This window comes from Ammospiza nelsoni, chromosome 8 (genome assembly GCF_027579445.1).
Source record: "Ammospiza nelsoni isolate bAmmNel1 chromosome 8, bAmmNel1.pri, whole genome shotgun sequence".
In the NCBI taxonomy this organism is placed as follows: Eukaryota; Metazoa; Chordata; class Aves; order Passeriformes; family Passerellidae; genus Ammospiza; species Ammospiza nelsoni.
The window spans coordinates 31,917,085-32,060,519 of NC_080640.1; the positions used below are offsets into that span (position 1 = coordinate 31,917,085).

General features: G+C 47.5%; 2 protein-coding genes across 10 annotated transcripts; one reads left to right on the plus strand and one right to left on the minus strand.

The window, feature by feature from the left end:
* Nucleotides 1-2,721: 2,721 nt before the first annotated feature.
* Nucleotides 2,722-99,387, minus strand: SGMS1 (sphingomyelin synthase 1). Of its 9 annotated transcripts, none has more exons than XM_059476601.1 (9): nt 99,255-99,386; nt 94,080-94,180; nt 70,253-70,368; nt 39,227-39,449; nt 17,163-17,988; nt 13,399-13,516; nt 10,048-10,201; nt 9,154-9,320; nt 2,722-5,336 (listed from the first exon to the last, which is right to left on the minus strand). In XM_059476601.1, exons 5-9 carry the CDS (start codon nt 17,780-17,782, stop codon nt 5,154-5,156), a joined length of 1,242 nt encoding a protein of 413 aa, XP_059332584.1. In that variant the 5' UTR covers nt 17,783-17,988; nt 39,227-39,449; nt 70,253-70,368; nt 94,080-94,180; nt 99,255-99,386; the 3' UTR covers nt 2,722-5,153. The 9 variants fall into 9 exon arrangements, with proteins under 9 accessions (XP_059332584.1, XP_059332587.1, XP_059332583.1 ...); XM_059476604.1 differs by lacking the exons at nt 94,080-94,180; nt 99,255-99,386 and adding exons at nt 78,924-78,969; nt 79,658-80,243; XM_059476600.1 differs by lacking the exon at nt 94,080-94,180 and having other exon boundaries at nt 99,255-99,387.
* Nucleotides 99,388-122,563: 23,176 nt separating this feature from the next.
* Nucleotides 122,564-138,645, plus strand: MINPP1 (multiple inositol-polyphosphate phosphatase 1). The gene is made up of 5 exons (XM_059476993.1): nt 122,564-123,104; nt 123,623-123,811; nt 124,670-124,767; nt 126,037-126,170; nt 135,043-138,645. The coding sequence occupies exons 1-5, from the start codon at nt 122,564-122,566 to the stop codon at nt 135,440-135,442; spliced, it is 1,362 nt and encodes a 453-aa protein (XP_059332976.1). The 3' UTR covers nt 135,443-138,645.
* The last annotated feature ends 4,790 nt before the right edge of the window (nt 138,646-143,435 follow it).

Genomic DNA, 143,435 nt, shown 5'->3' on the forward strand with positions numbered 1-143,435 from the left:
GGGCAGATCCAAATTCAATCCCACTGGGGTTTTTTTTTTGGAAAAAATGGTCATAAAATGAATAAGGTGGGCTGATCTGTGTCCACCCATGCCAGCAGGGGCTGTGCTGCTGCTGAAAGCCAGATCATGGGAGCCCTGTCTGCTCCCAAACCTTGAGAACCCCAGGGACCATCAAAATCCAGCTCCTGGTCCTGCAGAGTGCCTCAGAGTGGTGCCCAAACATTTATTGATTTAAACAAAGGGTGCCATGCCCAAATCCTGGTTCTCACTGGCATTCACTGCCCAACCTGCAGCACACAGGGACAGCCAGGGGCAGGAGAGGCGTTGGGAGGATGCAAAAGGAAACCACAGAAGCTTCTGGCAAACATTTGTGGCCAACAGCTGAGGAGCTGGGTGGGAGAAGCTGCCAAAACAGGAATTTGTGGCTTCCCTTTGGGCAGTGCTCTGGCACCAGGAAGAGAATGAGCACTGAGGAAAAGCAGGAGAGGGAAATTGATGGCATTGATCTTTCCAGAGCACAGGAATGCCAAGGAATCACTGCCCTTGTTCTCATGCTCCTCCAACACCTCCCATCCCTGTATTTACACCCTCCTGTATGCAGGAAGAGAATGAGCACCCAAGAAAAGCAGGATGGGAAGTTGATGGGATTGCTCTTTCCAGAGCACAGGAAAGCAAAGGAAACACTGTCCTTTCTTGGTTTGTGCTCCTCCAACACCTCCCATTCCTGTATTTATGGGTGTCAAACCTTCTCCACATTCCTGTCTCCAGTAATGAGCACCCAGCTGTGTCCTGAGGAAAAACAGGAGGGGAAGTTGATGGGATTGATCCTTCCAGAGCAGGAAAGCAAAGGAATCACTGCCTTTGCTCTCATGCTCCTCCAACACCTCCCATCCCTGTTTTTATGGGTGTCAAACCTCCCCTACATTCCTGTATCCAGGAAGAGAATGAGCACCCAGGAAAAGCAGGAGAGGGAAATTGATGGCATTGATCTTTCCAGAGCACAGGAATGCCAAGGAATCACTGCCCTTGTTCTCATGCTCCTCCAACACCTCCCATCCCTGTATTTAACCTTCCCCATGTTCCTGTATCCAGGAATGAGCACCTAGCTGTGTCCTGAGTAAAAGCAGGAGGGGAAGTTGATGGGATTGATCCTTCCAGAGCACAGGAAAGTAAGGAATCACTGCCTTTGCTCTCATGCTCTTCCAACACCTCCCTTGCCTGTATTTATGGTTATCAAACCTTCCCCAAATTCCTGTATTCAGATGGATCTCAGCAACATCAGTGCACACCCTCCTGGAAGAGATCCTGGTGTGCCCAGCTCTTTCCTGAACCTTCCTTTTCCAGCCTTTTCTGCTGCAGACCCCTCTTTCCCAACTTCAGCCTCCTGTCCATGTTTGCCTCTGCACACCCAAACCTGTCCCTACAGACACCCTGAGAGCTCAGCTGGAGGCCACAGAGGATGGATTCATTGGGAGATCCATGATTTCTGTGGGGTTGGGGCAGCACAATGCCAGATTCCAGCTTTTACAGCCTGGTGGTTTGCTGTGTTCACCTCTCTGAGGGCACCAAGTACGAGGAGCAGCAGGAGCTGGGAGGGAGAGGCAACAATGCCCAGAGCAAGGGAATCGCTGAGGTGGTGACTGTCCCTGAAGTCACCCAAGGGTCCCAGCCCAGGAACACAAAGCTCACAGGCCAGGTGATGGCAGAGGAGCCCCAGCAGCCCTGGCTGCTTTCTCCAGACAGCAGAGGCTGCAGGTGGATCTCAACTGAGGTTTGGGGGTGTTGAAGGTTGCAATGCAAGATGTTTTCCATTACCATCTGTATGGCAGATTACCTTTGTCAGGTGGGCAGTTTGCCTTATCTCTCTCTTTGAGGGACCATGTTCACACCTCCCTGGGGAGGGGACATTGCTGATAACAGACTATTGAATGTCACTGCATGGCTGATAAGAACTATAACATCCCATTGGGAGATGCTCTGCCCAGAGGGAGGAGCCAAGCATTGCTACCCAGATATAATCCAGAGGTTTTTGAGACACCAGCACGGCTTTCTGCACGGGATTCCCCAGAGGAACAGCAGCTGTCTCTCCTTCCACTGGATCTTCAGAGCAAGAATACATCCTTCTCTACAGATCCCCCTTGCTCCAACAGAACCACCCCTGACACTGCAGGAGGGCTGCAGCCACAATTCCAATTGGACTGTCACCAACACCCCACAGGGTGTCAGGTTGGGTTCTGACTCTGTCAGTGTTGTTCTGGTGTACTGCATTGTTTATTTTATTTTTATTTTTCCCCTTTTCCCTATTAAAGAACTGTTATTTCCTGCTCCCATATTTTTGCCTGAGAGCCCCTAATTTAAAATTTATAGCAATTTGGAGGGGTGGGGAGGGTTTACATTCTCCATTTCAGGGGAGGCTCCTGCCTTCCTTAGCAGACTCCTGGCTTTCCAAATCAAGACAGGGGGAAAACACAGAGGGAAATTTGGGATCCATCAGCACCATGCCCTGACCCTGAGGCACATCCCATGCCATCCCACCCAGCCAAGGCAGCACAGGCTCCACAGCCTGCAGTGAGCCAATGCCCAGCACCTGTGTCCCAAACCCACCCCTGGTCCCTTCTCCAGAGGCAGCAGCGCCCATTGCCAGGCTCCCTGCCCTGCTGAGCACAGATGGGACCATGAGGAGCCAGAGCCATGCACAAAGTCACACACCACAAGGCAGGGTTGAGCAGATTCCATTTAATGTCATGTGCATATATATCCATACATTTACTTATGTCAATGGTTCGGGTGTGCGTGATGCCAGGTCTTGAAAAATCTACTCCTCGGGTTACGTCTGGGAGCACCAAATCTCTCAAAAATCACCTCAAAAATCAGCTGGGCTGTTGAAAAACCGACTTTTAGCCCCAAAAAGCAGAGAACTGAAGGCAGAGCAGAGCCCTAAATTCCCACCCAGCTCTGCAAATGCTGTTGCAAAGGGCTTGGCCAAGGAACCCTCCCTCCTTCCATCCCTCCATCCTTCCAAGGGAGACAGAACTGATAAGGAACATCCCCAGGCAGCAGCACCAGCACCCCATCAGCTCTCCAGGTTTTTGGCCAAGGCTGAGGAACAGGGCAGAGAGGCAGAGACAAAATATCCCCAAAAAAGAAAGAAAAGAAGAGTGAAAGGGAAAAAAAGGAAAAGGGGAAAGGAAAGGAAAAGGAAAAGGAAAAGGAAAAGGAAAAGGAAAAGGAAAAGGAAAAGGAGGAAAATAATTACAATAAAAATGACACTTTCACCGCCACGGACGCACAGAAATTGGCTTCTCTTCTCTTATTTTTTTTTTTCTTTTTTTTGTTTCTGGCAGCTGCTGGGGGAAGGGATGCCCACCCTGCCCTGTGCTGCATCCCAGCAGTTGCAGGGTAGATTTTTCAAGGCCTGGAGATGGCTCCCAGGAAGGCTCCTCCCGATTGCATAGCATTTATTTCAGGTAATTAAGGCACTGTTTTGCCCAACAGCAATTCCACATCAATGCAGTTTCCATACAGTCCACATCGGATGGCCTACAGTGCAATAACATCAACTTAAAGGCAAGGTTTGGAAGAATAAACCCAGCTTTAAATTTCAACTGAATTATTAAGAAGATAAAAGGAAACTACATTTTTCAAAAGCCTTTTTTTATTTTCCTTCACCATTGTTGTTTTACAATACAAATATCACCTTGTGAATACACAAAAAACCTACAGAAGATAACTCTGCTTCACGTAAAATACAGAATGGATATATATATATATATATTTATATATATATTTTTCTCTTCTTCATTCTTTTCTTTTTTTTTTTTTTTATAAAAACTATTTTTGTTCTGCACATTGGCAAGTTTTAGGATAGGAGACTTCCCCAAACATACAGTATGTATGGTAGGAGTGGAAACTTAAGAATTCCATGCAGTTTCTGCACAAATATTTTAAAGAAATAGATTATCTTTGTTGTTTTTCAACAACACTCCAATAAGGGGATGGAGAAACCATTCATAGTTCACTCAGTGATCATTTGTAAAATTCTTAAAAAACAGGAATTCATGGCTGTTTTGCTTTTTAAAACCCAGCTACCAAGTAGAACAATAAAGTGATTCTTTTTTGGCTTGACCTGCCCACAATGTGTGAGCAAGGTCGGACCCTTTTGTATTTGGTGGGGTGGGAGGCTTTTCCCTACACGTGGCAATTTCAACATTATAAGCAAATTTCCAGTTTAATTTAGCTATAAATGCAAAAATTAGTAATTATACAGTATATATAATTCTGCTTTCATGGAATACTTTATTTTAAATAAAAACATTTAAGACTGCCTACTGACCATACAATCAAGACAAGAAAGGCACTAGAAACATAGACAAATCTCTCTCTCTCCCAAGAAGCATTTTCTTTAAATTTTTTTAACTCTCTATTCTCTGACATGTAAAAATCTTTTTAAATTTAATTTTTTTTTTTCATACACATTTTGAAAAATAAAGTTAGGAAATACTTAGAAAATCACTTTACATTTTTTTCTCTCTTTTTTTTTGGTTTTTTTTTCTTTTTTTTTTTTTTTTTGCACTTTTTTGACACAGTCAGTCACTGCAGAATCTACAAAATCAGGATTTACCAAACCTTTCTGTGTCTATCATCTTATTCGTAGCGCAGGTGCAACAGGTAGAAAGATTTCTTGATTTCACCCAAGGCAGATATTTAGAAACCTTCATATAGTCATTTGCTAGAAAATGGCTTACAGCCCAATCTTTGGGGCAAGAGATATGAAAAGTATGTTTTCCCAAGAAAATAATATGCTTTGTTCCCAGACGTGACTGGAAAGACCAGAACTCATGATATAAAAGCTTTTTCATCTATGTTGTCGCATCATATACAAAGGAACAATGGTGATGGGCAAAATGCAAATCCCAACTCTACCAACAAGAAATGTATAACAGTGCATGATCAGTTAAATTCTCTTTTATTGTTGTCCAACGCAGATCCTTTGGAGAGAAAAAAAGATCACAGTGCTTACCAGGTAACTGAACAGGTCAGGTCCAGGGGGGAGCTGCTAAAGAAAGGGGTCGGGGAGCGGTGGGTGTTTGTTTATGGCATCTTCTGTGGGAGGTGTGAGCACTTGGGGCAGGTCCTGCGGGGTGACACTGCTGTTACCTGGTGTCACTCGCCAGGCGGCTGTACTTGACCTGCCGGCCCCGCGCCAGCGCCGGACACCGCAGGGGCCAGTGGTACGAGCGAGGTACAATGCCTTGCACATTCTTCTCAAAGTACTGGAAGGGCTTGTACCACCACACCCTTGCAAGGAGGTTCGTTTGGGAAGCTTCTTTTAGCACCTGCAGGGGGAAGGAGGACAAAAAGAGGATTGCTGAAGGGCAGGTCCTTTATTCGCGCCACCGCGCGTCCGTGACGAGCTCAGCCAATCTGTGGTTGTTGCTGTCGGTGGTTGTTGTGCTGTGATTTCAGGGTTTACCTCAGAACCTCAGGTTCCTCCCCTGATAATTCCCTCCCAGGTGTGTCAGTCATTTCTGCTTTCCCCTCCCTGCACTGTCAATCCTGGAATTCCAAAAGGGATCACAGAGTGATTGCCAGATGTCGCAGACATCTTTCATGGAAAATCCTTTCCTTAGGATTTTTCCTCCTGAGAAGCTGAGAGGCCTCAGGAACAAAATGTAAACATTGATTATCTGCTGCTGTGGAATGCAACAGGTGCATCTGTGATTGGTCTCATAGAATTGTTTCTAATTAATGGCCAATCACAGTCAGCTGGCTTGGACTCTCTGTCCGAGATAGAAGCTTTTGTTATCATTCTTTCCTTTCTATTCTTAGCTGGCCTTCTGATGAAACTGTTTCTTCTAATCTTTTAGTATAGTTTTAATGTAATATATATCATAAAATAATAAATCAAGCCTTCTGAAACATGGAGTCAGGGCCTTCATCTCTTCCCTCATCCAAGAACCCCTGTGAACACCGTCACAGGCAGATTCAAAGGATGCCCTCCAAGTGTCCTTTGTCCCTTGAGACCTCCTCTCCTGTACCTGGTGGTGGCTCCCAACCCCTTCCCTCCTCCCTTGTAGGTCCTACTCATAATTCCACTGGTTTGGTGCTGCCTGAAGCAAAACACCACAGCCATATTTGACTAATTGCCAATTAGGTGCCCTTTGATGTTCACTCAGCTTGGGAGGCACTGGGTTCTGTGCCCACACTCTGCAGCTCCTGTCTCACAACAGCTGTGGGTTCCACACACAATCCAGAGCATTCCACACTTTCACTCTGCTCCTGGGCTCCCAGAGCAGTGGTGCTTCCAAGCTGGAAGTGCTGGAGTGCCCCAGTCCTGCTGAGGAATTGCTTCAGCAGAGCTTTGGCGTGGAAATGTTCCTGTCCTGCTGCCTGAGGTGGCTGGGGAGGTGGCCTGGGTAAAAGAACATCAACCATGCAGTTCAAAGAGTTCTGTTGGAGCTGTAGCTGCATTCAGAGGCCTGTGGGCCAGAATAAAGCTCTGGATCGAAACCCTCCATCAGAACTGACTCATTTCCTTCACCATCACCTTAAAGCTTCTCCACAGAGGAAAACCTGAGGAGCAGACGCCTGGACTTCCCTCCATATGCCCAGTTGCAGGATCCAGCTTAGGCAAAGGTGTCTCTGGGGTGGAACACCACAGTTGCCACTCTTTGGTTCAGCACCAAGGGCCAGACAAGCTCAGGCACATCCTGTCTGGCTAAATTGGAAAATATTCCAATAGGTGCTGTCCTGCTTCCTGCTGCTCCCAAAATCTCACCTCCCAAACAGATCCCACACAACAAACCTGCTCACCCCTGCCTGCAGGATCTCAGTTGTTTGATGGGCCCACAGGAAAGAAGGAGTGGCCCAAAACAGGTGTCTGCTCTCCTTTGGGAATGAAAATGCCATCCCAAAGCAGGATGTTCTGTAAGTGCCTCTGAAATTCCATGGGGCTCAGGAATCTCTTTGGGGCTGGCTGTGTGCCTGTGCAGCTATGGGAATACATTACAAATTACTCCACTTTCTTCATGGAGGAAAAAGCCCCTTCTTTAGTCACATAACTCCTTTTTGTACAGTTTTACAGACCTCGTGTGTGACTCTAATTAGTCAGGAGCTTTCTTGCCAATTATTTATTTCTTAGTAACAAGTTATATTCTGTATTGATTGGTCACTAAAACCCCCAGTGAATACGTGCAGGAAAAGTTGTTTGTGACAGATAGTTTTAATTTTTCTATCTAATGGTGTGAAAACAGTTTATACAGGTGCTGGTTGTTTTTCACCCAGGAATAGATTGTTATGCTAACAAACTGCTCACACCAGGATTGCTTTCACACAGGAACTTGCAAAGTGCTAGCTTCCCTTAGAATAAATGACAGGCCAGCCAGAGCAGGCCTGATTTTATAAGGCTTTTCTTTATCATTTTCTACCTTACTGCAACATGGAGCCATGAGCAGGGCACGTCCCAACCCATCTGGAGGAAGTCAGAACCCTGCCCTGCCCTCCACATGCTCCCAGACTGCTCCCACCTACCTTCTGCTTCTCTCAGCCATGAGCAAGTCCCAGCCCAACCACATCCAAACCCCCTGCTGCCCATTATCCACACCAGAGCCAGGGATCCCTGTATCCACCCCCCAAAGGGAACACATGAGCACACGTGTGCACACAAGCACACACAGGGCTCGTACTCTCGAGTTTCATCTCCATGTCAAGCTCAGGTATCAAATAAATCCATTGTTGCTTTTAGTTTTAAAGCCAGGCACAAGCCCCAGCAGGAGGAAGGAGAGAGCAGCACACCAGTGTGTGCTCAGGGAAGGAGCCAGGGACTGGCATTTCCCAACAGCCTGGCAGCTCGGGGTAGCAGGACATTTCCACACCAAAGCTCTGCTGAAGCAATTCCTCAGCAGGACTGGGGGCACTCCAGCACTTCCAGCTTGGAAGCACCACTGCTCTGGGAGCCCAGGAGCAGAGTGAAAGTGTGGAATGCTCTGGATTGTGTGTGTGGAATCCTCAGTTCTTGTGAGACAAGAGCTGCAGAGCATGGGCACAGTGCCTCCAAAGCTGAGTGAACATCAAAGGGCACCTAATTGACAATTAGTCAAATATGGCTGTGGTGTTTTGCTTCAGGCAGCACCAAACTAGTGGAATAACAAGGTGGGACCTGGATGACCTTGAAGGCCCCTTCCAGCCCATGATGATTCTGTGATAGGATCTAAAATCTGCACTGTCACAACATAAATTCATCTTCTACCATTGTAGGATGTCTTTATTACACATAATTAACAGCATATGTCATAGATAAGCAAAAGATCTTTGACCACGAGCACAGAAAGTATTTGGACACCAATGTGCTGCTATGGAGCTAAAAATATCTGTTAACTCCCTTGTCTACTATCTGTGGCAAAGACTTGTGCATTTCCTCTGAGAGAACCATGGAACATGCACAGCTGGAAGGGACCCACAGAGATCATTGATCCAGCCTCTGTTCTTGTAAAGACACCCCAACAATCCCACCCTGGGCATCCCTGGAGCAGTGTCCAAGCTCTCCTGGAGCTCTGGCAGCCTCAGGGCTGTGCCCATTCCCTGGGGAGCCTGGGCAGTGCCCAGCACCCTCTGGGGGAAGAACCTTGCCCTGATCTCCTGACCCTGCCCAGCAGAGGAGGTCTCACCTCAGCACTGTCAGCTCCTCCCTGACTGCTCCAGTTCACCAGCCAGGAGAACTCTCCACCCCCTGAAAACCCTTTCAAAAACCAGTTCCCTTTTTAGTGAGGCCTCCTCCTGCACCTCAAGGGACCTGTGGCAAAGAGCCATAGAGCACAGGAAAACCCCAGCTGGCCTTAACCACCAAACTAAACAAAACCAAGACAAAAGAATCTAAATGGTTTGTTGTTCTGTCACAAATGTGGCCACCTGGCCCAAATTCAGGAGAATTCAAAAAACTGAGGTTACCCAGGGGTGGGAGAGCTCTGCCTGCCTTTGGGAACCCTTTCCCATATTTTTGTGGTCAAGAACCCAATGAATGATCCCTCTTTCTCCCCTACAAACCCAACAGTTGGGAGGAAGAGAGGGACTCTCCACAGGACATGGGTGAGCCTGGATATTCTCACCCCACCCCAGGCTACAAGCAGGAGCATCCAAGGAGTGGCAGGAACTCACTTGCTGGTTGGCCATTGTGTGGTACCACCAGAATAGCCTTGTAGTGATGTAGTAAGCCACCACCACGTCCACAGTGTAGTGGTCATGAGCAAGGAGGATGCAGAACATCCCCACCATGCTGAGAGCCCAGCAGAGCCAGTGGTACCACCAGAGTCGCCGTGGGGAATCTGCAAACAAAGAAGCACAAGCAGGGGTTACTCATCAGTGGAAGCTTATCAGGAGTGCTGCAGTGATTAGCTGAGGTCATGGACTGCAATCCTGCCTGCCACAGAGGTGCCTGGGCTCACATTAACAGCAGGAACGCTGAGATCACAAAATAAGGATCACTCTCTTAAAGGTGGAGCTTAAAATTGTACTCAGGGGTAATGACATGCTTGGAAATGAGAAAGGTTATGAAATCTTTTGAGAAAGATAGAATATATCTTATATAAGATATATAAGATATATAAGATATTTATATATAATATATATTTATTAAGATATATAATACCCTGGCCAGTCAAATCAACCTGCTTGTGTTTAGATGGGATACTGGGAATTAGGAATTGTTCCCTGGCAGGGTGGGCAGGCCCTGGTTCAGATTTCCAGAGAAACTGTGGCTTCTGCCCCTGGATCCCTGGAAATGTCCAAGGCCAGGCTGGACAGTGCTTGGAGCAGCCTGGGATAGGGGAAGGTGTCCCTGCCATGACAGGGGGTGGGATGAGATGTATTTTAGGTCCCTCCCAACCCAAACCCTTACGATCCCCCTAGTGAAGAATTTTTCCCCAATACCCAGCGTGAGGCTGTTTCACCATGGAGCACACAGATATTTTAACTGGAATTATGCTCATGAGCACAACAGGAACCCCTCAGAGAGGAAGGCAGCACAGCAGGGGAGGGCAGCAGGGCACTCACACTCTTTGATGAACAGGTAGGTGAGGGTGAGGATGACGGTGTGGCCGCTGTACAGGTAATCCCCACACATGTTGTGGGAGCCCGTGATGGACAAGCCTCCGCCAGCAATCAACTTCATTATCCTTCTCAGGTGAGATTCCCAGTCTCCAAAGAGCTGGTGGGACAGCAAAACACAAAAGCACAGTGAAACATCACAGCTCAAAGCAATGGTTTTAAGCAGCAATTTGGCTTTTTAGTTCTTTATTGTATTTGCAGGGACTCCTGGGGCAGGGAGGAATGATGAATCTGATTCCATGTTCTCAGAAGGCCAATTTAGTATTTTATAATACTATATTATATTAAAGAATACTATACTATCTATACTAAAGAATACAAAAAGGATACCTACTAAATGCTCTAAAGCTACTAACAAAACCTTGTGACTCTCTCTAGAGTCCTGACATAGCTTGGCCCCAGCTGTCCAGAGTGAAAACAACCCACACCAGAATCCAATGACACAATCACCTGTGAGTAAACAATCTCCAAACACATTCCACATGAGCAAAACACAGGAGAAGCAAATGAGATAAGAATTGTTTTCCTTTTCTCTGAGGTTTCTCAGCTTCCCAGGAGAAAAATCCTGGGCAAAGGGATTTTTTCAGAGAATGTGAGTGTCACAGTTCTCCTCCCCTTCTGCTTTGATCCACAAGATCAATCAGCAGATAAATAAATCCTCAGCCTTTCCTAAAAGCTGGCAGCACATTTCTAACAGGAAAAAGACTGGGAATGAGACAGGAGTGTTTTGGTGCTTTGCACCTCTTGTAGCTGGTGCTCAGGTGAGATTTTCCTTCTGTTCAAGAGGCAGCAGACTCTAAAATAAACGAGGTTTAATTTAGTTCACGTTGTTGGTAACAGCACAGGCCCTACTGGTGATCATCCAACAGAAACCAGGAGGAACTGCCCAGACTGAACAGCCAAATCCAGGATCTGATGAACAGAGGAACATCTCACTCCAAACCCCAAAGCCTTGGAAAAGCCTGCTAGATTATTTCCTTCTGCTTCCCACTCCAACAGAAACATCTGTGCTGTCTGTCAGAGCACAGGGCCAGACCTGTGCTTTGAATCCACACAGGGATCTCCCTCCACACCCAGATGTGCTCTGACCCACCCCAACCATGGCTCATGGAGCATTCCTGGAAAAGCTTCAGTTTGCCCAAGGAAAGGCAAATCCAAGCAAACCAAGTCCTTCCCAGAGGACACTCTGCTCCCTCCCCTGAGTGACTGAGGGCAGCTGGCACTGCCCAACACTTTTGCTGCTCTCAGCTCTTAGCCAAGGCCAAATAGTAAACAAATCCACAAAAAACATGACAACCAGGATGTGTGGAGAACCTCTAGGACCCATCAGGAAGCAGGGACTAATGGATCAATGCACACCTTGGTGCTGCATCTTTACTTCATTTTATGATGTTTAAAAATTCATGGACATCACTGAACTGTCAAAAGGAAACAGACTCCCCCCACCCCAGGCTGGCCATTATGGTTTTTATTTTAAAGCTTGGCCTTGCTTTAAGAAGTGGAAATTAATAAATTCTGACAGACTGGAGCATGTTCTTTGCAAGAATTAAACATTTCCTGCTAACAATTGCTCACAAACACCAAACTGCTCCCCAAAGCCCACTTTTCACAATCACACAGAACTCAATAAGGTGTTGAGAGGTTATTCTTTTCCCACCAGTACATTTAGGGCTTTCAAGAAAACTCCTTAATCTTATCAGGGCCCTCAGCTTGTCTCTACTTGAGTCATGAGAAGGATTTGCCAAGGCCATAAATTCCCCAAATTCCCCAAACAGGCAGATTTATTCACTCCAGCCCATAAATACCTGGTATTCTCCCTTTTTAAATTTCCTAGCAGCAGGCTGTTCAAGCACAGTGCTGATCCTCTCCTACTCATTTCTCTTTCCAAAATCTTTCAAAAACCCACAAAAGTTCTGGCTGGACTTCCCTGAGGAACCAAAGCTTTGTTTGGAAGTGCCAATCCTCACCAAAACAACGACAGCACATGGATCAAGTCCAATCAGGGTTTTACAACCTGTACCTCAGCACGTGGATCAAGTCCAATCAGGCTTTTATTACCTGTACCTCAGTGATTTTTGCAGCTTCCTGCTGATTTATGGCTGTGCTTGTGCCCTCTCTCCTGCTTCAGCTGTGTCACAGCACAGCCAGCCCCAGGAATTGCAGCAAGGACCAGGATTCCAGCAATGCTGGAGTGACCAGGGTGGATGCAACACCACCAGCTCTGTCCCATCTCCACCCTGAGCCTTCCAGGCTGACCACAAGGCTCAGCACCTCTGTCCCTGTAGCCTTGTTTCAGCCATGGCTTTCACAATTTAGGGCTGGGGAGTTAGGGCTGGGCTGGGGAGGAGGCGAGAAGTCCTTGTGCTACCAGAATTGCAAAAATATGTGCAGGAGACAGGCTGAGGAAAGTCTCTCTGGGCCATTTTCAACCACAAATCCTATCTGGATTTGGCACACTGAGGTGTGTGTTCATTTAGAAATCAGTGACTCACACATGGCAAAGGTTGCACACCTTCAGCAGCTTCAGTGGGGACAGGAACATGCTGATCATGCCAATTAGCTGAAAATGCCACAGAATTTGGGTAGCTCAGTGCTTTGAGAAGGGTGGGAATCCCTGCACTGCCCTGCAGCACCTGTCAACATCTCCACTGAGAGGGCAGAAGGGTGTCCCTGTCACACCAAACCAGCACTCTGAAATTAAAATTATAGAGTGGTTTGGGATGGTTTGGGCTTAAAGTTCACCCATTCCAACCCTGCCATGGGCAGGGACACCTTCCACTGTCCCAGGCTGCTCCAAGCCCCAAAGTCCAGCCTGGCCTTGGGCACTGCCAGGGATCCAGGGGCACACAGCTGTGCCAGGGCCTGCCCACCCTGCCAGGGAACAATTCCTAATTCCCAATATCCCATCCAGCCCTGCCCTGTGTCACTCTGAACCCATTCCCTGTGTCCTGTCCCTCCAGTTCCTGTTGCAGGGTCCCTCTCCAGCTCCTCTGTGTCCCTTCAGGCCCTGGAAGGAGCTCTGAGGTCTCCACACACCCTTCCCTTCTCCAGGCTGAGCATTCCCAGCTCTCCCAGCCTGGCTCCAGAGCCCTCAGCAATTCCATAACCTCCTCTGGACCTGCTCCAACAATTCCATGTCCTCCTTATGTTGGAGACACCAGAATTGTGCTCAGAATTCCAGGTGGGCCCTCACCTGAGCAGGGCAGGGGGGCACATCCCCTCCCTTAGAAACACTTTTTGAGAAAGCAGCTCTGGGAAGAGCAGGGTGAAGGGGAAACAGGCAGATGGGGAATTTACCTTTGGAGAACACTTGAAATGCATTCCAGGTACTGGAAGTGTAGTCACATACATGGTAATACACCGGTACAGGTATAGTGTGCCAACGATACAGAAAAACCTTCTGCTAATTATAGACCTGCCAGGGAGGAAAAACAGCCACAAATAAGGAGGGAAACAAAATCCACAAAGGTAAATAAAACAAAGCAGCAGCTGGTTTCTCCTGAGGCTTTGGAAACTCGTGACACTATCAGGGAATGCTGAACTACTGCACAAATACTCCAGGAACACAGGAGCAACACAGCTCACACTGCCTTTGAAGGTGAATACAGGCAATCTAAGGGTGAGGATGCAGAATCCTGTGCAGATTGGGTGCTGAAGACTTTAATAGGGAATTTCATGCCCCACACCCCTCCATCAGCTGTGGCCAGTCACTGATTCCTATCTGATGCAGGGGATAAAGTTACAGGATTTTCACTGTGGGATGAAAAGGAGTAAGTTTATCCCAGCTGACACACAATTCAGTGATTACAAAGGATCTCCTGTGTAACCCAGAGGAGTGAGAGAACACATCTTTCCTGAGCAGCATCATAAAGGAAGCAGTTCACATCAGCAAGGAAAGCTCCCAAATAAAAATGCAGAGCTGGGCTGGCTGCAGGACAGGGTGTCTGTAGGGAAGCCACTCAGCAGCCACAGCTGCAGAGACATTTATTAGTGAGGGCTGATGCTCACAGAGAGGGCAGATCCACATCTGGGGTACTGTGAGGTGCTTCTGCAAAACCAGCATGAGCACCTGGGGTAAAGGATGGGCTCAGGAGGGACAGCCAGCCCCTCAATTGCCCCACTGGGGTAACACCTAAGAACACCTCAGAGAAAGACAATTAAACCTCTCCTGGCACATCCACCAGGACAGGAGCAGCCTCTGGAGAGATCCTAAGGAGAGATCACTGCCAGGGTTACAGAAATTGGGGTCAATCCAATGACAGCAATCACCCTTCGTGGGTCACTGGCTACAGACCCTGTGGGGTTTGGTTCATTTTAAATCACTGCTCTTTGCACTCATGGCCATTTCAAGCTGCAGGTTCTGGCATTCACAGAATCCAACAACAGTCTGGATTGGAAGAAACCTTCCAAGACCATCTCATTCCATCTTCCACTGTCCCAGGCTGTCCAAGCCCCATCCAACCTGGCCTTGGGCACTGCCAGGGATCCAGGGGCAGCTCTGGGCTGCTCTCTCCACCCTCCCAGGGAACAATTCCTTCCAATATCCCATCCATCCCTGCCCTCTGGCACTGGGAAGGCATTCCCTGTGTCCTGTCCCTCTATCCCTTGTCCCCAGTCTGTCTCCTTCGTTCTTAGAATTTCCCTTCAGGCACTGGAATTCAGTTGTTGCTGTTTTGCTCACTTTAAAAAAAAAATATTCCTATCAAGCTGAGCTCTTTCATAAGTAAAAATTGGCCACCTTTTAAATTTTTCAGTGCTTTTGGCATGGTTATTAAACTGGAGTGCTCCACTCTTGGAGGAGTATGAGTTTGCAGTGCCAGATCAGTAACACCTTGAGTGCCTTGATTTATCAAGAAAATTTCAACTCTTGCAGGCTAAACACATTTTGCACTGGAGCACTCCCTGCTGTAACACACTATTCCAGGCTTTTTCTTCCCTCTCCTGGTGTAAACACGGGCAAAGCTGTGAGTTAAGAATGATAATTATTCATCTTGTTCCACAAACTGAAATTTAAGTGTGGAGGGCACCACTCCAGTAGAGCAGGGGTTCTTCTCTGCACAATTTTTCCTCTCATATCTCACCCTTGTGGCTTTTAGAACCAGACACGAACCTGCTTTTTTCTTTTTAACATTAAGGCAAACAGGGGTTTGGGGATTAGGCTGAGCAACACCATATTCTGAGAGACCAAAGAAGCATTTCTCTGAGCACTGAATTTATTTTTTTAATTAAAACTACCACTTGATTTTGCTGGATTTGGCATATTTTAACTTGGGAAAATCTGAGAGAGCTCTTCACTTTAATATAAAGTAAAAATAAATGTTAAAAGCTTCATATTTCCCTTTCTCCCAGGAGGATTTGTGTGAGTGTGAGACTCAGAGCCAGCAAGTGCAACCTCCACACATATTCCTGGACCAGAGAGCTCCATCCCAGCTCTGCAGACCTCAGCAGGAGCAGGCTGCTCCTTCAGCCCCACGAGCCAAACACAATCCTGGCACTGTGCTTCTCCCACAGCATCTGGGAATGCTTCCCAGGGAAGTTCATCTGCCTCAGCAGCTTCCTTGAGCTCCAGAGTGCCCTGCCAGACCTGCTCCTGCCTTCTGGAGAGACACCAGCCCAACCCCATGCCATGGACAGCATCAGAATCACTGAATCACAGAATGTCTGCCTTGGAAAGGACCTTAAAGCCCATCCAGTGCCACCCCTGCCATGGCAGGGACACCTTCCACTGTCCCAGGCTGCTCCAAGCCCCAGTGTCCAACCTGGCCCTGGGCACTTCCAGGGATGGGGAAGCAGAAGTGAGGAAGGCCCATCTGGCCCAATGCCCTCCCTTTATTCCTGAATGAAGTTTCAAAGGGAGGGGATAACCCCACCACAAAAGGGATTCAGCTTTTCTGCAGCACTGAGTCTGCACCCCTTTGGATGAGTGTGCCCCATCCAAAGCCACAACAAGGTTCTCCAGATGAAGCCACCTCACTGGGCTCTTGTTCCTCTCCTCCTCTTCCCTTTCTGCTGCTCAGCCACAGCTTGGGCCTCTCAGACCTCTGCTCATGGATAGAAAAGAGGCATTTTGGTCCTTCAAACATTCCATGATCAGTGCATAGACTGACCAAGCTCTGGCACCTTCCCCTAACACCAGAAGAGGCCCTTCCCAAGGAGACTTCCCATGGCAGGAGGTTGGAATGGGATGACCTTTAGGGTCCCTTCCAGGCCCAAACATTCTGTGATTCTAGAACATAAATAAAAACAGACACCCCAAAGCCAATGGGGACACGGCAGGGGGAACCTTCACATCTGCCAGTGACACCAATAAATGTATGTTAAATCAACTCAACCCACATCTCACTGCCTCAAAACCTCCAAGGACTCTGCTGTTCCTCACCTACAGGCTCTGCTCAGCTCCACCACAGGGTGTTTGACCCCTGGGATGGCCCTATTAACCCCACACCTCCTTACTGGGGGTAATCCCACACCACCTCCTCTGGCTGTTTCCCTTGGGTTTAAAATCATGGAATATCTTGAGCTGCAAGGGACCCACAAGGATCATTGATACAGCTCCAGTCCCTGCACAGATACCCCAATAATCCCACTCCATACATCCTTGGGAGCATTGCACAAATCCTCCTGGAGCTCTGGTGGCCTCGGGGCTGTGCTCATTGCCTGGGGAGCCTGGGCAGTGCCCAGCATCCTCTGGGGAAGAACCTTTCCCTGAAATCCAACCTAAATGTCCAGCCATTCCCTTGGATCCTGGTTCACAGCTACCTTCACAAGAGCATGAGTTGTGTTCCCTCAGAACAAACAGTGAGTTCAGAACATCATTTCATCCAATCCATAGCTTTTCACCCATGAAAAAGGTTTGAGTTAAACACTCAGGGTGTTGCTCAGTTTCTTAGGGAACATTTGGACCTCTGCCTTCTGCACAAGCAGCTCACACTGCACGCTACCTCACCTTTGAAAACTGACATAAGAAGATCACAAGGAGCTTCATTTTGTTTGGGTGCAAACCAGCATCTGCCCTCCAAAAGCTGCCAGAAGCACTCAAGTGTTGAAAAGGTTTTACTTACTTGTATTTTAAGAGCAGCCACTGAACAAACCACAGTCCTACAAGGATCATGCCGTTGATTTCACAAATAGAAAAAGCCCATTGCACCCGATCAAAGCGATCAAAAAATGCATCTGGGAGGGGAGGCTGCACCTCCTTGGGAGGCACTCGTTCATGAACCACCGAGATAGTCACCGTGGTGAAGACGAAACAAAAAAGTGCATAAATAAAAGCCAGGAAAGTCTTGCCCCACTCCATGGGATACTGCGAGCGCTCCGGCTCGGGCATGGGGATCTTGATCATCTCCTTCTTGAACCCGTTGGGGATGCCCCCATTGAGCTTGAGCGCGGTGCCGAAGCCGTTCTGGCGCGCGGCGTCGCCGGCGCGCACGTGCCCGTTGGCGTGGCCGTTCTTGTGAGCCTCCATGTGGTGAGCCATCTTCAGCCCCTCGATCATGTTCAGCAGCCGCTGCCCGCTGTCGGAAGACACCCGGGACAGAGGGGATTTCTTGAAATCCTCCTCCGTCAGGTTGATGAGGTCCCGCCCGGTGAAGTTCTTCAGGGGCTCACAGTACTCCGGCACGGCATTGTCCGTCAGCCAGCCGGTCACCTCCTCGGGTGACCACAGCACCACTTCTTTCATCTCGCCAGGGACGGTGGCACATGGGCTTTTTAAAGTGGGCAGCACTCACTGCGGCTCCAGCGTGGTGGGAAGCTCCTCCTTGGCTTCATCTTGTTGTCCCTGCAATGGGTTTGGCCAGAGGCAGAGCCCGTCCCTACCCAGCCGACACCGGCGTGCGGCCAGCGTAGGAAACGCTCTACTTCATCTTCGTGTTGGCATTCTTCTTCCTGGGGAGGGAAACACAGAACCAGGCATTAGCATGGCATTCAGTGCCCAAATTCCTGCACAAAACTGGCTCTGCTTGGGTTGGGATGGACAACAGACTCTGGAGATCTGAGCTGCAGCCTTGTACATGCAGCATCATCCTTCCCAAGCTCACCATTGATTTCCTAAAACAACACCACCTTGAACACCACTGTCCAGCTGTGGGAAGCTTCCCTCTTGTTCTGATTTTGTTACATTTTCCATTTCAATGCTCTAGCCCATGAGCAGCACCCAAACTCCTCTTACAATCATCATACTCATAAATTTAAGGAGCTACAGAGCAAATGTTTGGTATTATTTGCGGTAGAAATCTCTTCTGCCTCTTACAGACTGGTATCTTAATGGAATGTGTGGCACCAGTGACTGAATACAAAACCTGTTTTTCATTCTGCAAAGCAAAAATCATAAAATCACAGAATCCCAGACTGGTTTGGGTTGGAATGGACCTTAAAGCTCATCCCATTCCATGAGCAGGAACACCTTCCATTAGACCACCTTGCTCCAAGCCCCATCCAACCCACCCTAGAACTCCTCCAGATTCCACATACAGTCATCAACACAAAAAATTGATGTAGATAAACAAGGATCTACTGTCTGGGCCAAAAGAGCAGCAGGAAAATAAATAATCAAGCAGATTAGCCTGAAAAGAAACTGAAGCATTTAGGTTTAGAAATGTTGACTACCAGATAAAAAAAAGGAACCAGGAGAATTTTTTTTTTTTAAAAGAGGAACTAGGTAAGAAACTTCTATATTCAATGAATTGCAGAAATAGCTTAGAAAAGCTGATTGCTTCCAGTACAAAAGTTACAAGCACACACAAGTTACTTGCTCCTCCTGAATTTTTGAGACAAGGGCAACAAACAAGGTAGTGATGGCAGCAACCACCACCAGCAAATCCTCAGATCTGAGGTGTTTATTCAACCAAAAACCCAAACTGCTCCTCCCCAGAGCAAGGAGAGGAAAGCAGTGGAAGCCCGACCATCCCACAGACCACGTGCTCTGCTGCAGCTCATAAACATGAAGTGAGAAGGTAACAGCACAGGGCAAAAAAACCACTTCATATTTTCAAAAGTCAAACCAAGCCTTTATCAGCTGAAAGAATATTTTTAGCCTCTTACAGGCTCCCAAGTGTTTGTGTTTCATCAAAGGGAGCAAAGTTGTGACTGAGGAAAACCAAAATAATTTACCCTACTGGCATGATTTGAACTAAAGTGGCTCAGAACAGATACAGAGCTTTACTCCTATGCAAACATGACCACACTGCACACACAATTCATTTTCTGATCTGTTACCTCCAAGCTCAGCAAGAAACACAAGGTGCAGTTTTTAATTTGGTTTTCCATGGAAGGAACTGTGATGGTAGAGAAAAGAAAAAGCCTTGGATGGATGGAAGGACTGGCAGTACTTTGGACAGGCCACCTCTCACTTCTGGACACCAGGAATGTGCAGACATTTAAATCCACAGAGCAAGGGATGAAGATGACTCTTCCACTTTGTGCAAATCTGTGTTGTTTTAGAGCAGAAGTGAGGACACAGCTCTGTTTGCTTCCTTTTCTTTCAATACTGAGGAAGGCTTTCAAGCCACAGATTGCTTCATTATTCAAGTTGTGTTTAGCAAATCAGGATTTAGTTACAGAGCTCTGAACATGGCAAAAGGATGGCCTGAATTATGCATGGTAACCCACATTAGAAGCTCCTACAAGGCCAGGACTGAGCAGCAGCTCAGCTCCACCTGCCCATCTCCATGTGCTCATTTCCAATCCCAGCTCTGGCAGCACAAATTCCCAACACACAATCCTGACAGACTTCTTGTTGCATCCCAGGATGGTGCCTCACAATGATAAAGCCAAAGTTATTTATTTTTAACGCTGCTTCCCCCACCCAAGCTCTGGGCCTGCAGCAGCCATCCAGCCTGGCTTTGGGGATGTCTAAGCACTCTGTGGGCACACAAGGTGGGCCAATATTAACTAAATCTTTTCAGTTTTCAACACTGGAGTGCCTAAATCCTCATTTCCCAAATCCCTGAACCTGACAGAGCAGCCTCCTGTCCACCCCAACAACATTTAAAGACACAGCTCAAGAGCCTGTAGGCAACCTCCAAACTACATGTCCACTGCCAGGGAAGGTCTGGACTGGATAGTGGGAAAAATTTCTCCATGGAAAAGGTTGTCTAGCTCTGAAAGAGGCTGCCCAGGGCCACCATCCCTGCCTGGAGGGATTTAAAACATTTGTAGATGTGGCACTTGGGGACAGGGGTTAGGCCTTGGGAGTGCTTGGGGGAACGGTTGGACTTGATGAGCTTAGAGGGCTTTTCCAAACTAAACCATTCTATGAAAGCTTCCAGCAGGGGCTAAGATGAGTTCCAGATGGAAAAATCTGTTGCCAGCTGCAAATAGCACTTGGATATTGGCACAAGAGTCCCAAAATGCTGTGTGACCCCAGGATACCTGGCCTGGCAGCCTGACAAAAACCAACAAAAGTGTGCCTTGCAGTAAAACTGCAGATTTGGGCAACATTGCTGGAATCTACCTTCAGTTCCAAAATGTGCTCTCATACCACCAGTGGAAATCACTATCAAGCACCTTTTGTAAAAGCAAATTAATGATACAGGAGAAAAGGTAATCCTCTGCCATGGAGGTGAGTTGTTTTCACTGAGAGTTAAAATGAAGAAAACCAACTAAAATTTTTAACACCATTTCTTATTCAAGCCTGTTTTCACAGCCTGCCTAATGGGGGAGGAAAGGCAAAAAAGCTTCTTTACTCACACCTTCCAGCTTGCCACATTAAAAATTCCTCATTCCCTCTGGTGCATCCATGAAAGCTTGATGGGGTTTGGTTTGCAGAAACTGTGGGGGACTCACAGCTCTCCCTGAGCCCTTCCCTTCCACAAAAGGTCTTCTCCTCTCCTGAAGACAGAAGGTGGGGAGCAGTGTCAGCCCAGGATGAGGCACACACAAACCTCCCCAGCTCTGCCACAGGTTCTTCAGCTTGGCTGACTAAAATTCCCTCCACCTGCAGCAGAGCTGCCTCATTAAGGAGCCTGAACCCAACAAGGAATTATAAATAACAATGTGATTACCATAACAATACCAACTGCATCGTGATTATGGCGCTGTGGAAAACCAGTACCTCAAAATGCCCACAACAGGAGTGAGCAGGATGAAACAACCTCATCAAGGTGGCACCTCCTTGTGTTTACAGGATCTTTTTCCCCTGTTGCCAGCAAACACTGAAGTGCTAACTCAAAACATGGGGTGTAATTCCCACCACCACTTCCACCTACACCTTGGCTAGAGGGTTAAACAAGGATTTGGGGTGCACTGCTACAACCCTGCCCATCAAGACCTGTTCTTCTCAGATCAGCTGGGCACAAGAGCAAACAGCATCAAACTTTTTGGATGAAGAACAAGATAATCAGCCATGAATTCATCAGCTGATGAATTCTCTCCACATGAGAATCATGGAATGATCTGGCTTGGGAGGGACCTCAAAGCCCATCCAAGTGCCACCCCTGCCATGGCAGGGACACCTTCCACTGTCCCAGGCTGCTCCAGCCTGGCCTTGGGCACTGCCAGGGATCCAGGGGCAGCCACAGCTGTGCCAGGACCTGCCCACCCTGCCAGGGAACAATTCCTAATTCCCAATATCCCATCCAGCCCTGCCCTCTGGAACTGGGAGCCATTCCCTGTGTCCTGTCCCTCCATCCCTTGTCCCCAGTCCCTCTCCAGCTCTCCTGGAGCCCCTTCAGGCCCTGGCAGGGGCTCTGAGCTCTGCCTGGAGCCTTCTCCTCCCCAGGTGAGCACCCTCAGCTCTCCCAGCCTGGCTCCAGCCCTGCAGCATCTCCAAGGCCTCCTCTGGACCAGCTCCACACTTTTCCCATGCTGAGGACAAGGCCCAGGTCTGGGGTCTCCTTGCAAGCAGAAATGGTTAATTCTCACAATTAGCATTGATGAGACAAAACCACATCCACTCAAACCAGTAAAAAACCACCTCCCTTATCTGTTTGTTCATCTTGAAACTCCTCCTAAAGCACTTTGAAACCCAACCAAAGCAAAGAAAACCTAAGCCTACTAAAATCAAATTGTGCCCTGCTCGTGTTTGTGCTTCTACTCTCTAAGCTTTGCTGCCAGGGCAACAGTCACTATAGAAATCAGTCAAATAAAAAGCTATTTCAGCAACTCGTCACCAGTAGCCAGGAAATCCTTTCAGAGGCACTGCTGTGCTCCACTTGCAACCCTCAGCATCCTTCCCAGACAGCCCAGAGAAGCTGAGAAGATTTCAACCCTTGGTGAAAAATGAGAGTCTAAATGAGAGAGGTTCATAAGCACAGCTGGAAGGTACAATAGTGACATTTTGGCCCTTGGAAACCAAACTTTGAGGTTCACACTGATAATGTGTGCACACAAATAAGCAGAGAAAGCAGCTGCTGTAAGGGATGAAGATTTAATGCTTTACAACCCAGCCCAGCAGTGAATTCCCCATGAATGATGAGCAGGAGTCACCCAGAGACCGAGTGCCCCCAATAAAAGTTGGGAGCCCTTGTCCTGTGTTTTTAAGAGCACAAAACAAACTGGGAGCCCTTGTCCTGTGTTTTTTAGAGCACAAAACAAACTGTTCACAGCAGCAGGGCCTGAGTCACTGCTATAGTCACCTCCTGTCCAGGCATTTCATCATGGCCAACAATAACACTGTGACACCTCAATAACTGGACATCCTGTGCTTGACAAGCACCTCTGCACACCAATTTGCAAGGGAAGGGAGCTGCCTGCCACAAATTATGTGCTGGGTAGCCCTAGCAAGCTCTCAAGCAGTGTTTCCCTCCCTCCAGGACATGCTTGTCTCCAAACCAGCATCACCTCTTCTGCACCATAACAAGCAAGAAACTGCTGGCACAGGCCAGTAAAGCTGGGTTTGTGCTGGAAATGCAAATATATGCAAATATAAAATAGCTGTAAGTATAGCACTGAGGCACAGGTGGGCTCACAAGTTGCACAGAGCTCTAAGACAGGTTTCCAAGGTCACCCTCAGATGGAAAACATTGGTCTGTGGACAGGAAGTCAGAGCAAGAGGAGCTGCTACTACGAAAAGAGAGGCTGGGGTGAAAATGCAAAGCAACACCCACATCCCCTGAACACAGCTCCTTACACAAAGCCCAGCCTGAATACCACATCAATCCCTGAGCAGCCTGCTTTTTTCTAAATTACTTGATACCAAGAAGAAAAAGAAACCCTCACCATATATTTTCTATCCTAATTGAATAATTAAAAAAACACCCAGAAATGAAAATCCACCCATGGGTGTAACAGCTCAGAACACAAGCCCAGAGTTGAGCATGGAGGATTTAAAAGCCAAAGTACATGCAGCACATTTGGAGAACCAAACAGGTCCCACCTCCAGATGGGAGCACCACCAGGGAGTATTTCCCTCCATGAGTTTCCACCAGAGCTTGGAGCAGCCTGGTCTGAGTGGAAAGTGTCCCTGCTCATGGCAGAAACTGAAAGTGGATGGTCTTCAAGGCCCTTCCAACCAAACAATTCCCCAATTCTGTGGTTTACAGCCCTCCAGCTCAGCTTTCTTCCTCTCCCACCTTCCTGGTGCTTGGCAGTAGTGATGAACAGCAGCAAACACTCAGGAGGAGGCCTCACCTGACCAGCAGTCCCACCCCAGGAGCAGCTGCCAAGCAGGGCTTTTATTTCCCAGGACACAAATCCTGCTTCCAATGATCCTGGAACGGAAAGGATGGAGCAGGGCAGGTTTAAGTTGCAATTATTTCAGGCTGGGAAGCTGCACCAAGTCAGGGGGGCAGAGCCTTTCTGCCTATTCCAGGTGTAACCCAAGCACCCATCCCATTTTGTACTCCATTCCACAATCCTAATGTCCCAATCCTAAAACAATTCAACATCTGCAATGAAGTGGGACCAATATTGGCTTATTTTTGAACAGCTGCAATAGGAAGTCCATGCTCCCCACCCCAAATGCAAAGGGAGAGGGACAGGGGGGCGGGGTGAAAACATTAACAGAACATCACAAAATCTTTCAAAATTAGTTTAGACTGGATATTAGGACAAAATTCTCCCCTGTGAGGGTGGTGAGGCTCTGGCACAGGGTGCCCAGAGAAGCTGTGGTTGTCCCTGGATCCCTGGAAGTGTCCAAGGCCACACTGGAATGGAGCACCTGCAGAAGGTGCAACCCATGACAGGAGGTGGAACAAGATGAGCTTTAAGATCCTTCCAACCCAAACTTTTCTGTGATTTTATGAATAACCTGCTCAGACCTCAGGACCTTCAATGCTTCAGCAGCTTCCTACAGCAGAACCAACCCCACAAACCAACCCACACCCCTTGGGCACCACGCCACGCTCAAACCTCGCCCCTGTGGGATGGGGACAGAGCAGCCCTGAGTGCTGTGGGCTCTGTGCTCAGGCAGCAGCAGGCTCTGTCCCCAGCAGAGCAGAGCAGAGCTGAGCACACCTCCCTGTGCTGCCTGAGCATCTGGGTCAGGGCTGGAAATGGAGCCCCACGTCCTCGTGCAACCCCGCAGACAATCGGGCACTGAGAGCGCACAGCGATGCTCCTGACACTGCCCAGCCTCCCCTCACTGATACACAACCACAAACAGCCTCAAAGGGAAACAGATGAAACACTAAAAAGGCAGAAAAAGTGGGGTTTTTTCCCTACAAGGATGGAAGCAGGAAAATAAGGAGAGGCTAAACGTTTGTGACATGCTCCATATTTTAATTCAATTAGTGCAGGTGTTTTGAGGTTTTTATGAGGGTTTTTTTACGTCCAGTGACTACCTAAAAGCCATTTATTATTAGAAAGTCAGATTTGTTGGAAACCTCTGGGAATCTAAGTGGCAGCATGAATTTAAAAATTAAAAAATCATGGGAACAGAAAGGGAAGTTGTGCCCAAGGAAACTGAGAGCAGTCTTGTGACTGATGGTAACGTGGCTCTGAAGTGCAGACTCCAGCATAATTTGCCAAACCAGCCATGCAGATTATGAAAAGGAAACCTGGCAGAAATCACAGAGAAAACAGATCCTCACTGAAGACTTAAATCAGTTACTTGACATATTTTTTTAATATTAGGGTTTGTTACTGGCGATGTATGAGACAGTAGCCAGACCACAAGAGTTGCTCCCTCCCCAGTGCCTTTGCCAGGGTTGTAACTAAAGCAAAAGAAAACTAAATTTACACGCTACGATTCCCAGCCTAGAATAATATTTCCATATTTCATTAGCAATATAAATATTTTATTTCAAACATCCAGCTTTTGAAGTCCCAACACATCAGACCCACATCAAAGACTCCAAGCCTCCAGAGCTGAAATGTGAATATCTTCATGCACAATGCTGTTCTCTGCACTTCAGCTGTTACTTTTCATAAACCCACCCAAAAAGACACACCATCAACATTATTCATTTTCAATGCCATTCCTCTTGGAAAACAAAAACAATCCCTGGGTTTGCCTTTATTAATTTAGTTTCATGTAACACTGAGTGTTCCTTGGTCTGAAAGACAAAACACCACACGTATTCAAGATTATTTCTTGTGTAAATAGTCTGAATTTTGGAACACAGAGTCCTCCTCTTTCCAGCAATACCTACTCAGAGTTGTATCAAAAATCAAATAAGTCTCTTCAAGACATGTATCTGCAGGAAGGAGAGAAAGGCTCCCATTGCATAGTTGGCCTAGAAAAATCATAAACACAGAAAAGGGAAGAAAAAGGAAAAAATCCCAAACCATCTTGACTGCCAACAAATTATGGGTGTACAGCCTGCATGGTGATGTGTCTTACATCTCCTGACATTGCAGATGAACTGTCCTGGCATCTTCCTTTTTGTGGTTATGCTACAAGCAGGAAAAACCCTCGTGGTTTATTTGCCAAATCCCAAAAACTTTCTTTACACTCCATCACAGGAAGCCAAATCCCTCTGTTTGCAGTGCAGATCTTCCACTTGGCCTTGACAGCAAACCCAGTGGGGTTGGGGACACAAATCCTCCCCTTCCCAGCCCAGCCATCCACAAGGAGGGTGCCAAACAACTCAGAGCAGCTCTGGTTCCTGCTCCAGGGGGGCTTTTGCCTTTTACAGGCAATTTCATCACTGCTGCTCAGTGTTTTGGGCACTGAATGCCACACTTTGATGATTCAACAAGCTCCAAATTTCAGAATTTGGCCTCCAGAAACTCAAGCTATTCCTTGCCCAGTGCCTTGCTCACAGCTTTATCTGTGTGTCAGACTATTCCTACTCATTCCATCCACTGCTCCTACTCAGCTGCTCCCAATCCATGTCAGATGTGACACTGCTCCCATCAGTGACCTGTGACACCAGCAAATCCTGTGACACTGCTCCCATCAGTGACCTGTGACACTGCTCCCATCAGTGATCTGTGACACCAGCAAATCCTGCTCAAATCTTGCTGCTGACACTGAACCCAAAGAACAGGAATACACAAACATCTTCCCTGAAACATGAAGCATTCCTTACAATTTTAACTGAGAGATGATTGAGGATCACAAAATAATACTGAAAACACACTTCCTTCCACACTGACAGCAATGGTGACAGTACCACCAGGTACACATCAAACCAGTGCCCAGGTCACAAGCAGAGTCACTCAAAGTCATTACAGTGTGTTCAAAGGCTGCAAAATATGTTTTACATATTCCCCTCAGCTCAAAAGTTATGATCAATTAGGTTCACAAAGAAGGTGAAATAAAGGAAGATAAAAACCTCAGATCTCACCATCTAACTGTTCTGGAAATTATGAATATTTCAATAACCACATGCAAGCCTCAGAAGTAAATTCCTCCTGCAGACACATCCAATTGCTTCTAAATTCCTTTTCTAGTGGCACAGTTGAGGCACAGGGATGTGCCTGTGCCATGCTGTCCTCACACCTTTATGGAGATGTCCATCAGGCACCTGGCTGTGCACAATCCCAGGCAACATCTCTGGAACTGTGGCTCTCAGCCATCCTTTCTTCAGCAAATCCCTCCACTACCTGGCACACTGAACAGGAAAGTCTGCATGGCTGGGTAACAGATCCACAGGCTGAACTGGTAGGATTTGAGCACATCAATTAAATCAGTTCCAAAAGTAACCTGTAATTCCAGCCAAACAAGGGAATCTCAGCCGGAGGTACTGAGTATGTGTGAGCAGCTTGTGATCCTGCCATGGAAATGAAGCTGTGAAGCTGTGAAATCCCAGAGTGGTTTGAATTGAAGGGAACTTAAAGCCCATCCAGTGCCACCTCTGCCATGGCAGGGACACCTTCCACTGTCCCAGGCTGCTCCAAGCCCCAAAATCCAGCCTGGCCTTGGGCACTGCCAGGGATCCAGGGGCAGCCACAGCTGCTCTGGGCACCCTGTGCCAGGGCCTGCCCACTCTCATGGGAACAATTTTTCCTGATATCCAGTTTAACCCTGCTCGCTGTGAGTTTGAAATTGAACAAGATTTCACCTTCCAAAGTCCCCCACCTGGGGAATGCTGTCATCCAGCACTCACCCACAGCCCATAAAACAGCAAAGCAACCCAAAACAAAGTGCAAAGCAACCCAAAACAGTTGCAAAGCTCAGCCAGCACTTTGTCCACCCTTCACAGCCAGAAATAACTAAAAACACTTCCATCAGATGCCTCCTGAATGGGTGGGCATGTGATCCCTCTGCTCCTGCCACAGAAAGAATGCAGGGGTGTCCAGCTGCCAGCACACTCTCAAGAAAATTTTCCTTACCAGTCTAAACATTTTATTTTAACTAAAAGAAGGCAAGCCAAAACTTACAGCACAGACTGGAAGATGCCCTCCTGCATGTGTTTCCTCTTGTTATAAATAACAAATAGTTATTGGCTTTTGCATTTCTGTATTAACTTTTGTTTTGCAAGTTATTATTGGTCACAAAAATCCTGATATAGTGCAATTTGTAATTACTGCTTTTGGTATAGTATAATCTGTCAGTTTATGTATGCACCATATAGCTTTTATAACTAGCAGTGTCATATGTCCTATCTTAGACTGTAGCATAATGTTGAAATTATTTTTTTATGTAACTAACTCAGAAAATGGTGTAAAAGAATTAAAAGTGATTTGCCCCATTCACAGACTGTCTTATCTGAAAGACAAGATGACAGAAATAGAAGCCAGAGCACCCAAAAAAAGGGAAGAATTTATTGACCCTCATTATTAGGGAATGAAAATACAACAAGAAAAAATAAAATATATTGGTCTCATCTACAAGATGGCATGAAGATAAGTCAAAGGTTAAAACTCAAATTTGAATATATATAAAAATCCTTATGAATATTAATGTAACAGCATATAGAGAACACATGGTTTAAGAACGGTTTTATAGACCACATGGTTTAAGTTAACAGAGTGCAAATAGCCAAGCATCCCAGTACTTGGATTTATCTCTTTTATCCCTTAACAAACTTTTATAAAACTTTTCAATAGTGAGCTGTGTTTCTCACAATCTCACAAAGTATTAGTGCAGCTCTCTGCAGGGCACCCACCACACGCTGCTCCCAGCAAACACAGCCAACACAGCCCATTGCTTAGATAATCTCAGTTGGTTCAGGCACTCAAAAGCCACATCCACCCTTGGAAAAACAATTAATAAAAGCCAGCATTCCACCCTGGGAAGTGGACATGAGAATTAACTATTTAATTAACAAAGGAATGCCTGTCTCTGAGAGGGTCACTGCAGAACCAAGCCTGGCTTTCCCAGCTGCTGTTACACAAACAGTTAAATGCAACAAGGCCCAGCCTGCATCTCACAGCAGCCACAACTGCAGGAACTCGGTGGCTCTGCTCTTCTTCCAGAAAGAGGAACCCAAACAAACCAACCTCCCTCCCTTCTGAGGCAAAGTATTGCATGACCAAGCAGCTCCAGAGGCATCTGGTTTAAAGATCTTTAATTATTTGTTGTTGTTAAGTGTGAACAGATGAGAGGGAGGGAGAGGAGGAAAGATTTCAATCTGTAGGTGGGTGAAGCTCAGATTAGCAAGGTATTAAGGACAGCAAGGCAGGGATGCCAATGAGGTGCTGCCTGAAAATAGCCCCACTCTGACCTATCTGTTCTCTCAGCTGGATCAGGAGATCCGTGGCCATGGAGCCAGGGCTCTGTGACTGCTGGGGAAGGATGGGAGATTGCAGGAGTATTGGAAAAAGCTGCTGAGGCTGAGGATAAAAGGGTTACAATGAAGCAGCAGTCTGAATTTTTGAACAGAGTCCACTTTTTCCAGCAATACCTGCTCAGAGTTGCACCAAAAATCAAAAAAGTCTCTTCAACACATGCATGTGCAGGAAGGAGAGGGAGCCTTTTATTGCATAGTTGGTCTGGAAAAATCAGGAGATGTAGGAGAGTGTGATGCTGCTTTCCATCTCCCTACAGCACAGCCACACAAGAAATAACTAAATTTGGGAATTTACCTGAATAAACCCTTCCCAAAGGTAAATACTCAGGAGACACATCCCCTGGGGATGTCCAGCAGGATCCACTATACCTGCTGCAAACAAAACCAGGGAAAGACAATTCTGCTGCTCTTTCTGATGTGCAGGGGCTCCTCTGAGCAGCAGGGGTGAGAAAAGATGTTCTGGTACTGCAGGAATTCATCTGGGGGTTTAGACTGGAGGCTGGGAGGGTGGGGAAGCCCAGGGAGCAGCAAGGTGTCCTTGCCCATGGCAGGGCTTGGGATGAGAAGATCTTTGAGAAGAACCATGCTGGGACTGTGTGATCTGACAAGGAGCCCCTGGGAGCAGGAAAAGCCCATGGAGACACCTCATGCCAGGCTCTGTGACTCCCCAAAATTCCCTCCAGGCCTGGGAAATGCATATGAGCCTCCAGAATATCTCAGGAGTACAAAACAAATGAGGGGCACCCAGCCCACAACCAGACCTGCTCTACAGGAGCTGTGCTCTGACATGCAACTTTTAGATAAATCTCCCACACCTCCTAAACCTGATAAAATACAACATTCCAGTTATTAAATTATTCCAGTTGTTAAAAAGGAAACAAAAAATCTTCCTGCAAGCCGCACAAGAGCTGTTGAAATGACTGCTGGTGGGAAAAATACAAGTGGTGTTTTGGAAACAAGATAAAAACACTAAAGTACACACCAAAAGATGTTAAACAGTCACAGAAGTTGGAGTTTGGGGGTTGTTCAGGTCTTTTTGTTTTGTTTGTGTGGTTTTTAGAGGTAAGGGTAGGGCTACCAGATATAGCACAGGATATAAATACAATAAAAATACACATGAGGTTCTCTTTTAAAAGTAAATATATTCTTATTTGTCCTTGAGCATTGCAAAAGCTTTTCACTGGGTCTGAAAATAACTTAAATTCACAAATATTTCATGCGGGTGAGGGCATAAAAGTACAGTGGCAGAGCTCCTGCTGAAATATGCAGCCACAAGAGCACTGACAACAAGGGTCTAATTCTAGGTTTGATTTCACATCAGCAGTGAAACAATGAGGGGTCTGGAATTTATCTGATCCCAAGACAAACTTGTGCTGGTCTGGATCAGTCTGAAATGTAAGACATGCCACACATGGCACCATGTAAATTCAGATTTAATGGGGACACAGTTGAGCTCCTGGACAGCACAAGGAGACCACGTTCCTGGCTGGTTTTGGGATTTCTTGCCCTCCCCAAACACAATCTGCAGCAGACAGGCTGCCAGCAGCAAGGCTGCAGGCTCTCCTTCCTTTCTGGAGCAGCAAGGAGGAAGGATCAATATTCAGAAAGCTCTTGAGAAACAGTGGAACAGCCCCTGGGGAGCAGAGCAGACACAGCACCAGCCCAAAATTCAGGAAACCTGGAGCTCCTTAGCCCACTAAAAGCCACTTTTTGCCAAGTAACCAATTTCCTTACACTCTCCAGTAAATAAAACATGAAGGGCAGGCAGAGACATAAAATATGAATGCACCCACGTCCGAAAGCAACAGGCCCTGTTATTGTAGATGCTGCATAAATCATTGAGGACAAGGGGACTTGTGTCCCCTAAGGGAGGGCACAGAATTTGGGGTCAGACAGCAGGCAAGGGAGCTTGATATGAAGAAATGTTGCATCTATGTTCTCCTTTGTGATCTGCACTGCCTAAAAATAGCAGAAACCACTTTAGTTCATGGATTATTTAGTCAGGCCAGATGGGTGAAAGGCAGAATGAAGCCTCAAGACAAACTTCAGATGATTTTGGTGGGGGCCTCCACCAAACCCAGCACTTGGACTGGGATGGCAACAGCATAGAATCCCAGAATGGTCTGGAATTGATAAAAATTGATAAAACCCATCCTGCCATGGGCAGGGACACCTTCCACTGTCCCAGGCTGCTCCAAATGTCCAGCCTGGCCCTGGGCACTGCCAGGGATCCAGGGGCAGCCACAAATTCTCTGGGCCTGCCCACCCACAGGAGTCTCACTGGGAATTCAGCCAGAATGACCAAAATGCTCCTTTCTGTCTGATTTCCCTGCCTGGGGTCACGACAGCAGTAATGAACTGCACTGCTAAAACTCACTGCTGTGTCTATTTTCCAGAGCTTTGCCACACAAACACAACATCTTTACAATTTCAAGTGTTTGCAGTTACAAGTGTTGCTATGTAACTTCTCTAGGGAGGAGTAATAGCTGCTTTATGGAAAACTTGCTCCCAATCACTGCCATCTCCTTTTTCTTGAGATTTTTTTTATTCCAGGCAGTTGACTGACAAATAACACTGCTGCTTCCAATGCACAACATCTCGCCTTTTTTGTGTTTGTACAGTTTGATTGAAAAGGCACAGCAGCTTTCAGACAGCTGGTGGCAGCCAGCAACCTCCAAGTTCAGTCATGACAACCCTGGAGGCAGCTGAAAACCACTTTCCACTGTGAAAATGTGACCCCAAGTATTTTTTGGACTACATTTTTACTACTCTGTAGACTTGAGGCGATTTTGCAGGCAGGTGGATGAGCTCAGACTGTGCTCAGCTGTGCCAGTGAATTCTCTAGGACAGGACATGCAAAGCTCCAAGCCAGTAGTGCTCAGGTCTTTCAGGGACTTCACATTTCTCTTTCCTGCCTTACAAAGCTCAACAGGCCCCCACTGAAGATCCAGAAATTGCCAAGTCTGTCCTAACACTCACTTGTGGATGCCTCCTCCTCTGATTATTCAAAGATTCAACAGAACTGAAATCTTCAACCCAAAGTTATTTCTGAGTATAAATCCACTTCACAGAGTCTCAGAACAGTCTGAGTTGGGAGGGACCTTAAAGCCCATGCAGTTCCACCCCCTGCCATGGGCAGGGACACCTCTCACTATCCCAGGCTGCTCCAAGCTGGCCTGGGACACTTCCAGGGATCCAGGGGCAGCCCCAGCTGCTCCTTGCAGCTCTGCTCACTTGTTTTCCAAGGTACTTTTTAGGCAGGACTCCCTATCTGCTTCAAAGCTCTGCATGGCAAACTGTATTATTCAGGAATCTCACAAAATCAGGGAAATGGCTGAGAAAAATCAGGAGCATCCATCTCAAAATGAGACCTAGACAAGAACCTACAGGAGTGTTTGTGTTCTTTGACTTTTTTTCTTCCTTATTTTCCTTTCTATCTCAGTAGAGTGTGTTCTTCAGTCTCCCCTTTCCTCCATCCTTTGAGGCTCCTCCCAAGCCCAGGTCAAATGCTTTCCAGCCCAGTGGCATAATCCAGATTGTCCAGAAAATCCAGAAAAATCCACAATCCAGAAAATCACCAGGATTAGGAGAAAGTGGAGAGGCTGCTAGAACCAGAGAAATGCCAAACCACCACCAAAAAGAGAGGGCAGAATATTTTAGATAACTTTGTGGGGTCTCCTTTTCCTCCTCCATGCCCAAAAGAAAGAGAATCAGTGTGAAAGGATCCCAAGAACTGTAAATAAATGATGACCCTGTTCATCAATGAGCTCAGGCTGCAATGAAATGAAAGCCACAGCAGGCTCTGTAATCACTCACAATAACCCCCCCCAACAGGATCACTCCTGCACTGATGGCTCAATTATGCCTGGGCAGAACGTTACACAACATTAAACATTAACAAAAGTCTGAGTCTGGGTCACTTTTCTCCCAGATAAATCCAAATCAGTAACCCAGTGCTCTTAGCTTAAGTAACCCAGAATTACCAGATCAATTCTTTTCCTACCTTTCCTTTCACATTTGATAAAAGCCAGGCCACTACCAGAGAGAAAAATGTTTGCAAACAGTCCCTGTGCTAAACAGTTATCATTTAAAACACATTTATATTGTTATCATTTAAAACACATTTATATTGTTATCATTTAAAACACATGTGGTTTGGGAGAGAGGTGCTGATGTAAATTTAGGAGCTCAGAAATTAAACCAGGGGCAAACTGGTTCTGGGCTATGAGGCTTCACTCTCAGCTCCCCAGAAGCATTTCTTCCCTCCTCTAAAATCCTGTTCCCAGCAAACAGTTGCACCACTTCTGCTCCCACAAGCTGCTAGGAGATCTGTGAAGGCAAACACAGCAGAAAAGCTGCTTTCATTTCTCATTTGGCTTTTGCAATATCACTTTTCATAACTCCACCAGAATTAGAGATCCCCTCACCACCTGAAACATCTGCCCACTCTCTCTGTGCAATTGTATTAAGAAAAAATAAAGTTTCTCAAGGTTTGCCCAACAGATCACAGGATGCCAGGGTGTGTGAGGCTGCAGGAGCTCAGTGGGCACCTGGTGTCCCCTCCCTGCTCCAGCAGGGCCATCCCAGAGCCCAGGGCACAGCATTGTGTGCAGCCAGCTGTGCCCCAGCCCCAGGGAGGAGAGCCCCCAGGCCGTGTGGGCAATGTGCTCAGGGCTGGGCACTGCCCAGGGCACAAGTTGTGCCTCCTGTGCAGGGCAATTGCTGGGCTCAGGCCCTGCCCGTGGCTCTGGTGCCATCGCTGGGCCCCGGAGCAGAGCCTGGGCCCTGCTCTGCCCCTCCCTGCAGCCAGGCCCAGCCAGGCCTGAGGGCCCCTCTCAGCTGGGGCTCCTCTCCAGGCTGAGCAGCCCCAGCTCCCTCAGCCTGGCCTGGAAGGGCACCCACATGCTCCAGGCCCTTGCTCAGCTCCAGCAGCTCCTGGCCCTGCTGTGCTCAGCACCCGGAGCTGGACACAGCACTGCAGAGGTGCCTCCAGGGCTGCCCCAGGGCCAGCATCCCTCCCTGCCCTGCTGCCAATGCTCTGCTGCTGCCCCCGGCTCCATTGGCCTCCTTGGGCCGGGACACTCTGCTGGCTCAGGGACAGCTCGGTGTCCCCAGGACACTCTGCTGGCTCAGGGACAGCTCGGTGTCCCCAGGACATTCTGCTGGTTCAGGGACAGCTCGGTGTCCCCCAGGTCTGTCCCACAGAGCTGCTCCAGCATCCTGTGCTGTTGGTGAGGTTGTTCTGTGTTGTTTTAACCTCAGTGCAACATCCAAACACTCTGAGAGAGCTGAACAATGCCAGGATTTAGGTGGGGTGTGACTGGTTTAGAACAGACAAACCAATGTCCCCAGAGCAAAGCAGGTGGCTGAGATGAAAAGGGAAAATTGCAAAACACCAAAGGAGTTTGAAATCATATGGAAAAAACCCAGAAAGCTGGGAAGATGAAACTGAAATCAAAGTTACACCAAAACTCACTTGCTGGTGGTCCTTCAACTAAATCCTTCTCACCCATAATGCTTAATACCCAACAATCCCAAAGCATCAGCTTCTCCAATACAAATAAACTGGAGTCAAATGTCTTCAACTTCATTGTTTTAAAAAATAAATCAAGTATTACAGCATCCATATTCTTAGTGGTGAAAAAAACCTGCTTGACTGCTGAAGTGATCTTTTAAATTTACATAATTTAAATATTAAATATATTAAATAAATTTAATATACCTATCACTGAGACCAATGAATTTTTACTCCTGGTTAAAGCAGCCCAGTAATCTGTGAGAAATCATGCTGAAGTGTTGTGAAACTTAAATGAATAAAAATACCTGCTTGTCTTTAAGATTCTCTTTCAGAGAAGTGTAACTTCAATTCTTAAATTCACTTTTAAAAGGTAGAACAACTCCAGGTAAAGGGAAACTGATACTGAATTCCACCTTGTATTCACAGCTTCTCAAAATGAATAAATGCTCTTTGTCTTCAAAGTATTTACCCAGGAAATGTGACAGGTTTTCTAAACTAAGTATTAGATAAACATTCTTTAGCTATGAAAAATAACTGCTGCAGTCCCTTCACCACATCCTGTGCAGGGAATGCTTGGTACAGGGTGAATCCTGGGTTTTAGGATCTATCTAGGATATCTGAAATGTCCCTGGATATTTCTTTCTAAACACTGTACAGACTGGATCACTGCTACAACACATGCTACAACAACAGCAGCTGAACCAAGGAGAACTCAAACTGTTCTAAAAGCTGATAAAGAGTTTAAAAAAAAATTTAAAAAGCAAATAAAAGTAAATTCAAACTCCCAAAATCAAAGGGGAAAAAAAGCAGCAGGAAACAAACTTTTCCCAAATAAAAAAAAAATGTTTTTCTAACTGGTTTTAGGAGTTCAGTTGTTTTAGGAAAGGCAACAGAAAATATATCTAAAGGACCAGTGATAACCACAAGGAACAGTGATAAACACTAAAGGCTGGTGACAAAACACTGTACAGCAAACACTTCCTAAAAGCAACTTTAGAAGTCCACAGTTTCCAAAGCAGAGTTATTTCCCCTTGGCTTATCTGTTGACACTTCACACACTTATTGCAAAATAAAGTCTCTTCTGAGAGTGTCACATTACACATTCACATTCAGCGAAATCACACCCTCACTATCTTTTGGTTTTGCTTTTTTTTCCCCTACAAGTAGAACTCTCCTCATAAAACAGCAGAATAAGAACAATTCAAAGAGCAGAGTAAATCTCCTTAAATCTTCATCCTTAATTTGGGCAGACTAACCCAGATGAGCTTAAACCAAACCTTTCCAGTGGGAGCCTTCACTTGAATTCCAGTCCCTGCACACCTGGGCTCTGTCACCTGTGCCAGCAGAGCTCAACAAGATTTTCTCAGAGGCATCCCCCTCCTCCTCTCCTGTGCCTGGGTGATTCCACGGTGGAAAACCTGCTCTTTTGCTGGTTTTTTGCAGGAAAACCTGTTCTTCTCCTGCTTTTCTGCAGACAAGGAGTATGAGCAAGTCCTTCCCCTTTCGGTGGCAGCAGCGAGTTGTGAGAGCAGCCCTGCTGGATGCTGAAACCAATGCTCACATTTCCTAATCCACCTTTCTATTTTTAACCAGAGTCATTTCCCCCCACCTCCTCTGCCATGCAGACAGCTGCAGAAAGCAGCTGGAGACAACAGAGTGCTCCATCAGGGCAATTTTCCTGGCCAAAAACCATCCTCAGGCCAGAGGAGAGTGCACAAGGGACATTGCCACGGTGTGCTCCTTCTGCTTGTCCCTTGTGGCCACAACAGTTCTGACTGCACACAGAGTGTGGTAACCTGGTTACCCAAAGGATCATGGCTCACCTGAACTGGCTCAGAGCCCAGTCAGCACCTCTGGTCCCTAAAACCTCAAAGGAGAAAGGATCCAGAGCATGAATCTGCTCCTGTACTGGGAGCAGATCCCAGGACAGGGAGGAGGGACCACTCTGCCTTGGGTGTTCCCAGCACAGAGACCTCCTTCCACAAGCTCCCACCTCCTGGGGAAAGGTCTGGAGTCACCTTCTCCTCCAGGTTTGGATATCTCCTCCCCCAGGCACTTGGCATTAGGTGTCAGACCCTGAGTTCTCTCCTCACATGGGAGAGCAGCTTTAAAAAGCTCAGCTTTAAAAAGCTAATGTGCAGCCAGGCTGTAAAGTTAACCAAGCAAAAAGGGCACTTTCCTGAGCAGCAGGAGCAGTTTGGAGCTTTCCCAGGCAGCTGGAAAGCTGGGCAAGCAGAGCACAGGCTGTGCAGGGTGCTGAGCTGCACCAAACTTGGGCACGCAGCACTCGGGGCATGGGCTAGCACTGAAGGTGAGGTCCAGCTTTCTGAGCTGTGCCCTCCAGTTGGATTAATCCTCTCCCTGGAGATGCCTGAAAATGCCCTGGTAGGACCAGGCAGACCTTTGGCAGAAGACAGCCAGGCTGAGAGTTTGGCACTTTAAACAGATCCAGCTTAGGGGGGGAAGGCACCACTCCAACACCGACTCAGGAAGCTTAGAGGAGTTTAGCTGGAAGTTTTGAGTCATGCTCTTGGACATGGGCAGCTAGAACAGCTTAAGCCCTTCTTGAACCCTTTTTCTTTGTTCAGGCAATGGCTGCAAACATCACAAATGGAACTACTTCTGCTGTTGTCCATGTGCTACAGATTTTCCATGCTTTAAGTTACTCACTGCCAACACGATCAATCAAAATGTAAAGCAACTGCAGACAGGACTGTACAGACTCTGAGTATTAAATGCTTCAGAGAAACCCATCACTTACATGCCTACAGAAACAAAAGTCAACCAAAACAGAAGTCTGGTGTGGAATTAAGCACAGCAAGACCCACAGCAAATCTTCCCAGCTCAAAGGGATTTGAATCACAGGATGCCAGGAAACGAAGATGCTGAGCAAAAACACTCCATCAGCCATGAACCCACGTGAAATTACATTTCATTAATGAATGACAGTGTTTACAAGTAAGTAAATACTGTGTTTCCCCTCTGCCTTAGCTGGAGCTGCTCTCTTAGGAAAAAGACCTCAGGGTGAGCAGGTCCTCTCCCATCATTAATCCACTGGACTGCAGCACTTTGTTAACAGGCACAGAAACCACAGCAGCAGCAAACACCCACGTGTGAAACCAAGATCTGCAACTAATTTCATTTCTTACCTTCTGGAAAAGGGGAATTTCAGGGAAACCTCTTTAGCATCTTTTACAGGCACCAGGCCTGTGGGTTAATGATTTACCTGACAGTGCTGTTAGGCAGATTAGATAAGAGTGGTTTTGTTATGGTCTGTTTTCCTGCCTTTGTCTGCATAACCAAATCAACTGGCAAATGAAGAAGGCAGGCTATTACTTGACAGAGCAGGAAGAAATTAAAATGCTCCTCTCAGCTTGCTCACACCATCCTGCTATAAAAACACATTTTTTATACAGATACACGTGCCCATCTGTACACACACAGCCTAAGAACCAACGCCTGGAGTAGCTCTTCTCTGTGTGTGCACTTGTGTGTTCATATACACAAATATATGTATCAAAAATACACACAGATAAGCCACTGCAGGCAATCTGGTTCAGTTTCTTCCCCAGAAGTCAAATTAAAAAGAAAACCTCCTTGACTCATGGCTCTAAATCTATTATAAAGCTTCCAGCTTAAAGCATTGAGTTCCAAAGAGGTTTAGGCTGAGCAGAAGAGGCGGCCGTGCCCAAAACGCACAAATAGGATCACAGCCCCTGGAAAGACTCCGCAGCAGATCCAGGGATGAAGTTCTGTTCCCCTGTGCCCTCTGAGAGCGTTTCTGTGTTCTCCCAGTGACTCACGGGCTGCTCACACCCGGGGCCACCCTGCTGTACACTCACAGCTGTGTTCATGCTGCCGGGCAGCGGTGACACTGTGACACACACGGAGCAGGCACAGGCACAGGCACAGGCACAGGCACTCTACAACATCACAGAAAGTCTAAAACACCTCCTTGCTCCTGCTCCTTCCTACAAACACGGCAAACAACCGCCCTGGGGATATCTGGCAGCAGTCAAGGGGAGGTCAGGCATGGGGAGAGCAGCCCAAGGTGCCACCAAAGGGGACAGCAGATTGTCCCTGGCTTTTAGTTTGTGCCGTTGCCACGCTGTGTAACTCTGGCTGTCTCCCACAGGTGTGCTGCAAACAAACCTCCAAACCCAGAAACCAGGGGGAGATTCCGTGTCCCGGCAGGAGGTGAAGCTGCCTGATGGAAACACAACCCTGTCCCACACAACCTGGGGGACAAGCCACCAGCAGGTCACTGCTGTCCCACATGCGGGCAGCCTGGCTGGTTTCTAGTAAAAAAGACCTCAACCTAAACTGAAAACTAAGATTAAAACCAAGCAGTGAACAACAAAGTAACCACAAATTTAAGCGCCACTTTCAAAAAAGTCACCCAGGCAAAAAGACAACCAGCTCCCCATAGCTGCGCTGTATACCTGGCTGTACCCAAGCCCCTCTGTGCCTCCTCAAACGCAGCAGAGCCAAACACCTCTCAACTCCAAACACTCCAACGGGACCATCCGGAGGGGAAAGAGCTACTCACTGCTGGAAATGAGGCGGCAGAGAGCAGCAGCAAACGCGGCTTGTCCTCTGGCAGCCGCAGCCGCTCCCGGCAGCAGCAGGACGGGGACACGGCGGCGGCGCGGCCACTCCCGGAGCGCGGAGCCCCGACTTCCTTCGCCTTCAAAGTTCGCCTTTCAACTTCCCCCGGGCTGGGCTTCCTCAGAGCTCCTCTGCCGGCTGCTCGCCAGCCCTGCGGGAAGCGCCTGCGGAGGGAAAGGCGGAGAGGTGAGCGGAGATCCGAGATCCAGAGGGGATGGAGCGGCAGCGCTGCCGCCGCTCCTCCCGCGGGCGCGCCAGTGCGTCAGCGCCGGGAGAGGAGGGGACGGAGCGCCCGCCACAGGAGCAGCAGCGGGAGGAGGAGGAGGAGGAGGAGGAGGAGGAGGAGGAGGAGGAAGAGGCCGGGAGTGCCAGCCCGGCCGCGGGTGGTGCAACAGATCCCGGCAGTGCTGCCCTGCCGGCAAACGGCGCCTGAAACACGGGGAAATGGGGACATCGCCCATGTTCGGTCTGGTGATTCCTGCTGGACATGCGGAACGCTTTCGTTATGTGTCACTTAAAAGTCACTGCAGGGAGGAAGGATTCATTTTTCCAGTATATATCAGTCCTACCCTAGAAATTAAAAAAAAAAAAATCCCTCCACCAAAAAGAAAAGTCGTGTTCCACCACACTAACACAAAGCAACAACCAATTCATTCCTCAAGCTTTCCATGAATTTTTGGCTCCAGCAGCAGCGGAGTCCCTGGCCAGGCAGCATCACCTCCCCCCGAGGGCTGGCATCCAGCCTCTATCCCAAAGGGCACAGCAAGGGCTGGAAGCACACAGGATCTCCAGGATCCAGCGGGAAAGGCCGGGGAAAGCATCCCAGGTGAGAGGGAGCAGAGATGCCTGCTGGCTGCTAACTCGGGGCAGCGGGGAGCTGCTGTAATTCGGTACAAAACCACAACACAAAGCGGGCTGAGTCATGTTGGGAACACTGATGGGATGAGCAGCAGCGCTGGCAGTGTTTTCCAGCAGAGCACGGACTCTCCCCAGCCTGCTGGATCCAACAGAGACACTGGCCAGGAGTGAAGTCAGAGGCGTAGGAAGCAGCCTGCTTCGACTCCATGGATTAAATAATGTGGAAACTGAAAAATAGGCACTAGCAGGAACAAATAGCAGCATTTCTGAGCTCCATCCCGAGAGAGGCAGCCTGCTGCCAGGAATACCGAGGAATCTGCAGAGCTACAGGGTGGAAAAAGAATTTTCAGAAGCTGCACACAGAAATCCTTCCACACTCATCCTATCACACAGAAAACAAGTATTTTATAGGAGTAGCTGCTTTGGGGTTTTTTAGTAGATCCACACCCCTGAGCATGGCCCAGCAGTGCTTTTTCCTAACACATGGAGACAGCCAAGCATCCAGTGGAACAATGTGCTCACCATCAGCTCCTCCACAAAGTTTAGACACCTAAAAATGCCCCATGGTCAAGTTCAACTCCCATTTTATTTAAAATCTGAGGAGACATGGAATGAGGCACCAGTGAGCTCTGGAGTTTTTTTTTTTCCAGCAGTCTTTTAGTGACTGGGCTCTATAACACTCAACAGATGTCATCTGCCCAACCTGGGCCTCCTTTCCAGGAGGGATTCTGGAGTGAAAACAGGAATTGCTCATCACCTAAAAATTCTTTAGTCAGTAACAATCCTATAAATCCCTCCCACTGAGAATATACATGAGGAATCTACAGCCTAATTAGAAGATGCCACAGGCCAAGAAGGACTCCTTGTCATGCTGAGGACACTCACACACCTCTCAGGACAGCACAAGTCACCTGGTGAGGCCAGAGGCCAACTCAGTAACTCCCTCCAGACAATAAATGCGTTCATATTTGACAGAAATGCTCTTGTGCTCCTCCAGCAGATCTTATCTTGGTGATATTTTTTCCCCCATGATCCAGGCCTGTGTGAGTTCAGTGACCTCAAGGCACATAACAAAGGCAGCCCTGTGTTCCCACGAGTCAGGTGGGGCCAGAAGGGAGAAGAAAAGACAGTTGGACGAGTATTACAGGTAATTAAAAGGGAGCTTTGAGAACACCTTTTCAACCGTGGTGAATTTAAATACTGCATGTGTCCAGACAGATACAACATAACACCCTGCAAAGCCCTAAACAAATAAAAAGAAACACAATGAACTCTTCCACTGGATGTGCAAAGGGGAGGGTGTTTTTCTCTCCTACACAGTGCAGCCAGGACATATTTAGCCTAAGGGCTGAAGGAGAGGACAGCCTGAGCTGATGACATAATTTTCTTTCTATAGGACTGGATATCTGGGACTACTGCCCTCAGTTCAGTGGCTGTTGCTGTTTCACCTCTACCTTCTCCCATCCTGCTTCAACAGGAGAGTGACAATCACCCAAAAAATGCCTGAAGAATAGAGATGGCCACAGACATGTTGTTTATTTCCCACCAGAACACGAGCAATGTGGCAAAAACCAGATTTGAGGTTGACTGCTGGCACTGAGGAGAAAGGGAAGCTACCCCAGTGCTCCACTGCTGCTGTGTCTTGATCATTCAAGAGTCATTTGGAATGTCCTTCCAAAGGCGTGGGGAAATGCCTTCCTTGCCTTGACAGCTTAAATCTGCCTAAACACGGAAAACAGGCGGGTTATGTTGAGCCCCCTTTTATCCTATCAATCAGAAAGGAATTCTGCATTAGCAGGTGAAATCCAGCACTGAGGGTGGCAATGAAAGTCTTGGGCAAATGAGAAAAAACTGCTCAGAATCCTGGGATAACTGAGGCTGGAAAATCCCTGCCAGCCCCTGGAGCCCCAGCGGTGCCCAGTGCCCACCTTGTGCCCAGCCCAGAGCACTGAGTGCCACCTCCAGCCCTGCCTGGGACACCTGCAGGGCTGGGCACTGCAAAGCTCCCTGGGCAGCCCCTGCCAAGGCCTGAGCACCCTTTGCATGCAGAAATTGCTGCTGCTGTCCCAGCTGAGCCTCCCCTGGCCCAGCCTGAGGCCCTTTCCCCTTGTCCTGTCCCTGTTCCCTGGCAGCACAGCCCGACCCCCCCTGGCTGTCCCCTCCTGGCAGGGAGTTGTGCAGAGCCACAAGGGCCCCCCTGAGCCTCCTTTGCTCCAGGCTCAGCCCCTTGCCAGCTCCCTCAGCCCCTCCTGGGGCTCCATTCCCTGCCCTGGACACGCTCCAGCCCCTCCATGTCCTTCCTGCATTGGGGACCCAGAACTGGACACAGCCCTGGGGGTCCCTCAGCAGGGCCAGCCCATCACTGTCACTGTGTGATGTGTTCACAGGGCTTCAAAACAAAAATATAAATCTATACATCCACCTCATATATCCCTTCAAAGCTTTTTTTTTTTTTCTGTCTGTCCATTCAAGTAACTTGTCCTGGTCACTGACACATCAGAAAAAATGTGCTACAGAGGAATTATAAAGCTACTCTGACCTTAAAAGTGTTTGCATTAAAACACTTAGAGAAGTAATGTGAAACTTCATTATTACACATGTAATTAAATAATAATTATTATTTCATCTGTGTTACAGCATTAAAAGCCATTACAACTTCTTGTGTGGAAGGCTCTTAATGGACACTAAAAATATTGATGTTATAATGGGGTTTTGAGAGAAACTAAAAAACTCTGAAACAGCTGAGTTTAAAAATCTCTCAAGTACTATCAGAACAAGTTCCAGAAGCAGCAGGTGAAGTGCTTAGGTGTGTTTGCTAACACAAAGGGAGATTCCAGAGCGCTGATGTGCTCATCAGTTCCAGCAGTGAAGTTTCCCGGCAGGAATGCTGTGTCATGGAACTCGGTGTGACTCACAGAGCAACGTCCGCAGGAAACCACTCTGCTCCCTCTCTCCCTAAAAAAAGCTCAGCCTCGCCTGCAAGTTGAACTGAGTTCCCTGAGCAGAATTCCTCCCATTTCAGCATCATGTGCTCCAGCACGTATGCAAGAAGGAAGGTGTATTTTAAACCCTGGCAGCAAACCAGAATCGTCTGGAAAATCGGCTGGAAGCTCCTCCTGGTTGAGCAGGGAGTGAAGAAACACCTCGTGCTGCTGTGTTTGGACACGTGGGTGTCCTTTGCCCTCGCAGTTTTGCAACCCGGGATGCTCTGCCTGGCTGAGCTGATCCCGGGCACTCCCAGCCCACTGAAACCCTACAAACCCCCAGACACACTGGGACAGCTCTGAGGGATGACACACCTTCCTTGTGTCACTCTGGAAGGGACGGCAGAAGCAGCAATGGGATCCAACCCCCTGAGGTCCACCAGGATTTGGGACCTCACAATGAGGTGTCTTCACTCCGTGCCATCCATCACCCAAGCAGCTCCTGGAGTTCTCATCTAATCTAAATGGATAAAATCCTCACTCTGCTCATCATGTGTGTTGCCCAGCCTTCTGTTCTTTTTGATTCAGGGCTGTGGTTGACCTTTAGATCCTTGGAGAAACACATGGACTGTCCCAAGGGTGGCTCTGCAGAGCTCAACACCCAGCACCTCTCCAGGGAAAACACTCTGCAATGGCAATTCCATCCAGGGCATGTGCAATCACAAACCCAGGTAAAAGCAAGAATTTAACACCACTGAGGTCCCTTTTGAGCCTGGAACATGAAGCTTTCCACAAAAGAGAAAAATAGAAAGGAGACACCCTTTTCAAACCCCCTACTCAACAATAAGAATGCTTTTCACATGGCAGGGTATCATTCCCACGTGACTGCATCCCACATCCAGCACTTCCAGCTTGGGAAGTGCCACTCCTATTCCCTGATCCACTTATTCTGCCCTCCCAGAAATCTCATCACCCAGGTGTATTAAAAACCTCTGGTTAAAAAAACCACCACCTCAAAATTCCAGTTTGCTTTTGTCTCTTCCAAACCCAAAATTCCAACCCAGAGGCCTCTGTTACAGAGAGTTTCCTCACCAATCAGTGTAATGGGAAACAGATTGGTGTCCCATTGATTTTTCCATCTAAAGAGTTTGCTGTTTGCCCCACACCTTGGGACAAGGCTGCTGCTATCAGATCCTCTGGCTTCCTTAAAGCCTTAGACACCATCAAGCAAAACAAACATTTCAAAACAACAAACCCAAAGCAATCAAAAATAAACCCAGCCACAACCCCAAAAAACAAAGCAGGAGTTAATACAGGATGATGTTTGGTGCTAAAGTTCAACAGCAGGGCTTGTGGGTGTGGAGGGGGCTTTTTCCTGTTCAAGATAAATCAACCCTGTCTCCACATCCTGAGTGTTTCCTTGCACGCCACAGCCACACCAGGCAGTGAGAAATCCAATCTTTGGGGCTCTTCAGCAAGATGTTTGTTATCTCAAACACCTGACTGTACCTGCTGCTCCTGCCAGGAGCATCTCGCTCCCAGCCAGGCAGCAGACCCAGCACTGGGACATTCCACTTCAATAGTGTGAAGATAAAACACTCATCACCAATTCATCCCAGCCTCCAGCTCCCAATTCATCCAGTTCCAAATGCATCCCAGCCTCCAGCTCCCAATTCATCCAGTTCCCAATGCATCCCAGCCTCCAGCTCCCAATTCATCCAGTTCCAAATGCATCCCAGCCTCCAGCTCCCAATTCATCCAGTTCCCAATTCATCCCAGCCTCCAGCTCCCAATTCATCCCAGCCTCCAGTTCCTACTTCATCCCAGCCTCCAGCTCCCAATTCATCCCAGCCTCCAGTTCCAATTCATCCCAGCCTCCAGTTCCTACTTCATCCCAGCCTCCAGCTCCCAATTCATCCCAGCCTCCAGTTCCTACTTCATCCCAGCCTCCAGCTCCCAATTCATCCCAGCCTCCAGTTCCAATTCATCCCAGCCTCCAGTTCCTACTTCATCCCAGCCTCCAGTTCCAATTCATCCCAGCCTCCAGTTCCCAATTCATCCCAGCCTCCAGTTCCTACTTCATCCCAGCCTCCAGCTCCCAATTCATCCAGTTCCCAGTGCATCCCAGCCCTCCAGCTCCCAATTCATCCCAGCCTCCAGCTCCCAATTCATCCCAGCCTCCAGCTCCCAATTCATCCAGTTGCCAGTTCATCCCAGCCTCCAGTTCCAATTCATCCCAGCCTCCAGTTCCAATTCATCCCAGCCTCCAGCTCCAATTCATCCCAGCCTCCAGCTCCCAATTCATCCAGTTTCCAATGCATCCCAGCCTCCAGCTCCCAATGCATCCAGTTTCCAATGCATCCCAGCCTCCAGCTCCCAATTTATCCAGTTCCCAATTCATCCCAGCCTCCAGTTCCCAATGCATCCCAGCCTCCAGTTCCCAATTCATCCCAGCCTCCAGTTCCCAATGCATCCCAGCCTCCAGTTCCTACTTCATCCCAGCCTCCAGCTCCCAATTCATCCAGTTCCCAATGCATCCCAGCCTCCAGCTCCCAATGCATCCCAGCCTCCAGCTCCCAATTCATCCAGTTCCCAATGCATCCCAGCCTCCAGCTCCCAATGCATCCCAGCCTCCAGTTCCCAATTCATCCCAGCCTCCAGTTCCCAATGCATCCCAGCCTCCAGTTCCAATTCATCCCAGCCTCCAGCTCCCAATTCATCCAGTTCCCAATGCATCCCAGCCTCCAGCTCCCAATTCATCCAGTTCCCAATTCATCCCAGCCTCCAGTTCCCTTCTCCCTGTGGAGCTGGCAGTCAATATCCAGAGGTTAAACGGCCCTGACATGTCCACCTATCCAATACCTCTGTCATTAATAAGCATGATGTGGATCAATAGTCGAGCACACACTTCCTCTGCCCCAAGGGCAAAGGGAACAAGTCTATCAGAGTGATAAGGAGCTGGTTGTGAGGGCTGCAGGGTGTTGTATTCCCAGTATCCTGTGCCAGGGCTGCAATTCCATCATTCCAGCTCTCATCCTCCTGCTTGTGACTTTCCCAGCCACAAGTTCACCTGGGTTCTCAGGATGACCTTAATTAAGAGCTGGAAAGAACAGATTATGCTCAGGAAGCCAAAGCCATTAATCTCAAAGGCTTAAAAGGTTTTCAGGGGAAGTGTGTTTATGTGTCCCCTTACCTCATCCTACAAAAAAGGGAATAGGCAGCAATGCCACCACAAGCAAAGGCTGCTTTTGGTGTCACTCAGATAAAATCTAACTGTACTTTTATCTCCACCAATGATCAAAATACAATAAAAATTTGGCCTGCTAGACGTTATTTTTATGACCTTGACCTTCAGTCAAATTTATTCTTAAAAAATGTTCAAGCTCCATGTAAGCATGAAAAATAACAGCCTGGTCCTTTTAGCAGGACCATTCAAATTCTGCTTTCTGGGATATATATCCTAAAAAAATCAGCATTCAATGAAATCCCAACTCATATTTCTTACAGGGACTCTTTACTACAAGCACCTGAATTATGTGTCTCTCACTACAATTCCAAAAAGGAACTTGAACAGGGACCTGAAGAACCTCATCCTGCTCCCACCAAAGCCAAGTCTCAGCAGCTTTGAGCACAAAAGGCATAAAATCATGGAATGGTTTGGGTTGGAAGAGACCTTAAAGCTCTTTTCATTCCACCTCTGCCATGGCAGGGACACCTTCCACCATCCCAGGCTGCTCCAAGCCCCAAAGTCCAGCCTGGCCTTGGGCACTGCCAGGGATCCAGGGGCAGCCACAGCTGCTCTGGGCACCCTGCTCTGTCTGGGCTTCATCAAATGTTGGAATTTGAAATGTAAGGAACTTTTAGACCTTTGGGTTTGTAAGTTAAAGAATTTTGTAAGTTAAAGAATTGTTTATAATTAAATACAGGATTTGATTTGAGATCTTGGGAAAGGCTTTTGAACTTAAGTATTATAAGTAAAAATGTAGATTTATAGTTTAAAGTACAAACACGTTAAATTAATTTTTAAAAATGTTGAGGTTTAGAATTTAAAATATAAAAAAATATAGTTACAGAAGTAAATAGAGATTAAAATATAGTACTGCAAGTTTGTGTGTTATAACATAATTAACTAAAAAAACTTACACTATAACATAAACCCATAAGACAAAATATTTTAAAATTAAGTAAAAACATAAATATCCTTGTTAGCAGTGTTTTATTAGTAAATAACTCCTTAAAAAGCCTTGCAACTAAAAGTTTTGTGACCTTCTAAACCATACTATAACGATATGAACCAAACTCACCCTTCCTACCTATAAAAAAGATAAAAAAACAAACCCACATCATCAAAAACAACTCAAAAGTCTCATCCCTAACTCATTCAAAACTCCTTCAAAAATTCCCATAATCACACACAAATTAAACCAAACTTAAATAAACTTAAATAAACAAATTATGCTGCAACACACACACAGCAGCTAAATCAAGCCATGGCCAAATACCTTTGCCCTGGCATTCATCATGCCTATTTTGGCTGGCATTTACTGTGCTGCCACTTGCATTTCTGCTCCTGACACCAGTCCCAACACACAGATTATGTTCCCGTTTTCAAACCCCAGAACACCACAAACCCCTCTCCAGGAGCACACAAGGGGGTTCACTCTGCTGGATATAACACCACAAACCCCTCTCCAGGAGCACACAAGGGGGTTCACTCTGCTGGATATAACACCACAAATCCCTCTCCAGGAGCACACACAGGGGGTTCACTCTGCTGGATACCAACACCACAAACCCCTCTCCAGGAGCACACAAGGGGGTTCACTCTGCTGGATACCAACACCACAAACCCCTCTCCAGGAGCACACACAGGGGGTTCACTCTGCTGGATACTGACAGCAGAAGGGTCTGGAGCTGCTGGAGTGAGTCCAGAGGAGGCCCTAGAGATGCTCCAAGGGCTGGAGCCCCTCTGGAGCCAGGCTAGGAGAGCTGGAGAGGAAAATGCTCCAGGGAGAGGTCAGAGCCCCTTCCAGGGCCTAAAGGGGCTCCAGGAGAGCAGGAGAGGGACTGGAGATGAAGAGACAGGACACAGGGAATGGCTCCCAGTGCCAGAAGGCAGGGCTGGATGGGATATTGGGAATTAGGAATTGTTCCCTGGCAGGGTGGGCAGGCCCTGGCACAGGGTGCCCAGAGCAGCTGTGGCTGCCCCTGGATCCCTGGCAGTGCCCAAGGCCAGGCTGGAGCAGCCTGGGACAGTGGGAGGTGTCCCTGTCATGGCAGGGGTGACACTGGATGAACTTTAAGGTCCCTTCCAACCCAAACCATTCCATTATTCCATGATTCTGTGATTCCCTGCTGCCTCCTGGCTATTCCCAGTGGATTTCCAAGGTTATCACAGAGCTGATCCCACAAGAGTTAAGTGGGGTAGGTGTGTATCTCAAACTGGAGACAGCACCATCCCTGCCATGCTCTCAGCCAAATAACCCCTGGCATTTTTAAGGACCTGTAGCTACTCCCAAGGGCTGACCTCACTTGGGTACCGTTGTGCTGCACCCACGATTTCCTAGAGCAAGAACAGCTCCATTTCTCCTCCATGCACACCAAAGAGCTCCAATCCCGAACATCTCCACAGAACTTCCACTGTCTGTTGTGTTTCCTAAAAATCACTGGCAGAGGTTTTACCCCTGCAATTACAGGTCACAAAAATGCAGTTTGGTTCGGAGTTAAAAATGTCTAATAGGGAGTAAAACAGTGAAGGTAAATACTTCAACTTTCTAGAGAGGCAGACTCGTTCTCTTGGCTGTTTATTTATGCTGGACTGTTATATTTGCTGAGGGATTGGCACTTCTGCAAAAAACCAGGGCTCAGCTTCAAAACCTTCGAGTGTTACTTTCTGTGTCTTCTACAGCTCACAAGCAGCAAAAAGTAGCAAATGCAGCTTCAGATGTCAGAAAACCAAAAGTAAATGCTCTGATTTTGCAAACTACTCTATAAACACAATACAGACAATTCAGTTTATACCTTTATAAAACTAGCACCTAAATCCCTTATTTTAGATTCAAGCTGACAATAAGAAAGGCTTGGGAAGTTTCAGAGCTAGGGCTCTGAAGGAGTTAGAAAGGTACAGATGAAGCAAAATTCAGTTTTACTGTAAGGAAATCACTTCCACAGTGCACTCACAATATTTGGGGAGCAGACTCACCTTCCTGGCTGCTTATTTATGCTGGACTGTTATATTTGCTGAGGGATTGGCGCTTCTGCAAAAACCAGGGCTCAGCTTCATACTGAGCACTTCAAAACCTTTGAGTGCTACTTTCTGTGTCTTCTACAGCTCACAAGCAGCAAAAAGTAGCAAATGCAGCTTCAGATGTCAGAAAACCAAAAGTAAATGCTCTGATTTTGCAAACTACTCTATAAGCACAATACAGAAAATTCCGTTTATAAAACTATCAAGCAAATTCCTTATTTCAGATTCAGACCGAGCACAACAATAATAGAAAGGTTTGGGAAGTTTCTGAAGGGCTTAACAGATAAGGCAAAATTCAGTTTTACTGTAAGGAAATCACTTCCACAGTGCACTCACAATATTTGGGGAGCAGGGGGAGAAGGAAAAGTCCCCGTGCACCACCTGATGAGGGGGCACAGCAATCCCTGTGCATGCAAGCAGCTGATGAGACAAGTCTTGCCGGATTATTAAAGAGCCATTGTCCTGAGCCTGGAGGCTTTCAGCAACTCATTTCACAGCTCCTCTCTGAAAACCACCCCAGAGTTTCACGCCTCCGCCCCCCGGAATGAGAAGTTCACGGCTTTTGGGGGTGGATGTCAGTGCATTAGTCAAAGAGAAAAAGGCGTTTACCTTGCCAGGCTTCCTGTCCTTGCCAGGTGATCATTTCCTGCGAGTCCCCCGGCCTCCCTTCTCCCCAGCAGGAGAAGAAAGGAATGCTTTGCTTTCTCCTGCAGCTCGGAATGCTTTCTCCTCCTGCGGGTTTGCTTTCAGTTTGGCTCAGCCAGACGGAGAAATAGATTTCTTCCAAAGCAAACACTCCCGCGACGTCACCGCGGATATAAATAGGCAGGGGAGAAGGAGGGAGAAGCACAGCCCTTCTGGAGAGACTGCACACACGCAAGTACGAGAGAAAATCAGACAGAAATAAAGCTTTTCTTTTCCTAAAGCTACACACACAGCCTCGACTCGGACACCAGAGCCAGGCTGAAGGAGCCAAGAGAAATATTGCATGCATGCAGCCAGAGAGGGAGGATCTCACATATCCCGGGCTCTGCCAGGAGCTGAGCTATTCCTGCTGCCACCCTGGAGCTCACACACACACACACACACACACACACGGCTGCACATCCAAATCAACACCAGCACAGCCACCTGCACCCACCCACCCAGCTGGAGAGCCTGCAGGGCTCCAGAGAAGCTGGGGATGCCCCTGGAGCCCTGGAGGTGTCCATGCACAGGTTGGATGAGGCTTGGAACACCCTGGGATGGTGGATCCCATCCATCTCATCCCATCTCTCTGCCCTGCCCCTGGATGAGTGCATCTCATCCTCACACAGAGACAAGAACTGGTCAGAGGTGTGAAGGTGCTCAGAGCCCTCAGAGGAAGGAGCTGAGGGACAAAGCTGCACCACAGCCCTGGACTTGAGGAGAATGGGCATCATCTTCAGGGTGTGCCTGGAGAACCCCAGGGGCTTGGAGAGGAAAGGGACCCAAAAGAGCTGGCTCATAAAAAGGGACCCAAAAGAGCTGGCTCATAAAAAGGGACCCAAAAGAGCTGGCTGAGCACCTCCTCCAGGCTGAAGGACAGACCATCCCAACAAGAAGCTGATCCAGCTGAGTGGACAGGAGGCCTCCATGGAGGAGCACAGAGCTCCTGATCAGAGGAACTGACCAAGTGCAAAGAGCAGGGCAGGGGCAGGTGATCCAGGAGGAATCTGGGATCACTGATCCTGCAGGAGCAGGTGATCCACAAAAAAAATCTCAGGAACACTGATCTTGCAGATGATCCAGGAGGAATCTGGGAACACTGATCTTGCAGGTGATACAGAAGGAATCTGGGAACACTGATCCTGCAGGTGATACAGGAGAAATCTGGGAACACTGATTCTGCAGGTGATACAGGAGAAATCTGGGAACACTGGTCCTGCAGGTGATCCAGGAGGAATCTCAGGAACACAGATGGGGCAGGGATGGGGCTAAGAGGGCCAAAACCCATCTGGAATTGAATCTGACAAAGGATGTGAAGGGTGCCAGTGAGGCCAACCTGCAGGAACTGCAGGCCCCTGAGACCAAAGGGGAAAACCAGACAAGGGAGGCTTATCCTTAGTGGAAAAGGATCAGGTTGGGACCTGATGGGATGGATCCACAAGTGCTGATGGCTGCTGTCACTGTGAGGTCACACTTGATGAACTTTGGAAACCATCTCCAGTCACCTGAAGGACAAGAGGGTGATCAGGAGCAGTCAGCATGGACATACAGAGGGAAAAAAATCCTGTTTCACCAGCCTGGCCTCCTCCTAGGATGAAACAATCTCAGTGGATGGATGTAGTGCAGAGGATGCTGTCTGTCTTGGCTTTGGCAAGAATTTCAACGTGTGGCTCTTCTCACACCCTCAGATGAGCTGGCAAAGTGTGCAGCAGCCAGGAGGGCAGGGAGGTGGGTGGAAAAGGGGCCCAGCAGGGAGAGGTGAGTGCCACAAAGTCCAGTTGGAGGACAGACACTTCCCAAAATCATTTAACCTCTTCTGCTGACCTGGAGGATGCACAGAGTGTGGCCTCAGCACTTTGCTGGTGACACAATAACTGGGGTGAGTGGCCAGTACACCAGAGGGTCACACTGACACTTGGATCAACTCTAAAAGGCTGGAGCAAAGGGCAGGCAGCAGCCTCAAGGTGCTCAAACAAAGCAAAGGCAAAGTCCTTCCATTACCCGGGGGGGAGTGACCCCAGGAGCCAGCACAGGCTGGGACAGCTCTGCCAAGCAGGACAGATGGCAACAACTCCCAGGAGCCAGCAAAAAAAGCCACCAGCTGCATGACAAGAGTGACCCTGCCCCTCCACTCAGCACAGGTGACAGCATTCCTGAAGTTCTGCACTCCTCAGTGGCAAAGAGACACGGGCAGAGTCTGGCACATGGCCCTGGACCAGCAGCTCTGGGTGACCCTGCTTGCCAAGGTGGCCCTGCAGAGGTCCATGCCAGGCCCAGGCAGGGTGGGATCCTGGGAGCCTCCAGCCATTCCCTCTCTCAGCCTGGATATGATCTGTGACACCCCCAGGAATTGAGGAGCGCCTCAGCCTGTGTGAGGCACAGTGCCACAGCGCTGACAGGGCACACCCCAGCCCTGCACCAACGCCTGACACGAGCCCTGTCTCAGTTCCCAGCCCTTGCTCACTCACCTTGGCCATGGTTTGGCCCCATTCTGCTTTCTCAACGTGACACAGAGGTCAGAGGCAAGTGAACACGCCAGGCAGGAGGTGTTGCATCACTGCCATTCCATAAAGGTCCCTTAGTCTCCCATCTCATTCCACCCCATCTCCCTCAAGTTTTCTTTCCCTTCTGCCTTTTGTTTTCCTCAAACATCACCACTTTTTTAAAAAAGCCCTCAGCCCCACAAATACTCTGTTACACTTCTAAAACCCAGAGGATTATTATCCTCTATTAGAACAAAGCAAGAAGAGTGAGACATGGATATGATTTAGGTTTACAAGCCAAAATCTTCATTAACTTAGCAGGTAACTACTTCTTGCTGGTGTTAAACAACAGAAATACTGAAGTTTTTTATTTGAAGGCCAAGAGATAAATTAAAGTTGTAATTTCTTTAAATCTCCAACATTCCCTGTTCCCACAGGAACATGGAATGGCAAAGTGAATGCCATTCAGGGAATGAAAGTGGTATGGCAAGAAGAGGCCAAGTGAGAGCCACCAGCAATAGAGGAAAGTACAAAATTGATCTTAAAATTATCAATATTTCACCCTAAAGAGGAGGGACAGGGAAGATTCCATGCAATACCCATGTTTTTGTCCAAAAGCTCCCAATAAAACATGTTTCTGTCTATCTGTCAGTGCATTTGCCTTGCCTGCCTCTCAGTTTAGCACACCTCCTCCTCCTCCTTCTCCTCTCTCTGCAAATACACTGGGGGCACAGCAGGGACAGGGAGAGCCCAGCTGGGCTCTGCTGTGGTGGCAGCTGGCACAACTGGGCACTCGAGGTCTCTTCACACAGCAAAAAAAAAAAAAACAAAAAAAAGGCACCAGTGACCAGTGCAGTTTTAAACTGACTCCAGGGATTTAAGGCCATCCAGGGTTCTGGCTTCTTGCCATGGGTGTTGTCCCTGTGATAGCCTAGTGACACCAAACCCAGATGCCCCATGTAACAAGGAACTCTTGTCAGCTGGCCCAGTCCCTGCCCCAGGCTGGTGCATTTTCTAGCAGGGTCTATGGCCCTAAGTCATACCATGGCTCCATCCAGCAGATTGGGAAGGATTTTATGGATTGTTCCACTTTTGGCTACCAAGCTGGAGAGCAGCCCTGGAGCAGCCCTGGGGGTGCTGGGGGTGAGAGCTGGGAGCCAGAACCCCCCCATGCCCTGGGCTGAGCCCCAGCGTGGGCAGCAGGGCAGGGGGGATTCTGCCCCTGTGCCCTGTGCTCAGGTGAGACCCCACCTGCAGAGCTGCCCCAGCACAGGAGGGACCTGGAGCTGCTGCAGAGAGCCCAGGGCAGGCACCAGCATGGGCAGAGGGATGGAGCAGCTCTGCTGGGAGGAAAGGCTGGCACAGCTGGGGGGGCTCACCTGGACAGGAGAAGCTCTGGGGTGACCAAACTGTGGCCTGAAGGAGCTGCAGGAAACATGGAGAGAGATTTTGGACAAGGGGGAATGGCCTCCCAGTGCCAGAGGGCAGGGCTGGACGGGATATTGGGAGTGAGGAATTGTTCCCTGGCAGGGTGGGCAGGCCCTGGCACAGGGTGCCCAGAGCAGCTGTGGCTGCCCCTGGATCCCTGGCAGTGGCCAAGGCCAGGCTGGATGGTGGAAGTTGTCCCTGCCCATGACAGGGGTGGAATGAGATGGGATTTAGGGTCCCTTTTAACTCTTCTGGGATCCCTTGAGTAGGTGCACCAAGAGGCAGCCCCAGAACAGACGCTCCCTGCAAAGATCTGCACAGGGGCTCAGGTTCTCAGCTCGCAGTTTCACCTTTACAATTCCTGCACTGTGAACACACAGACCAGACCAGCATCTCCAGCCATCACAGCAGCTCCTCCTGGGGAGGCTGAGGAGTTCCCTTACACTTGTGGCACTCAGGACACACAACAATTCCCATTTATACAGGACTCTTCTCTTGGACAGCACGAGCTACTGCTCCACACTGAATCAAACCCCATAAAGCAGAACCAGCTAAACACAGAAAGAACTCCTCTGGACTTGCAAGGGAATAGAGAGGCTGCTAATTACAGCCCAGCTCAGCTCCTCACTGCCAGCAGAGCATCACCAGCCCTGGCTCTGTGTCACCCTGCTGGAGGAGCATGGCTCTTTCCCCTGCTGGAAGGTACCAGGAGGCTGTAGCTGGCACTGAAACCCAGAACAAAGCAAACCAAGGGGGAATCAGGGATGCTGCATGTCCTGCACATTGCTGTGATCCACCCCAAGGATCCTGGGAAGCTGCTGGCTGAGAAAGGAACAACTGGCCAAAGTTTCAGGGAATCAGAGCAATAAATACACAAGCACACACACATGAAGAGAAATAATTACATTATGGAAATTGCACATCAACCCAGACACAGCCAGGCCTCCATTCTGCCCCAAAGCAGCAAATCTGGAGCCTGGGGATCACCTGAGGCAGCTACACACCCAAGATGTAATTTTTGGAGTGTTCCTGAATCCAAAAAGCAGGAACTGAAGCATAGGGAACATCCCTACACTGAGGGCATGGATGGGGACCAGCCATAAAACCAACACAGCACAGCCAGGTTTCCATCACTACTCACCCAAACAGAGTTTAGGATCGTTCATCTGGTGACAAATGAATAGTGTTCCTTCCCCAAACACACCTTGTAGCAGGGCAGTGTGACAGAGATGGACACAGCAGCTCTCCCTCCTGCCCAGGAAATGCTGCACGACTTTGTGTGGTCAACATGTTACAAATTCAGAAAGATTTTGGCACAAAAGACATCCATTATTCATTAAACACTTGCAATACCAAGATATTCCCCCTCTAAGTCACTGCCCTTGCTTAGTTGCTCTTGCTGTTATGAATGTGACCCTTTGTTTATACAGCAAAAGGCTGGGTTTGGTACACTACTAAATAAAGGAAAATTCAAGCTTCCACATCCATCACGCAGCTCTTAAATAAAACAGGAAAAAACTCACTTTGTCTTCAGCATCCCAAAATGGACCAGGCTTTCCAGGGCTTTCAGTGCTAAATGAAAGCTGACCGTAGAAAATTCCCTTGTAAATGTTTATTATTCTAATTTTAACCTCTGGCCATTTTTAGGGCCAATAAAAAAACGAGATCAAAACCCAAGAGAGCAAATAATCCACACAGGGACTCTCTCCTGCCTGTGCTGGTTCAAAAGTCATTCTGAGATTTGGGGGATGTTTTTATTTTTAAACCTGTGTTTCATTTCTTGTACTGGAAGCATTATATCCCACCACAATGTCAGATCAAAACAAGTAGAAAGGAAGGGTGAAGGATTCCCATGGGAAAATACCCCACAGAACCCACTGGGCAGCAGAAACTCCTTTTTAATTTGTCTTTTCAAGGTGAAAGGAACTCAAGGAACACAGGATACCTTGTGCCAATACACTCTGGGTAAGCATTCCCCAGGCTCTGCTGGATCCTGCAGAGCTCTTCCATCCATCCAAACTCTCCACAAGTGTTCAAAACATTTCTCTCAAGCCTCAATTGCATCTTTATGCATCCAAACCAGATCCACTGTGATGGTACCACAATAATTTTCATGCTCAGATCCACTCCTTTGGCTTCCACCAGGGGAACAGACCACAAAATCCCTGTGGATTTTGGACAAGAGTGAGAGCAGCCAGACACTGTGTCACCTGTGCAGCTCACCACAGTGACACAGGGACCACAGGTAGCCCAAAATCCAGGCAGAAGCACAAATGCAGATCTCCAGGACAGCAGCTCTCTTCTTCTTTATTCTCCTGCCCACAAAGGTAAATCCCTTAGGTGCAAGCAGACACCCTGCAGTGTGTTTTGGAGAGTTACTAAGAGGAGAAAAACCAAACAAACAAACAACAAAAGCCAAAATTGGGCTGCTGGGGTGAGCAGCTGCCTGCAGGGATAAACTTCCCTTGCCAGAAGGCTTTCCCCAGTCATTGTGACCTCTGTTCCTTGGCCAGCCTCGTCCAAAAAAAGCAGTGAGCAGCACTATTCCTGTGTCTCACAATCCTGGCTGTGTTATAGCCCTCAGTCTTCTCCCATTTGATCATCAACCCAAGTAACAAATCCATCATTTAGCTGTTTAGCTTCCCTGCCTACCCCCAAGCTCAGCACACATTGATGGGACTCCCATAAGCTGAAAAATGTCCCTTCCTACAGCTTTAGGGGCCAGTGGCCCTCAGTTTGATCTGCTGCTTGTTTTGTTCCAACTGGCATTTCCTTGTCAAATACAAACTGAATTTCCCTATTCCAAGTCTACTCCAGTGTATACATGTTTGATCTGCTGCTTGTTTTCTTCCACCTGCTATGGCACCTGGCATTTCCTTGTCAAACACAAGCTGAATTTTCCAAATTTATTCCAGAGTGCACATGAAGGCAAAGTGGAGATGCCCCTCAAAATACAGATGAGAAAAAAATCACTTTTCTCTGGGGGTATCATCCCTCCTGCTTGTCCAAAGATACCCCCTGGAGACCTCACTTTGCATTTGTGCTGCCCTAAACCCTTGTCCTCCCTCTGTGTCACAGTTTCAATTTGATTCCTGAGCTCCCTGTTGGGATTTGTTTGGAGGGTTCTCCCCCTCCTTCTTTATTTTAATCCATAAACCTACACATCCATAGCTCCAAAAATAAGAAGTCACAGCAGAAAAAGGCCTCCAACACAGCAAAAAAAAAAAAAAAAAAAAAATTAAGCACATTATCAATACAAAAGCACTTTCAAACATATAAATTCAAAACTCCAACAGCACCAAGCAAGAGCAATAATTAATTTTTTTTTAAATGAGCCCAGGTGAATAGACAGGATGCCAGTGTCACCTGTGTGACAAGTCACAGCTGTTTGTTGGGGAAAAAGTGTCACAACTGCTCTGAACACTTCTGATTCAGTTGTGTTTTAGTTCCAGATCCCAGGATTAACTGAGCTGGCTCTCAGTTAATATCACAGCTCTCTCCCATCTCCAGCTTTTCTGTCCCTGCAACCCCTGTCTCACACCACAGCTCTGAGACTTTTAGCAGTGTCACAGCAGTACTTTGCATGTGATAACACAGAGGAAACAGCTTCTTCTAGGCCATTCCAAGGGCAAGAATCAGCAGGAAAAGGCCATTGCAGGCAGCTTATGAAACACTGATACAAGAGAAGCAGGATCCTGGAGGTGAAAAGCACCCAGACAGGTTTTCATTGGGGAAAAAGGAAGAAACCTGACATCAAGACAGCTCAAGTTTTACATCTTACCTAGATGAAGGTGGACATCCAATTATCTCCTTATTAAATATTCCACATTTACTTACAATGGTCACAATGGCAAATCTCTGGATTCAGGGTAACCATCCTCTGCCATGCACCCAAACTGCAGAATCATGGAATGGTTTGGGTTGGAGGAGACCTTAACCTCCCAACCCCCTGCCACACAAGCAGTAATTAAATAACAGGCCAAGGACTTTTCCTAAGCAATTTATGCTTAAATCATCACAGACTGTGCAGAAGACACAGGGAAAAAAATTAAAAGTATGAGTTAATACGAGTTAATGTAGTCATGCTGCTTCCTGCCGCACACAGGCTTGTTTTTTTCCTGCAATTACAGAGGAGGGATTTTTGTTCCAGCACCACTTTCAGCTGCCACAAGCAGGCCATTGTTTGGATTTAGCCAGGCAGCAGCAGTCCCCATGCAAAGCCAGGGCAGCGGGATGGACTGAAACACAGCAGAAGGGAATTCAGCCCCACTGGGATGAGAAGAGAGATTTGTATTAAATACCTGCTTGGAGCAAAGCCAGAGGAAGCACATCAAAGGAATCCTGGCATACTTCCCAACATCCAGGTGCCCACATCAGGGATGTTGTGCATCAGGTGACAGCTCAGCAGCCTCTTCCCAGCACACATCTCCCAGGTCATGCCCCAAACGAATCCAGGCAGCCCCAAACTGCTCAGACTACATCTCTGCCTCCTCCCCCGCACTCCAGGGCATCCTCTCCCATTGAAGAAGTGATTCCCCAGCCCTTGGACACACCAGAATGACTCATCTGGGTGCACTGGTGCCTTCACTCTGAAAACTCCTGCTCCTGAAATGCTGTGAGCTCATTGTAGCTGTGGCAACAGAAATGCAAATCCTGCCACGCTGAAAAACTTCACCACCGACTCCTCCACTACACGGGGACTGTGTGTGAGCAAAATCAGTTTTTTCTTCTTCCTCCCTGAGGATAAATTGGGTTTGTGAAAGCTGTGCCCTAAAGCAAAAATCCAATTGGCAGGGCAGAGTTAAACCAGACACACATTGCTTTAGCTGTGCTTCAGTGCACACAGAAAACAGGCACAGAAGAGCTTGGAAACAGGGTACAAAAGCAGGTTTGAGGTTTCTCACTGCAAGGGCTCTACTCACTGTTTACACCTGGTGAGGAGCTACTCCATTTGCAGCCCCAGCAAATACCATGGCTGGTTTAATACAGTAAAGTTACAGTGGATATAAGACAGAGAGGAGAAAATGGCTTTCAGTTAATTGTTCCCTGGCAGGGTGGGCAGGCCCTGGCACAGGGTGCCCAGAGCAGCTGTGGCTGCCCCTGGATCCCTGGCAGTGCCCAAGGCCAGGCTGGATGGGGCTTGGAACCACCTGGGACAGTGGAAGGTGTCCCTGCCATGGCAGGGGTTTAACAATAAGATGGGCTTTAATGTCCCTTCCAACCCAAACCATTTTATAATTCTATAATTAAATGATCCATTTTTCAAATAAAACCCCAGAACTCTGAAAAATACCAGCATATCTGGATGCAAAACCATGAGATTTTCTTGGGGGATAAGTAGGATATTTCTAACAAAAATCCAGGCAGTAACTGCATACAGCAACCAGAGGTTAAAAACAACTGATGGGGGTGGTGAAGAAAGAGGAGAAAAAAAAAAAAACAAAGAGCAAGCCTCACCTAACAAGTTGCCAGCAGCAAAACCTGTGAGAACTGCAAGACCCAGACTGCCAATGTAGGTGACAATTGCGAATCTTTGGTGAGAATTGTACCTCACTCGCAGGGCATCTACCTGTGGTTTGCAGAAACTTCTCAGACAAGCTTCACTATCCTGAATGGCAAACAAAGAGCAAACTCTCACCGATGCTTCCTGCATGTTGAGAAGTTTGGGTGGGGAACTGGGAGATTTCTGGGCTTGGTGTTGGTTTGGAGCCTTGGTGCTCTTTGTTCCCCTTTCAGTTTGGGTTAGCGAGGGCAAACCCTTTGCAGGGAGTGAAAACCCTGCAAGCTCAGCTTCACCTGTGAGTGAGCAGAGGCAGTGCAATCCCACAGGCAGGTTATTCCATCTGGGAGCAAGGCAAAGGAGCTAAAAGCAGAGGAAAAGCAGAGTTACCATGGGATACCAGGATGCGTCACTTCTCTTGGCTCTCCTGGCGCCACGTGACGCCTCAGCCGCCAGCGAAGAACTCGGCAGATGGGATAGGGGAAAAAAAAAAATATTAAAAGGTCCCTGGATGATAGCAAAGTTTAGGCTTTAAAATCTACTGCTTATGGCTACAGAAATAGAGGCAACAATATTTATCTATAAACCAAACTATCTGTCTATAAATCCATTGCCACGGAGCAGTAAATACACGCCTTCCCTTCCAGCAGTCGTCACCGTTTACACTTTTCAGCTGCCTGCAGTAAATTTAGTCCAGGCACATGCAGAAATAGCACCCCTGCCATCTCAGAGAGAGCTATCACTTGCCTTTCAGAGGAGGCAAAGCAGGTCAGTAGTTTCCACCTCGCTCATAAATACAGAAGCAGCCACTTGACAGCAACAGACACGAGCAGTCAGAGTTCAAGAGAGATCAGAAAAGGGATGAACCACTTGGAATTTACTCTCCAAGTTATCACACAGGTCATCAAGCTCATGCCTTGGGCTGGAGCCCTCTGAACTAAGAGTTTCTGCCAATTTTCAAGGCATGGCTGTTGGGAATGTGTGTGCAGCATGTCAGTGACTCCACACATGCTCACCCACACTTGGGTTTCTACCCCACCCAGACCAGGATCAATTCCCATACAGCTTCTGCTCCAAGTCTTTCTTGTCTGCACAAAATCCTAGAGTAGCCCAGTGTTTGAGCATTTCTCCCCTCCTTTTACAGCAGCCAGTTTCTTTCTAAGCAGATCAAAACAGCTCTGATTCAAAGGACATTATTCCAACTCCATCCTCCTCCACCTCCCAAAGCCTCCTGACACCCACACGCTGCCGAACGTCAACATCTCCAGGGAAATTCAGTCCTTGCAGATGGCACCAAGCAGCCCCCTGGGTGTGGTAAAAAGCTCTGTGCAGCATCAGGAACCTTCACCCAGGCAATCCCAGCCTTCCAGCTCTACCCAAACACTGCAGCAGGCTGGGAATGGAGTGTGCAGGGAGTGCCCCAGGGAAACCTGAGCATCACCCCAGCAGCAGCTGCCACCCCAACCCACCCGCTCCCAGCACACTCCAGACTGCAGGACTTTGGGAAAGAACACAGCCCAGCCAGCCAAGACAGCTGCTGCCATCATCTGCTCCTGAACACCAGCTTTCTGTCACCTGCATCACTTGCTATTCCTGCTTCCCTGTTTCCCATTACCCACCAAAAGCAGGAAATAGCCTGGAAGCCAAGAAATCCCACATTTCATCTGCTACTCCAGGTTGTAGCCCCTGTGTTACACAGCTACACAACAGCTGGGTGTTATTTCTGACCTGCTTACAAAAGGAAGCTTCAGGTTTCTGCAACAAAAAGTTGAACACAGACAGTGCCACCTTTTCCAACAAGGGGCTGGGGCACAGCTGGGTGCGCACAATGGGAGGGGACACCAGGTGCCCACTGAGCTCCTGCAGCCTCACACACCCTGGAATTCCTCCCAACTCTGCTTTAATACCTGTTCCCTGAGCCAGGAGTCACTGTCCTCAACAGCTTTTAATAGGATGGGTTTGATCCAGCCTCCTTTGAACCTCTCACCTTCCAGCAACATCCTGGCCACCAGGAATACCACAGCATCAAAAGAAAAGCTTTCCCTTTTATAAGCTTGTTGCTTCCTTTGTTGTTTTGGTTTTTTGGGATTTCTTATGAGTGAGGAAGGCCTGGGTACAGTCATTTTCTTTGGAAGATGCAAAGCTCCCAATCTGCTTAACATTCCTCTCCTTGCTTCTTCCCCTCACCATCGTTTCTGCTCCATGCTAAGGAGACAAAGTTTATTTATCTCCTTTTCTACAATAGCTGTTCCATGCCTTTTGATCACCTTCATCATCCTTTGCTGAACCCTTTTCTTTTTGGAGATAGAGGATTCAGGACATGCAGAATCGTGGAGAAAAAGGTCATTTTTAAAATTATTTTTTTACAGTAGCTTGTCCTGTTATCCACTCCTTTAGTAATAATATCTATTAATTTACTACTTTGGCTTTGCAGCTATTTGCAGTGAAAAAAGCTCCCAATTCAGAAAAAAAGCCTCCCAAGAGCAGAACAAAACCCAAAACTAATAATGCTTTTGCTTTCTGTCAGTGTTGCAGAAAACAAGCATTAGGCTTCAGAGACAGGAAAGAGCCTGCAAAATGCAGGAACCTCTCAATATCTTGAAACAGAGGCTTCCAAAATTTTTCTTAAACCACAGCAGCAGAGCAAGGAATTAACCACATCCCTGGCTGTGCATGTGCCTTCCTCCCCTCAGCTAAAGAAGGTTTTGGTAATAAAACATCAAATAAATACATATACACACACCTAGGTCACCTACATTTATTATTTCCTCATGCAGCACCAGCAAAGTGACCCCTAAGGAGGTGCACAGAAAATGTCCTGGATTTTTATTAGTAACCAATTGCTGGTCTCCAGCCTCACTGACCTTGCAGCACCTACACCTGGGTTTCCTGTTCTCATGTGCACAGTGCCCACAGTTCTGTGCAATTAATATTCACAGTACACCCAGGGGAGAGCTGTAGCCTCAAACTCCTGCTGGGACACAGATCTTTTTTTTTTACTGTTTTCAACATCTCAAACTCACAGGATGACAACACAGGATTGCTTTGAAGTGTCCATTTTCACCCCACCTCAAATTACCACAGAGAAGCAGATCCTGGCTGAGTATCAGAATTCTCCAGATAAAACTTAACAACCAGTGCATCCACATGGAAACAATGGGTTGGTTTTTGTAAACAAACAGAGAAGAGCTTCAGATTTAGCAAGACTTTTACAAGGATGGTGCCTCTTGCACAAGCAAGAAGCAGAAGGACTCAAAACAAAAATTTGCTGGTTTTTTAAAGTAGATTTTAAATTAAGCTCACTTATCTAAGTTTTTAGAGTTGCTTTTTGCAAGGCTGTGATGTAAAAACAAAGCTGCTCCTTGGGGCAATTTGTCAGATATTCCTACTGCAGAGTTCTGTATGCTGGAACAGAAAGGAGGGATGAGAACAGGCATTTCACTGAAATGACCATCTAGGATCCCCCCTTGAGAAGAAAGAGAATAAACAGGTCCACAAAAAATAGACTCTTAGATATTCTGATGTCTCAGGTTTTAGCTTTTATATTTTTCAGATTCTGTGCTGCTTTAGTGTGTGGGTCTGAGCTTTACACTAAGGGATGGTGAGCTCTCTGCACAGAGCAGGGAGACAAAACAATTCCTGCTCTAGCTGGGGACCAAGGACAAATGATCCAAATCTCAGCCCAAGAGCACAAACAACGTGGGCTGGAGAGAGAAAAACAAGCAGGATGGGACTCCATAACCTAAAGCTGGAATTGGACAATTAACTCCAAGATGCAAATGGAGCAGAACTTATTCAAGTGGGAGATTTCATGACCACTCATCCATTTTGTGACCATTCTGGTTCACCTTGGGTGCAGCCCTGGCTGGGCTCTTGTGCTGCCCAAGGTGCATCCATGGAGGAGATCCTTTTAATAAATCCCTGCTTTATTCTTTATTCTAGGTCAGCTTTCTCAAGGCATCAATTCCTTGGAATTTCAGCAGCAATTTCTGCATGCAAAGGGTGCTCAGGCCTTGGCAGGGGCTGCCCAGGGAGCTTTGCAGTGCCCAGCCCTGCAGGTGTCCCAGGCAGGGCTGGAGGTGGCACTCAGTGCTCTGGGCTGGCCACAAGGTGGGCACTGGGCACACAGGGGTCTTTCCAGCCCTAATGATTTTATGAGTCCATAAATTTCAGGTTTCAAAAGAGCTCTCCCTTGCAAAATTCAAACCACATATCTGTGGGCTGTCAAACAGCATTCTTCTGCTGGGGGCCACTCTTCAGGCTGGTGGGTGCTGTGTCCCCTTCTTTTTCCAGGATGTCACCTCTCTCTATCCCATTTTCCCTCTGCACAGGGACACCTTCCTGCCCTGCCCATGTCCTCAGGGGTTCTGAGCACAGAACTCCTGTGCTGGCTTTGAGCAATCCTCAGCATGCACCAACACAACCTCGTGCTGAGTATAACTGGAGTGTAAGAAAAATCATTTAGAGAAACAGCAGCTCCAAGAGAGCTCCTTGCTTTATGTGCTCTGTAAACAGCTTTTAAACTGCCAGCTACAGCTAGGAGCTGGAGACAGAGGAGACATCCCTGCAGCTGCTGACAGGTGAGTTTATTGGAGCTTCAGCACGAGCATTTCAAGATGAAAGAGCACAAGGAGGGTGCTGAAAGACAACTGACAGCTTGAGGAGTACGCACTGGTTTTCAAATTGTTTCTGTGATGTAGGGTAATGCTTGTGATCACAGCATTCACCGGGAATTAGATCATCCATTTAGCAGCAAGTTTGCCTGATCAACTGTCTGGGGACTTCAAACACATCAGCAAAACTGCAGAGCTGGAGACACTGCCTTGCTATTGAGCTGCCTTCCCTGAGAAGCTTCATGGAGACCAAAACACAGGTGAGGAAATTGTAACAAAACATCCAGAGCAAGCTGGGGGCTGCCCCTGAGTTTGGGAAGCAGCAGCAGGATTTTTATTGGTAACCAATGCCCAGCAAGGCACTCCTGCTGGCACAGAGCACCAGACACAAGGAGCTGCCTCGGCTCACCTGGATCAGCACCAGCACCCAAAAAACACCTGGAACTACACCATTAACATATCCTAATAATGACACAGCCTGTGTGCAAAGCCTGTCCCTCACCTTCCTGCCCCTCTGGATGTGCCACACACAGCTCAGGGAGCTCCCCAGCTTTCCAAGAAACTCCTAGCAAAGCTTGGGGAATTGAGTGATGTGTCAGTGAGGATGCTCCACAATGCTCTGGACAGGAGGATATTTAAACCTGCCTGGATGCAGCAGGGGTGCACACATCATTTGAACAGCTGGGACAGTCACACAGGACTCTGGTGACAGAGCAGACATCACTACAAAATCCTTCAGTGTGTTCAGATCAAATATTTCACCCACCCTTTGCTGTGTATTTATCCCTGCACAGCAAAATATGTGAGATGTAACTTTTTGTACATGAAAATCTGTCAAACAGCTGCTGACAGCCTTGCACTGCTCCCTGGCAATGGGGACAGCACAGGCCAGAAAAAACCCTTCCATCTCCATGCATCTTGCAAACACAGAGAGAAACATTTAGGGAGTGAACTGAAAGAAAGCATCTTGTGCAAGAATCCCAATAAGTGCATTATCTGCTGAGCAATAAAACTGCAAAACCGTGGAGTCATTTTAAACAAGTGCATCTGTCATTGAGATAATGACCAAGTGAGTCAGTGCCTATCCAGTAAGAGATATTTAAAACAATCACAGAAAGGACCTTAAAGCTCATCCCATTCCCTGCCTGTCATGGGCAGGGACACCTTCCACTATGCTAGGATGCTCCAAATGTCCAGCCTGGCCTTGGGCACTGCCAGGGATCCAGGGGCAGCCACAGCTGTGCCAGGGCCTGCCCACCCTGTCAGGGAACAATTCCTAATTCCCAATATCCCATCCAGCCCTGCCCTCTGGCACTGGGAAGCCATCCCCCCTTGTCACTCCATCACTTCTAAAGGATCTCTCTCCGTGTTTCCTGCAGCTCCTTCAGGCCACAGTTTGGTCACCCCAGAGCTTCTCCTGTCCAGGTGAGCCCCCCCAGCTGTGCCAGCCTTTCCTCCCAGCAGAGCTGCTCCATCCCTCTGCCCATGCTGGTGCCTCCCCTGGGCTCTCTCCAGGTCCCTCCTGTGCTGGGCCAGCTCTGCAGGTGGGGTCTCACCTGAGCACAGGGTTTAATTCAACCCAGGAGCAGAACCTGTTCCACCCATCCAAGGAGTGAGGGAAAACACCTGATTAACACCCCAGCTGTCCCAAAAGGCACAAACCCAGGGGTGCTGCCCTCAGAGCAAGAGGCACCTTCAATCCCTCAGCGTGGTTTGAATCCAGCTCTGCTGATTGCAAAGCAAGCAGAGAGCAAAACAAGATCAGAGCTCAGTGAGACAGCGTGCCCCTCGTGAATCCAAATAAACAAGACATTTTGAACTATTTCCAGCATGACTTCAGCACAAAATAACATTTGCACATCAGTGTAATAGCTGATGTTTTAACTGCGTGCTGAGGGAGCAGTCACGCACTGCAGCCCCGGGTTCAGTGGTGCTGCTCAGCCTTCAAAGGAAGCAAAAAGAGCTGCAGAAAGAGCAGTGCTGCACTTGAAAGCCTTTCAGAAAGCACTAAATGTATCTGTGCTCACTCTTGAACCCAAGGAGAACACGGCCCTGTCCCCACAAGCCTTGGGTGGATGATGAGGAGCTGGGATGGCTTGGAAAGAAAGTCTGCACTGCAGGCCATGGGTGGTTGGTTACTGAGTTAAAAGTAAAAATAATGTGGGTGTCACTTCTTAATTGGACAGTTTATCCCAGCTGAAACCTCCTGGGTTGCAGAGGCAGGGAGGAAAGGGAGCCAAAGGCAAGGGGCACCAGTCCAGAGGATACAAGACAGGAGGGAAATCCCATTTTCCCTTTGAACCTGTGCAAGAACTGGTGACACACCCTCTCAGGAAATCCCATTACTGGGGGCCCTAAGCCATGAATCAGTTCCAGAGTCATTCAGAGGCAGCCCCAGGACAAAGGAACAGTCAGATGCTAATTCAGGCCACAAAGCTGGAGAGGGAACGTTCCCTCTTTGGATGAAGGATTCATCATCAGCAAGTACAACCCATTTTCATTAACTGCAGCCATTTCCTGCTGGCACATCCTTGCCATTTTCCTGGAAACACACGGCAGCAGCTACATGTCTGAAGGCAAATAAATTAGGAGACAAGAAGGAAATTATCTACAGCACCCAGAACAAGCCAAGCCACTGAATAAAGCAGCTAAAAAATCTACCAAAACCCAACTTGATGGATCCAACAAATTAAACACAGGGTATATAAAATCTCTGCTCCAAAATTCCATTAAACCTTTAGTTTTGCAAAGATGTAATTGCCTGGAAGGCTGGGGATGCTCCATCCCTGGAAGTGTCCAAGGCCAGGCTGGATGGGGCCTGGAGCAACCTCCAGGCTGGGATGGTGGAATCTGTCCCTGTTTGGACCAAAACCACCCAGGCACATCCTGCAACACCCTCTGAACATCCCCAATTCTCTGGGATAGTTCTGATGAATGCATCTCAAGCTGTGTCGGGGAAAATATAGGTTGGATATTAGGAAGAAGTTTTTCACAGAAAGAGTGATAAAATATTGTAATGACCTGCCTGGGGAGGTGGTGTCACCATCCCTGGATGTGTTTAAAAACAGACTGGATGTGGCACCAGGGTTTAGTTGAGGTGTTGGGGCTGGGCTGGATTTGATGCTCTCGAAGGTCTCTCCCAGCCCAGTGATTCTGTGAGAAGTTGGGAGGAATCATCAAACATTTAGGTTGGAAAAGATCTCCAAGAACACTGAGTCCAGTTTCCTCAGTCAGCAGCAGCTTCAAGCTCAGGCTTGCAGCAAAACAAACCAAAGGTGTGACTTAAAAATGCCAATGTCACAATCAAAGTGTGACCTGCAGAGGACACAGAAAACTCCACATGATTCATAAATTCCCCTCAAGGTGCTTTCATGTGCACACCCAGGAAACAGCCACCACTTCTGACAAAGATTATTTGAAATCTACAGGTTGGTGAGTTTTTGTGGCTGATGGATTTTTGAGTTTCTGGGAATTTTTTTGTCACCTGTTGCCCACTTAACTGGGAGATCTCACCACTGAGTGCTCTGCACTGGAATTTACTGTTAACCATTCCAACCCTTGCTGTATTCACACACAATTCTATTCCTGAGCAAACAACTTAAACAGGAGTATTTTAAAAAGACTGCACATATGCTCCCTTCCCATGGAGCTAAATTTGGTAGGTATGGGCATACCTGGCCGTAACAAGCTGAAACAAAAATCACTGAGACACAGAAACAGTTCCAGGCACAAACCCCTGCTTTCCACTGCTCTAAATAGTCCCTGTTACCCTGTGATTACACAGCAAGCTGTGTTTGCTTTGCTCTCTGAGCCCAGGGTTTCTCCTTCACAGCCACTGAAATTCAAGTTTAAAACAGAATTCAGCAAGCAGCTCTGTCAAGCACATTCAGTGCCAAGCTGGAGGATGAGTATATTTATATAACAAAAGGCTTCCTGGATTATTTTAAGGCTCAACTTCTGCAAAGGGAACAATTGATGAAAGGGATGTTTTTCCTTTGTTTAAAAAAATAATACTCGTACCAAGAAGAAAAAAAAAAGCCATTGAAGAGACAGCAGTGCCTTAAAATGCCACTGTGAGATCCCTGATCACAGCAGAGTCATCCACATGCTCTCTGACCCCACAAATACAGAACCTGGGCTATCACAGATTGAGATAAACACAGCAAAAACCAGAGGTCACAGACACCAAGGCAGCTGCAAGTGAGTATCTGCACATCAATGCTGAGCTGTGCCACAGAATCACACAATTATTGAGGCTGGAAAATCCCTGCCAGCCCCTGGAGTCCCAGCGGTGCCCAGTGCCCACCTTGTGGCCAGCCCAGAGCACTGAGTGCCACCTCCAGCCCTGCCTGGGACACCTGCAGGGCTGGGCACTGCAAAGCTCCCTGGGCAGCCCCTGCCAAGGCCTGAGCACCCTTTGCATGCAGAAATTGCTGCTGCTGTCCCAGCTGAGCCTCCCCTGGCCCAGCCTGAGGCCCTTTCCCCTTGTCCTGTCCCTGTTCCCTGGCAGCACAGCCCGACCCCCCCTGGCTGTCCCCTCCTGGCAGGGAGTTGTGCAGAGCCACAAGGGCCCCCTGAGCCTCCTTTGCTCCAGGCTCAGCCCCTTGCCAGCTCCCTCAGCCCCTCCTGGGGCTCCATTCCCTGCCCTGGACACGCTCCAGCCCCTCCATGTCCTTCCTGCATTGGGGACCAGAACTGGACACAGCCCTGGGGGTCCCTCAGCAGGGCCAGCCCAGGGGACAGTGACAGCCCTGGGCAAAGGAACAACCCAATAACACAGACCCAGCCACACGTGGATTGAATCTTTTCCCTTCAGCACAGAGCAGAGCAGCCTCCTCTGCACCTCTTGATGTCCAAGCCTGATTAAAGCTGCATTAAACTTTAAGTAATAGATGCCTGCATTATTCATCACTGCTGTGTATTGGATGCAGAGCAAACAGGAGCTGAATCAATGCAGTGACAGGAGATTCAGGTGTCTGCTCAAAGTATCTCCTGCTCCCAGCACTGATGTACTTGAGGAAGGGTGGGGAAAGCAGGAATTTTTCACAAGTGCTGTAAACCAAGCCTTGGTATTATTACAGTTTGTCCAGAACACTGACACAGAGGCAGCTTTCAGAGAGCAACAAGTGCAAAAAACCTGCTCATCATTCACCTGACCTGTGACACACAAAAATATCATTTCCCTCTATTTCAGCAGACTTGGTGTTTAGTCACAGCATTTTTCTCAGGATTTCTGGTGGTATTTCTTACAGATTCTGTGGAAAAGGCACTGAACATCTGAATTATGCAGCCTTTGAGATGCAGAGAGATGCAGAATTGGGACAGCCACTGGAGAGGGGCAAACCCCAAATTTTCCAAAGACAAACATGCTCAGGGAGAATCCAGCTGGATTAGGAAGAACCACAACTGAAAGATGCTTTTCTGCTCTGTCTCCCACCACAGCCTCTCACAATCAGCCAGTTAAGGCTCACTAATATTCCAGAACATTCTCAGGAAAAAGGGAAAAGGTTTCCCAACCAGGAATGGGAGGCATTAGAGACTTGGTTCACTCAAGGTGCTGGACACTGGGGCTGCACACAAACAAATATCAGCTTTCAGAACACTCTTCCTCAAAATCTGTACACCCAAAACTCCCCTTTTATTTTCTGATTCTCACTACACCTCCCCTCTACCTCTTCAGTCAGTCATGGAGCTTTCCAGCACGGATCAAACCCAACAAAACCATGACAAATCTTATGAGATGCCTTTCAGCAAATCCTCACGCAGCTTCAAAGGATTACTGAAAGACAAAAACACAACTACAAGCAGCAATAAAGGGCATACACCCTGTTTATTCTCTCTTTTAGGGTCATTTATCCATGCCAAAGCCAAAGCTGGGAACAGAACACAGGTATTCCAGCCTTCATTCTGGCTCTCTACACAATCTATCACTCCACTTTCCACAGCCAGAAGGGCAAAGATTTCCTTACAAGCAGAATTTTGGGAGCATTTATCCACAAGCTACACCTTCAAGTTCTGCTCTTAGTCATCCTTCCCTGGAAGCAGGCAGAAGGCATTGATCTAAGGGATCTTTCAGCTTCTTTCCCTAAGATTTTACAGTTTAGTACTGGAGTTAGACAGTTTGTCAAATATCCAAAATGTCCATAACAAGAACTTGCCCCAACTCAGGTCACAGTAAACAAGGTGAACACACTTGAAAATGCAAAATGCAAGATGCCCTGACCTACCTGAAACTGCTTTTCTAGCCAGAGCACTGGATGCATCAGCTCAGAAACTCATTTGGAACAGGAGAGTGGAAGCTCAGACTTGCTGCTGGCAGCTTCTCACAGAGTCATGAGAGTCACTGTGAACAAAACAGCAAACAAATAAAAATAAGGACATTGAAGAGGTGGAGCTAACAGCAAGCCTTCATTAGAGCATCAGGAGGTGTTTCAGTGTGAAGATGACCTCAAGGTCTAACAGGAGTTTGGATATACAGGGAAGCCGTGGAATGGTTTGGGTTGGGAGGGACCTCAAAGCTCATCTCATTCCACTCCTGCCATGGCAGGGACACCTTCCTCTGTCCCAGGTGGCTCCAAATTCCACCAACCTGGCCTTGGACACCTCCAGGGATAGAGCAGCTACTTTTTAAAAATAGTATTTCCCACAGGACTCAGAAAGAGAGAATATCCTTGTGTCCAAGCAGGCCTAGATGAGGTTTGGAGGGTATCACCAAAGGGGTACAGCCAAGAGTGATACAGACTCTCCATCCTCAGAAGGCATGAAAAGCCACCTTATTATTAGAAATCCACAGTTCTTATAGAAACAATTGTGCACCTAAGACCTGATAGGCTTTTAGGAACTTCTCTCACAGTCTTGGTGAACTATGAATAGCTGGAGAACCATATCTGTAAACAATGGTCATAGAAAGAGAGATAATTATTGTTTGAATTCTTTCCTCTAAGTTTCCCACAGCTTCTACACAGCTAGCCATGATTTTCCTGGGAGAACCATGTCTCTCTCTGTTCAGAGGATATGGAATTACTACAGGAGAAGACCACCACTCCCAGAACAACCTGGGTTTCCCACTGCTGACCACCCTGCTACACCCAGAGCACCTTTTCTTAACTACAGGAGCAATCCAGAGAACTCATGGGATACACACTGCCACGTGGAGCCCCAAGTAAAGAAATTAACCTCAATGTTTGCTCTGAAGGGAGCTGCTCAAGTGACTCTGGAGCAAAGGAGGAAGGCTGGAAGCCTTTCCTGATAGTCTCCAAAATAACCAGAATCATTGAGGAGAGAGGGGAAGAAGCAAAGAGAAGCAAACTCAAAATGCTCATGGCCAAAATCCTCATGTGGCAGCACCAGGGACCGGGTTTGTCCCCATCCCTGTGGCCAGCAGCAGCACACAGACCACTCATCCTGCCCTGGGAAGCAAAGCCACGCTTCATCCCATCCCTCCAGCCTCCAAGGGAGACAAAACCAGGGTGGAGATCTGGAATAGAACCCGCCCTGTGCTGCACAGGGCTCCTCCAACTCAGCTTTCACTCTTAGATAAAGCAAAAGCAGAAGTCTCCCTGCTCCATTCACGTTTCTTAGTGCAATTCATACATTTCCACTCAAACACAAGTTGGGGAAGAAGGGGGGGATAAATAAATCAAATTCTGCTTGTTGAAGCAGCACCAAACCCAAGGAGCTGTCTGCCAGATGGAAGCCTGGTAATTCTAATTTCTTGAGACTCCTTTTTAGCTGCATTTGGGATTGCTTGGAAATTTGCTTTGGAGTTTTCACACTGCCTCACCTTCAGTGAGTGCTGCAGGGATGGGGACACCAAGCACACAAACAGAGCCATGGAAAAGCCTTGCCAGCTCCTGCCCTGCCTGCTGTAGGACCATGAGAGGTGTCATCCATCCCAGAAGATTCTTCTGTGCCACAGGCTGGAAATCAAACAGCTTTTGTCCATCTGGAGAGAGCCATGGAAAATACAGGGAGAGAGCCATGAAAAAGGCAGGGACAGAGCCATGAAAAAGGCAGGGACAGAGCCATGGAAAAGACATGGACAGAACCATGGAAAAGCCAGGGACAGAGCCATGAAAAAGCCAGGGACAGAGCCATGGAAAAGCCAGGGAAAGCCTTGCCAGCCTCTTGCCCTTGCCCTGCCTGCTGTAGGACCATGAGAAGTGTCACCATGCCAGAAGATTCTTCTGTGCCACAGGCTGGAAATCAAACAGCTTTTGTCCATCTGAAGAGAGCCATGGAAAAGGCAGGGACAGAGCCATGGAAAAGCCAGGGACAGAGCCATGGAAAAGCCAGGGAAAGCCTTGCCAGCCTCCTGCCCTGCCTGCTGTAGGATTATGAGAGGTGTCACCATCCCAGAAGACTCTTCTGTGCCACAGGCTGGAAATCAAACAGCTTTTGTCCATCTGGAGAGAGCCATGGAAAAGGCAGGGACAGAGCCATGGAAAAGCCAGGGACAGAGCCATGGAAAATCCAGGGAAAGCCTTGCCAGCCTCTTGCCCTTGCCCTGCTTGCTGTAGGATCATGAGAGGTGTCACCATCCCAGAAGATTTTTCTGTGCTACAAGCTGGGAGTCAAACATGTTTTGTCTGTTTGGAGAGAGCCATGGAAAAGCCAGAGAAAGCCTTTCCAGCCTCCTGGCCTGCCTGCTGTAGGACCATGAGAGGTGTCAGCCACACCAGGAATGTTTCCATGGGTAACTGGCCATTATCTCACCAGAGCAGCCCTCCCAGCCTTATCACACTCCCTTATCTGCAGAGTTGCTGAGCCCCCAAAGCCAGCCCAGGAGGAAACTCCACACCCTGCCTGGCCCCTCTCCCAACCATGACAGCTCTCATGGATCCCAGAGTGGTGCTCAGACACACACACATTTTTGATGAGCAAGCTGTGAATCAGCAGCATTTGCTGGGAGAACCCCGAGCTGCTCCCTCACAGCTGCAGCCTCTCCCTCTGCTCTCCCTGCAAGGACACGTCTCCTGCCACATCCACAATGATTTCTGGGCTGCTGAAGGGACAGGAGGAGAATGCACAGTGACAGTTTGGGTACTGGCAGCTATGCTGGCAGCAGGACTGCCTGGCAAGGTTTGATTAGAGCTCACACACAGCACTGCCCAACTCTACATTGCTGATACACTTTCCAGAAAACACAAGGGCTGTCTTCCCCAAATCAATGAGCCAAACCCCTCCCTCCCCTGAGGGACACCCTTCTGCTTGCAGAAGGTTCAGGGCCCTGTTTCCCTAAACTCAGTATCCCTGTGGAAACAGTGCAGCTCCTGGAGTTGCTAAGTGATGCTGAGCTGGGGAATATCTGCACATAAATGACAATTCTGTGCCACAGAATCAGAATTATTTAGGCTGGAAAAGCATCCTGCCCAATGCTATTTACAGAAAGGGTGATAAAGTTCTGGAATGGCAGAACTTTATTCCTGGATGTGTTTAAAACCAGCCTGGACGTGGCACTGGGTGCCAGGGTTTTAGTTGGGGTGTTGGGGCTGGGTTGGACTCGATGATCTTGGAGGTCTCTTCCAACCCAACCCAGAGATTCTGTGAACTTCTGCATCTAACATGACCATGCTCAGCTCTGGCTGCGCCACCCCTTGCTCTGACAGCAATGCTGTGGCATTTTTTTTATGCAGGAGCACCAGCCGAGAAGAAATGTAGGAGGTTTTGATGCTGTGAGCATTAATGAGTGAAATTAGCAGCAGCCTCATTCTCTGTGTCACAGCAGAGCTCAGAACCACCAGGCAACAGGACCCAGACACCTGCAGAGCTCTGCTGCCTTATTCCCAGAAGATTCCCCATTTTCCAGCACAGTGTCCCCAGCAGAGCCTGCAGCAGGCTCAGAGTGGGAGCTCCATCTCTGACTGATGCACCTGGAGATGTCACAGCCAGTGGAGAGCTTCAGGATTCTCATTAATATTCCAATCTTCCCCAGGTGAATGCCACCATCCTTATTATCCATGTGGAATTACAGCCAAACCAGGATTTAGGAGAATTAAGTGGCCACATCTGAGTGCTGAGGGCCACTTTTGTAGACTTTACAGAACTCCTTGTGCTGCTCATCAGCAAAGCTTTGGAGCTGAGGATTCTCCTGTGTCTTTTACTTCCCACATCCACACAAGCAGCACTGTGGGAAAAAGAGCAAGAGCAGGCTCTTGTTTTATGTTATTATTCCATTTAACCAGCAGGGATCAGGAATGTCTGTGAGGGCTGAAGAAAGCTGCTCGGAGAAGGCACCCCCATGACTAGAGCAGCCTGGCACAGAGTATTTCCATATTTCACTGCTTTTTTTTTGCACCATTTCACTGAAGTGCTCTTTAAAATACTCTGGAGAAATTCAGCCTAAATAGATCACTCATATAAGTTCACAACCCAGTTTGCTTGTGGATTGAAGAAATCAAATTAATTGATTTAAAGACAACGTAAGGGATTTTGAGAGGACGTTTAGCTGATGTCTAAGATGTCATTTTAATCCTGCTCACAGTTAATTCTTTGAGTGTAGGGAGCCAGTAAAATTTGTGGTGCAGCCCTTAGACAGAAAAACATCTCCACAGGCGTGCTAATCAGGGAACTATTTTGCAAATTGTTCCTAATCTACAGTTGCTTGTCTGTGCTCTCTTCCTGCAGAGACAATAAAATCATCCAGCTAATAGCAATGTGAAAGGGAAGGAATGATCCTCATTTGGTTTAAGTAGACAGATCTGCACTAGGGAACCACTAAATAGTGCAGTGATGAACTCAGGGAGGCAGCCCAGAAACATCCCTTCCATCTTTTGGGCATGGAAAGCTGCTAGGAGACCTGCCAGCACGATGCAAACTCATTCCTAGTGTCCCAAAAAGTAAAAAAAAAAAATTATTACTGCAATCAACAACAACATAATTATGTGAATTAGGAGGATTTGCTCATGGGATTATTTTTTTTCTTAGTTCTTGCAGTATCATGGTGACCTGAATACACCCGACCTCTGCAGCAGGAGACTCTTTCCCTGTTTCCAAAATAATCATTTCTGTCCCCAGACCTCCTCCCCCACCTTATTGTTGCTCATCCTTCCAAAAAACACCTTCCAGGGCACATTCCTCCCCACAAACCTGGCCCCAGTGCTGCTATGACCCTTCCCACCCCTTAGGGAGCCAAGGAAATCTCAACCCCACATGGATGCCTGGACAGTGAGAAGTGACTTGGTACACACACTGATTGATATTTTCAATAGTCCCCAAAGGGTGAGATGCTCAGAATTCCCCAGATTCACCCAAAAATACTTTGAAGGGAAAAGGAAAGATTGGTTAATGCTAAGAAAGCAAGTTATGGCTAGGTCAGAATACATTAATAACACAAAACACAGTGCAAGTGCTCACTGTTGAGGCCTTGTCAGGATGTGCATAGCCAGACCCAAGATAAAAATCCAGAATCTGATCATTTAGACATGTTAGGGATAGGGAATTCAGGGAATGACCAGAATTATGGACTGTAATGACATCAGAAAGTTTCCTGTTGTCCATCACCAACAGGAACCACCTCACATTGCTTATTCTACAGCTTTATTTTACCAATCAAACTGGTGTTTGGCATCTCATGAACCACTTTCCTGTGACTGTACCTATTCTGGTTTTGCAGGAGGATGGGATGAGAGCTGAGGACTCCACGACAAGCTTGGTCTACATGCTCCTGCTAAAGAGATGGAGACAGGAATGGTTCACCTTGACCTGCAGATAAAGTCAGAATTCCCACTGTAATTAAACCCATCACTTCACAGCCAAAAGCCTGTCAAGCTATCCACTGATTCAGAAATGAGCCACAGCAGTTTGAATTTAGCTCTTCCCACTCTGCAAGTGCCTTGAAACATCAGCACCTCAGACATATCCCACCTTCTAACAGGTAAGAGCTGAGATTCAGCCATTGCAAAGACAGAAATCACAAGAATTCCTTCAGAAAAAGAGGTCTTCAAGGATCAGATTTCCAAGATTTCCAAGTTTTTAGCACCAGAACAATCCCTAGGAGGATGAGACTTCCCTAAGTGGAACAGGACTCCTGCAGAGCAGGGGTGTGATGGTCTGGGAAGGAGGAGAGAGACCAGGATGGCTCCTGGGGCTTCCCCGCAGATCCCAAAAGGAGGGTGGGCAGAGCAGAGAGACAGAGCATAAATGGATCCCTGCACATCCCAAAAGGAGGGTGGGCAGAGCACAGAGACAGAGCATAAATGGATCCCTGCACATCCCAAAAGGAGGGTGGGCAGAGCACAGAGACAGAGCATTTACAGCCTGCAGAGACCACATCTCATTAGGGAATTTATGTTTTCCTCACACAACATAACCCAACCTGTTCCTGCAATTCATATTGAAAAACCTGTTTATAGAAATTGTTCCCCAGCAAGGGTGAAAGGTCTGTGAAAGCCCCAGCTACAGGAAGTCCCTTTAAATTTAAATATTGGTACAAATAAAAAGTGTAAATACAAAGGTTTATAGCTGAATGTAATAAATAGAATATAACAATACTAATAATAGCATTTAAAATATTAGATTATTATATTTATATAATATAATATATAAATAATGTATAAATAACATATATTATATTATTTATTACATAATATATAATTTATATATTATCTATAAATAATATAAAATAATACAATATATATTTTTATATCTTATTATATTTATTATTTTACTATATTTATTATTTTATTTATTAATATATTTTCTATTTTATTATATTTATTAATATATAGATATGTTGTGTTGTTATATTTATTAATATAATAATATCACTAGTATAATAATTATATTCTATTACATTACATTATATTACTATACAATGTATACTATATAATGTATTCTATATAATATATACTATATAATATATAGTAAAAATAATAATAGTAATAATAATAATAATAATGATGATGATGATGATGATGATGATGATGATGATGATGATGATGATGATGATGATGATGATGATGATGAGATAGATAAATGTAGTCACAGAGCAATATGAAAGGAGCAGGGCAGCAGCCCAGAGCTGCTGGCTGTTTCTCCAGCCCCAGCAGGGTTAAGAGCATTAGTGCAGACTCAGGGGAACATTTATAGCTGAATATAATAAATAGAATAATATAGATATTATAATAATATATAACATCAATAGAATAATATATAATTATATAGATAGTATAAATATAAATATAAAATATAGACAGATAAATGTAGTCACAGAGCAATATGAAAGGAGCAGGGCAGCAGCCCAGAGCTGCTGGCTGTTTCTCCAGCCCCAGCAGGGTTAAGAGCATTAGTGCAGGGGAACATTTATAGCTGAATATAATAAATAGAATAATATAGATATTATAATAATATATAATATCAATAGAATAATATATAATTATATCTATAATATAAATATAAATATAAATATAAATATAAATAATAAAATATAAAATATAAAATATAGACAGATAAATGTAGTCACAGAGCAATATGAAAGGAGCAGGGCAGCAGCCCAGAGCTGCTGGCTGTTTCTCCAGCCCCAGCAGGGTTAAGAGCATTAGTGCAGACTCAGGGGGACAGGATCCTGAGCTGGTGACTGCCTCAATGTCCCCTTTGTGAGCCACCCCAGGCACAGAGCTTGCTCCAAGGACACATGGAGCACAGCCAACTCCACAATTCCGCAAGGATGCTGTGGTTCCCCTGGGCAGGGAGGTCAGGGGATACTTTCAGGACAGCTAAAAACAACCTGTGCCATGAAGAACCCTGAGAGCTCCACTGAAATGGGAAAAAGCACACCTAAACACAATGTGGCAAATACCTCACAATGAGCCCAAGCAGCTTCCAGTAATTAAAAGATCTTCTGAGTATAAAAAATGTGCTGCTGGCGCTTAAAATTTATAAAGGAGGCTTCTTTGAGCTCTTAAAATATAATTCCATATGTGGGTCTCACCTAAAGTGAGGATTTTATCAATAATTGTATTGATATCAGTCCAGGCATGCAGCTATCCCCTTGTTAACCTTTGTAATTCATCTTCCTGCCCAGGAAAACTCCACCAAAGAAAGGCTGAAAAATGGGAAAAGGGAAAGTATGGCCCCCATGGAAGGAGTCAGCACAGCCAAGACCACGGATGAATTTTTTGCAGATTCCCCTTGGGGCTGCAAACACTCAATGCAAAGTCAGGGTTTTGCCTCCACTGTTACAAGCCTCAAAGTCAGTCACCCCAAGCTTTAGGGGGTTTTTATTTCCTCTGTAGCCTCATAGTGCAACACAAAACCACAAACAAGCAAAAGCACAGAGAAGAAGCAAAAATAAACCATGACCCAAACCCAAACCCTCAAAGCTGCTCAGCCTTAGCAGTTAAATCAACATTTCAGAGCAGCTAAACTGCCCCAACCAGACCAGGCTGGCTGCTTTCTGCTCCAGGAGCTTCCTGGATTTAGCAACTTTTTGGGAAATTTCTCATCCCAAGAGCTGCTCAGCTTCCCTCCACTCCCTGCAACTTGATCCCACTGAAACTCTGTATTCACAACACTCTCTAGCAAGGAGTCTGACATGTCCCCAAGAGAGGAGTCTCAGTGCCACTGCCACTCCTTGGGATTCCAGTCCCTGCCTCATCCCACCTTTCCCAATCACAAGAATGCAAAAAAATCATTTTTTCTGGCCATGTAGCTATGTTTAAATTGCTGCCTAACAAGCTGGGAGTGTTTGCTCTCTCACAGACAGCAGGTTGGGGGAAAACTCTTCTACCCTGCAAGTAGAAGAGACTTTGGAAGTTCTTTACTGTAAATCAGCAAATACCAGAAATGTGCTTCTCCTCTGGAAGCAAAGCAGATTTTAGCTCACTAGGTTCCTCCATGATTCCTAAGATGCCACATTATGGTTTTCCAGCACATTACTAGCTGCTCCTAATTACTTACCCAGCAATATCCAGTGGAAATTTGGGGGAGAAAAGCTGACTGCAAACTGTTCCATAAAACAAAAAAATAATCTGGTTATGGACGCCAGTAATTTTTCATACAATGAATGGCTTGGAATGTGATATGCCAATCCAAATGAACATTTAAATCTGACATGTTGCCCCACTCCATCCCACTCCTGGCCATCAGCTCTGTTTGAGGTCCTTGTTCCCACTGCACTTTTCCCCATGGCTGCATTCCACTCCAAGGGTAAAGGTTGCCTGTAAGCACTTTGAACAGTATATGAAAAGCTTTGTTTATCCAAAAATATTTTAGCTCTGAGAAACATTAAAGCAAGATGTAGATTTCAGCATTTGCACAGCAAAGAACTGCAACTCCTACAGACACAGCCAGAAACTTTTTTTTTTCCTTAAGGCTTTCCAGCTATGAAGGATTATCTTGTTAAAGCAAAGCCACAAACAAAAAGTGTCATCTTTTAGTAATGGGCTGCAAAGGGTTGTCACAGCAAGGCTGTAATTTCTGTCTTGCTCACTTGTTCGGAGCAGATAATTGATCAAACAGCAGGAAAAACCTGAGGGTGCAGCAGGGAAACCAAAACTTATGGGGTCTTCCCCAGTAAGCAGCTCTAGAGAACCACTATGAAAATAAAGGGAATTTCCCTGCAGCCTGGCCCACAATTTCCTTTACAGGAGTGAAATCCCGCCAGCCTGAAGCCCTAAAACACTCATAGCCACCTTAAAACACAGCTTTGCCCCGAGCACTCGGCAAGGCTGCTGTTTAAAACAAGAGGAATCAAGCACAGTGGTCACCAGAGACATCAAACAACAATCACAATTCAGCTGATCCCAGTTATCCCAGGACTGCAGGACAGGAATATTTAGAATGTTATTGCCTAAAAGCAGCTCGTTTTCCAGCTCAAAGCTCTTCTCATTTGCAGCAGACACAATCCCTGTTTCAGCAGAGGAAATTAAATGTGCTGGACCCTGTTGCTCATCCTGCTGAGCCTGGGGAATTCTTTGGGAGAGGAAGGGGACATTTATCTCCCACCCCACTGGTTCTGGAGCAGTTATCAATTAGTGCATTTTCCTGGGCTGAATCCTTATCTCTCTCTACAGGCTCACCACCCAGAGCTCCAGATCCATGTTTTTCTTGGGATATGGTTTGGTTGTTTTCCTCCTGCCAGGGAATTCCCAACCAGCAGCTGGTTCTGCACCAGCTCCTTACATCCATTAACTGCCTAATTAATTAATGGACTTACCTCTTTCTGCTGCAACAGTAGAATTAACCAAGTGTAAACACAAAAAAACCCCACACAGACCTTCACTTACTCCTGCTGTCTTCCAAGCTGGAATTTGCCTGGTGTGATTTTAAACCAGACTTTATTTCCCTTTTTTTTTTTCCTTACACCTGAGAGAAAAGTAGACACACCAGGCATGCAAAGTGCCAAAATTAGCTGGTTTGCCTAAATGCAACACACCAACCCAGCTGCAGCACTTCCTGAGGTACAGACTACACAGTCAGCAAGTCACACAAGATCCTCAGTGCTTAAAGAGAAAAAAGGAGGGGAAAGAACTGTTTTACACCTCTGAGAGCACTGGAGGGGCAGAAAGGCAGGCTTGTAATTCACCAAAAGGCTCATTCAGCACCACCATCACCTGTAAAAAGGGGATCCCTCCCCCTCTTTGTCCAAAGACACTTTCCAAAGCTGTGGAAAGTAATTCTGAGCCACACAGAAGCCATGAGGCAAGAGGCACCATGTCGCAGACAACTTTCATGAAAAATCCTTTCCTTAGGATTTTTCCTCCTGAGAAGCTGAGAGGCCTCAGGAACAAAATGCAAACAATGATTATCTGCTGCTGTGGAATGCAACAGGTGCATCTGTGATTGGTCTCATAGAGTTGTTTCTAATTAATGGCAAATCAGTCAGCTGGCTCGGGCTCTCTGTCCAAGATAGAAACTTTTGTTATCATTCTTTCTTTTTCTATTCTTAGCCAGCCTTCTGATGAAATCCTATTCTATTTCTTCTATTCTTTTAGTATAGTTTTAATGTAATATATATAATAAAACAATAAATCAAGCCTTCAGAAACATGGTGTTAGATGCTCATCTCTTCCCTGATCCAAGAACCCCTGTGAACACGGTCACAGCTGGGACAGCTGCCAGCTCAAACAGAGATTTCTGTCCTTGCTGCCAAAGCACAAAGAGCAACAGGCAGAGCTGCCCTGGACCCAGAATTTAATGTCAACACTAAAGCAGACAAGTTGGAATACCTTCCAACAAGTGACCTTCAGGCCTCACTGTGCACTCCATTTCTTCTCCAAACAGCAGTGGAGTGACACAAGTGTCCCCATGAAGCCATCAGCGTGGCACAGGCAGAGCAAACCCAGCACAGTGCCCTTCTGTGGTGACAGAGCAGCCCATGGCCACCTCACCTCACCTGAGACCTCTCCAAACCACTGCACAGCAAATAAATCTGTCCCTTCCCTTTCAGAGATCTACAAGGGTTATCCTCACCTCAGGGAAACTCTAACAACATTTTTGCCTTGTCTAAATCCTGGGGTTTTTTTTCAATTTGGGGTGTGGATTAAGAGCAGGCCAGAGAGCAGAGCTGGGTCCCAGCTGGGTGGTGACAGCCTGCACTGCTCAGCCCCAGCAGAAAATCTCTCAGCACAGAGAGTGTGTGTGTGTACACAGCAATAAAACCTGAAATCAGTGATGCTGTCTCATTTCCCACTCCTCTGCACAACACTATTTATTTTTAGGTCATAACTCCTGATGCAGGATGGAAAGAAGGGCACAACAGCTGCAAGCAAACCGAAAATAAGCCATTTCCACTTGATGTTTTGTTAAAACAGCTACACCTTCACCTCACACTGAGTATTTCTGGAGCCAGGATTTGTCCTGGCACATGGATGTCACCTTCTCATGTGGCTTCCCAGCAGGCACAGAGCCTGTCACCATCCCAACAGCTGTGCCGGGGGAGGGTCAGGTAGGACATCAGTGCAGTATGGGTAAATGAAGGTGTATAAAATGTAATCTTAGCCCCTAAAGAGTTGCAGCTGAGCCAATTAAAGATTAGGAGCAGGCCTGATGTTAACAGGCCACAGCTGTAGCCAATAAGAACAGTGATATAAAAGAGTGGATTGGTGGGAACTGCAGTCAGTGCTTATGGGAAACATCAAGGAGGCACAAAACTCTGGCAATATGGAATCCTTGCACTACAATGATAACAGAACTGTTGATATATAAGACAACAAGTGGTGGCTCCTGACATGATTCAGGTCTAAACTATATTGCCATGTGGATTCGGTAGAAACAGATTTGAATACTAAACTATTGGCAAAATCTATCAATTACAGCTATTAATGTTTGTTAAAGTACTTTGTAAACTGAGGAAAGCTACAAAACTGAACTAATGTTTTAAATATATACGTATTTGTACAATAATATGTTGTTTGAACATTTGGGTAACTCTTAGCTCTAAATGAAATGCATAAATGTGTCATAATGGTAATTTATTTGAATATGTCCTTCTAGAAATGCTGTAACTCTTTAATTAGAAGAAAAAGGGGGAATTGTAGGGGGATACAGTATGGGTAAATGAAGGTGGTATAGAATGTAATCTTATCCCCTAAAGAGTTGCAGCTGAACCAATTACTAAAGATGAGGAGCAAGGCTGATAACAGGCCACAGCTGTAGCCAATAAGAACAGTGGTATAAAAGAGTGCATTGGTGGGCACTGGAGTCAGATGGTTACTGCAAGGACCAGGAAGAGTCAGTGCTTAGAGGAGCTGCCTATGAGAAACACTGAGGAGGTATGAAGCTCTGGTGATATGGAATCCTGGCACTATAATGATAATAGAACTCTTAATATAGAAGACAACACACCAGGAGGAGTTTCTTCCTGGAAAGGGTGAGCAGGGAGGTCACTCAGTGCTGGTGACAAGGTGGGGATGGGGTACAGCTTGGACTCTGTGGTCTGGGAGGTGTTTTCCAACCTAAATGCATCTGGGAGCTTTGTGAGCTACAGCAAATTCTGCTTTTTCTTTTTTTTTGTCCCTTGCTTCATAGGGAAAGAACAGGATTGAACAAGCTGGGTCAGGTGTGGGGGAGGAATATTGAGCAGGTGACTCCTGAGCAGGGAAATGTCTGCTGTGAGGAGCCAGAAGTGAGTGAAACTCCTTTCCAAGCCACCAAACCCAACACACCACATCAGAACAAGAGCTGACAGGGAGACTTGGGCAGCAAATCCTGCACAAGGCAGGAAAACAGAGCTGAAGAAAATTCAGCAGACTGATTTTTGCCCTGCCCATCAGCAAGCACAGCTCCTCCTGGAGCATCTCTCCTGCTGGAGAGCCCATTGTCACCTCAGACAGCCAGCAAGGAAGGGATGCACACCCAGAAATGCCTCAGCAGCCTGAAGCGCTGCTGCAGCTCCTTCCTCCCCTCTCTCACAGCTTTTCATTTCTTAAATGTATCAAGCACATCTCACAAGCCTCTCACAGCCACTTAAAGCCAGGGGTTAAGTGCAGCTCAAGTGAGGCAGCATTTCTGCTCTTACACTCCAATTGTCTCACGTGTTGCTTTTCCTGTTGGTGCCACAGGCATCAGAGGCAAGCAGGAGGAGCTGGAAGGCAGCAAGTGCAGGTACAGGCACAGAAAACAATTCCAGAGTGGCTCTGCACAGGTTGGGAGAGCTTTATTCTCCCAAATCCCACAAACTGAGCCTGTTCCCTGGCTGTCCAGAAGCAGGAGATGTGCTCTCCATGTACTGGGAATGTTTTATTCTCCCCAGTCCCACAGACAGAGCCTGGTCCTTGAGAGTCCAGAGGCAGGGGATGTGCTCTGCAGGTGCTTGAAGGGCTTTATTCTCCCAAATCCCACAACCAGAGCCTGTTCCCTGGCTGTCCACAGACAGAGGATGTGCTTTTCATGGGCTGGGAGTGCTTTATTCTCCCAAATCCCACAAACAGCCTGTTCCCTGAGTATCCAGAGGCAGGGGATGTGCTCTCCAGGTGCTTGAAGGGCTTTATTCTCTCAAATCCCACAAACAGAGCCTGTTCCCTGAGTGTCCAGGGGCAGGGGATGTGCTCTCCATGTGCTAGGAGTGCTTTATTCTCCCCAAATCCCACAAACTGAGCCTGTTCCCTACAAACAGAGCCTGTTCCCTCAGTGTCCAGAGGCACGGGATGTGTCTTCCTGTGCTGGGAGTGTTTTATTCTCCCAAATCTCATAAACAGAGCCTGTTCCCTGAGTGTCCAGAGCAGGGAATGTGCTCTCCAGGAGCTTTATTTTCCCAAATCCTACAAACACAGCCTGTTCCCTGGGTGTCCAGAGGCTGAGGATGTGCTCTCCAGGTGCTGGCAGTGCTTTATTCTCTCATGGCAGGTGAGCAGCAAAGCTCTTGCCAGGACATCACACCCAGGGAGGGACCACAGACCTCAAATTCCCAGCAAGGCTTTGCCCCACACATCAAATTCAGCAGGAACATTTCCTCTCCTGGGTAAAGAGATTCTTCTGGCCACTGCAAAGAAAGCACAAATGAGCCACCTGCACACAAGGAATCCAAGCTGGGATTGCACTTGATTCATTACAAGATGACACCTGTGCCAATCAGCAGTGTGTTTAATTAGTAAAAAGCAGCTGTAAGAGCAGCAATTGCTCTGTGCTAACCATCCACACCTCCCCAGACTGATGGAAAAAACCTCCAAACCTCAGGAAGAGATTTTAAACAGGCTTGACACCAACATTAACAAGTTGCTGGAGTTGAGAGGTCATTCCTGTGGAAGAACAGCACAATGTGTCCATAAATAAACTAACTCGACAAAACAAGTACAGCTGAGCCCTAAGGAAGCAAAATAAATTAAACAAATTGAAACTTCCAGCTACACAAGTTATGTCAACTTTCAGAGGTTCCCATAGACTGCAGCAGAAATTTGTTTCATGTGAAAAAATCTTTTCAGAGGTTTTTTACCCTCTGTCCTGACCTCAAAGGCATCAACTTGGAGAAGGAATTTAACTTGGAAAAGGTATTTTCTGCACAACACACCCCTGCCAGGCTGCAGTAATTGCTTTTTAATCTTGCTTCTTTCAGGCATTGCTGCAATAATCCTCCTGTGCAGGTAAACAAATGGTAAGGGATGGAATTTCCCAGGATTTGATGGGTGTACAGGTAGAAATTCCATATAAAAAGAAATATATCCAGGAGAGTACTCTGTTAGCTAAGGCTCTGCCTTCCTCATGGAAAAATCCCTTTGGGACACGCAAACCTGGCCGTGCACTCTCAGCATGAGATCTGGCACCTGGCAGGGGCACTTGGCTGGAATTCCACAGCTTTTCCTGGAATTCCTCAGCTTTTCCTAGAATTCCACAGCTTTGCTGGAATTCCTCAGCTTTCCTGGAATTCCTCAGCTTTTCCTGGAATTCCCCCCATACCCCCAGCATCAACAGCTGCAATAAGTGAACACACACTTTCATTTTGAGCAGAATCAGATTGTGATTTAACTCTGACCCCTTCAGTCCCATCCATCCCACCCCAAAGTTTTCACACTTGGTTTTGGTATTTCAGCAGGAGCTGCCTTCCCCTTTTTTCTCCTGAAAGTTTCTGTGGTAAATTTTGACACTCAGTTACCAAACTGTGGCTTTTGAAAGAATCACAAGTTCCCTAAAGAAACCAAAATACTGGATTGGAACAGAGGGGAGGGAATTCCCTGCTGTGGTTTGCTCCTGTTAAAACACCCAGCTGGGAGGCTGAAGGCTGCACCTGCACAGATGTGAGGGATTAATTAATAATATCTTCCAAACAAGTTTGTGAACAAGGAAAACAGAACTGGCTTTTGCACTACTTCCCTTTTTGAGAGGCCATTTCCTGCAAAGCATCCTTTACTCAAGTTTTCCATCAGCTTTGTAAATGCCAAACAGACTCTTCCAGCTTCAACATTCATCAGATGATTTATGAAAGGTGCAAAAGCAGGAAAGAGAAAAACTGAGCTCCACAAATTTGCAAATTTGACCTGAACAAAGCAACAGAATTTTGCTAAAAATTAGGAGAAAATAAGGTGGAAAATTGAGCTAAATCTTCCATAAAATGGGAAAGTGCTGCAGACAAATCCTGTGCTCAGGAGCAAGGAGTCACTATTAGCAGAAAAGAGCTTCCTGGAATGCAGAGATGCCTTGTTCAAAAGGGATAACAGGAACACAACAGCAAGAGGAGCACTGCATAAAACCACCAAAGTCATCAAATAACCAAACCCATTTAAAAATGGCTGCTTGTCCTCATTTCTGTGGGGATTGATTGTCTGCTTTCAGTTCCCAATGCAAGCAAGAAATTTAAGCTCCCTCATCCTCAGAAATACCAGCAGAACAAGATATCCCATTTCTCAGCTAAAGAAACTTTTCTATTGCAGATGTGACGAGCCAGCTGACCTCATATCTGGCAAAATGCAGTTTCTGGATCCACCTCTGCAAAACTGGACACACCTCAGCATCAGGAATCTGTTCCATCCCTCTAAGAGCCATCTGCGATATCTTGGGGCTCTGGCCAAACAATTAATTCCTCCTAATTGCTGGAAGGGGACCACCCTTAACTGGAATTGCAGCCAGCTCTCCCTCCCTGCCCTGCCCTTGGGGGGATGCTGAGCCCTGACTCCAGCTTCAGGCACTGTGCTGGGAAAAGCAGCTTGGAAATGGGATCCTGGAGGGGAACATGCAGGAGATGTCCTGTAGGACAAGCAGGACCTGGCACAGGGACCCCTTGGAAATGGGATCCTGGAGGGGAACATGCAGGGGGATGTCCTGTAGGACAAGCAGGACCTGGCACAGGGACCCCTTGGAAATGGGATCCTGGAGGGGAACATGCAGGGGGATGTCCTGTAGGACAAGCAGGACCTGGCACAGGGACACCTGTGACCTGGGAGGGAGCAGCACTTGGAAATGGGATCCTGGCTGCACTTCTGGGGGTGAACATGCAGGGGATGTCCTGTAGGACAAGCAGGACCTGGCACAGGGACCCCTTGGAAATGGGATCCTGGAGGGGAACATGCAGGGGGATGTCCTGTAGGACAGGCAGGACTGGCACAGGGACACTGGGACCTGGCATCAGCAGCACTGGGATGCCTCCAGCTCCATCCTGGCTCACCACAGGAGCTTGGGGAGAGGGCAGACACATTTCCTGACACCCTGCAGGGTGAGGATCCTCCCTCCTCTGCCCTGCAGCTCTGCTCGGCGCTCTGGTTCTTAAACAAAGGGAAGGAAGTGTGGCAGAGCATCCTCCCTGCCCCCACAGCCCACACTTGGAGAGGTGTCCCAATCCTCACAATCCTAAACTCTGAGGAGTGTTCCAATCCTCTCCAACCCCACACTTGGAGAGGTGTCCCAATCCCCACAATCCTAAACTTTGAGGGGTGTCCCAATTCCCACAAACTACTTTGAAGGGGTGTCCCAGTCCCCACAATTCCACACTTGGAGGGGTATTCCAGTCACCACAGTCCTAAACTTTGAGGGGTGTCCCTGTCCCCACAATCCTGAACTTTGAGGAGTGTCCCAATTTCCACAACCCACTTGGAAAGGGTGTCCCAGTCCCCACAATCCCACATTTTGAGAGTGTCCCAATCCCCACAACCCCACACCTGGAGGGGTGTCCCTGTCCCCACAATCCTAAACTTGGAGGGGTGTTCCAATCCCCTCAATCCTAAACTTGGAGGGGTATCCCAATTCCCCCAATACACTTGGAGGGATGTCCCTGTACCCCACAACCCACACTTGGAGAGGTGTCCTAATCCTCACAATCCTAAACTTGGAGGGAGGTCCCAATTCCCACAATCCTGAACTTTGAGGGGCATCCCAATCCCCACAAACCACTTTGAAGGGGTGCCCCAGTCCCCACAATCCTGAATTTTGAGGGGTATCCCAATCCCCACAATCCTAAACTTTGAGGGTGTCCCTGTCCCCCAGAATCCTAAACTTTGAGGGGTGTCCCAGTTTCCCTGGAAGAGTGTCCCAATCCCCATATTCCTGCACTTGGAAGGATGTCCCAATCCTGCATTTTGAGGAGTGTCCCAATGCCCACAGTCCTGCACTTGGAAATTTGCTCAACAAACCGACAGGGGAAAGGATGAAAAACAACTTGGTGACACAACCCAGCTGCAGAAAGGGGAGCTGAAGTCCCAAAAGCAGCAGAAGGTTCTGCCCAAGGTGTGTCAGTCCATTCCCACCAGGGAAGCTCTTTTCTGCTAATAGTGACTCCTTGCTCCTGAGCACAGGATTTGTCTGCAGCACTTTCCCATTTTATGGAAGATTTAGCTCAATTTTCCACCTATCAAATACAGACACAGATCTTCCTACACAGGATTTAAGATGGACTGACACACCTTGCAAAAGCAGTTTAATTAAGGGAAAAATAAAATATCCTCCATAAGCTGTGATACAAAAGAAAAATCAACACAGCCCCTAAATTTCTGACGCTGACCTCACCAAGCTGAAGAAGGCTTCGTTTCCTTCTTCAGCACATTAAAAATCCAATTTATGCTCCAATGACTGAATCACCACTTGTTACAAACCATCTACATCACTTTCATCCCCTCCCTGAAGTTTCTAGGAAATTCACTGCATCTGCACATGACAGGAGAGTCCAAGTCTGACCAACATTCCTGCACGCTGAGCACAGGGAACAGCACACACTGACAGGGGGCTGACCTGCCAAAGGCAGCTGCTGTGAAATGCCACATTCCCCTGTCCCCAAAAACCCCAAATGCAGCACAGGGGCCCCAAAGCAGGGCAGGACCTGGGGCTCACAGGACAGGACAGGGTCTGTGGAGGTGGGGATGGACACCAGGAGGTGGGGATGGACAGGGGGAGGTGGCAGTGGGGACGAGGAGGTGGGAATGGACACCAGGACATGGCAGTGGACACCAGGAGGTGGGAATGGACAGGGGGAGATGGGAATGGACACCAGGACATGGGAGTGGACACCAGGACATGGGAGTGGACATGAGGAGGTGGCAGTGGACACCAGGTCATGGGAATGGACACCAGAAGGTGGGAACGGACAGGGGGAGGTGGGAATGGACACCAGGATATGGCAGTGGGCACTAGGACATGGGAGTGGACATGAGGAGGTGGGAATGGACAGCAGGAGGTGGCAGTGGGCACCAGGACATGGCATTGGACACCAGGACATGGGAGTGGGCACCAGGAGGTGGCAGTGGGCACCAGGACATGAGAATGGACAGCAGGAGGTGGCAGTGGACACCAGGACATGGGAATGGACACGAGGAGGTGGCAGTGGATACCAGGTCATGGGAATGGACACCAGGAGGTGGGAATGGCCACCAGGATATGGCAGTGGGCACCAGGAGGTGGGAATGGACACAAGGAGGTGGAGATGGACACCAGGACATGGGAATGGACACAAGGAAGTGGCAGTGGGCACCAGGACATGGGAATGGACACGAGGAGGTGGCAGCGGGCACCAGGAGGTGGGAATGGACAGGGGGACATGGGAATGGACACAAGGAGGTGGCAGTGGGCACCACGACATGGCAGTGGACACCAGAAGGTGGCAGTGGGCACAGAGGAACAGCAGGCAGACCAGTCCAGGAAAGGCACAAGGACTGCTCCCAGAGGTGATTTCCAAGTGGGTGACTTTATCTGCATTTCTGAGCCTTGCACAAACGCCCCTCACTCTGATGCCAAGAGGCAGCACCAGAGGTGTTAAACCAAACCTGGGAATATTTGCAAAGTCATGCTGAGAATACTTGTATTAAAGATTGTGCTGCACATCAACACTGCCATGGAGGAATTATTTAAGTCCACAGCTCTGGAAGCACCTAAGAAAGTGTCCAGATAAGGAATAGCTCTGCTCCTTCTCCTTCCCTTCCCACTTGTCTGAGGCACTGCAGGAACGGTGCTGCCCTCACCCTGCCACTGTAAATCATAGCAATAAAAACCCCAATTAAAGCCAAAAAGGGACTTTGCTCAAGACAATCAGGCAGGACAATCTGTCTTCTAAGGGCCTCACTTGAACACTTCATTTTTTCAAAAGTCCAGCCCAAATAAAATAAGTAGGTTATTAAGCACTCAGCAGCTCCTTCACATAAATGTCCATGGAGTAATTCAGTGCTTTTATGAAAAAGGAAATGTTTTTAAACCAGACCAGGAAAGGAAACAAATCCTCAGAACCAGAAGATAATATTGCATCCAGAGAAGCCACTACAGAAACCATTCCTCTTTTTATTTATTTTAACTCTTCACCCACTTTTAAGGCTATAAAAACAGCAGCACCAGCATGTTCAGCTCTCCAAATCCTTCTCCTGTCACTCTGCAGTGTCTGTGGAAACAAATGGACTTTTCATCCCTTCCAGCTGAAGTTTGTGGGGCTTCTTCCACGACCACCAACACCACACAGACAAAAGGGTGCAACAACCACAATTTCTCCCTCAAGCATTGCTCCAGCACCCCCAAATCCAGCAATCCCAGGCAAAGAGACTCCACAACACCTGAGTATCTCTTCCCAACGGGGAGTAACTGAACAGGGAACAGCCTGGTGTGCATATGTTACACTGGAAAATACCCCACAAGCTGCACTGGGCTCTATCCCAACTATCCTAATTTAGGGCAGTACTGGAAGCAAGCAAATCTGAGCATTTCCATCCTGTCACTGCACTGGCTGCTCACCACCAGCAAGTGTCCTCCCAAAAGCAAGACCCACTTCAGCTCAGCCCACTGCAGACCCTCAGCTGCCTCTTTTATTTTTAAATAAAAATAAAGCTGCCTTTTTTAGCTTTTAAATAAAAATAAAACTCAACAATACCTCAGTCCCAAGCACAAAACTTGCTGACACAGCTGACAGAGTCACTGCAGAAGTTACTCCAGTTTAGGGGTGCAGAAAATGTCATGAAAGCTTTGCATGAGCCAGACCTAAAAGAAGATTACTGATATATCTTGTGCTGCTGTTTCCCTCAATGCTGTTATTTCCCTCTTGATAAGGCCCCACCTGCCTGGCAAACCACAGAGCCTGTCTCCAAAACCTCATGGAGCACCCTTTAAATGTGGAATATGATTAGAAGGTGAGGGAAGAAAAGACTGCTCTTTAACAGCCATGAATTAAATCAGCCCAGAAAGCTCCCTTGGAACAGATGAGCCCCAAGCTTGGGTTTGAAAGCAGAGGTTGAGTGATAGGGATCAGAGGTGACAGTGCCAGGGTGGGAACCTCTCTCTGCCTGCCACAAGCCACCCTGCCACCACAACCACTCCCTCACAGGGAACACAGCGGAGTTCCAGGCTGGGAAATTCAACAGTGAGCACAGAACCATCCCATCCTGCCTTGGAAGGGACCCTCAAGGTAATCTCTGATGAGTTCAGAACCCAGAGTTTGGAACCTGCACCTTGCAAAGGCTGGGATCTCTGTGTCCCCACAGCTGCCTGTGTCAGAGCACACATCCAAACCCCTTTTACAAGGTGTCTCTATGAATACAAGGCTCCCACCCCATCATACTCATGGTGAAAAGTGCAGCAAGACAGAGGCAGGCAAAGCTTGAGCCACGTCACAATTTCTGGGAAGCTCAGAGCAGAAGGGCCAAGCTCTCCCTGGGTTATTATCCCATGCCTGGGTTATTATCCAATCTTCAAATAAACACCAGTCATTAATTTATGAGCATGACATCACATCCTGCAGGCTGGATTTCAACACACAGCCATGACAGTGCAAGCACGTGAAGAAATACAGCATTCCCCAGGAGTTCTGATCTGCTTTCCAATCTTTTACCTTGGAAAGACCTAAATGATGTCCTGAACATGGAAACAACATCCTCAGGGAGTTAATAAACAGAAATCAAAACAATCTATGAGATCAATCAACATTTTCTAGAGTGGACAATTATTTTAAATATTTGCTTATATCCAGCTACAAATGGGCAGCATTAAAGCACAATTACAGTGTGAGGGTGGATTACAAAGTTATGAGGTTAAAGGAGATTGTTTGCATTAACAGGAAGAATCATAAAAGGATTTCAGAGTGGAAGCCACTCAATAAAGTGGCCAAGGAAATTCCCTGCAGACAGTTATGAATGATGCTGCTCAATTCCCTCCATGAGTTAAGGAGCAGCAGTCAGAAATTAAGACAGCTAAGGAGTAGTTCATTAAGAACATCAGCTCAGCTGGCCAGGCTCAGAGGAGAAAACAGCAAATGGCCTTTAGTGCATCAATCTGGAGCACCTGGATCCAATATCAGCTGGGTCTCAGGTTCCCTCTGCTCCCCTGGCACTGAACCAAGCCTGCAGGGATCTCCCTGCACCAGCTGGGAATCCCTCTCCCCATCTCCTTCTTTGGGTATTTTCAAACCCCAGTGGGACCCTGAGAAACCTGACATTTCTTTGGGGTTAGGCCTGCTCAGAGGAGGAAGTCACATAGATTTGCCTGTGGTTTGTGATTGTCACCTCCACAAGTGTTCTCCCAGCCACTTGCACTTCCTCAACCCTGAACTCTGGCTTTCCCTCTCAAAAACATTTCAATTCTTGGACACAAGACATGTGGCTGGATGGGTCTGGGTCTTCTCAGCACAGACACTCTGAACAAACCATCAGAACTCAAATAATCCCCTTCTGATAAATGTGCTGAGGGCTCTGGTTTTGTTTTTAAAATGGCTTTTGATAACCCATCTATTTATGTTTTGAAAGGGAGAAAAAATGAATTAGGAAATTGCACAGGCACAAAAACAAAGGCAATATCTGACAAAGAGTTTTGTTAATTTGTGGGTAATTGCTCATTACTGCAAAAAAAGGTTTTTGCAGTGTTTCATGGAGAGCAGATAAGAACCCCCAGCCCATTACTGAGTATTGCTTTTGGCAAAGGGTGGATTCCATTAAACAGGGATCCTGCCATGCCTAAAGCACCCAGGGAAAGGGAACAATGTGTTCTGTCGAGTCATTTAGCAGGGATCTTCATGTGCTTGCACTCTCCCTTCTCTGTCCCCTCTTGCCTTGTTCACAGCTCTGCTTTGGGCATCACCTCCCCCTCTCTGCCTCTGCTGAGCACCCCAAACTTCAGCCCTTGGGAACATGGGTGTCCTCTCCCTTCCTCTAGGTCTGGGTTACTTTCTCATTCCACTAAAAATGTATTTAACATCCCTCAGACCACTGGCACTCCGAGCTCACCCTCAAGTGCTGGATTTTCCTTCCCAGTTAAAGCAAGTGGGTTTTGAGTTCTGGTGCATCACAGAATCCCAGAATGGTTTGGGTTGGGAGGGACCTTAAAATCCAACCAGTGCCATGGCAGGGACACCTTCCATTGTCCCAGGCTGCTCCAAACTCCATCCAACCTGGCCTTGGACATTTCCAAGCTCTGCCCAACCTGGCCTTGGACACTTCCAAGCCATGTTCAACCTGGCCTTGGACACTTCCAAGCTCTGTCCAACCTGGCCTTGGACATTTCCAAGCTCTGTCCAACAAGGCCTGGGACATTTCACTATTTTTGTGGCTGCCAGGACTGAAGGAGGACACCCTGGAGTGCTCCCTTTGGGAACAGCTCACCACTCACATGGCCAAGCAGGTATTCCAGCAGCAATCACCCTCAAGGCACTTTCAAGGTCTTTTTCATCATCCTAACAGCAGAGCCATTTTTAAGCCTTTCAAATAGCTTTAAATTAACTTTCCCTGAGAAACTTTGCCAGAGCAATATAAGCTGGCTGTGTAAAACTCCAGGCAGGGACACACAGAAGACAAAGAGCAGAGCTGAGAGAGGAGGAGGAGGAGGAGACACTGGATTTTGATGGAGCTGTTTCATTACTATGTAGATTCAAAGCCATTCCTGCAGTTACTGGAGCACTACCCCAGCCCTCCTAGCAAGCAAAAATCTATTTTGTGTACAAATAGGGCTTTTACAGCTCTGGCACAGTGCTCGACTGCAGAGTCAAACTTTTCAATGCCTGATAAGATTTTACTTGAAAGTGGCAGGAGGGCCCATGCCAGGAGCCTGTATGAAATGCCAGCTCAGTGGCACAAGGTCAAAGCCTGGTATCAGGAGATTTAATGCAAGTGTTTCCAGACAAACTTCTTAAAAGCTCTGTGCTATCTAGGGAGGCACAGACTGACACACTTGGAAAGCCAAGGACCAAGCTTTATGACTCTTTTCCAAGCCAGGGTTATTTCTGTAACACTTTACCTCACAAAAAGCACAGCAGTAGGGTCTCCTTTTCTGTGCCTAGCCAATCCTTGGGTATTTGGCTGAAGTTAAGCATAAAGAAGTGTTTAAGGCCACAGTTTCTGTTTAACAGAAAAAAAAATAATTTAAAAAAAAAACACAGAAAACATCAATCAAACAAAAAACACCCCAGCCCCTCCCAGAACAACAAACCCTCAGGTGCAGGAGTTGCTAATATCCTGAATAAAAACCCCAGAAGACAGATACAGACAACTGAGTTTAAAGACCAACAACCCAAACAATTCACCTTTCTCCAGCAGTGCCCAAAACTATGGCTGGAGAAGCAGAAATTAAAATTGCACTGAAAGGCTCAATAATCTTTACCATTTTTAAGTATTTCAGGTTAAGTTGGTGTCAACAATGACCCTGAGCAGACGTCAAGCATTAAGACTTTCAACACTGTGGATTTTGGCAGCTGTCACCAATGTTCAAAGGGACACTAAAACCCCATCAAACCCTGATCTGTCTGCTCAGGGTCTCCCCTTCCATCTACACAAATGTTGGATTCACTCTCTCTTAAGAGCAGATTTGCAAGTGCTCCTCCACTCTCCCATTAAAGCATTTCAATTGTCTGCCTCTGCCATTTTAACAAATTCAAGTATAAGACTTTAAATTCAATTAGCACAAATCTCAGTGCTCCCAACATTAAATTTGCAAGTGACATTTAGTGGCATTCAACACACACGGAGCTAAGCTAATACACTAATGGACCAGCAAGGGAAATTGTAAAACACTCCCAATTGCAATGCTCTTTTTTAGGAAAGGAAATTCAAGGACTAGGCTGCAGTGGACAGGAGGAGATGGCAGCTATGAAAAATCCTGCAAAAGCTCTCCAGATCCACCTGCTCAGAAAAGGGCATTTTTAAGGCTCTTTCAGTCCTTCAGACGGGATTTACCTGGTTTTATTTCTGCTTCTTCCTACTTTTTTTTGATGAAGCTTAGACAGCACACCCCCACTGTGAGTTGTTCCCCAGACACAGAGAGCAGGGATAAAATTCCCAAGCCTTGTCCCACACAGCTGATAGGGATGTGACAGTGCCCTCAGCACCCAAAGAGCCAGGCCAGCAAAGCCACCTGAGCAATTCTGCTACCACACCTGGGTAAGGAATTAATTAAATTAATTAATTCCTTACCCAGCTTGCTAAGGAAGCTGCCAGTTTTCCTGCACTAGAAAAACCCAAAGCTACTGCACTTCAGAGATTCCTTTTTTGTTTCCCAACTGGTAATATGCTTTGCTTTAGTTATATTTAAACAGAAAAAGCTACCTTCAAGCAGTTTCAAAGTCAGGGAGACACAAGGCAGACCAGGCTGGGAAGTCAGAGAGAAAAACAGTCTTGGAGCATTGGCTCTAAACAGAGGGAGATTTATTTTATTGTGCATTTAACTCCAAGCAAATCAGCAAATCAGGCAAAAGCCAGGGAAGATGCTTTCCCAATAAGGATTTATTAGTGGTTTTCTTTGATTGTGGATGTGTAATGGGGCAGCAGAGCAGGACTGCAGCAGCACAAAGGAAACTCCAACAGGACATCTGCCCCACTCGAGATTTGCTCCCTGATTTGGATGAGACAACTGTAAATCCCAGCAACAGCATAACTGCATTTCTTTAAGAAACATGTTACAGTCTCCAAAATCAAGTTTTCTCTTTCCAGCTCATGATCAAGGACTATCAGAACAAAGCTCATGGGTCACTTTCTAGGAATTGGGTTTTTTTTTTCCTCCCCTCAACTACAACACCACATTTGAAAAGACCAGAAACAATACACACAAATATTTTAGAGATGTTTAAATCCCAGAATGATTTGGGTTGGAAATAACCTCAAAGACCCTCTCTTTCCACCCTACTGCCATGGGCAGGGACACCTTCCACCAAGCCCTACTACACAGTTACACCTGGCAGCTTATCAGGATGGATGCTCTTTCATGAAAAGGCAAAGTAACCTGCACCAAACACTGCCTCTGCTAAGATTTTTTAAATAATAAAATATGATGATTAAATCATCATAATCATCAAATAATAAAATATGATGATGATGAAATCATCCCAAAAAGCTGGTAGGTTTCACATGTTCCTCAGTATTTTGCATTTCCACCAGCATTTTGGGGAAGGAGAGGGACAGGATTTAATAATTAAGTTAATGATATCACACCACACACTTTGGGAATTCAAGCTGTATTAAAAGCTGGAGATTCCATGCAGAACATCAGCCCTTCCAGAGGGCTCCTGCCCCAAAAAGCCTCCAATGACACCAGAAATCCTTTGGAAAGCACTGCCAGTACCTGGGAGCTCAGTTTGTGACCACCAGATCCAAGAAACCTCTAAAAAAATCAGGTTTTTGAGCTCCTTTTGAGCTCAGCTCCACTTCAGAGCCGCACGGTTGGGTTTGATGTGCTGCACTTGAATCACGACTGAAATAGCATCAGGTGCTCTGCTCCACTTCAGCACAGAACAGCCTGGACCTACCTGGCTGGGCAGCCTCAGAAATCCCTCCTGCCCTCCAGCAGTGCCTGCAAACCTCCCCAGGGGACAGGGACCTCATGCCATGGCCAACAACAGCACCATTCAAGCATCTGTTCAGCACCCCTTTCACTTTCTGGTGATGCTACATGGATTTATTCTATCACTCAAACAGGCCCTTTCTCCAACAAGGATCTGGATTATTTCTGAGCAATTTATTTTTTTTTCCCCTCACAGGATGTCCTGCTGCCCCAATTAAAAAGCCTTTAATTCCACAACCATTCCTTAAGGCCAGGCTGAAATTGCTTTTAAATCTGAGTAAGTCCCAGGCCACCCGTATTTAGTGCACCAATTAACCAACTTTGAGTGATGCACAGAGGCAGCAGCCAGAAGAAGGAAGAACTTTTAAGTCACCATCACCCACAGTGCATGGGTTCACTTCAAGGGAACTCAAGAATTATCTAATTAAAAGTAGCCCCTATTCAATGAGTGTTGACAGAAACAATGAGATCCATGGAAAACAACAAATCACTGCCTTTAACTCTGAGCAGTCAAATAACATCCATAACACTTCCAAGTCCAGAAAATCATCCACCTATTTGGATTTATTAAATTTCTGTCACATCAAAAGCTAATTAATATGAGAGACGCTGTTCCCAGGTTGATAATGTGGAAGGAGAAAGAAGTGTAATAATTTGGGAATCAGCATTTGTTGCACAGATCACAAACACAGTCTAAAGGCATCTGAGCTGAATTTAGTTCTGCTCCACATGCCCAAAAACTCAGATAAATCACAGCAAAAAATCTCTCTGGATTTAGAGGGGGTTTATTTCCCATATTTTAAAAGCAGCCTTTACATTTTGTCTGCCACCAACCAGGGCGAATGCCCTCTCTCTCCAAACTCCACACAACTTCACAAAGCTGGAGCAATTTTAACACCCACAAAACACTACACAAAACAAACCAGAATGCAACCCCAGTACAGCATCCACTCCCCAAAAACACAAAGCCATGCCCAAACCCACCCAGATTCACAGCACCACCTCCACTGACTTCAGCCAGGTGGTTTGCACTGGTTCTGTGTTTTGCACTGCTTCACAGAAGCAAAAAAAAGGCATTTTCAGTCATGTGGACCTGGGGAAGAAGGGAGTCTGAAGGCATGAGTACAAATGCTGCTGTGACACCAGGCTGCACCATCAGCCAAAGTGACACGAGGACGTTCATCGACATCCCGGTGCTGCTCTGCTAGGAGAGCCTGCCTGCATCAGCAAGCTTCAGCAGCACCATGTCAATATGGCAGAGCTCCCGTTTTTTACAAATAATCATCTTTTTCTCTCTCTTCCCATCCTCTCTCCCTGTATTTACAGTGCCTTGAAGGCACCGAGGCACTCTTTAATGAGGTTTTCACACAAGAAAGAATAAATTAGAAACCTTGATCAAAACAGGGCCTCCAGCAGGAACACAGTACAAAGACAGCCCCATGCCTTATACACCGTGAAAAATCCAAACACTGCAGCCAGGCAGTCAGCAAACCATTCCACGAGCAAACAGGGAGCACACCCTCCTGCCGGGGTGCCCGTGATGGGGAGATCTCTCCTTTTCACCCCGGTTCTGTACATCACCAAGAGGGGGACAAAGCCATCATCCCATTGCTAAACCTGAGCCCCAGCGAGGTTGCACAGCCCCAATGGGGATGGGATGGGATGGGATGGGATGGGATGGGATGGGATGGGATGGGATGGGATGGGATGGGATGGGATGGGATGGGATGGAGCTGCTCGCACTCCCAGCAGGCACCTCCAGCTCCCTCTGGAGCAGGCAGCACCCTGCCTTTGCATCCCAGCAAGCAGAGGAGCCCGAGGCTGAGGGGAGCGGGCTCACCCCCACACTGCCACCGGAGCTAAGGGCACCAGATGTCCCGCAGAGCCTCTGGGGCAGGGAGCACCAGACCCAACGGAGGAGGGACAGACCTGGCCGGGCTGAAGGGAACAGAGCCGGTTCGTGAGGCTGAGGGGGCTGCAGAGCTCCCCGGAACCACCTGCAACCGCCCGGGCTCGGGCTCCCGGAGCTCCCCCGGGACCCGCTGCGGCCCCACGAGCTCGGGGACCCGCAGCTTCCCCCGAAGGGCTGCAGCCCCCGAACCGCGGATGCGGAGCTCCCCCGGGCACAGCACCGAGCTGCCGGGGCCGCAGCCCGGACTGGGCTCCCGGAGCACCTGCGGCCGCAGCCCCGGGCTGGGCTCCCAGAGCTGCCGTGGGCTCCCATGGCCGCAGCCCCGAGCTGGGCTCCCAGGGCTCCTGTGGGCTCCCATGGCCGCAGTCCCGAGCTGGGCTCCCATGGCCGCGGTTCCGAGCGGCGCTCCCAGCCCGGCCAGGGCTGAGCAGACCGCACCTTCGCGGTGCGCCCGGGGCCCAGATCCGCCCGTGCTGCGGGGCCGGAGCTCTGTCACACCCCCGAGCCGAGCCACCCGAAGCCCCCCCGGAGCCTGCGGGGGCCGGAGCTCTCCTCGCACCCCGCGGGGCTGCAGGGGCCGCCGCCGGGACGAGGAGCCGGAACCCGCCGCGGCACGTCCCTGCTGGGGCGGCGGCGGCCGCGTCCCCGCTGTCACCGCCGGTGTCCCGTCCCGCCGCCAGCCGCGGGCCTGCGCCGAGCCGGAGGCCGCTGCTTGGCCGCTCACTCACCGTGCGGAGCCGCGGCTCGCTGCGGGCCGGGTGGGTGCGGTCGCCGGGCGGGTCCCCGGGCGGTGCGGCGGCTCCAGCCCGCTGCCCGTGTCCCGTTTCCAGTACCCCGTTGCCGTGTCCCGTGTCCCGTGCGGCGGCCGCGGGCGGGGCGGGGGCACCGCGCGCCACGTGACCGCCGTGTCATCCCGGCCGCCATCTTGTGCCCGTCCCTCCGTGACGGGGAGCGCTGCGCCTCAACATCCCCATCCCCATCCCCATTCCCATTCCCATTCCTTTTCCCATCCCCATTCCCGTTCCTATCCCCATTCGCATCCCCATTCCCGTTGCCAGAGGGATCCACAGCTTCCCCTGCCCAGCACAGGACCAGCCCCTGCTCGCTGTGTTTTACAGAACCCCCAGGATCCCTGAGGCTGGAAAATCCCTGCCAGCCCCTGGAGTCCCAGCTGTGCCCAGTGCCCACCTTGTGCCCAGCCCAGAGCACTGAGTGCCACCTCCAGCCCTGCCTGGGACACCTGCAGGGCTGGGCACTGCAAAGCTCCCTGGGCAGCCCCTGCCAAGGCCTGAGCACCCTTTGCATGCAGAAATTGCTGCTGCTGTCCCAGCTGAGCCTCCCCTGGCCCAGCCTGAGGCCCTTTCCCCTTGTCCTGTCCCTGTTCCCTGGCAGCACAGCCCGACCCCCCCTGGCTGTCCCCTCCTGGCAGGGAGTTGTGCAGAGCCACAAGGGCCCCCTGAGCCTCCTTTACTCCAGGCTCAGCCCCTTGCCAGCTCCCTCAGCCCCTCCTGGGGCTCCATTCCCTGCCCTGGACACGCTCCAGCCCCTCCATGTCCTTCCTGCACTGGGGACCCAAAACTGGACACAGCCCTCAAAGAAGTCACCCTGAACCCTTAGGAGGGTGCCCCCAAAAGATTAAGTTCTGCCATCAGTGTAGCTTGCTCAGAGCACTTGAGGAGTAGCAGTGTGTGAGTTCTCCTCCTAAATCCATCTGGCAGCTTTCCAGTACCTATAGGAAATCCACAACCAAAATCCCCAAAAGCGGAGTGCAGGGTGTTGGAGCAAATTCTGCTACCTGCCTTTATTTCACTCTGCAGGAGCTCTACTGGCCATTGGGCTTCAGCTCTCTGTCAGTTCTGGAGCTGTGACAAGTCAGCTGTTATTAATAAAATCTCAGTTAAAATAAACTCATGGGACAATTTAGCTTCGGGACAACCCCTGAGTGTCACCATCTCCAGGCAGAAAGAGGCTCAAATTTTGTCCTGTGAGCACTAACATCCATTTCAAACTTTGTGCTTCATAAATTATGACTTCTAACACAAAACTGTTTTTTTTTTCCATGCCAAAAAGTCAAAATCATTTCCTGGTGCCCACAGAGGGGTCCCTGCATGTGCTGAGCCTGGTTCCCTGCAGGGCTGTTCCCCAGCCTGGGAAGATCTGCAAGATCTGATTAAAACTTTTCCCGTATTTCAGGCATTTTTCCAGCCAGGAGATTGTGCAGATAGCACAGCCACACATCCAGCTCCCCCTGTCCCAGGCATGGGAGGATGACAACACACACGGGAGGGACTGGATGTACCGGTGTGTTTCAGTAACACCGAGCAAGAGACATGTTTTGCTGATCTTGGCACGTAAACAAAACAAAATATAAAAAAAAAAAAAAAACCCTCGTGACATACCCCAATCAACAAGTGATTGCAGACATTACCCAGGCAAAATTAAGAATTAATTTTGAATAAATAGTAATTTATGCAGTGGGACGGGTGAAACACAAGGGTGTCCTGGGCCTCTGTAAAGAGCTGTCAGATCCTGCACTTTCTAAAAATGGAGTTGAGCCATTCTGAGAGAAAATTCTCTGTGTAATAAAATGAAAATTTAGAGCCAGTTAGTTCATTTTTTAAAGTCTGCTGTGACCTGCAGCTCCTCACAGATTTTCACCAGTGCCAGTGAAGAGTGGACAAGCTTTGTTTGACCTCAGGATCCAGGCAACAGCTTTCACCCTGTGCAAACTGGTAGTTAGGAGGGGAAATGCAGATGGAAGAGAACGGCTTTGGAGAAGGGTTCTGGAGAAGTCCAGGAGAGCGGTGCTGGGGACACCAGATGCCAACAGCTTTGATTCTGTCATCCCTGAGGAGGGATTTATTTGTGAGTAGATCTCATGCTGGTAGCTCTGTTCTGGTTTTTCCCAGGTTGATCAGGCTGGCTTGCATGAGGAAGAGTAAACCAGGAAGAACTTAGGATTAGGGAAGGCTTTTTGGGGTGCTGCTGCATCTCCCTTGGGGCAGTGGAGGGCTTGGCAATCCCAATTCCAATTTATCTTTCCATTTGCCCCCCTTGTGCGATGCCATCAAGGCAGGGGGGGTTGAGGGGGTTCCTGCTTTTCAGCAGGCGCTGTTTCCTTCCTCACTATGGTTTCTTGCCATCCCATCTCACAATGCTCTAATAGGATTAATGTTGTTGACACTTCCCTGTACAATAAATCCCCCCTTGCCGGGGTTGTTCCCCCAGGATGGGCGTTTTCCTGCAGATAATAGGAACCTGAAGCCTGTGCAAATTGCTTCCCTGGGAGCCTGACCTCCCTGTTGGGAATGACAAAGGGCCATCCAAGAGGCTTAGGAATGGCTGTCCTGAGCTGCTGCCGGGGCTTAATCCTGCTGAGCCACTGCAAACAGCATTACCAGCCCCTAAATGTGGGGGACATTCCAGCAAGGCCAGGTTGGATGGGGCTTGGAGCCCTGGAAGGTGTCCCTGCCCATGTTGGGTTTCTTCTGCTGGAGCTTGGAATAAATTGATTAATCAGAATCAATGGGAATGGATCAACAGTGAGATGCTAATAGGTCATAATCATAAGGCACTGATCAATAATCCATAAATCAATGATGTTCCAACGGAAGAGATATTTTTATTTAGAAAGGTATGTTGATTATTAGCATGCTGACACTTTATTAATGAAATAATATTCAACTAACTTAAGTAAAATTCCAATTACCTTTATCTTACCTCACTCACCATGGGTCCTTCTTTGAGGGCAGCAATGACCCCATACCCCTCATTTATGCCACCACTTGGTGACATCATTCCCCCATTGATGGTATTTATGACATCATTTCTGTGGGTTGCATCATTCATTTAGTGCCTTTATCCATGACACCATTTACACCAAACAGCACCATCAGCTCAGTGTCTTTGAGATGTCATTTTGGGATCATTTTGACCCATTAATTCAGCATCTTCACACCAAACCCTGATGTTTGATGGGGTTGTACTGACTGTGATGGTTTTAAAAGCTTTAGAAATAGAAACAGACACAGAGGTCGTTGTTCCAAATGGGAAGAGTCCCACAGGGCTTTGTCCCTGTCCCCTGATGGTAGCAAGGGCTGTTCAGAAAAAGGGAGCAGAGCAAAAAATCAGAATTAAATACATAGTGAATGGAGCTGAGCAAAAAGCACAGTGAATCCACATGCTGTGGCTTTAAGGAACTGCAGGGCAGGGCTGTTAGCTGCAGTGTAAATGGCAAAAGAGACCAAAATCCCCCTGTTCCAAAGGATGCAGGAGATCCCGATTCTGCTACTTTGTTATTCAAGCAGTGATTAATGGTGAGGTGGCGTCATCCTCTCTGATCAGGGATATTAAGCAGTGATGGGTTGCAGACAAACAGCATTAGAAATGCAAGATTGTTTCAGATCATTAGGAAAATACGTAAACTCATTTCTTTAATTAATCTGGCTTTAATGGCTGATTGCTTCTGATTAAAATAGCACGTCTGGGGGAAATGCGTCAAAATTGGAAGTAAAAGGAGAAACTCTTAGCGGAGGGAGGGCAAAAATATTTCCCCATTTAAACAGAAGAAAGAAAAATGAAGTGTGGAAGATGGTAAAAGAAGGAAGACAAGACAATTCCAAGGGGAAATCAATCAGCAGGTTTCCAGATGGGACTGGTAGGTTTTCCAGAGGCACAGGCTGCCATTGCCTTGCCTTGGAACATCCCTTGGAAGCAGAATGTCTTGGCTGGGCTGGGCACTGCTGTCCCCAGTGTCCTGGATGTGTCCCTGGGCTTCAGGACAGGAGCACCATCCATGCCTTGGGTGGATCCTTACAGCCTTTCCTGTGGGATAATGAAAGGGTGACAGAGGATCCCAAAAACAGCTCTGGGAGAGCCCAGATCTCCTGGCTGGGCTGGGCACTGCTCCCTCCAGGGTTCTGGATGCGTCCCCTGGGCTTCAGGACTAGAAACAGGAGCACAATCCGTGCCTTGGGTGGATCCATACAGCATTTCCCGTGGGCTAATGAACAGGTGACAGAGGATCTGAAAAACAGCTCCAGGAGAGCCCAACAATCCTGGCTGGGCTGGGCACTGCTCTCCCCAGGGTCCTGGGGACTGCACGTGTCCCTGGGCTTCAGGACTAGAAACAGGAGCACCATTCTGTGCCTTGGGTGGATCCTTACAGCATTTCCTTTAGCCCTATGCCAGGCATTTCCCATGAGACAATGAAAGGGTGACAGAGGATTCCAAAAAACGGCTCTGGGATAAAAGCTGCAGCTCCCACTGGGCTGAGGATGATGAGTAGGTGGGAGCAGGATGGAGCTGAGGATTCCAGGTGTCCCACTGCAGATATCCCCACTCCCGGCCCCTTCAGCGAGCGAGCTTCTCCAGCATCCCAGGAAGTGATTCTGCTCCCTCTTTCCTTGCTGCTAACGGGGTTTGCTTCTCCTCTTAGGGGTAAAAGCAGTTTCCAGAGGTGCTGTATTTCCTGAGAATGGTGGCTCCCAGGCTCATCAAATCCCTCACTCCTTTCCTTCCCTGTGCCTGGCTCTGGCACTGCCTCCTCTCCCAAACAGCGAGCACTGCTCCCGACCAGGCTTGTCAAAACCCGCCAGGCATTCCCGGGCTGGCAGAGCTCCTCAGCAGCCGTTCGTGGAGCAGGGTGTTCCTAACAACCCCCTTGTACACCTGCATGTGCTTTGCAGCGCTTTGCTGAGTCAGCAAGGAGGGCACGGTGCCACCCTCTCTCTGTCCAGGTGGTACGGGGTGACAGGGACAGCAGCAGCTCCACGGGGCCATCATCTCTGCGGAGTTTGGATCTGATTTGCTGTGAAATTCCTACAGAAACAATGCCTCACGTGCTGCAGCCCTTTGGCTTTTCCTACTGCTCATCCCAAAAGCTTTTTTTCCCCCACTCCTTCACATGAACTGTGACTAAATAAACCTTGGAGTGGATGTGGATGGTTGCTGTGCTGCATGTCCCGGCGTGCCTGTTTCCTTGGAAAACCGGTGCTTGTCCCCAAAAGGGATTTCCAGACGCACCAGCAGGGCTGAGCTGAGCCTGGAGCGGAGCCCGCGCTGCTGCATCCTCCTCATCCTCCTCCCTGCAGACGGAGCCTGCGTGCTCGGGCAGGTCCGGCCGCCCAAAGCCATTAATTAGGGAGTCATTAAAACTCAGTTAGCTCTCCAGGCAGGAGCTGGGAGAAGAAAGCCTTGCTCTGGGAAACCAGCAGCACCAAGGTGGGGTTTTAGCAGTGCTGTGGCTCTGCAGTGACTCAGGGAAGCCTGATTAGCTCCAGGCTTTCAGGAGAGATTACCTTGAGGATGCTCCCTGAATTCACTTTGCCAGCCGGTTCATTCTGCAAGCAACATGCTGAAATCCTGGGAAAACAGGAGGGAAAGGCTCTGCCAGCGCTCAGGGCTGAGCTTACAGCACAACAGAGGCTGGGAAGAGGCAGATTTCTTGAGGCAAGGGGCTGACAGTGAATTTGTAAGAATAAGAATTGTTTTCTTGGGACTGGCTGGGGCTTCCCGTGATGCAGCTGTGCCCCCCGGAGCAGAGCCCATCCCCAATGTCCCCAAGATGTCTGTGAGCAGGAGGAGAGGCCATTGCATCCCCCTTTGCCTCCTCTCTGGCTCCCACAGCCTCTCCTTGCTTTCCCACCCCTGCCAGGGTGTCCCCAGGCTCACTTTGCTTTGGAGATGCCTTGGAGCCCCAAACTGGTCCCAGTGCCCAGCCACGGCCTCCCCAGTGCAGAACAGGAGGAAATGTCCACCCTTAACCTGATGTCAAGTTGACAAACAGGATGATGCCTCCAGATCATCTTGAAGTCACCTCTTTTGGAGACTCAGGAAAGCCTGGCTGTCCCCCTGTGCCTGGCCACTGAGCTCCAGACCGTGTCACCTCCATGATGCTCAAGGGGCAAGAGCAAAAGGACACCTGGAGGCTCCCACTGAAGCTCTGTGGGGTTTTCTGCTGAGCCCAGAGATGTTGCAGTCACCAGTGGCTCCAGGTCTCCTTCCTGCTCAATGCCAGGATCCCATCCTGGAGGCTGATTCCTATCATCCCCTCTATTTGTCCTTCACCTCATGTGATTTTGGGAGCTGCCATTGCCAAACAAAGGTTTGGGGATTCTGTGCTCCTGTTGTGCTGGCACCCGGGGAGAGCACGAGTTTCATTGCCAAGCTGGATTTTCTCGCTTTTCCCTGTAGGGGCAGCAGTTGCCTTTGCAGCCAGCCCAAAGGAAGAAAAATATCTGTATTTTAAAAACAAACTCCTGTTCCCAGTGACTGCAGCTCTGATAACAGCACTAAGGTCAGAATGAGCCTCTGCTAAGTGGGTTTAGCAGTCATCATGTTGAACTCAGTGCCTATAGCTGAGTGATTTGTATCCTGTGTCCCCAAGCCAGCTCCATTCCTCAAATTAGCATAAGGTCTATAAATCAAGCTGCTTTTGATGATGATGATAACAACAACAACAATACTAATAATAAAATATCTCTTCAGTGTCCTGATTGATTGCAGGCAATAGTCTTGCCCTGGAGTGGAGATCTCCAGAGCTCCCTTCCCAACACTGCTGTGGTCATGCCTCAGGTGAGGGAAATTCAGGATATGTTACTGGGGAAAGGTTCTTTACCCAGAGGGTGCTGGGCACTGACCAGGCTCCCCAGGGAATGGGCACAGCCCCAAGGCTGCCCAAACTCCAGGAGTGTTTGGACAGCCCTCCCAGGCAGCAGTGAGACTATTTTGGGATGTCTGTGCAGGGTCAGAAGCTGGGCTTGATGATCCCTTTGTTCCCTTCCAACTCTGGGTGTTCTATGCTTCTCTCCTTAAAACAGGTGAAATCTCTGTATGGATCCTCTCATCCTTTCAAGGAAACATCAGATAAAACATGTGGATATCCTCTTATGAGCTTGATAAATATATAGACTTAAATAAACCTTGAAGGGCATCAGGTTCTCCATGTGAGAAGGAGCATCAAATGTTTTTCCACTTCTACAGGGGCTTCTACAGATTTCCCTGCAACAGCCTCTGGATTCAATAACCTGTTGCTGCTAGGAAACAAAACTCACCAGTCCAGGTTCCTGATAACACTTTGCAGGAGGTGCTTGGGACTCTCAAACCAGCCCAAGTTGGCTGTGGTGGCAGTTTGGGTCTGGGAGGCATCCTTTTGTGTTCCCCTTGGGATGCAGGGTGCCTGGAGCTCTGGGCTTTGTGGTTTCAAAACCCTAACCCTAGCTGGAACCCTAACTCTAGGCAGTAAACACAGCCTAGAGCTAAGGCTGCTTCAAGGAGAAAGCTCTGGTGGAAGCCATGTTGTGGCAGTTTTGTGTTCCCCTTGGGATGCCTTTTGCAGCTACAGCATGCCTGGAGCTCTGGGCTTTGTGGATTTCAGAATCCTTGCAAGCAGTCACCCTCACAGGGCCACAGGCCCCCAAACACCAAGACCACCCCTTTTCCCTGGGAAACAAAACTCACCAGTCCAGGTTCCTGGTGTCACTGTGCAGGAGGCACTTGGCACTGTCAAAGCAGCCCGAATTGGCAGTGGTGGCAGCTTGGGTCTGGAGGCATCCTGTGCAATATGGAATTTCAGCAGAGGGCCAGCCACTCAGGGAAGAAATGAAACAAGAGGAGAAGCTGATGATAAGGTTCTCATTTTGATGGCAAATGATGATAATTTGAAGATTTAACACCCAAGTCCTAGTGGAGCTAGAGTACAGTACTTGGTGGGATTGTAATGCAGTATAAGCCATAGAAAGCTCAGAGTGATACAACCTCCTCACTCCTGCTGAGCCTGGACCCCTTCAGCGTGGCCACACAATTTATAACTGCAAAAAAATGTCATTTCCACCGGTGCTAAAGAAAGAAAAGGCAGCTCAAAGCAACGTGGTGGCTGAGGCATTGCTGGGGCCCGGAGGAGAGGATGGCAGAGGGTGTGTGGGAAGGAGGCGGGAGGTGGAGCGGCTCCCACAAATCCAGCGGGAGTTTTGTGTGGAGCACAATCCCATTAGCGCTGTTATTCACGGGTCACGGCCCCAGGGCTCAGGGTTGAATGTGTTTGTTCTGCAAATGGGGCTAATATTGTGCGGAGCATAAAGGAGGATGTGTAACCGTGTTTGGAGATCACAGCAGAGAATGTTTCCTTGAAATTGTGTTAGCTCCGATCCAATCTTAGGGTAAATAACAGCTAGGGAAGGCTTCCATGTCATTAATAACAACCACCATCTTTTTAGTGTTTAATACATCCGAAATCAGAGCAAACAAATTTTGCTGTGATTTCTTCTTTTCTCCTCAGTTCTCAATCTATATAATTGTTCAATAAATGAGAGTCATGCTGAACATTTAATTGCTTAGCAGTGGGTATTGCAAATAGATTTTACCTTAACTTTAGCTTACCTGGGCTGAAATCTGTTGTTCTGGTCTTTCTCTGGAACTCATCACATACCTTTGAACCAAGTTCAGGAGCTGTATTAAAAAATAAATTTGATCTAAAAATAACTGCAAAAAATAGTATATTATGTGTTTATTGTGCCTTTAGTGCTTCCCCATGTTTGTGCTATTAATTTAATATTTTCTGCTTTGGAAACCATCAGTGGGAGCCCAGAAGGATCTAATGTGTTCTATTTGCAGGATCCACTTCTTTGGCTGTAAGCACTTCTAGATGGAAGAAAAGAATACTAATTTGTACTCAGCTGTTCCTGGAATTTTGCTCTTGTATGAGAGTGGTAACCATTATTGTATTTATCCACTGAAATCCTATTTGCACTTTCTTCTTTTTCCAGATCATAATGTGATTTTGCTTTCATGCCAAGGAATGATTGTTAACTGGTATTTTGCTGGGTTTTTTAGAGATTGGTTTAATCTTTTATGCTTTGTCTCCCCATATTCTAGTGAGAGAGCCATACAAATTCAAGTTGATTTCAATTGGGTACCTGAAGTTATACAAGAGCAACAGTGGAACAGGGGCCTGAATAATGAAGCTCCAGAACAACCTAGGGGCTTGAACAAGGTGATTCATGTCACCAAACCCTGTTGCTTGCACAAAGCAGATGTCAATATGTTCACAACATAAATTTGTCAATCTTTTGATTGATAATAATACAATTCTAAACATTATTTTGCTCTTGGCTTGGAATGAGACAGCTGGAACAAAACCAAATTTGAAGCCCCTCAAGTCAGCCAAGGCTTGGGCTTTGTCATGGAGGGTGCTGTGACACCCAGGTGACCTGGCAGCCAGCAAAGGGAGAGGCTGCCCTGAGTTTTTGGATAAAAATGCAGATTGTGGACATGGCATCATGAGAGATCCTCCAAAGCTCAGGTTAACACAGCAGCCTTGCCTCTGTGATATTTTCTGAAAAATCCTGGTAAGAGGAGAAGCCTCAGCTTCTCCATGTTTTGCTCCTCTGGAGTGTGGTCTGGAGATTGTTTATCCAAACATGTGAATTGTTTCTAATTAATGACCAATCATCATCAGCTGTGTTGGACTCTGAGGAGGCCCTCACAAGCTTTTATTATTCATTCCTTTCTAACCTTTCTCTTTCTTTAGTACACTTTTAGTATATCACTTTTTAAATATAACATAATATCATAAAATAATAAATCAGCCTTCTGAGAACTTGGAGTGAAATTCTCATCTCTCACCTCATCCTGGGGACCTCACAACACCACACAGCCTCACCCTAAAACAAGCTGTAGGTGGCTGAAACACCTCTTGTTAGATAGGCTGTGCTGGAGTCCAGATTTGGAGCTGGAGATTGTCACAGAACTGCAGCAAATGCCACTGCCAGTGTGGTGGCTTCACTGTCAGACCTCCTGGCCATCATTCCCTTTGTTGCTCTCTCTTTTCTGGTAGCACTGCCTCTGTCCTGCAGCAGCAATTTGATTTCCATGCCCAACCATCACTGGGTGTGATTATCACCACTGCAGGAGCACCCTTGGTACAAGGAGGATTTATGATTAATAAGCACAAATAATTTATCTGGTGTCACCCATTATCCCCTGTCCCTCAGAGCTCAGCCTTGTGCACCAATGTCCTTCAATGCCTGTTTAAATACACAGCAGAATAACCCAGGGCTGGTAATAATAATCCTGAACCAAGGACTCAACCAGGGGAAAGCTGCTTCCAGCTGAGTGTGGTGTGGTATTTTTGATGCAGGAAGGGAGAATAATTCCTGTTGAATGCAGATGTGATTTGGATGGCACGAACAGGACATTTAGAAATGGAAAAAATGGAAATCTCATTATCCTGACAGTAATTCAGGACTATTACAGGGAAGCTCAGGAGCTTTAATCAGTAACACTGTATTAGCATGACAGAGTTAATGGTGATAAAGTAAAAGATACTGATTAAAGAACATTTTTCTCCACCTAAGATCTGCCACTTACTGTATCTAAACACATCAGTGGGCAAATCCTGCCTGTGGGTTTGCCTCCTGCCCTTGTCTGCTTGGCAGCAGCAAAGCAAATCACATATACATATACATACATATATATATATGTATATATGTATGTATGTGTGTATGTATGTATATATATGATATCTGTTACCGTAGAAAGGTTCTTTTTTCAAACCCCACTTTATTATCTCCATGCCATGGGGGCTGTTGTGCAGGTGTAGTCAGCAGGGCTCTCCTGGTGCCACAAGGCTTCTAGCAGCTTCTCTGGGTGTTTAACAGCCCATGGTTATCTCCAGCTAAACATAAGGCCTGGGAAGAATGAGCTGGCTTCCCTGAGCAGGGAGAAGTGCTGACTTTCTGTGTCAGTTCAAAGTTATTCCTGGGGATGAATTAGCCCTTGTTCTGAGCACACGTGCTGGAATGGGTTCCCTGACTCTGCTGCTGCTGCCTCAGCAGCCAGATGCCAACGTGCATCAGGAGTCAGAGCCTCCAGGAGGAGATCTCTGACCCAAGCTTTGCAAAGTGTCTTTTCCTTGTGCAAAATACCTGGGGGCTTAAAATCATAATGGTGAGATGGTTTCAAATGCAACCAGCGTTTCTCCTGCTTAAATAAACTCTGAGGAACCAGCCTTGTTCATTAGCAGGAAGATTTATAATGACCAAAGGATATTCAGGCTGCCATCAGCAGCTTTGGTAGGACCAGAAAAGGCAGGGCAGGATCTTTAAACACACAGCCCATTAAACACACAGACCACAAGTGTTTTTTTCTGTGTCTATTTAAATCAGAGTAAAAATACACCAACAGAGGGAAGAGATTGGCTTTTAAAATATTCCATGAGATAAACAACAGCTTTGGCTATGTCCAACCAAATGAATTTTACTTTATAAGAAGTTTAAGTAGTCTCAGAGGTCAGGAGAAATATTATGGGTGGCACAAGTTGAGCTGCTTTGTAAACTTGTTCTGCAAAAATAAGCAACACTGGTTACATGGAATCACAGAAGGGTTTGGGTTGGAAGGGAGCATAAAGCTCATCCCATTCCACCCCTGCCATGGCAGGAACACCTTCCACTGTCCCAGGCTGCTCCAAACCCTGTGCAGCCTGGCCTTGGGCACCTCCAGGGATCCAGGAGCAGCCACAGCTGCTCTGGGCACCCTGTGCCAGGGCCTGCCCACCCTCCCAGGGAAGGATTTGTTCCTAAAAGCTGATCTACACCTACTCCCCCTTGTCCTGTCACTCCATGGTTTGCAGTCCTTCAACCCTAAAGTTCTTCTCAGGCTGAAATTATAGAGAGGCTAAACCAGAGGCTTTATGAAAGGAACAAGCTGTAACCTCTTAGTGGAAAAGGGAGTATTTTACAGTTAGTTAGAAGAGCCAAGTGTCACCTTTTTTTATTTTAATCTTATTCCAACCCCGTGATTTCCCAAAAATAGACTCACTCACCAAGAACGTCACATTCATCTTGGTTCAGCTAATGATATTTATACTTTTATATTGGATGGGATTAATTTTCCCATCCTGTTAATGCAGCATGTGATCATTAACTACCTTTACTGCATGCGTAGACATATATTTTCTGTGTCAGAAAGGAAAGCAACTGGCATTTTAAATTACTGAGTGATAATTGTAGGTGGCTGTTTTCCATAGTGCTTAAGGAATTCCTTTCATTGTGATAAATGAGTATAAGGCTCCCTTTTTACACAGAATCAGTTCACAAGTGAATTTATTTAACAGTCATACATTGTGGCTCTGCTGAAGAACATTTTCCACAAAGGTGCCTGTGTTCATGTAGTGAACATGTGTAACAGCACCTTATGGAGGAGAGGCACTGGAACTTCCCAAATGATGGGTTTGGGTACAACCACCTCATACAACTAATGCTGCAGCTCACATCCTGCCAGATTTCACTGAGCCTTATTTCACATCCACAGCTCAAGAAGTGCAGGGAGTGCCTGAGCAAAAAGAGATCTAATGACAAGCAGGGTAAATGATTATCCTGGCATTTTAAGTAAAATGTTTTACAAAATCGATTTGCAGCCGTGCGCCATTAACGTATCAGCTGCAAAAGTGAATTCCAGCACGGGAGATCTGCCAAAACCAAGAGATGTTATCCTGACAGGAGTGAAACAAAAGCAGACATTCAATCAGGGTAGGTGTCAGGAAAGCCAAGAGAAATAAGAATTCCATTCTACACTGCTTCCCAAGACATAAAAGCAGTGATTAAAAAAGAGAGTTTCACACTCTGCTGCTTGTGAAACTCTAAAGCTTGAGTTCATGGCTCCTGAATGGAGCAGTGCCTTCCACAGAACCACCACAGCCCCTGCAACCTCCCACAGAAAGCAAGAGGAAAACTGCTGGGGTTTGACCATGTTATCAGGCAGCACCTCCCACATGGAGCTTGTTTCTGTGCACAGGGCTTTGTTTCCTCAGCCACAACAACACAGAAAACTTGAAAAGAGAAAAACACTATTTTTGCTGTCAAACATGAATTTGAGTTACCTTCAAAGGTAAGTATTGGAGTTTTGCTTCACAGGAAGCTTTCCCATCTCTTCCATTCAGTCTTGCACTGGTCCCTCATCCATGGGCTGTTTCAGGGAGGTTCCTAAACCCTCCTGGTGTCTCTCCTGGGGCTGCTGGCTTAGTGGGCATGGTGGTGTTCCATCAGAGGTTGGAGACCTTGGAGGCCTTTTCCAACCATAATGACTGTGTGATTGTGTGATTCCATGGAAGGAGTGCCAGCCCACTCCCACCCTGAACCCCCCAGCTGCAGTCTGGGGTCAGGGGCCATTGGTCCCTCCCTGTCCCTGCCAGGAAAGGTTTGGCTTTGACCACTCTGTAACCAAAGACCTGCAAACACCAAGGATCCTGAAGAGGGATAAAACATCCCATTGTTTAATTTGAGTGGATTCTCCATGCACACCTAAAGAAAATAAGATATTTTTCATAGCTTTCTGCTTTCAGCACAGGACTCAAAGCCATTCCCAAAGCAGGACATGGCAGCACCATTCCTCCACCCCTGCTGTGCCCAGATCCATGCCCCAAGCACTGTTGCACTGGGCAGCCCTTTCAAGCCTGTGTAAAGAAGAGTAAATGACTTTACCTTAATGAATGGTGAAGCCAGCCCACAACTCCCTTTTCCTTTATCCACTCCCAGTGTTACTCACACGTGCTGATTGCGAGGGGCAAGCACACAAAAGTTTTTAATTTGTTACTCCAGCCCTCAATGGGGATGTTAAGGATTTTCCAGACAAAAGACCAAGACTCAGCTAGCCCCAGCTGAATGCCTCTTTATGTTCATTTGCCTTTTGTGGTGTAACTGCTAACAGTGCTAAAAGAAAGGGCCTGGTGACTGATGTGCTGCTTCATTCCTGCTATTGGAATGTGCTCTAAACACAGCATCAGCAGAGCCCTGGGCAGAGCTGGGAGCACACAACACATTTCCTCTGCAAAGCTCTGTTTGCCACCAGCCTCAGCCTGGCTTTGGGTGGGGCAAAACCTTGCCAAAAGTATAAATGGATGATATGTTTTGTTTGCAAGCCACACTGCCTGGGGAGCATAAAAACTGCACAATATGTAAGAGCCAAAACCAGAGTGTGAGTGCAGGGAACAGATCTGAGTGTGAGAGTTCCCAAGGGTGCCCTCAGTAAGTTCACAGACAGCACCAGGCTGGCTGCAGTGTGGCTGTGCTGAGGGCAGGGAGCTCTGCAGAGCTGGATCCATGGGCTGAGGTTCAGCAAGGCCAAGTGCTGGGTCCTGCCCTGGCTCAGCCCAGGCCCTGCAGCTCCAGGCTGGGCACAGGGGCTGGAAAGGGCCCTGGGGAAAGGCCCTGGGGGCTGTGCCAGGGCTGGGCAGGAGCCCAGGGGTGCCCAGGGGGCACGAGGCCAACGGGGCCTGGGTGTGCCAGCCATGAGGTGGCCACAGGCCAGGGCAGGGCCTGTCCCATGGGCTGGCCCTGCTGAGGGACCTCCAGGGCTGTGTCCAGGCCAGAGAGCCCTGGAGGGGCTGGAGCGTGTCCAGGGCAGGGAATGGAGCCCCAGGAGGGGCTGAGGGAGCTGGCAAGGGGCTGAGCCTGGAGCAAAGGAGGCTCAGGGGGCCCTTGTGGCTCTGCACAACTCCCTGCCAGGAGGGGACAGCCAGGGGGGGTCGGGCTGTGCTGCCAGGGAACAGGGACAGGACAAGGGGAAAGGGCCTCAGGCTGGGCCAGGGGAGGCTCAGCTGGGACAGCAGCAGCAATTTCTGCATGCAAAGGGTGCTCAGGCCTTGGCAGGGGCTGCCCAGGGAGCTTTGCAGTGCCCAGCCCTGCAGGTGTCCCAGGCAGGGCTGGAGGTGGCACTCAGTGCTCTGGGCTGGGCACAAGGTGGGCACTGGGCACAGCTGGGACTCCAGGGGCTGGCAGGGATTTTCCAGCCTCAATAATTCTGGGATTCTGTGATTCTATGATTGTATGACAGCTGGTATGGACTGCCCTCACCTTCCATAACCATCAGGTACCTTTGGCATGGCTGCAGCCAACAACAAGCACCTGTCTTCATTCTAATGGTGAAGGTTCTGGGAGTTCACTCTCAATATTTGCCTCTCTTCTTGTAAGAGTGTATTGGCAAGTACAGTAATTTGCTTGGCTTCCTAATGCCTCACTTTCTCTCAAGCCTAGAGGAGATGAAAGCTAAACTTCATAAAACAGGGCAGTGAAGAGCAGGCAGAGAAGCAAAGTGAGCAGCAGTGAGTTGTTACATCCTGCAGAAAAAATAGTCACAAAAGTTAACTTGTCTAGATCGGAAAAAAAATTTGAGCTGTACCTTAATTGCCTCCAAACTTCTTGAAATAATTCCCATGAAACCAGCCTTTTACAACTAGACAGAAGTTAGCATGGCCTTCACTCTTCTAAGGGTAAATGGAGGTGATCAGCATTTTTAAAAGAAAATAAAACTTCTGAACTGCAATAGAAAACACAGAAGGAATTAAAAAAGCAGTATCACAAAGATAATTTACTGCCTTAGAATTAGGAGAAATGTTACCAGACAACATTTTGTTTCCTGAATCTATTAAAAACCTGCCTTGGTCTGAAGAAAATCTGTCTTAGATGACTGTGGTAATTTTAGAAAGCTGCTGACCAGCTGTGAGTGTACATCTGCTGAATAAGTTGGCAAGCTGCCCCTGTTTCCAGTCCTTGGTCCTGAATGATTTTATAAGATGTGGCTTTGAATGCAGCGTGATACAGTTGGATTTGTTTCATGCCAACTCCTGACACTGATTTTTTCTGAAGCTCTTTCAGAGCTTTTCCACCCCTGTTTTCCTGCAGGGATGGATGGCACTGGTCAGGGGAAATGACACTATTGTTGTTGCCATAGCATCCCTTTTGTCTTGGGTAAGAGCTGGCTTGTAAAAGAGCTCTGCAGGCTGGAACCTCTGGCTGGAAGCAGAGGAGAAGAACAGGGAACAGGATGGAAACATCCCATGTCACCAAGCAGCTCCTTGATTGAGAACCTCAATAATCAAACACCTCACTGAGATTGAGAACCTCACTGAGATTGCTGAATTCACCTGAGGTCAGCTGGGTCATTCACTCTGGCAATGCTGTGAGGGTCCTGACAAAGGAGGAATGATGAGGAGGACTCCATTGATATCAGAAAGCTAATTAATTACTTTATTATACTATATTATTCTGTATATCTAAAATTGAATCTGCCAAGCACTCCACCCTGCCCACCCTGCACTGAGTCTCATGACTGTCAGCTGACAATCCCAACACACACACACACCTGGCCCTGACAGGCCAAGGAAACAAAACCTCGTCACTTTGGGTAAACAATCTCCATATTGCATTTTACTTCTGCACAACACAGGCACAGCAAATGAGGTAATGTTATGTTTGCCCAGTTATCCCATCATAAAAAGGCCAAACTATTAAAAGTAGTAACAATTTTAATTAAATAGTTTAGAAAATATGTAAACAAGGGATAATTTGGTTCAAATAATAGCGCATAAGCAAAAGATACTGCGGGGTACAGAGGGCAGGGTTCAATGACCCTTGCCACTTCACGTACAAGCTTGCCAAGTGAAAGTCACCCCTTATATGCCATGTGCCAATGCCATCTCCTCCTATTTTTGGTTCGTCACTTTTCTGTCTCCCGCCTCCTCACCACCTTCACCACGCATGCGCCACCACTCGGTCTGGTGGTCACACAAGTCTTTGGGGGTCGTCACTGATGAAGGCCCTGTAGTCTTCTTCGTTGTCCTGTAATTCACCTTTGGGTTACACATGCGCACCAAGCCAGTACAATGTAAGCCAAGACAAACGTATCACTGCATCTCCATATCAAAGCAATAAGTCCCTTATAATTAGCATTTTCTTGGACCCAACCAGGTTCTTGGTCATTTTTAGCAATTGTATCTTCAGCTTCTTTCCTGTGGTCCTTGAAAACATCCGCTGGGAAGGGGGGAGTGGGTGGAGCCCCTCCTTTCCCTCTCTTCTTTGGCATTACAACTTTTAGCTATTAACTATTTTATTATTCTCAAATATTAATTACTGTATCAATATTGATTACTGTTTCAATTTTTATCAGCACGAATCATACCTATTTATCACAGTAAGAATTGTGTTTTCTTTCTCTGAGGTTCAAAGAATGTGAATCCCAGAAATGTTCTTGGGAAGAACTGTGCCTTGCTTTTCTCTGTGCAGAGGAATGTGGGGCTACAATTTACTGCAGGAAGGCTGCTCCCAAAATGTCCCTTTCCAGCTGAGACTCCTCCTGATGTCCCATCCATGATCCATGCTCACTCATGTTGGTTTGCAGCCACCTGAGTGCCCTCTCAGAAGCTGTGCACCATCACAGTGCTTCCCTGCAGCCCTGCCCATGGCTGGCTGTGGGCACCCACAGTGGGGAGTGACAATCTCTCCCTGTGTGCTGATAATGTCACTTCTGACCTGCCCAAACTCCTGTTTGCCGTTAGGTGGCCGTGCCACACCCAGGGCTCCCAGCTGCCTGGAGATCTGCTGGTCTGCTCAAGCCTTTCTCTTCCTTTGTCCTTCTGAGTTTGGAGTTTGCAGCAGAAATCCTGCTTGCTGCAAGAATTTCTCTCTGTTAAAATTATCTGCTGGTCTGCTCAAACCTTTCTATTCCTTTGTCCTTCTGAGTTTGGAGTTTGCAGCAGAAATCCTGCTTGCTGCAAGAATTGCTCTCTGTTAAACTCCATCCTATCTGTCACTTGTTCTCTGTACTGGGGCACTGTGCTGTCAGCAAACTTCCTCACCATGGTCTTCTGTCAGAAAAACCCTGTCTGACAGAACCATACTAAAAAGAACTGGATTAATTAATTGATTAATTAATTGTTCATAGAGTTCCAGAATCATTGAGGCTGGAAAATCCCTGCCAGCTCATGGAGTCCCAGCTGTGCCCAGTGCCCACCTGGTCCCCAGCCCAGAGCACTGAGTGCCACCTCCAGCCCTTCTGCTACCAACATCTTTTATGGAAAATCCTTTCCTTAGGATTTTTCCTCCTGAGAAGCTGAGAAGCCTCAGGAACAAAATGTAAACATTGATTATCTGCTGCTGTGGAATGCAACAGGTGCATCTGTGATTGGTGTCATGTGGTTGTTTCTAATTAATGGCCAATCACAGTGAGCTGGCTCTGACTCTCTGTCCGAGCCACAAGCTTTTGTTATCATTCTTTCTTATTCTATCCTTAGCCAGCCTTCTGATGAAACCTTTTCTTCTATTCTTTTAGTGTAGTTTTAATGAAACATATAAAATAATAAATCATGCCTTCTGAAACATGGAGTCAGATCCTCATCTCTTCCCTCATCCTAAGACCCCTATAAACACTGTCACACCTTTCCTGGGACACCTGCAGGGCTGGGCACTGCAAAGCTCCCTGGGCAGCCCCTGCCAAGGCCTGAGCACCCTTTGCATGCAGAAATTGCTGCTGCTGTCCCAGCTGAGCCTCCCCTGGCCCAGCCTGAGGCCCTTTCCCCTTGTCCTGTCCCAGTCCTGACTATCCTGAACAGTCCCCTGCCTTTAGCATGCCTGAATCTTTGAGCTTTCTTTGTGCCTGTATTTTGGTGGAAATACAACCAAGAAATTTACCTTTCCATATACAGAGCACAGATCCACACAGTTTCTGTAGTTTCTGTCTTCCTCTTACTTATGTGGAAAAGGAAACTCTTATTTAAATTTACTTTTACCTTTGGAAAACCCAGTTTGGCTGGGGTTTGAGGCTTTCTGAATTTATCTCTGGGTTTTTGAATCTCCAAGCTGTTCCCCAGCCTGACATGGGGTCATGCTGCTCCAGAACTGGAAGGGCCTGCCCTGTTCCAGAAAGGCAACCACATAATTATGGGGTGGCCAGGCTGCCAATGTTGCCCACACAGGGTGAAGCCACACTGCAAGACCAGAAACTCTGCTTGCAAAGAGGTCAAACCACTCAGGATCCCCAGAGGTTTCTGTGTTTTCTGGGAGAACAGGCTGTGTCACACACATTTAAATGGGATTGTGCCTGAGGGGAGAGCATGTGGAGCACTCATGGATGAGATCTGAATTCAGCCCCTTCTGCAGAAAGCAGTAATTATTTGTATCATTCCTTTCCCAGTTCTCTCACTGCTAACCAAAATGTGGCATCAGCTATGGAAAATCCCATTGTTTTAATTGGGAGAATAAACTGTCCCTACTCACACACACACACAGGGCACAGGACTGCCCAGAAGAGCAGAAAGTGTTTGTGGAGAGCCCACACCCCAAAAGGAGCAGCAGGGACCTGCCATACACTCAGCTGGGGACACAGGAAAATTTGGGTTCTCTTTCACTGCTAAACAAATACACTTCCATTAATGGCAATTACAGGCCAGCAAAGCAGGGAGGAGCAGAAGGGTTTATAAGAAAAAAAAGGTGTTTTCAGAATAGGTTGGAACATTACCTTTCTCAGTTGCATTTTGAATAGAGCTGGGTTTGGAAATGGCTGTACCTCTACAGAAAATCCATAGATGAGCAGAAACAAGGAAATTATTCAGGACAGGGCTATTTGATTGCACTACAAGAGAACAACAACAAAAAAAACAATGCTGCTGTGGAAATGTGAGTCAGGAACTCACCACCCTCAGCAGCACCAGAACTGAAGATGGAAAGAAAAAAAAAAACAGTAAAGGAAAACAATCTGATAATGTTGCATTTGGAACATTTGTAAATGGTTTTGGCCTCTAACTTAGATGTAAAAAAGACACAAAGAACCAAAAAAAGGACATCACAACACTTGTGGAGGGTGAAAATGGCAATGTGGCTGCTGTGTAAATGCTTTGTCCAGAGTTTTGGGATATGAGCTACAGGTGTTGTGACTCCTCATGGAATGATATTTTCTTGATGAGATTTTCCCTGTCCTAATAGAAAATATCCTGTGAAACCATTCAAAATACATTCATGGGATACAATAGGCTGTGATGATTTAATGGGATGTGAGAGGAGCAAGGAAGGGATCCCATGTGGGGTAACTGTCTGCCCTTGACAACTCAGAACACAGAAATTCCTTTGTGGAACGGAAACTGGGATCACAAACCAGTTTTTATTTCATTACCTTTTAACTTCACATTTACAGTGAAGTTTATAATCATTACAGTTTCTGTCTCTGACAGAAAACTCCTTGAGTTCTCTTCTTCTCCCTCACAGCAGCTCACAGGCACACTATAAAATGAAAAAAATATTATATGGAATATGTAAAATCCTTTTCCTACTAAAACCAACTACAGATTCCTTGCAGTGAATAATTATACAGAAAATGGAATGGAATTTTTCTCAGTATTTATAAAATACCCTCAATAGGTTTCAAATCAACACTGCCTGTAGTCTCATGCTGGTTTTGTTATAAAAGATGATATGCTAGAAGTGATTTGTGGGAGAAATGTCTAATATAAACTAACTGAGCCACAGGAAAGGGGCCAAATAGCCCTGCACAGTCACAGGGAGACAGCTGAGTCACACTGCCCTGCTCTAACAGAGAGCCCATGACTTTGCCCACAAGCTTTAAACCACTTATTTATTCCCATATTTTCTCTTCTCTTTCACCATTACAAGCTTTCCCTACCCTGTTTGAGCCTTAGCACACTCTTGCACTAACACTCTCTTTTGGATGTTGAGGAGGTTGGAGACAGGTGAGGTACACACTTTCCAACAGAATTTCACTAGTGGATTAAATAGATCATGAAAATTTATTTATTCACTGAAAATTCTCAATAGCCTGAATATGCAGGCAGGGAGTGAAGTCTGACTCTGAATAAAATCCAGGTTTGCCCAGGATGTGCTGTGGGCCAAAAGCTCAGATGACTCTGTTTCCTTAGCTACAAGCTGGTATCGATTCAGCAGTGAGGCTTTAGCTGAAAATGGCTACAATCAGCATGGGGATGTTTTGCTTATGCTTTTGCCCAAACTGTTTTATAACCTGATGTGTCACCACTGTGCTGCTCAGGCTTTTCCACAGGATGCCTCTTTTTATTCTTTGCTTTTCTAAGCCTCTCTAAGCTTTTCTGGATGGGTCATTACAATGCCATCATTCCATGCTGCCAGCAGTGCCAGGGGGCTGTGAGTGTCTGCAGGGAGGGGCAGAGCAGGGCCCAGGCTCTGCTCCGGGGCCCAGCGATGGCACCAGAGCCACGGGCAGGGCCTGAGCCCAGCAATTGCCCTGCACAGGAGGCACAACTTGTGCCCTGGGCAGTGCCCAGCCCTGAGCACATTGCCCACACGGCCTGGGGGCTCTCCTCCCTGGGGCTGGGGCACAGCTGGCTGCACACAATGCTGTGCCCTGGGCTCTGGGATGGCCCTGCTGGAGCAGGGAGGGGACACCAGGTGACACTCAGCTCCTGCAGCCTCACACACCCTGGCATCCTGTGTTTATAACCAATACTGGTGGCCTTCTGGACACAGCTCCCAGCTGGAAGCATCCCTGGCTGCAGACTTGGCGCTCCCACTTGTTTTAACACAGCTGCTTATTCCTACCTGCTCTTGCTGGGAGCTAAAAGAGTTAAAAGGAGTTGGACTCCTCTGAGGAGACTCAGGGGTGTCTTTATCACGCCATAATTCCCTGACAGGATGGTGCAGCCTGGGGAGCATCAGAGTCAGGTCCCAAGACAAGGGGAAATGGCCTTAAGTTGTGTCAAGGGAGGCTCAGCTGGGACAGCAGCAGCAATTTCTGCATGCAAAGGGTGCTCAGGCCTTGGCAGGGGCTGCCCAGGGAGCTTTGCAGTGCCCAGCCCTGCAGGTGTCCCAGGCAGGGCTGGAGGTGGCACTCAGTGCTCTGGGCTGGGCACAAGGTGGGCACTGGGCACAGCTGGGACTCCACTTTTCTCACCTCAGTGACCCTTGGATTCTGTGCTTTGGTGATCTATGTGTGTCCCTTCCAACTCAAGAGATTCTATGATTCTTTGGAAATTCCACATGCCCCACGCTGCCAACCCCTGCAGCAGCCACCTCCCATCCCCTCACACCATCACTACCTTACCTTGAGTGCCATCCAGCTGGTTTTTAGCAAAAAAAGAGCCAAAACCACCTGTGAAAGATCCTTCTTAGCTTTGGTCACTCATGTTGGAGAATAAAGTGAATTCTGAGGGGAGCTGCAGTCCCTGGCAGTGTTCCTGGTTTGGGATGAATTTCTCCCATGAAGCAGCAATATAGAGAAGATTGTACTAACTTTTAAAAAATCTATCTATGCCACAGCTTCTCTAATGATGGAGATACATCATTCACAAAGCTGAAGTTTTCACAGAGCTCTGAGAAACAGAGATAGCTTTACAGTTTACTTCCACATTCTCACTTGCCCCATTCCCAACACTGCCTAGGCCCAGGGTTTTGACTGAAGTGGCCTTAATATTTCGCTAATTTAAATGCTAATTAGACTAATTTTATGAATAAAACATGGTAGGGACTTGTTAGCAAGTTTCTGCTGTTGCTTTATGTCAAGAGGTAGATTCTCTAAAACAGGACTCCAAGGGACAGCAGCACATTTTGTTACCAGTTAAACAAAGTGCATTTTTGGTAATAATAAACCTTAGAGTTGGTAATACATTGCACAACTGTAGAGAAGAAAGAGGAGCAATTTTAAATTTTTCAGAACTAGCGCATCTTGGACACTGACCACCAAGAAGGTTGGGTTGTCCTGAGCCCATCTGCTTCACGGAGTTTGCTCTGATTTTTACATACAGAGAAAGACAACATACCTTGTCTCTGTTTCCCTACTGCAGTCCATCCAGTTCTACCTGTACGGAGAAATGAAACCATTCCCCTCGTGTCTGACTGCGTATCGACTTTTTTTGCTTTTACTGAGCTCCGCGAAGCCAGCGAGGCTTCACAGAGGCAAAGCCGATGCCAGTATAGGTCGGACGGCCCATGGCTCCCCTCAGGGCGTCCGGGCTGGGGCGGACGAAGCCGTGAGGGGACCCGTAAAGCCGAGACGGGTCGGCTAAAGCTGGGATGGAGCAGGTGATGCTGTGAGGAACCATGAGGAGCTGGTGTGAGGCGAGTGAAGCCCTGAAGGGGCGGGAGAAGGGGCTGGGGCTGGGGCTGGGGCTGGGGCTGGGGCTGGGGCTGGGGCTGGGGCTGGGGCTGGGGCGGGCCCTGGGGCCACTGAAGCCGTGAAGAGTCGGCCCCGCTCCGCCTCTTCCTGCGGCAGCCGCGCACTTGCAGCCATGGCGCCTCGCCGGGAAGCCGCTCCGATGCTGCTGCTCCTCATCCTGCCGCTGGCGAGCGCGGGGCTGAGCGGCTACTTCGGCACCAAGTCCCGCTACGAGGAGGTGAACCCGCACCTGGTGAGCGACCCGCTGTCGCTGGGTCCCGGGGCGGGCGGGTCGCTGCCCGCCTCCTGCACTCCGCTGCAGCTCCGCGCCGTGCTCCGCCACGGCACCCGCTACCCCACGGCCGGGCAGATCCGCCGGCTGGGCGAGCTGCACGCCCGGCTGCTCCGCCGGGCCGCGGGAGCCGCCGCCTGCCCCGCCGCCGCCGCCCTGGCCGAGTGGCCCATGTGGTACGAGGAGAGCCTGGACGGGCGGCTGGCGCCGCAGGGCCGGCGCGACATGGAGCAGCTGGCGCGGCGCATGGCCGCCCGCTTCCCCGCGCTCTTCGCCGCCCGCCGCCGCCTGGCGCTGGCCAGCAGCTCCAAGCACCGCTGCCTGCAGAGCGGGGCCGCCTTCCGCCGCGGGCTCGGGCCCACCCTCGACTTCGGCGGCGACGGTGAGTGAGTGACACCGCCCCCTTCCCTGAGATTTTTCCTGAAGGGCTGAGGTGGTCCCAGCTGTCCCAAGGGGATGGGGGAATTCCCGTGCTTTCTTTAGGTGCTCTCTGGGGACCTGCTCCCTGAGGGGTGAGGGAAACCCATGCTCTGAGGGAATGGCTCCCGTGTCCACCCTGAGGGACTGGGGCAGTCCCTGGGACTCCCAGCTCCACCACAGGAGATGGAGGTGCCTCACAGCCTCTTTGCGGGATCTCCATCCCTTTCCTGAGGGAACCCTGTGCTTTCATGGCTGGAGCCATGATCCATCCCTGAGGGTCTGCAGGACTCCTGATGGGTGGCTGGAAGAATCCCTCCCTGAAGGAGCTCTCAGAGGCATTGGGGATGTTCCCTGCTCTCCCCGTGGTTGAGAGGGACCCTGCACCCCCTCCATGGGGACACAGCCTGTCCCTTGGTGGGTGTCACGTCCTGGCGCCTTTGGGGGTGGTGCTGCTCCCTCTGACGCCCACGTTTCTTTCAGAGGTGGAGGTTGAAGTTAACGACTCCCTGATGCGGTTCTTTGATCACTGCGCCAAGTTTGTGGTGCTGGTGGAGGAGAATGACACAGCCATGGGCCAGGTGAACGCCTTCAAAGAGGGGCCTGAGATGAAGAAGGTCCTGGAGAAGGTGGCCAGTGCTTTATGTTTACCAATGGAGGAGCTAAATGCAGGTAAGGAATTCCTATCACAGGTGGCTTTGGCTCCAAGGCTGGCCAAGAGCAGCTTCCAAGATGTGTAATTATGCAGAGAAGGTAATTTGGAGTGGCTGTGACTTGGAGATGCAGTCTTTAATTAAGTGCATGAGACTGTAAGTCTGTTTTGATGTTGGAGTAATGAATGCTTGTTGGATAATGGTCAGAAGAAAAAATATGCTTGAAAACATCTTTCTCGTAGATAAAATCAGCTTTACCTGGTTTTGGAGGGATTTGAATGTTTTAATTTTGCTTTTGTGAAACCCATTACAACTCCAGCACATAAATGACTTGAGGAAAAGCAGTCCTGTGTGTTAACTCCTGTCCACAACAGAAGTGCTGGATTTCCCTGTATGGTTTTGGGGGGAAAATCACCCCAAAATAAGTGCTGCTGTTGGGATTGCAGCATCAGGGACATGCTGGAGACAAAGTTCAACCTGGTGCTGCTTGTACACAGCTGCTGATGTGGAGGGGGTGTTGTCCATGAGCTCACATCTTCCCTTTGACTCTTCTGACCTGTGTGGCTGCACCAGCAGCTGACACCTGTTTCACATCAGCTGATGGACAGCATTTAATGTGGAATGCAATTGTTTTCCCTCTTATCATGATGTAATGCCAAGAACTTGCAGTCCAAAATTTGGATTTTGCACAATAATCCTGTTAAACTGTGTATTTTTGGTGCTTGGTCTTTGTCCTGCCAAATATTTATTGGATGTCATTGTTTGTATTGCCAAACAGTAATTACAATTCATTTTAGAGGTAAACTGAGGAGAGAAAGCTGCTACTTGTGTAGCAATGATTTATTTATCTTTTTCTTGTTTGTTGGATTTATTGCAGATCTTGTTCAAGTGGCTTTCCTCACCTGCTCCTATGAGCTGGCCATAAAAAATGTGACCTCCCCATGGTGTTCACTCTTCAGTGAAGAAGATGCCAAGGTATGTGAGGCTTGGAGTAACCTGCTCTGGAGGGAAGTGTCTCTGCCTGTGGCAGGGGGTTTAGAATGAGGTGATCTCAAATGGCCTTCCATCCAAAACCTTTCTATAATGTGTGGTTTTAGCATGATAGAACCAGGTGATAAAATTCACTCCAGTGTACATCAAATGAGGTCTTGCAGGGCCTCCAAGACTCTCTGGTTTTGGGATCTATCAGCTCTCTAAACCAAGACAGAACCCAGATAAATGAGACAAATGTTTGTTCCTCTTATTTCAACTTTTTTTTGATGTTCAGTTAGCCTCCCCCAAGGCTCTTAAGGAAATTTGCACCCTTGGGAAAAGAGGAGACCTTTTCATAGATAGGTGTGCCTAAGATGATCAGGGTCATCATGGGCTTCTGCTGAGCCCTGCCCTGTTCAGTCTGGTTATAAATAACTCAGCAGGGAGGTGGGGAATGGCTTTGATGCCAGGAATTGTCAGGAAAGGAGCAGAGAACAAGGAGAGAACTGCATGCTCTTGAATAATTCCAAGGCACAGTTCTGTCTGCTTGAGATGTGTGCACGTCTCTGGAGCTTGAAATCAGACACAAAACAAGCTGGGCTGAAGGTGTGGGATGGATTCTGTGAGAAGAATGGCAAGCCAAGGGGAAAATCAGAAGTGCTAAAAAGGCAGTGGGTAGTGGTTGTCTTATGGGCAGCACCTCAGGGGTTTTTTTTGTGATTGTTACCAGATGCTGAATTTGGTCATTCTTTGATCTGTTGTCTGGTATTGTGTTGTCTGTGAGGGTCCCCAGGATGAGGTGAGAGATGAGAATCTGACTCCTTGTTCTCAGAAGGCTGATTTATTATTATATTCAATTAAAAGAATGCAATACTAAAGCTATACTAAACTACAGAGAAAGGATACATCAGAAGGTTTCACAAGAATGATAATGAAAACTTGTGACTGACTCAGAGTCCAACACAGCTGCTGGTGATTGCTTCCATGTGAGTTGTTTCTTCTTAATAGCCAATCACACATTCACCTGTTGGTAAACAATGTCCAAGCCACATTCCCAAGCAGCAATCACATAATTATGGTTTTCATTCCTCTTTGAGGCTTCTCAGGAGAAAATCCTGGGCAAAGAGGATTTTTCAGATAACATCACAGTGACGTGGTTTATGCTGAAGTGGTGTGAAATGGAGCCCTGATGTTTGGGGTTGTTTTTGTGTCATGTCTCCAGGCTGTGAGCTTTTTGGTGCAGCAATAAAAACTTGTGAACTCCAATTTTAGGTGCTGGAATACCTGAATGACCTGAAGCAGTACTGGAAGAGAGGATATGGCTACGACATCAACAGTCGCTCCAGCTGCATTTTATTCCAGGATATCTTCCAGCACTTGGACAAAGCAGTGGAGGAGAGCAAAAGGTAAATCCAGAGCCTGCAGTGCTTTGGGTGTGAGCTTTCTGTGCTCAGTCTGAGCTGGGTTTCATTGACAGAAAATTCAGTATTTTACTTCTGAATGTAGCAACAACAGGAGAGCTGGAGCTAGGAGAATTTTAACAGAGAGAACACAATTTTTACTGGAGCAGTGTTACTTTGTAGACTATATTTTTTTGCTTTCATTGTACTCAGCTAAACTATTTCCATCTTTTAACTTGATCCACACAGGCCTTCAGGGAACTGCTACTTGATAGTGGTGTTTTCTTTCTGCAGTTTGAGAGGAGACAAAGAATTAAAGTAATAGAGCTTTCTTGTTAAAAATGTCCTCGTTAAAAATAATTTGTTGCTGAAATGTTGATTTACAGTCTGTGTTCATGTTCTGAACAATTAGAAATTCATGGTTAATAATCAGTCACATGAATTAACACCTTAGCAGATTAGTATGGAAATTTTATAGAGGGATATCAAGGATATGGCCATAAGATTGTATAATGGAAGGAGAGTGGTCAATTTTGTTCCCTTTTAGTGTCATTTCCTCTTTGAGCAGTGAGAGCCTTTCAATCCTTACATTGCACACTAATTGCAGCTGTATGTCTATCAAACATCCCTGTAAGTTTAATAACAACAATTTTTAAAAACCTCAAGAGCTGTAGTTGGAAGAAGGAGGTGCAGATGGAGATTTCTGATTTTTTTGGGAGGTGTCTGAGGCAGAGCTCCCAAGCACAGTGGTAACTTTGTCTTTCAGCACTGGCTATGGAAGTTCATTTGCAACACCAGGGGCTCTCGTGTTTTGCTGTCACAGAAAGAAGCAGGCAGTGAATGTAGAGAGTCAGGACCCTAAATCTTGTGAAATCCCAAGCTGGGTGAGCAGTGTTCAGGATGAGCCTCATCCTAAACAGAAATGGAGAGCTGAGGTAGCCACAGGAATGTGTTACTCCCTTCCACAACAGAAGGTGGCAGTCGTAAAGCACTGGAGACCTGGGAATAAACGGGGTTGGGTAACCTGGAGAGCATGTGGGGAATCTGCCAGAGCCAGCTTGTCTCCCTTGGAATGTGGGGAGCAGAGGTGCAGCTAATCCCAGTTCATCTACAGAGGGAGATTTATCTCTTTCATCTATGTAGAGAGACACCCTGTGGCAGTGTGAGACTCAATGAAAATGAGAAAACATACAAATAAAATATAGAAAAGTCTGTCTTTTTATAGTGATGGTCAACTTCAAGGCAGCAGGTTAAACATTTTTGCAGCTTTTTCGGGAAATGTACTTTTGTGATGATGAAATATCTTTCAGTGGAATGTTACTTCAATTTAACAGAGTTTAACATGGATTTATGACTGGCTGCTTGCTCTAAAAATTTAAGAAGTTACTCTAAAACATTTAAGAAAAAGAAATTTTCTTCCAGGCATTATCTTTGCTCCAAAATCTCTTTTCTCTTTGGAAAGCTTAGATTGGCCTATCCAGAAGTGAAAGGGAAGCATTTCTGTTCTGGGAAGAAGCTGAGGGATCTGGATTGTCTGTGCTGCTCAGACTGGACAGTGGAGAGCAGTGTTGGCAAAGTTGCATTTTTGTGACATGCTTTATGCCTTTATATTCAATAGCTTTGTTCTGTTTTCATTCCCAGTGAAATTAAAAAGAAACCTGGTTCTGCCATGAAGTGATTGCTGCCCTTGCAACCTTACCACCAAACTTATTGTCTTATCAAAGCTTGATTTTATTTCCTTGGTAGAAAACTTCCTTCTGATTAGTCTGTTCTTAGTAACATGATGAAGGTGTAATAAATACCAGTTGCTGATCAGTCCCACTTTCAGTTTGCAGTGCAGAAGTTTCAGATGGTTTTAGGCTCTCCCATCATGTGAATTCCAGTATAACTCTGGGGTTAAACTGGGAATAATCTCTTCTGTGCAGGTCTTGCTGTTAAAAGCTCTGAAAGGGAAAGGTTGAGGGCCAGGACTCTTTCTTCCATACAAATTTTCTTAGTTACAAAACCACAATGAGATATATATAAAATGAAAGCATTTCTGTTTAAGGAATAGACTTTGGTTGAAAGATTCTCTTATTCCATATCAAACCCATGTGATTTGCTCTACTGAAATGGCATAGTTGGGCAGTTTTCTTATGTCTTCACATTTATAAAGAATTGTGGTTTTTCCCAAGGGGATAGAAAATAACCAGGGAAGCTGCTGCAGAATTACTTTTCACTGCTGCTTTTCCCAGCAGTTTAATGAACAGTGTTTTGCCCAAGGAAGTCTATGTATGTTGATGAGAAATTCAGGTATTTTGGTGCTTAATGCAATATGAAGCTGCTCATCTGATTTTAAAAATCTCTGCAGCTGCATGCTTGGGCAGAGGTGGATTTGCAAATCAGTTGTGGCACACTTTAAAGCACATCAGCTATTCACTAAAGCTCTTTTAGGCTTTCCATTTTTTTTCCTTCTAGCTTCAAATATTTAACATTACTATTTCCTGCTGAAAGAATAAAAAATATTATTACTTGTACTGTCCAAATGGGTTACCATGAGGCTCTGGAAATTGGGAGGATGCTTTGTGCAGCCATCTCAGTATTTGCAGTGTATTGATAATACCAGCTTAGCTGTACATATGCATTGCAAAATATTTGGTGATGGTTTCCTCTTAGAGAGTAAATGGTTCCAGGGTATTAAAAAAAAAAAGACTAATTTGAATATGATTCAAGATCAATTGAAGGTGATCTTTGTGATTTATGGTAGACAGACCAATTTGGCAATTTATTGGTAGCTTTTATTGTTGCATGTAATTTGCCTTGCTCTCTGCAGGTCACTTCCCAACACAATTGGGACCTCTCAGGAGTCAATTACTGCTGTGCCCTAATTATTCCTCCAAACCTATGACTCAGTACAAAGGAGTCTAATGGATGATCTAAAACCACCTCCCAGGTCAAAACTCTACAAAGGGAAGTGAGCAAAAAGCTTCTACATATGCAGCAGCAATGAAATAATTAGATTGAAAATCCCCTTTTTGCTCAGGTTCTGAGTTTTTTATGGAAAACCCTTCACTGCTGCTGTGATGGCTTTTATTAATAAACAATCCATGTCTCAGTCAGCAGCTCTGCATCATAGTGTGGGCTTTGATTGCTCCATCTTTCAAAGGTGGGACTTCTGACATGACTGGAAGGAGTTTCTGGGGAAGCCAGAGGTGTGGAATTCACCCCAGATCCTTGTGGCACATTCAGCAGCATCCCTGTGCCTGCATTTCTGATGTGTGTGTGTTTCAATTTCTCAGATCTTCTCCCCGAGCTGGGCAGCCCAGGGTTTCTCCCCTGGGAGTGTGCCTGTCCATCTGTCTACCTAGAATTGGAGATTTAAAGTTTCTTGTGCCTTTCAGACTCCCCAGCATGTCCTCAATCTCATTAATTAGTTAATGGATACTTTTTCAGATCTATCCTGAGCAAGTATCTGAGATAGAGTCACACCCTTTTATGTAAGAATAAAAAAGAGAACCTAAACAGTCACAGACAAATGAACTGGTCTGACCAGTGCCCACCTTGGGCACAAAGGCTTTGCCAGGTGCCAGCAGCCTCTTGGTTTGGTTTTGGATCAGCACTGAGCATTATTGTGGTGCTGCTGCAGGAATGCATTTCACCTCTGAGGTTTCAAACTATAGGAGAGGTGAGATCAGCCAGGAAAGAGCCTTTGAAAGTGCAGTAGCTCCCAGTGCAACACAAGGAGGCCTATCCTAATTACCTCCAGCTGATAAAGTGTTGCAGGACTAGATAAGAGCCTTTTAATCAGGGCTTTTAATGAGTTCTGTGCAGTCCAGTCAGCTTTTCAAGTTTCCTTTTGTCATCAGTGAGCTTGTTCCTTGTTGCAACAGAAGAAAATTTTCTGCTGTCAGTATTAGTGGTGGCATTTCCTTGTTTTGGTGCTGATTCTGGGAATGATTGGCTGTCTTTATGGTGGAAATTTTGATATATGAGGACTGTACTATTTGACAGATATCTATTTTATGCTTTTCTTATTCTTCTTCCCACTGGTGAAAACCCTCTGAGCTTTAACACTTAAATATTTCTGCTGCCCTCTGAGTGGGCAGCCTTCCCTGGTCTCTGCTGCTTCCTGCTATGTTTAGGGTTTGTCCAGCTTCTTTTTCCATGGAATAAATGACAGGGGGAAGTGAGAAGGATGGAGAATTCATCCCACAGTTGAAAGCAGGTTTTGGAGTCCTTTGCCCTGCCTTTTTATTAGGGAGAAAAGGGACAGAATGTAGTCTGAGCTTGCTTGTTAAACAGGTGGTAAATCTTAACTTCTGTGCAGTTGTTGGAGGGATTTTTACAGGAGGTTTGAGGGTTGGCTGGTTGAGCTTTGCTGCAGGAAATGTTTCATCTTATCCCACTGTTTCCTGGGGTTTGAGTTATTTCTAACTGAAAATCCAGTCAGTGCTTAGGAAGTCAACTTTGGTTAAAAGAAAGTTCACTTTTTCCATATGGAAAATGAACTGTCAGTACTGGGAAGAGCAGGAATGATCTGCTCTGGAGGATGAGTAAATTGATGCAGAAGATTCAGAGTTAAACCCAAACCTGCTGAGATCCAGGAGAACTAGAATGTACCTGGATGATAAATCCCACATCTGTGCTTTTCCATGATGCTTTTTCTTTTCCCCCCATGGTGACATTCAGCTTTTGGGGTTGTGCTGCTGAATTGTTCAGTACTTTCTGTGGCCAGACTTACTTAAAAGGTAAAAAAACCCCATAAAACCTCAAAAGTGGGCAGTTGAGGAGCTGGCAGATCTCTCCAGTGAAACTTCCTTGTCTCTGCCTCCTGAGAGCCCATTCTGCTCATTGGAAGTGCCCCATGAAAGGAATATAAAACAAATCACTTTCAGACAAGCTGCTGATATTTATGGCAGTTTTATGCACAATCCCCTCACAGGTGGCAATGAGATTCCCTCAGTGGGCTTTCCCCAGCCATGAACATAAAAAGGAGAGGAAAGGTGGATTGAAATGCCATTAAGTAATTGCCAGAGTGCAATGTGGAGAACTTTGATGCTTCCAGCAAGATGCTGAGTCACTGATAGATTGTGAGGCAAACTGAGCATGGAAAACATCTGCCATTAATATTTTATTAACCTGTGCTGCTGTTTATCACTGCTTTGTTATTTGTTCTGCCCTTACAAGGAATGCAGGGCCAGTGGTAACCTTTGCCTGTAGGTATTCTCTGAAGATCATCTGTCATCATTCTCCCCACAATTAAAAATATTGCAGGGTAACCCTGATGGCTGTTGTGATTGTCATTGCTGGCTGATGGGAAACCACATCTGAGCTGGAGTCCAGACCCTGGCCCTGAACAGGGAGTGCTGGAACAGTCTGGGAAATCACCAGGGCTGCTGGGTTCAGGAGCCTGTGGAGAACTCAGGGTTGGAGAACTCGGGTTTGTGCTGTATCAGGAAACAGTTTTAATCTTCATTGCACTAATCCAGTGGGATGGTGCTGAGTGGGAGAGGTTTGCTTTGCCTCCCAAGGCTGCTTGGCCTGTTGGCATGAGGATTTTATGAGACTAAAGCAAGTGAAGGAAAAAGTCAAGCTGCACTGAGAGTGAGCACCTTGTTCAGTCCTTCCTTTCCCACTTCTCTTGTTCTTAAAAACTTCTCTGTGCTAGAATTTGTTTCCTGCTTTGCAAACATATACCTTGCTGGTTTTCTGATTTATTTTTTGCTCTCTTTTTTGTGATTTACTTCCATTTCAACATTCCTGCTTAGCATCACCTGGAAAGTAAAGCTGAACTTAGCTTAAAGCCAGCTTTGATAGCCAGAATGTTCATTTATTTTTGTCTTAGCATTTCTGAAGCCTTTTTTGAGTGAAATCCATTCCCTGTGGGGTCAGTAATGCCTGTGTAAGGTTGTTTTGGAGATTCTAGCAGCATATTTGCATTCCCAGCCTCCCTCTTAGTTAACAAAACAAAGACCATGCAGCTGGGAAGACATGAAAATACAAGTAATTAAATAAGAGAAATATTGAAAAAGCATCTCCAGGAGATGAAATAGAATTCCAGGCCAGTCTTGTAGAAATAAAAAAATGCTCCACACTAGTATTGCTGAGCACCTTGATGAATCTGATACACCTGAGAAGTGTTAGGGTGGCTCTTTAAAAGGAAGACATTCCTCTTGGAGCTTTTGGAAGGGATCAACAAATATAAAATAGGGTGGTTGGTAGTTACAGTTATGGTTTCCAAACATCCTTCTGAACAGGTTTCCTTATCTAAAGGAATCAGGCAGCTGGGGTTACAGGGAGAGGTCCTTACAGAGGGAAAAACTTGATAAAATTACAAGAAATGAGGGTAGGGACAGCTGATTGATTTTTCCTAGCAGAGATAGAGCTGGAAAGATCTGACCTGCTTGGAATGTTGAGAAGAGCTGACAAGTTCAGTGGCATTGCAAATGTGGCAGTTTTATTCCAGATAAATGAGATGAAGTGTTTCTACAAGGGAGATTGTGAAAGGACCTGGGGAGACTGACTGGGCTGGAAAACTGCAGAGCTGTCAAGTAATCCACATGGGGAAAAATGATTTGTTTATCAGCTGTTGGGTAGGATCTGGGAGAGCCTATTGCTCAGGGGCCTTTAGGAGGTTGTTGTAGCTGTCTGAGATATCTCAGACTTCAGGCATGTGGGGTTTGGGGCAGCCTGGCCTGTGGAGGTGTCCCTGACAGGGACAGGGAGCTGGAATGGGATGATCTTTAGGGTCCCAGTCCAAATCATTCCTTGTTGGATATCAGGAATTAAGCAGAGAGCTCATGGGTGTAGCATTGTTTTCTCTGTAGCTTATGCTTCTTGAGTATTGTGCATTATGATGTTGTGATCTAAAGGGATGTGGAAAATTGTGAAATGACTGAGGAAGGATTTCTCAGCTTGGAAAAAACACTATTGCAAAGCTGTCAGAATGGATTAAATGGGACATGGAATCTACAGATAGAAGAATGAAGAGCAGTGTGTGAAGCTGTGCAGCTCCTCACCACAGGACACTGTGTGTGCTAGAAATGCACCTGGATTGAGGGAGAGATTTGGCAAAGCTGGGATTCATTACCTAGGAGCCACCTCTGGCCCTGGAGACTTCTGAGCTGGAAATTGCAGGAGATCAAAGGAATGGCCTCCTGTTTCCTTCCACAGACATCTGTGTCTGGCTGCTGTGACAGGAAGGATGTGAATGTGTCCTAAAAACTAAAAATACTTCCCTGCAGGTGTGTGTGGATGGGAAGGATACATGTGAACTGGTCAAGTGGATTAGAAAGGGAAGAGAAAAGAAAGGGATTCAAGGATCTAAAAGCTTTATAGTTTTCATAAATAGCAAGGGGAGAACTTGAGCAGGAACATTGATTTTGGAGGAGCTGGAAGAGTGGTGAATGTAAAGATCTTGGTGCAACAGAGGCATAGGTGGGGAAAAATACACTGTCCTCCACAGAGAACCTTTGTGGTTTGGAGGCTGCTGCTTTTGAGCAGAAAACAGAGGCAGAGTTTGGATGTGTTTTTTAAGGGATATTTTGTCTAAGGGGGAGGGTGTGAGGAGTGGAGTCAGAAGGGCTCAGGCTCACCAGGAGCGTGCTACAAGGTGTGTGTCAAACTGTACAAACACCAGTGCACCATCCTGGCCCAGCACTGAATTCCTGCTGAGCTGATCAAAGCTCCAATCCCCAGGTAAATCTCCCACTTAACCATTTCTCCATTGCTTTGGGTGGGAGCTGAGGAAACTCCTCCTTTCCAGAGCAGTCAAGATGTGTCTCCTGAAAGCTGAACTGTGTTTACCTGTGCTGGATTTACATGGGCCACTTGGAACTGGTCCCTAAAAGCCATCATCCTCCTCTGGAGCAAGGGTCAGATTTTCCTCTTGGCTGGAGTTTCCTGGCACAGCAAGGCAGCTCTTATCTCCCCTTTGGCTGAGCACTGTGTGTAACCTTTTGTTACATAAGCTGTCCTGGGTCATGGTTTGAGGCAGTGCCTTGATTTGCTGACCTGTTCCTGAGGGAGCATCATCTCCTCCTGGACTGCTTGGTGCCCTCAGGGATTGGTAACAGCAGTGCTCCTGCTGGTCATTGGGGCTGCCACACTGGGGAGGGACAGTCTGGATTTCTGTCTTCAGACTAAATTTGGTAAATGCTGATGATGATTTGGAGGAAACTCTCTACATCTAATGAAGGGTTTGGCTGTGTGAGCTGCAGTCCCTTCAATGCATGCAGAAATTGCTGCTGCTGTCCCAGCTGAGCCTCCCCTGGCCCAGCCTGAGGCCCTTTCCCCTTGTCCTGTCCCTGTTCCCTGGCAGCACAGCCCGACCCCCCCTGGCTGTCCCCTCCTGGCAGGGAGTTGTGCAGAGCCACAAGGGCCCCCTGAGCCTCCTTTGCTCCAGGCTCAGCCCCTTGCCAGCTCCCTCAGCCCCTCCTGGGGCTCCATTCCCTGCCCTGGACACGCTCCAGCCCCTCCAGGGCTCTCTGGCCAGGAGGGCCCAGACCTGGACACAGCCCTGGGGTTCCTCAGCAGGGCCAGCACAGGGGACAGGGCCAGCCCTGGGCTGGCACAGCCAGGGCCCATTGGCCTCGTGCCCCCTGGGCTCCTGCCCAGCCCTGGCACAGCCCCCAGGGCCCTTTCCAGCCCCTGTGCCCAGCCTGGAGCTGCAGGGCCTGGCACTTGCTGAACCTCACTGTGTTGGCCTTGGATCCATACTTGGACAAAGTTTAGGAAGCTGCATTTAAAATGTCTGTACCAGACTGCAATTCCCAAAGAGATTTTTCTCACAGGTTCAAGGTGTCCCTCAGCCACGGTCGCTGGCAGCTGTGCCACGCGTTGGAGTTTTGTTTTAAGGCACAACCTCTCGCTCATCCCTTCTGGTTCTTTTCTTTTGTAGCTCCAAACCCATTTCCTCACCTTTGATTGTCCAAGTGGGGCACGCAGAGACCCTGCAGCCCCTGCTTGCCCTGATGGGTTACTTCAAGGACAAGGAGCCCCTCCTGGCCACCAACTTCGCACGGCAAGAACGGCGCAAGTTCCGCAGCGGCCGCATCGTGCCCTACGCCGCCAACCTGGTGTTCGTGCTCTACCACTGTGACCGTGCCAATGCCTCCCAGCAGGAGTACCAGGTGCAGCTGCTGCTCAATGAGAGGCTGCTGCCCTTCCTGCACTCCAACGAGACCACCTCCACCTACACTGACCTCAAGGATTACTACAAGGACATCCTGGAGAACTGCCACTTCAAGGAGGAGTGTGAACTGCCCCAGCTCAACGTCACTGCCGTGGATGAGCTGTGAGGGAATGAAGCGTTCTGCAAATTGCTCTGGGTTCAGTTCCACAGCTGTTGGGAACAAGCACTTTGGATGATTTGCTGCTGCTGTGTTGACTTTCTAACCTTGCAGATCTGGGGGGTTGTCTCAGCTCGGTTTGCTGGTTCTTTGTTGCATAAGCACAACTGCTGTCACAGGGAAGTTGTAACAAATGCGTGATGCAAGACACAAATACCTGTGTGTTTATGTGTGCACATAAGCTGATTTCATTGGTCACTGCTGTTGTGAATGGGCCATGGATGGATTTAAGAGCTGGGGCAGCTTCTATTTTATTGAATCTGAAGTTGGTTGGACTGATTCAGTGTTGCTTTCTGCTGCCTGTGTTTCTAGCTGCTGTTTTCCTGTGCCATGCATGAAATATTTCAAACCTTTTTTTGATCCTTTTCTCAAGCTTCTAGATGGGAGAGGGTACATAGTTCTCCACAGATGGACAACTTCTGCCTGGACAGCACCATTTCTATTTTGAGCATTTTAAAGCAGGAGGAGTTCCTGCGTGCATCACCTGCTTGAAAAGGGGCAAGGAATTAAAAGTCTTAAGGTCATCATCAACCCATCCTGCATAGCAAGTTAGTCTCCAGGGTAAGTAAATTATCTTTACAAAGAAGTAGGAAAAAAAAAAGGAAATAAAAGTGAGGGAGTGGAAAGTAGCCACTCTTCCTTTTAGGTGCTCTGGGAAATGCAGCAGTTATTGTTTAAATACTCTGGAGTGTCCTTTCAGTAACACCATCCATTTCTGGTGTTATTTGGGCCATGGCTCTCAATCTCTTGGTCCTGCCCAGGTGGGTGCTGACAGTTTCCCTACCAGCCCTGGCTGGAAAGCACCTCTGATGTCTCCAGCCTCCTGCTGGAAATGGAATTGCTGCTAACTCTAAATCCAGTTTTTTGAACTGTATAAAGATTGGGCTGAGGCTTGATTTCTGCTGACTTTAAGGCACCAAACGAGCTGCCACTTATGCAGGCCTTACACATTTGATGTGCCACCTTGCTTTTGAAATGCAGCTGTTTTAAAGAGGTGAATGGCATAGAAGGACTGGTGATATTTTAAAGGAAGTGCACTTTAAGTAGGTTCCCTCATGCCTGAAAGCTGGGAAGTATTTTAGAGCTCTGCAGTGTGACAGTAAAAGGAAAACTGAAGATAGCTGATGAGAAATGTCAGAAAAAGATTCCGTCATCACCTGCAAGGGAATGGTTGTTTGACCAGGTTGCCCCAAAGCAAATGAAGGATGGATTTTTGGTGCTGGTAACTCTTGAAGTGTGCACTCTCACCATCTAATGAGCATCCAGAGCTCACCCTGCAAAGTGGGGTTTGTTTGGCTGTGTTTCCTGGGCAGGAGGTGAAGGGATTACCACAGCATGGCCTGCAGCACTTGAGTGTATAAATGTCTGTAGTGCACCTGATAAGTGCTTTTTGTGGGCTCACCCCCAGAACTGGGAACTTAACTGCTGCAGAAACAGAAAAATGCCAAACTTCAAGCTGAGAAGTTACACTTGGTGTATGTGGGTTTTTAAATTTTTTTTCTTGAGGACTCAGCCTTTGGTCACTTTTTTCTTCTTAATATACCTTGTATATAAAAGCACTTTATGTTTACATCCTGTAAGTTAAGGAGCAATTGAACACCTGGTTTCTGCTGCTCTGAGTTCAGGGCATTTCCCTCCCTGTGCTTGCAGGGCCCTGTTTGGTTTGTGCACCACTTGCTGCAGAGATCACTGAAGATACTGATTCAAATATTTCAGCACTTACCTGTGTAAAATGTTTGAATCAGTATCCACAGCTCTTTCTGAAGTTGGGGAAATGGTTAGGGAGGAGTTCAGTGCTGCAACAAGCAGAGGAATATAGGTCAGGATAATTGTCAGCCCCTGCATATGACTCCTGCTCAGTCACCTTTGCATGGCTTCTTTTGCACATGATCCTACCTGGAGACTAAGTCAACTGATGGAAATGGTTGTGACAGAGCCCAGTTAAGAACTTTCTTGCAACATTTGAGTCAGGCTATAAAGAAATGAGCCTTTGTTTGAAGGCAGTTAAGTTTGGAAAGAGCAGATATGAGAGTGAGAAAATCCACCTTTGAACAAATATTTTTTTTCTGTGAGTCAGTGATGATTCATGAACAGAAGGGATGAAAGCCTGACTATGTGAGATGAATGGAAGATTCTGTTGTCAGTTCAGCAAGACTGATTTTAAGACATCACATTTGTTAAAAGATACATCCTTCTTCCTTATGGAGGGGGGAATACCTTGCACTTGACTGCTTTTCTGATTGTGTGCCAGGTGAGGTGCAGGAACAAAAAACTCCTGCTGTGGGTACCCTTTGTGCATTAGCAGGTTGATTGTGTGTTTAAATTCTGTGGGTGATGCCTCAGAAGCTGTTTCCTGGTTCACCTTGGAGCTGGGTCTCTCAAACCCCTGTAACAGATCTCTCTTCAGGACTGTCAGCAGCTAACTGGAGAGGAAAATCTGCTGTTGGGGCTCAGGATGCTCTGACTCACTGCTCTGGCAGAATTAGAGGCTCAGTGTGGAAATTTTACACCATTGTGGCTCTATAGAAGTGTTGGGACATGTAAATATCCAGGCACTTACTCTGGTACAGCACTGGGGAGGTGCTGATGCTTTTGTCTGATAAACAAAGACATTTGTTTAGATATTAAAAAAAAAAAAAACAAACTAAAATGGATCCAAATACTTCTCCAAAGTTGTGCACTGGCTCAGTGAGCAGTGTTTGATCAGGCTGCCACATCTCCTGGCAGTGCACATTCCCACATCCTGCAAGACAAATAATGCTTCCTCCTCCTTCCTGTGCCTCTGGAGCCTCATCTCACACACCTGTCAAGGACTCTCTCTGCAACTGGAAGCTTTCACTGATGGAGAATACCAACAGTGCTCTGGTATGCTGGCCTTCAATATGTGAAAGTACATTTTCATTTGTGAAATGGTTCATCTTTCTGGCAAGTGAATTTTTGCTGCCCAGTAAGAGCTGCTGCTGTTCTGGTTAGCATGGAGCTGTCAGATGCAGGTTTGTAATGGTCTGGTACTAACTGGATGAATTTGGATTTTTAGTGCTGTGAAATAAAACTGCACACGTTCTTGATCTGTTTTCTGAGCAGCAATAATGAAATGATCTTTGGAATCATGGTTTGTTTTTCTTCAAAATACATTTGGGAGGTTGCTCTTACCTGTGTTGGTGTCTCTGATTATTTTAAGTCATCAGATTTCTTGGTCGTTAATAGAAAATTGCTTAATTAGGCAAAAACCTAACCTTAATTAGGTTTTTATGCTCACATTTTGAGGGGACTAAAGATTTACTCTTGTTTCCAGGAACTCTGATATAAAAAAGGTTTTTATACAATTTCCTGACAAGGTTTTTGCAGATGCAAAGAGGGTGCTGTGGCTGGGATGGCATCATCTTTGATTGAGGGCTGTTCCTGCATTTTCTGTGAAGGTGTATTAGTCTGTAAGAGAGCTGGAAACGGAAAACAGCAGAGGATGTTCTGTTTAAAGCAGGGAGAAGCCCCCAAACTGTGCAGGTGATAGAGGGAAATCCTCTCAAATGAAGACACCACACAGAACCCTGAGGAAGGAACACCACCACCACCATCCAGCTCCCCTCTCCCTGGTTCTTGGGTCTTTAATACATTAAAGAGCTGTGTTTGTTGTCGGCCCTTCAAAGGGAAGGGGATATTATCAGGTGCTGCTGAGGCAGGAGTAATGGCTTATCTTTAAAGTGTTACATTCTTGCTTTCCTGGGCTTTAAATTAGAGATTTTCTCCTGACCTGACTGGCCTGGAGTGAAGGTCAGGACTGAGGAGGTTCAGGCTAACAGCCTGTGGTGGGCTCATTTATTTAATTTAACAATTCCTTTGAGTTTCAAGGGACCATTGTTTCTGCTGAAAGGTTGGAGCACGCCTGTTACTGTGTTCAGTTAGCAGAAACAAATTCCTTATCTTCAGGGAAGGGATCACTGTGCAAGGAACAGTGTGGAGGGAGCAAGGTGAATTTTGCATTATTTATTTAGGGGTTAGAAAAGCTCTGCAGGCCTGTCCACATTAGTGATCTGTAGCTCTCAAATGCTTCCCTGGCTGTGAGAGCAGATCCTGAACCTCTTACAGAAGCAGGAGGTGCCCAGGTGGTCTGGGAGCCACTCCAGAAAGGGGATCCAGGTGGGATCAGGCTCAGGGTCCTTTGGCCTGGGGCCCTCTGGCTTGTGGTGGGACGTGGTGCCTTGAGCATAGAGACAGAGCAAACATTCCCCATCCATCCTGATGGTGGTTACAGGGTTTCTGAGCTAGGGACAGTGGATTTGTGTTTAATTTAATATATTTAAAGGAATTTCTCTTCTACACAGCTGTCCTGGTGCTTTGCTAACCCAAAGGCAGGATTGTGCCCCTGGGCTCAGGTGAGACCCCACCTGCAGGACCTGGAGCTGCTGCAGAGAGCCCAGGGCAGGCACCAGCATGGGCAGAGGGATGGAGCAGCTCTGCTGGGAGGAAAGGCTGGCACAGCTGGGGGGGCTCACCTGGACAGGAGAAGCTCTGGGGTGACCAAACTGTGGCCTGAAGGAGCTGCAGGAAACGTGGAGAGAGATTTTGGACAAGAGATGGAGTGGCAGGACCAGGGGAATGGCTTCATGCTGACAGAGAGGAGGTTTAGATGGGATATTGGGAATTAGGAATTGTTCCCTGGCAGGGTGGGCAGGCCCTGGCACAGGGTGCCCAGAGCAGCTGTGGCTGCCCCTGGAGCCCTGGCAGGACTTTGGGACTTGGAGCAGCCTGGGACAGTGCAAGGTGTCCCTGCCATGGCAGGGGTGGCACTGGATGGGATTTAAGGTCCTTTCCAGCACAAACCTTTCTGTGATTCCATGCCTTGCTTTGCAGTGGGATGGATGAGGTGGATGCTGGAGCTTTAGGAAGGTCCAGCTCCTCTCAGCTGAGCCTCCTGCCAGACTGGAATTTCAGCCATGTTTCCAGGAGCTGTGATTTGAAACCAGAGCATTCTCAGTTAGCAGAATTAGTTACCATATGCAAATCTGGGGCTTGGCATGTGTTCTGGAGCAGCTCTGCTGATACTGATCTTGTTTCAGTGTTCTTTTCCTCAATACCAGCAATTCATCCCATTCCTTGGAGCACTTTTATCGGGAGAGCAGTTAAACACTTGACCTCTTTGCATCACACTTTGCTACTTGTGACTTTTGATTTTCTTTTCCTCACATGGGAGGGGCTCATTTTCTTTATTCCTTGTAAGAAGTTACTCTGTTCTCATTGCTGCTTTGATTTTTGGCTTGGTTTTACCCTGTGCCTATAAATATATTTCCTAGGCCACACTTGCACACACTGTTCAAGGTGAGCCTGTGCTGTTGACTTGAAAAGGAGTGAAATGATAATTCTTGTGAACTTTTCTAGGTTTTTATTTCACACTTCCCCCACATAAAACAGCATCCCAAAGATGTCCTCTGTGTACGATGCATTGCTCCTTCTTGCTATTAATGTTATTTTGCTGCTCTCTGAGTGTTTTGGTTGCCTAAAAACACTTCTGAAAATTGGAACAACTTTCTAATATTTATGAATGATTAAAATATCATTAAAAATATTCTGATTTTTTTATATTATGGTTGTTTGAAATGAATCATTGGTTTGTTAGAATAAATATACAAGGGATGAGGTAGAGGGAGTATTTTCAAACAATCAGATAGGGGAGGAGCACAAGGAGGTGGCTCTTGCTCCTCTGTGATCCCACCTTTGTGCTGGACCAGCCGGGACACAGTTGGCTTTCTGGGCTGCCAGCTCATGTCCAGCCTCTCATTCACCATCAAATTGAAATCCCAACCTCATAATCTCCAGTTCCTGGTTCATGTGCCAGAAGGGAGCTGTGAGGTGCTCAGGGGTTTGGTTTGCAGCCTGCAATGTTACTGTCACCCTTTGTGTCCCTGCAATGTTGCTGTCACCCTTTGTGTCCCTGCAATGTTGCTGTCACCCTTTGTGTCCCTGCAATGTCGCTGTCACCCTTTGTGTCCCTGCAGTGTCCTTACACAGTCATTGCCCTGATCCCTCTGCAGATGCCACCTGCATTTCATTTCAGCCTTGGCTCTGCCACATCTGATAACTTGGTCCCCCCTCTCCATCTCTCCTCACCTGGCTTAGTTCATGTGTGGGTTGCCTTGTTTCACTTCAGTTCTTTTGAACTTTAGTGACCACCGCTGTACTTGGTTTTCCAGATGAGGTCCAACAAACAGGTCCTTCCCTTTTTCTCTCAGGAAGGTTAATCATTAGGCCAGTGAGGTTTTTGTATTTATTTGCTTGGTTAGGGGCTGTTTTCTGTGGCCCTGGAGAGGTTTTGTGCTCTGTTTCCCATCTTCTGTTACAGAACTCTCTCACCAGATGCCACAGCTCATTTCTTGCACGTGGATTTGCGTAGAACAAATTTCACTTTTGCAATATAAAGAATTTTGCCAGCTCTGTCCTGCATTTCTCTGTTTGCCTGCATGCCTGCTGCTTTTGTTATCCAGGACCTGCTTCCCCAGGGCTCCCAGCCCTCTGAAGCATGAAGCATATGCAAAATCCTGCTGGCTCCTGGCCTTGCAGGAAAGCCTTGGGGGCTCAGATTTCATCTCCCATAACCCAGAATTATCAGGCTGTTCTTCATCTAGAGATGTGGCAAAGAACAGCACATCTTTCCTCTGCAGCTGTGCCCTGAACCCACCACTGGGGGTGTTTGGGTTTCCAGGGCTTGATTATCCCTGGGGGTAATCAGGAGCTTTCCTGTGGTAATTAATTGTTGTGGTGTTGTGAGGTCCCCAGGATGAGGTGAGAGATGAGAATTGACTCTAAGTTCTCAGAAGGCTGATTTATTATTTTATTTTATTAAAAGAAAATTATATACTAAAAGAGAAAGGAGACATCAGAAGGCTAGAAAAGAATGAATAATAAAAACCTGTAATAGACTCAGAGTCTGACACAGCTGGACTGGGATTGGTCATTAAGTTAACACAATTCACATGGAACCAATCAAAGATGCACCTTCCTGGAAGCAAGCAACTTCCAGATCACATTCCAAGCAATCAGATAATTATTGTTTACATTTCTTTTCTGAGGCTTCTCTGGAGAAAAATCCTGACCAAGGGATTTTTCAGAAAATATGACAGCGACATTTTTGCCTTTCTTCTCCTGGGTTTGAGGTCAGGTGAGGTGGATCCCCCAGTGTTCCCATGAGCAGATCTCCCCTGTGTCCATCTGCATCCTTTCCAGCAGAACTGGGAGCAAGTGCCACTCCCAGCATGACTGCCCTGTGCTCCATGTCCCTGCTCAGGCAGGACAGAGGTGGTGACTCAAGGGACTTCTTGATGGGTTCAGCTTCTTTCTTTTCTTTTTCTTTTCCCCCACGAGGTGCTGCATGTGTTGGGCACAGAGTTGGGTGTCAAAGCCAAATCTGGGGGTGTGCTTGGAGCTCCCAGCTGCATGAAGCAAGACAAGGAACATCAGAGGTTCATGTGACCTACTTGTTCAGCTCTCACACACAGCCTGCAGAGCAGGGACCTGGCTGCAGGGCACAGCTCTGCTGGGAAATGAGGAATTGTTTCCATCCTGCACAGAAAGGGAGAGCTTGCAGGAGCTTGGAGCTCTGTCAGGTTATTGGGCCACTTTGTGTGGCTGCCCCTGGATCCCTGGAGGTGCCCAAGGCCAGGTTGGACATTGGGGCTTGGTTGAAGATGTCCCTGCCATGGCAGGGGTGGCACGGGATGGGCTTTGAGGTCCCTCCAAATCAGTGTTTGAATAAAGCACCCAACACTGTCACAAACAGTAAATATCACCCTGATTTTTAAAGCTTATCACTTCTACCTAAGAGTGGCTTTTCTATGAAAGTGGCAAAAAGGCTTCTCTGGATTATTTTAAAAATAGCAAAATTGAGTTTAGCAAACCAGTAGAAGTTTCCCTTCACATGGTTTTCCTGTGAGAAGCCTTTTCTTAGTTG

What these genes read in the sequence shown, in the direction of transcription:
- SGMS1 (XM_059476607.1), bottom strand. Translation starts at nt 17,782, where the DNA reads ATGAAAGAAGTGGTGCTGTGGTCACCCGAGGAGGTGACCGGCTGGCTG. An exon ending in TGGCTGCTCTTAAAATACAA is followed by an intron (nt 13,517 to 17,162) that starts GTAAGTAAAACC and finishes CCTCCCTGGCAG; the next exon opens with GTCTATAATTAGCAGAAGGT. An exon ending in ATTTCAAGTGTTCTCCAAAG is followed by an intron (nt 10,202 to 13,398) that starts GTAAATTCCCCA and finishes CTGTCCCACCAG; the next exon opens with CTCTTTGGAGACTGGGAATC.
- MINPP1 (XM_059476993.1), top strand. Translation starts at nt 122,564, where the DNA reads ATGGCGCCTCGCCGGGAAGCCGCTCCGATGCTGCTGCTCCTCATCCTG. An exon ending in AATGGAGGAGCTAAATGCAG is followed by an intron (nt 123,812 to 124,669) that starts GTAAGGAATTCC and finishes GATTTATTGCAG; the next exon opens with ATCTTGTTCAAGTGGCTTTC. An exon ending in GCAGTGGAGGAGAGCAAAAG is followed by an intron (nt 126,171 to 135,042) that starts GTAAATCCAGAG and finishes TTTCTTTTGTAG; the next exon opens with CTCCAAACCCATTTCCTCAC.